Here is a 144,179-nt window from a genome sequence, read left to right on the forward strand (position 1 = left end):
GAGAGCTCAGATGTCCACAGTAGAGAAGGAATGTTTCTCTGTAGAGTGGGCCCTAAGGAAGCTGAGGCCCTACCTCTATAGGACCCACTTCACTCTGCAAACTGACCATAAGCACTTAAAGTGGCTAATGAACATGATGGGAGAGAATCCAAAAGCTGCTCAGGTGGTCCATAAGTCTGCAAGGCTTTGACTTCACTATTGAGCATAGGCCAGGTGTCCAACATAGCAATGCTGATGGATTGTCCAGAATGTTTAACCGACCTGAACATGAGACTCATCCAGGGGTGGATTATGTCCCCATGTCCTTAGTCTGGGAGAGTCGAGTGTTAGGAAAGATTTCATTTTACATGTAATTTTGCCTCCAGTTGCACACCCCCAAACTTTTTGCTGCTGTTTAAACAACTTAGTCTGACTTTGCCAGAGAAGCACAGCCTTCAGCTGCGCTCCTCTGGGCTTTCGCTCACTGTTTATGGGGAACCTGACATGCCCTTAAGACAGTCAGTACTGACAGACTTTGTTTCCCTTAGTCCTTTTCCAATGTTGCAACTTTTCTGCAACATGTAACAAGTGCACAATGTACCTTCCAGTACAGTGCACTTGGGTCTGTAGTCAATTCCAAAGACCCTAGATACTCTTGTAGGACTTTTTTTGAGATGTGCAGATGTGTAATGAACAGGGCTGGTGGCAGCTTATCTTTTCATAGAATGTTAACCCTTTCCTGCCATTTAAACTGCGTTAACCACGTTTGGCACAAATAGGTGGCCTGGCTCCAAAATGGCCATGCCACGAGGTTCTTTGTCCTGTCCTTTGTGCTGTGAATGACTGGGACCATCGTGGTCTATGATTGGTCCATGTATGGAGTGTGTGTGAGCAGATCTCTCACTGGGTCTTCTCTGTTTTGACGCGAAGGGAACTTTGAATAAGAGGAGCTTGAAAACACCCATACCATGTCGATCTCTGGATTTCTCACTGAACAAAGGATAGTATCCAAGTATCCTGAAACTAAGAAGCTGAGTCAAAGGAACCGCTGGTGAACTGCTGGAAGGTTTGGCACCCTGAGCCCGCTGTTGTCCCGTGGGACCCCTCTGCATTTGGTCATCCTAGAAGGTCTGCGAAGACGCTTCGACCCATTGGAATAAACTATTGGACCAACTATTCTCAGCACCTTCAACAAAACCTGCAAGTCAGCCTTCTCGGAAGTGTCCCTGGGCCAACCAGTGGGCTGACCAGCTTATGCAGGACCTTTGCTCTGTCTCCACCGCCCTCGAAACCTGGTATACTGCTAGCTCTGTGTCCACGGCACCCTCACACCGAATTTCGAACACTTGGCATTTCCACGTCTGAAGTGAGACGAGTGCGCCAGGACCACTCATTGCTTCAATGAGCTATTCAAAGAAATAACAGCATTACTGGGCAACAAGGATCGTGTACTAGTTACCACTGTGAAAAACCAGAGGGTGTCTCACCTGCTAGTGCCAGGGGTTCTCTCCCACAAGTGGCCAGGGCATGGCCATCGCCTTCGGACCCAGACCCTGGGGATGGACCAGTGCGGGAGGATCACCTGACTGATGGGTCTTTGGGGACTGGGGTGAGACAGCCAATGGTGAGACGTGGTATCCCCCCCTTTTTTGTTCATCTTCCCCATCTTATTTTGTAGGATTTTCCAAATTCCCAACCCCCCCCTTTTTACTCAAACACTGGGCTGAGGAAGAGGGTGACTTGGAGTAACCAGACTAACTCTCGCACATCGTACTGGACATGTCCTGTTAATCCGTTCAGGCAAAGTCAGGCACTTAACACTAAGTGCATACACTTGATACCAGTTAGCTCTCCTCACACAAATAGAAGGCAACACCACACACTCTGAGCACACTCCCTTTTAATTAGGGTCTCTTGACTGAACCTGCCTTGCTAATTAGTGCCGTTTCTCAGAGAATGCCTTTTAATTAGAGTCTCTTCTTTGCCTGAACATGCCCTGCTAATTAGTGCCACTTCTTTGCCTGAACATGCCTGGCTAATTAGTGCGTCTTCTTTGCCTGAACATGCCTTGCTAATTAGTGCCTCTTCTTTGCCTGAACATACCCTGCTAATTAGTGCCTCTTCTTTGACAAACTTGCCTGGCTAATTAGTGCCTCTTTGCCTGAACATGCCTGGCTAATTAGTGCCTTTTCTTTGCCTGCACATGCCTGGCTAATTAGTGCCTCTTCTTTGCCTGAACATGCCTTGCTAATTAGTGCCTGTTCTTTGCCTGGCTAATTAGTGCCTCTTCTTTGCCCGAACTTGCCTGGCTAATTAGTGCCTGTTCTTTGCCTGGACATGCCTGGCTAATTCGTGCCTGTTCTTTGCCTGCACATGCCTGGCTAATTAGTGCCTCTTCTTTGCCTGGACATGCCTGGCTAATTAGTGCCTCTTCTTTGCCTGCACATGCCTGGCTAATTAGTGCCTCTTCTTTGCCTGAACATGCCTTGCTAATTAGTGCCTGTTCTTTGCCTGGCTAATTAGTGCCTCTTCTTTGCCCGAACTTGCCTGGCTAATTAGTGCCTGTTCTTTGCCTGGACATGCCTGGCTAATTCGTGCCTGTTCTTTGCCTGCACATGCCTGGCTAATTAGTGCCTCTTCTTTGCCTGGACATGCCTGGCTAATTAGTGCCTCTTCTTTGCCTGCACATGCCCTGCTAATTAGTGCCTGTTCTTTGCCTGGCCGTGCCTTGCTAATTAGTACCTGTCCTTTGCCTGCACATGCCTTGCAGATAAAGGTCTCTGCTCTGTGCATGCCTTTCCCTTACTGCTGCCTGATTTGGTGCTGTTGATTTCCCCTTTTCTGCGCATGCTCGCGTGATTTGTGTCTTCGCAACGCGCATGCTCGCAAGATTAGTGTATTTGCGCTGCGCATGCTCGAGTGAAAAGTATCTCCGCACTGCGCATGCCCGCTCTTCGGCTCTGCTCTCGGCTCTCACCTAGTGATCGATAGCTCTGGCATCTGCAGCCACCTGTGGATTTGCACTTATGTGTCGGGATCTTCTTCCCTCCTCCTCCTCCTCACAATCTATGAAGGAATAATGACAGCATAAGCTGCTGCAGGTGAGGGGCAGGGCCTCACCTCTGCCCCCCCCCCTTTATGCACCTTCAGCCCATCCTTTCTCCTGTGCATGTGGGGGAGGGGCTGGGGGTAGTGGGGGCATACACTGCTGCAGGTGAGGGGCAGGGCCTCACCTCTGCCCCCCCCTTTATGCACCTTCAGCCCATCCTTTCTCCTGTGCATGTGGGGGAGGGGCTGGGGGTAGTGGGGGCATACACTGCTGCAGGTGAGGGGCAGGGCCTCACCTCTGCCTCCCTTTTTGCACCTTCTGACCATCATTTCTCCTGTGCATGTGGGGGTGCTGGAGGTAGGGGGGCATAAGCTGCTGCAGGTGAGGGGCAGGGCCTCACCTCTGCCTCCCTTTATGCACCTTCTGCCCATCCTTTCTCCTGTGCATGTGGGGGGGAGGCTGGGGGTAGGGGGGCATAAGCTGCTGCAGGTGAGGGGCAGGGCCTCACCTCTGTCTCCCTTTATGCAACTTCTGCCCATTCTTTCTCCTGTGCATGTGGAGGGGAGGCAGTGGGGGCATAAGATGCTGCAGGTGAGGGGCAGGGCCTCACCTTTGCCTCCCTTTATGCACCTTCTGACCGTCCTTTCTCCTGTGCATGCGGGGGAGGGAAGGGCTGGGGGCAGGGGGGGCATAAACCGCTGCAGGTGAGGGGCAGGGCCTCACCTCTGCCTCCCTTTTTGCACCTTCTGCCAATCCTTTCTCCTGTGCATGTGGGGGGAGGGCTGGGGGGCATAAGCTGCTGCAGGTGAGGGGCAGGGCCTCACCTCCGCCCCCCTTTTTGCACCTTCTGCCCATCCTTTCTCCTGTGCATGTGGGGGGCATAATATGCTGCAGGTGAGGGGCAGGGCATCACCTCTGCCTCCCTCTATGTACATTTTGCCCATCCTTCCTCCTGTGCATGTGGGGGGGGCTTGGGGTAGGGGGGCATAAGCTGCAGCAGGTGAGGGGCAGGGCCTCACCTCTGCCTCCCTCTATGCACCTTCTGCCATCCTTTCTTCTGTGCATGTGGGGGGAGGGGGCATGAGGTAGGGGGGAATACGCTGCTGCAGGTGAGGGGCAGGGCCTCACCTCCGCCCCCCTTTTTGCACCTTCTGCCCATCCTTTCTCCTGTGCATGTGGGGTGGGTAGTGGGGGGACACCTCCTCTCTGAGTGTCTTTTAAGTGCTTGGAGAATCTAAATCACTTCATCCTTGTTAAAGATGAATTAATAATATAATGTCTGCTTTCTCCAGCCCTGAATACTTTATTGGTGTGTCTCGTGATCAGCAAATGTGAGAAGCACAGGCTGCAAAGGTGAGTTCCTTCTGTGGCTTCGGCCTCTGCACAGGGTGTTCTTTGCTTCTGTGTTCCCCCTCTCCGCTCCTCCTGACCCTTTCCCCTTTCCCCTCCTCCTGCCCATTGCCCCTTTTCCCCTCCCCCTTTCCTCTCTTCCTGGCCCTTTCACCACTTCCCCCTTTCCTCTGCTCCTGCCCTTCCCCCTTTCCTCTCCTCCTGCCCTTTCCCCCTTTCCTTTCCTCCTGTCCCTATAACTCTTTATCTCTTTGGGGGTAGATCTTTATCCTATGCAGGTGCCTCCCTATGGAACAGCCTACCTGCCTTTTTCCGTCTTGAGCCAGAGAACCCTTAGGTTCCTTAGGGACTTGCCTCCGGGCCTCCACACTTAACCCTGGCCCCTGCTGGACCAGGTGCACTTGCTCCCCTCCTCCCTCACTCGCACTTCTGTCTGCGCACTTGCACGACCTTGAATGTACTAGGCTTAGCAAGTTTGTCTGTTCTGTCTTGCTCTATCTCCCCTCCTCAGCTTTTGATGTACCTGCATGCGTGGCACCTTGATGACCAACCTTTTGTCTTGTATGTCCCCCCCGCCCCCACATAACCCCCCAGTCTTTGTCTTAGTTGAAATGCCCGGGCCTAGTATGCTAGTTGTTGCTGTTAGATCATTCGGAATCTTCAAGGCCTAAGAATGACAACTGAAAACAATTGTATTCCCTTATTCCCTTCCCGCCTTGAAGCGCTTTGAAATACTTCACTTGTGTATAAGCGCTTTACAAATTTACAATTACAATGCCCCCCTTTACTCTCCTCCTGGCCCTTATTCCCCTTTTCCTCTTTTCTTGCCCCTTTCTTCTCCTGCCCTTCCCCCTTTCCTCTCCTCCTGCCGTTTTCACACTTTCATCTCCTCCTGCCCTTGCCCCTTTCACACTTTCATCTCCTCCTGCCCTTCCCCCTTTTCTCTCCTCCTGTTCTTTCACCTTTTCCCTCTTTCCTCTCCTCTTGCCCTTCCCCCTTTCCTCTCCTCCTGCTCCTTTCCCCCTTTCCTCTCCTCCTCCTGCCACTTTCCCCCTTTCCTCTCCTCTTGCCCTTCCCCCTTTCCTCTCCTCCTGTCCCTTTCACCCTTTCCCTCTTTCCTCCCCGCCTTCCCCTTTCCTCTCCTCCTGCCCCTTTCCCACATTTCCTCTCCTCCTGCTCCTTTCCCCCTTTCCTCTCCTCCTCCTGCCACTTTCACCCTTTCCTCTCCTCCTGCCCCTTTCCCACATTTCCTCTCCTCCTGTCCCTTTCCTCTCCTCTTGCCCTTCCCCCTTTCCTCTCCTCCTGTCCCTTTCACCCTTTCCCTCTTTCCTCCCCGCCTTCCCCTTTCCTCTCCTCCTGCCCCTTTCCCACATTTCCTCTCCTCCTGCTCCTTTCCCCCTTTCCTCTCCTCCTCCTGCCACTTTCACCCTTTCCTCTCCTCTTGCCCTTTCCCCCTTTCCTCTCCTGTCTATTTTACCCTTTCCCTTGTTCCTCTCCTCCTGTCCCTTTCCTCTCCTCTTGCCCTTCCCCCTTTCCTCTCCTCCTGCCCCTCTCTTCTCCTCCTGCCCTTTCCTCTCCTCCTGACCTCTCCTGGATTTGGTGTCCATGGCCTGTGGATCCCTGATTCCGGGTCCTGGTGTGGGATCTCTTTGACCTCATGGTCAGTGGTTCAAATCCCTGCAAGTCCACTCAGCCCTCCATCCATCCATCCATCCATCCATCCTTCTGAGAGCGACAGAATTAAGCACCACTGAGATGTGTAACCATGGTAACCTCTTATCTGTCTATAGCGCCAGGATACCCAGTGGAATTGAAAGTGAACTCTACAAATACGCCTATTAGGTTACGTTAACACCTTCATCTGTGCCTTCCTATTGGACTCAACAATGTGCTCTGATGGACACAAAAAAATGACCCTACTTGCAAGGCTTAGTAATTATTTTTGTTTTGTTCCTTTTTTTCAGGAATCCACACTCCACTTTCCATCTATTCTGCTCCTCATTTCATCGTGAAGAATCCCCTGCAGGGTTGCAACATCACTCTGATACTGAAGGTCTGTTGCTGTGTCCACACCTGGTGAGTTGTGGCTGTTTGGTAGCAGAAAGGGGTGTTCATTTTGGACAGTGTGAGAAGACGTTGGGGTTTATGGGAGACAGCAGGGTAGACCTCTGGGTGAATTGAGCAGGGATTCTGGGTTTTGCCCCGACCAATTCCCAGAGGAACACCTGATGAATGCCTTGCACTGCCCTCGACTGGCAGTAGTCCCAGCAGGCCACAGTGCAGAGCACCTGAGCATGTTAGGTTACGGTCTGGGGCATCTCTCTGCTAATCAACATACTCAGGAAGGGAAAATGGTTGAGTGCTGTCCTCACATTTTAAGCTGCTCTCCCAATGCACCTTAAAGAGAGAGAGAGAGAGAGAGAGAGAGAGAGAGAGAGAGAGAGAGAAGAAAAAAAAAAAAAGTGGGAGGTTGCAGGTTGTTTTTCAGTGTAAAGCCGACTCCCCTCTAAGATCACCTACCACCTTACACTACAATGTGGAGGGGGAGCGGGGAGCGGGCTTGTACAGGGAAATTAAATAGGCACTTTGGTAGATATGCGTACACTCGATTGTTGTCCTTCCAAATCACCTTGGTAACCAGAGCTTGATGTTAAAGCCGTGATGAGGAACACATGATGATTGTAAAAAGTTTATTCCTACCATAGTCACCTTGACAGAATTCTATACCATCACCTGTCTGGCAGCCACTACTTTCCCTCAACACTCGCTTGCTCGCTATTTAGCGGTGGAGAGAATGGGAAGTAGCGCCAGGATTTTGCTGCGGATCCATATCATTATATTTTGGTTCCAGACATTAGATTGCCTCTATTGTTTGTATGATTGTCAGAGGGATTGCTTCTCTTAGGTCAGCCCTAAATCGCTGTGAGCTGGTTCTCTATGACGTTTTGGGATTGTTTTGTGCGTTAGGTATTGTGGGGGGTCCGAAGAAGGACGAAGACTCTGATTAGCCATTTCACTGTTGTTTTTATTTAAAGAAAATCATTATGCCTATCTTTCCCTAGGCTATGAGGCGTCCCTATCTAACAAAACTAGCTAAGGTGCTTGTGCCTATCCTTCCCTATGCTGTGAGGCGTCCCTATCTAACAAAACTAGCTAAGGTGCTTGTGCCTATCCTTCCCTATGCTGTGAGGCGTCCCTATCTAACAAAACTAGCTAAGGTGCTTGTGCCTATCCTTCCCTATGCTGTGAGGCATCGCTATATAACAAAACTAGCTAAGGTGCTTGTGCCTATCCTTCCCTATGCTGTGAGGCATACCTATCTTGAAGAGGATTCAATCCCGCACTACAGCTAAGTCAATGCCTAGTCCAGAATACTGAATGAAAACCCTTATTGATATATCTTTATGTCTAGTTCTTGCGTTCTGGATGACTACCCCTATATAACACCCCTCTCTTGGAATCCTCCTGACCCCACTGAGCCAAGAAGTAGTTCTGTTTTGCAAGTTAAAAGATTTATTTGATAATTTAAACAATATATATATATCACACTTTATAGTAAATTAATAATTGAATATCACACTTAATCTGATATGATAAATATTAACAACGGAGAATCTGGCACTAGCACACTTCTTTATAATCACTAAGGAGTTGACATGAAATGGATAAGGTAGCACACTGGTAAATAGGTACAGAAGTATAATGTGGTAGAGAATGCTTTATAGGGTTCAAGGAAATGTAAGGTTGAATGAATGAAATGCAGTATAGAAAAGACTCAATATGATTTCAACAAAACAATGTAATCACTTTTCTCTGGCAATCCCCCCCCCCCTTGATGCAAGGCAAGGAAATGGAAGGAAAACACACAGTTCTCAGAAATGCAATCAAATGTGATTCAGTTCACCCCAGCAAGCTTAGACTACAGAAGTTTGAAAACACAGGCCCAAATTGCTTTGATATGTGCTGGCAATGAATAAAAAAAATATGCTAAAATGCTTTTAATTCCCTTTCAGAGGTTCAGGGTGAGTGGTATCTAGTTAATATTAGCTCAGGCTCACTCTTGCAATGATTCAGGGATAATTAGCAGGTTAAACGAATTTCTGGCAAATGGAAGGCAAGCAGCAGCAGATTTTTTACACGTGAAGAAATTTGCAGATCGCGGCAAAATTCGCGGATGCGTGTTCGGCGATTGCGGTAAAACTATAGGGGGTAGGAATGCGGTTCTAGGTTCGTAGGAAAGCCACGATTCTAAGCTTTCAGATGAAAGTTACTGCAAGTCTCTAAGACAAACGGTCGCGGAGATATGAGCGATTTTGTGAAGGTCGTTTTTCAGATTTGAAATTTTAAAAGCTCAAAATGACAAGTGACAGATTTTGCAGCTAGAATGACAGGTGACAGATTTGGAGCTATCAGGCAGTCCTACTTAGGTTAAAATAGATTGAATTATATTATTTTAACTAAGAGATTGGTTCTGCACAGTTTTGCTAGGTACTCACACTATATTCTTGAATTAAATGGGCCTCATCACGGATCTGGTCAGGTTTTAAACTGGACTCTGGTCTGGTCTGGTCTGGACTCTGCACTTCACAGTGATCTGGGTCAGCTCTCTCTGCTGGTCTGGTCTGGGTCTCTGAAGGTGGATAGATTGAAGTCTCTATGTTGGCTTTCTGGAGGTTGATGGATGTAGAGTATGGATTTTTCCGGCAGAGCTTCCAGCGGCAGATGGAATTGAAGGTCTCTACCTAAGTTTCAGTGGTCCATTTATATGTTCTGCAAGTGGGTGTGTGTGTTGGTCATAACTAAACTTGCCCCTCTCACTTGTCATTGGTCCAGCTTTCATTCCTCCCCTGATTGGGGAACTAAGTTGTGTCAGAGTGATGTCAGCCATTTATGATCTCTTGAAAAACCTCCCCTGTCATCTGTGCACCCAAATCTATATATGATCAAAATACATATTTCAGAGTTACACAGTTGTTTGAAATTACATATACATGGTGTGGCTGAATTTAGCCATGTCTCTGTCCAAATCTGTTGTTTCTAAGAGCTTGCATTCAGAAATGGCACATAATTGACTTTTTAACTGATTTTTCAATTTCTGACATTGACCCAGCTTTACATACATGTGCGCAGGGAGTATGGACATTAACTGATGAAGTTTCAGATTTTTAACATGCATACATTTAGAGTAATATCCACTTTTCCGCTAACACCCCCCTGAACATACCACCGGTTCTAAAAACCTCTTAAACTGTAGGCAGAAAAATCACAAGAATTATGGTATCATTTATAAAATGTTCACATGTCCGCACCATGAGTTATTCATCTTTTTCTAAACAATATTCTGGCTACAAAGGGGTGTGGTTTCCCAGGTCACATGGTGGAAATACTGGTTTATCCAGTTCTGCCAAGCCAGCTTGCTCTCACAGGCAGTGCCACTCCCAGCTTCTGCCAAGAGGAAGCTACATTTTACGACCGCTGTAATAAAACCTTTGCCTGAGTCAAGACAGGCTTTGTTCAGAGCTCCTGTATTCTGTGGGGCTCCCCTTAATTCAATTATCAGAGAGATGGCATATCCTTAGTGTGGCCAGCAAAAGGCAGATAGGCCTGGGAACACAGTTGTGACTCAAGTTTCACTCCTGATGGGGGTAGTTGCCAGGCAAAATTCAGTTGCTTAAGCCAGACTTTCAGCTAACTGTCATGTTTTTTGTTGCTTTTTAAATTAACTTGCAATTTTACACATGCAGCTAGAATGCTGATTCTAAGTGCAAAACTATGACATTTCAACAGTTACAAAGGCATGTGACACCAAACATAGGTCACTCATTTAATCTAAACATTTTCGATTTTAGTGTCTTTAAATCCAGTGCAACTTAAACTGCTGACTCCATAGCAGTTTTGTTATAAGCATTGTTTCGGGCTCTTCATTTCCCAGATTTTGTAAGCACACAAAACTTCATTCCGCCAAATGTCTGCTGGTGTTCAGTGAATATTTTGCACATATTGCAATGTTTGAAAATAGGCATTTTGAGCCTGCCTTCAGAGAAACACAGGGTGGTTTTAAAACGCCGGCTTTTGGATAGTGGTGAGTACTGGTACTGCACCCATTTTTGGGATTTAAGAAATGAATTCCCCACAATTCTAGGTTGCATTTGGCAATCAGCATTGCCATTCCCAATGGTTTCAGACTACTGTGCGGGTAGTCCAATGGTGGTTTTAAAGCGCTTTGAAGCTAACCGGCGCTACTGTTTTTCCTTTGGCAACCCATTTCCCTCATGGCAACCCGGCCTTTCATTCTCGCACTGGTGGGTGGCAAGTGAGGCAACCATTTTGGTGTACGCACAAACTGCGCAGCTTTCCTGGATTTCGGCGCACATGTGGGTTTTCCGCCATCTTGAATTTTCTAAGCCCACAGCACCAAATGTTGTAGCATGATAGCTTAAACGTGGGTCAGGACACCCAACATATCTAACAAAACTAGCTGAGGTGCTTGTGCCTATCCTTCCCTATGCTGTGAGGCATACCTTTCTAACAAAACTAGCTGAGGTGCTTGTGCCTATCCTTCCCTATGCTGTGAGGCATACCTATCTAACAAAACTAGCTAAGGTGCTTGTGCCTATCCTTCCCTATGCTGTGAGGCATACCTATCTAACAAAACTAGCTAAGGTGCTTGTGCCTATCCTTCCCTATGCTGTGAGGCGTCCCTATCTAACAAAACTAGCTGAGGTGCTTGTACCTATCCGTCCCTATGTTATGTTATATGTTATATATATTTGTATAGTGCACGGTCGCCCAGAGGCATCATGGCGCTGGTAGGGAAGCTGCGAGCTCAGGGAACACGATAAGGGCAGAAACGTTAGAACAGGGTGGTCTTCAAAGCTTTCCTGAAAGCCAGATGATTTGCCGAGGATTTAAGTGGTAGTGGCAGAGTGTTCCAGAGCTTGGCTGCGGTAATAGAAAAGGCTCTGCCACCATGTCTTTCCCGGTTGAACCTGGGAACCTTAAGAAGGTTGGTTGTAGAGGAGCGAAGGTCACGGTCCGGGATATATCGGGAAAATTTAGCTTGAAGGAATTCCGCTCCTAAGCCATGAATTGCCCAGTGGACAATGCATAATGACTTAAACTTAACACTCTGTGCCACCGGGAGCCAGTGGAGACGGCGAAGTACCGGTGAGATGTGGGCGCCATAGGGGGACCCAGTGGCCAGTCTGGCTGCCAGATTTTGCATACGTTGGAGGCGTTGTAGCAGACCCGTCGGTTGGGATAAGTACAAGGAATTACAATAGTCCAGCCGTGAGAGAACCAGTGCTGCCACCACCGGGGGACGCATGGTTTCTGGGATCATAGGTAGCACCTTCTTTAGAACCCTGATCTGGTGGTGTGCGGACTGACAGACAGGCGAGACCTGGTTTGACATAAAAAGGGAGGCAGAGAGGATAACACCCGGATTCTTTACCTTGTTCACAGGACAGGGTAGTGGACCCAACGATGTGGGCCAGAAAGCGGTGGTCCATAATGACGGGTTAGGAGGGGAGCCAACAAGCATTACTTCCGTTTTATCACCATTAAGTTTGAGCCAATTTTGGTCCATCCAAATACCGACTGACTTGAGGCAATCATGAAGACGGGCTGAGACCACAGATTGATCCTGATCAAGCCGAATCAGGATCTGGGTGTCATCCGCATAGGAATAACAATTAAGTCCGTAGGAGCGGATAAGGCAGACCAGTGCCCAGATATAAATGTTGAACAGGATCGGAGAGAGAGAGGATCCCTGGGGAACACCACAGGTGAGGGCACAAGGGGCAGAAAGAATGGGAGGCATGGTGAGAGTCTGGGTGCGCTCAGAAAGAAAGGAAGTGAACCAGGCGAGAACAGAACTGGAGATCCCAATCTGTGCGAGACGTGATAGAAGGATGGAATGGTCCACCGTGTCTAATGCGGCCGATAAATCCAGCAGGATTAGGGCCCCTACTCCGCCCGCCTCAACCAGTCTGGACATATCATCTTGTACGGAGACAAGTACACTTTCCGTCCCTCTACCAGGTCTGAAGCCTGCCTGTGCATGGTCAAAAATATTAGAAGATTCCAAGAAGGACGACAGAAGGGGTGAAACCAGAGATTCCAAGAGTTTAGCCAGGAATGGAAGAAGATAGATCGGAAGGAAATTAGCAGGGACGGTGGGATCAAGAGAAGGCTTCTTGAAGAGGGGATTGACCCTGGCAGATTTCAATTCAGGGGGGACCAGTCCCGTTTGGCAGGAGTTGTTAATGGCCGCAGTAATTTCAGCCAGAATGTCTGGGGCGATCGTTTTCATAATGATAGCAGGGATGGCGTCCTCAGGGGAAGAGGATTTAATCTTAGATATGGCTGCCATGACTTCTTCCTCACTAAACAGAGGGAAGGTCAACCAACTAGGAGACAAATCAGTAGGGGGGGAGGCACAAAGTCGATGGTGTCAGGGGGCAGTGTCGTCAGAGATTTAGCAATGTTAGATCTAATCACATTAATTTTGGTGGTGAAAAAGGATGCAAGGTCATTGCATAGCAAAATTGCGGTGCCGTAATTAGCGCCTTCCCCATTCCCATAGAGCCCTATGGGGCAGAAATGGGAATGGGGGAGGGCAATGGCGGAAGGGGGATTTACCGCCCCACCAACCTTGGAATGGGGCGGTAAATCCCCTTTCCGCCAAGGCGGTGCCGGTAATTTACCGGCATGGTCCAGGGTGCCAATAGCACCCTGGACCACCGCCTTCCGTGTAATGAGGCCCCTAGTATCACCAGATTGGAGTACTGCAAATTAAGGTCGGCAGCGAGATCGGCAAAGTCTAGCCCAAAGCGACCAATGGGACCGGGGGAGCGGTAAATAAGCAGGAGGTGAATAATACTAGAAGGAGAAAGTATGCATCGACACAGGAGGGCTTCCATACTAGATGCGGAAGGACAAGGTAGCTGGGTAACCGTGAATGTGTCTTTAAAAATAACAGCAATGCCTCCACCACGCTTAGGGGGAGGACGGTCCTGGTGTAGGATATGGTAATTTGAGGGGAGAGTTTGGACTATGGCAGGTGCCGAGCTCGGAGTGAGCCAGGTTTCTGTCAGGCATAAAAAGTCTGATTGCCTGTATGAGAGCAGGTCCCAGATCTCACCTGCGTGAGCTGGGAGGGATCTAGTGTTTAAGAGGCATAGAGTATGGGCGGCTCTCACAGGTTCCGTGACAGTGGGGGGCAGACTAGTATTGGATATATGGGTCTTCCAACCAGTGGGCCATTTAGTATCAGGGGGAGCCAGAGAGATCAGAAAGTCTCTATCTAACGGCTCCTTGCGGCCCTTCCCGGCACGGACTGACACAGACGGGCTTGCCTTACGCGCGCCTTTGGCGCAGGGGACCGATACAGCACATAAGTGCGGGGATCGGGATGGGAGCGAGGCAGAGGGTAGGGCCAATGAGCAATGAACAAAGAAAGAGGACTCCAGTAGTCGTCTAAGTAACAGGAGGGATAAAAGAACACGGCGCTGCCTAACGCGAGCGACCCATGACAGTCATTCTGATCATAGTGACCCTATGCTATGAGGCATCCCTATCTAACAAAACTAGCTGAGGTGCTTGTGCCTATCCTTCCCTATGCTGTGAGGCATCCCTATCTAACAAAACTAGCTAAGGTGCTTGTGCCTATCCTTCCCTATGCTGTGAGGCGTCCCTATCTAACAAAACTAGATACAATGCTTGTGCCTGTCCTTCCCTATGCTGTGAGGCGTCCCTGTCTAACAAAACTAGCTGAGGTGCTTGTGCCTATCCTTCCCTATGCTGTGAGGCATCCCTATCAAACAAAACTAGCTAAGGTGCTTGTGCCTATTCTTCCCTATGCTGTGAGGCGTCCCTATCTAACATAACTAGATACAATGCTTGTGCCTGTCCTTCCCTATGCTGTGAGGCGTCCCTATCTAACAAAACTAGATACAATGCTTGTGCCTGTCTTTCCCTATGCTGTGAGGCGTCCCTATCTAACATAACTAGCTAAGGTGCTCGTCAGTCGTCAGTGAATGTCTTGAAAATAAACAGTCCACTGTCCAAACTAACTCTGTCCTGACCCTACCACTAGTTTAACAACTAAAAGCCAGGAGAATTTCTTCTTATGGAATGTGTATTCCTTCTGGAGAACTCGTATTCAATATCTGTTCATTACATTTTTGCTATTGACTGTTTTTATCAATTCGTATAGTTCCTTCAATCTGTTATTGGGCCTTTCTTTCACCTCTTGATGTTCTCTATAAAGAGTTGTTCTTTTCTCTTCCCATGGAAAAACTATCCAATAGGTATGTCTTTCTTCCTTAGTATTCCTTTTCTTTTTACACAGTTCACAATCTTTGGTTTCTCTCTGATATTTGTCCTTGGACACACATCCTGTACCCACCTTATTCTCGTGTTTCTCTTTTATGACTTTGCCTTCTTCCTTGATTGGGCTTTCTTTGCCCGACTCGTATGAGTTTGTTCACTTCCATAATAGTTTGCATTCCCTTCTTTTTGCAAGAAGATTATAATGTCCTTCTCTTGACTGAGACGAGTACGAGTACTCCAATAAAGTTCACACTGCTAAATTATTACTGTACGGATGTCCTCATAAGATGACACCAAAGTTCTTAGCCTCACAGTAAGGAACAGGAAGAGGGCCCAGACTGGGCTGCCAGAGACAGAGAAGAAAGGAGGGAGTAGGTGTCCCAATGAGGAGGATCTCAGTCTTACTGGCATTAAGGCAGAGGTCATTGGTGGCACACCATTCCTGAATAGTGGCCAGACAGTCTGGTATGAGAGAAGAAGCAGAGGTGGCTGAGGAGATCCGGAAAGAGAGCTTTCTTATGAATTCTAACCCACACTCTTAGACTTATGTTTAGATTAGGCGTTTATCTCACCCACCTTTGCAGTTTAATAAACAGTCTTGAACTGTGATAACCTCTGTCCATCTTTACTGTTGCCACCATGAGTACCTTACAATGGTAAACACGAATTATGAGACGTTTGTGATGAGGACAGCCATGCCAAAGAGTGTAGAAAGCCTGGATGCATACCACAGTAGTCTGTGACAACTTGCAGCCACCTGTGTATGGACTAATGAGGAAGAAGAAGTCGTACTGCAAATAATAATAGGTCTTCAGATTCTCAGCGAACCAGGAATCACATTGCCGTGAATTCTAGACTAGGATGCTCTCATGAATTAGCCGACATTAGATCCTTGAACTCTGTCAAGCTAGAGAAAGTATGTGCAGTGGAAAGACGCCTAGCAAGAAATGCCGGTGGCAGAGGCATTTTCTGACAATGCAAGCAGCGCACTAACTCCACTCCAAAACCATGCCTGCAATGCAGCTATGACCTTCCTCATGAAAAGGACTTCCCCGCACATGTGCCAGATGTGGCAACCAAAACCACTTTGCACGAGTTTGCAGAGCGCCGGCACTGTTAAGCGGAAACCTGTGCCGTTCCCTCTGGGACCACTGCAAAAGATTTAGGACTACAGGTGTTTGGCAGTAAACCCACTTGGTAGCAGTCTGTACCACACAGATTCACTTGGTAGCTGTGGCTGAGCAGTCAGACTTCTCTCAAGAAGAGTTAGGCAGTATGTGGAGTATACAAAATAGAGCAATTTACACAGTAGAACAAGCAAACACGGAACAAGGCTTCGGTGTAAAGATATAAAGGTATTTATTTATAACAACACATCTATGAAAAACACTCTGGCACTAATACGGCAAACAACTTCAATCACAATTACTATAAGCGAAAGATCAATCCCCCTAACAATAGTTCGACAAGTCTAGGTTCAACGGCACCACTTATTTGCAGACAGAGGTGAATGCTTTAACCTAGATGGCACTCTAGTATTCGTTAGGATGGGAGAGAAAAAGGCAGGTTATGAAATCACTCGGCACCAACACTTTTATGAACAAATGCAAGGCAAGTAAGGCAGGGTCTACTGCAGATCACAAAGTTGAGAGGCCAGGCCCACTCGGAGAGAGGCAAGGCGATATGTCCCAAAAAGTGTCTCAGTGGAAATGCGCTTCGAGTCTTTATCGCAAATTGTTATGGAAAGATTGGACCAGTTCAGAACAGAAAGTTTAAGAAAGCTTGGAGGCGACCCAATGGAGAGGCGAGGATTAAGACACCTCACTCTATCCGGCAGAAAGGGAAGCCAGGTGGACACGGTACCTTGTTTGTGGAGAGACAGCTCCGGCGGGGCAGTTGTTCCTGGTGGTGGATGCACGTCGGGTCTTTGCCAAGAGAAGAGATGATCTCGTCGTCGAAGGAAAGTTGAAGATCGTTGCACCACCAGGGAAGAGACCAGCCGCGGAGTGCTCCGTCACAAGGCACCACCTTTTGGTCGCGGTACAGGGGTAGTGGCTATCCGGTTGCCGGGGTGCTCTGCACGGGCAATTCGACCACTGCGTCCTGGAGCGAAGAAAAAGCAAAGGGGACTGGTTGTTCCCACCAGTCAGGGGAAGAGACTCTCTGGGGGGGAGATCTCCTCTGTCGTCGGGAAGTGGTGAGTCAGTTCAGCAGGGATCCACCAGAGGTGTCGTCGTTGCAGGTCGGCTCAGCTTTACCCTCGTCGGATTCTTAGGTCCTGTGGCGACTTCTGAAGATCCAGTCCCAAAAGCCCTGCTTTTATGCAGAAAACCCCCATTCATTCAGCCTAGCTGTCAATCAAAACACGCTAAGTGGTGGGCGGGGTGGCTCACCACTTGGGCCAATCACACCAGAGTGCGACTGGAGTTGGCAAGGCAACTCAGTCCAGGGTGCCTAAACCCCCTCCCACACCCCTGTGGTAACCCACACAGAATGGCACCACTTTGGAGGGTCTCTGTACAGAAGCCCGCCAAAAGTGGAACAAAGGGCTCAACCTTTGGTTTAGGAGTCACAGAGACGAACACAGACGCCATTTTAAAAACCGAGTTCTGGCAGGAAATACCACCCGATAGACTTATTTAAGATAAGTAGACCGGTGGTATGTCATAGATTAACAAGAAAAAGTATTAATCTCCAACAATGGGAAGAATCCCATAGGGTTATATTCGGGTTCGACTATAACAAGTAGTTTCCACTGCCACCAGCCAAAACTCGATGAGGGGGGACGGGACAGTGCCCCCTTGAATAACAGACCCAGGGGTAATCGAATTACCCCTACTAGTACGTCCACAATAGGATGGTTTGTACTAGTTCTGTTAGTAAATTTAGGTCTAGTAAAGCCAATGGTGACTTTACGTGCCCGGGGAGACAGTAGTCAGTCCCCGGGTATGGAGTCTATGATGGAGGTCCGCGAGGACGCCCCAGTGTTACGGCACGGAGGGTGCGGTGTAACACACATAGAAAAACATATGAGACCCTATGGAGTAAAAGACCCCATAGCCCATAGAACACATTAACATTCAAAGAAATTCCACAAATCATGTCCAAGAGTGGGAGAAAAGAGTCTCACTCTTGGCAGGATGGAAAAAACAAACTCCAGAAATCCAGCAAAGCTGCTGGGGGACTCACTAGGTTAGGAAATTCAGCCTAAACAGGGAACTCTCCCTAACACGCACCAACTGCAGTATCCAGTGGGAAGGAACGACCAAGGGGTCCAGCTCACGACAAACCACCACAAAATGCCAGCGCTACATCCGCAGATGGAGCAAAACAACATCACCGAGGTGATGAGGAAGACAAAGACGTCTTTTTCATTTCTGCAGTAATGAGCATCAGTGGAAAGAAGAAATAGCAACTGAAATGCTCAGTGACCATCTTGAACTTCACCATCCCAGTACTCCTGGACACTGGGGCCTCAGTTAATGTACTGGTAAAAGCCCACTACCGACTGCTGCGCAAGCCACCACCACTCCAAGAAAGAAGTGTACAGATATTCACGTTTGGGAGCCAGACTCCGTAACCCATAGAAGAGGCATTCCTAACCCCGGTAATGCATGAAGAAAACACTATCAAAGCACGGCTTATTGTATCCGGAGTGGGCGACCGAATCTTGCTTGGGTGCGCCACCGCGGAAGCCCTCAAATTGGTATAACACAGTGGGCCTCATTAGGACCCTGGCGGTAAGGGGTTTGCGCCAGCGTTAGCTGCGCCGACCCCTTACCGCCAACTACGAGTTCCCAGAGCGCCATGGTCACTTTTCCGCCCGCTTTTTGCGGGCGTAAAAATCCATGGCGCTATGGGACCTCGGTGTTAATTACGCCACCGTAGTGTACGGTGGCGTAATTAACACCTTCCCCACTCCCATTGAGCCCTATGGGGCCGAAATGGGAATGGGGAAGGGTAAATGGGTCAATGGGGACTTACCGCCCCGCCGACCTCGGAATGGGGCGGTAAGTCCGCCATCCGCCATGGCGTAAAGGGACTTTGCGCCATGGCGGAAAAGTCCGCCGATGGCGGAAAAAATCCGCCAGGGTCGTAATGAGGCCCAGTGTATTTGTGGAAGATGTGGAATCACTGGTAAAATGCTACAAGGAGGTATTCACAGGCATTGAGTGCATGTCAGGGTAACCTGTATGTCCAACACCTCACCAATCTGGACATAATCGAACGGGTAGAATGGGTAGAAGAACCAACGCCTTGGGTATCCCCAATAGTCATTGTCCAGAAGCCAAAACATCCTGACAGCATGGGGATCTGTGTGAACACCCCCCTGTTGCCCCCTACCCTGCCTCCCTTAGCCCCTTCCCCCTCTTGCGCTCTTCTTTCTTTCCCATTGCGCCACATGAGATCTCTAGAGTCATCCTCTCTAAACAGGTACTCCCCTGCTCCACCTCAACCATCAAGGACAACATTGCCTCTCTCGCTCCAGCCCTGGCTGACCTCTGCAACAACTCATTTGCTACTGGCTCCTTCCCCCAAGCCCTCAAGCACTCTCTTGTGCACCCTCTCCTAAAAAAGCTGTCTGCTGACCCTTCTTGCCAGGCTAACTATTGCCCTACCTCCGTCACCCCTTTATTGGGCAAACTCATGGAGAAACTGGTCATTCCCCAACTGACCCTCCACAGCGAATTGTCTGGCTGCCTCCACAATCCCCAGTCCGGTTTTAGGACGGCCAGGGGCACGGAAACTGCTCTCCTGAACACCTGTGAAGACCTACTCTCCAGCCTGGATTCCAACTCCCCCTCTGTTCTTATCCTCCTTTTTTAAATTTTTTTTTTTTAAAGTTTTTATTATTTTAAAAACAAATAAACAATACAAACCAAACTAGCAGCATTATTTGCGACAGACACATGAACATCAATTAATGCACACTACTGCTCTCCCAATCCCTCCCCCCTCAAGAGCTTGTATGCATTTCTCATTCTGTATCTGCTGCGTGTGGCCGGGTATCGCTTCCTTCCGAAGCTGCAGAATCCATTATTGTGCCAAACAGTCCTGTTATTAACACTCTCCATGCCATCAGGTTACCCACTTCTTCTTCCCCGCACTTGCTACATGCCTCCTGCCATACTACCGTTTCAGCCTCCGCCCATTTTTGCAAATCCCGCCACCATACCTCAACCCGTGGTTTGTGGCACTGCTTCCAGCCCATGGCAATCCTTCTTTTTGCAAGCACATATGCCAGGTCCCTCAGTTTCCCAACATGTTTAGTATTGCGTGGTCTGGGAAACCCTCCCAACAGGCAGGCCCAGGCCATATCTATGTTGAGCGTGACCCCTTTATCTGCTAGTTTTTGTTCCACTTCCCCCCAAAAACCTTCAATCACTGGGCAAGACCAAAACATGTGTGTCATATCAGCGTCTTCTTTATCGCATTTTGGGCATGCTTGTCTTCCTGCATTTACAAACTTAGATATTCTCTTCGGGGTCATATAGGCTCTATGCGTTATGTATAACTGTATTTGTTGCAATCTGGCGTTTCTGGACACCTTCTTGTGGTATCCCATAGCACGCTCCCACATCCCATCGGTCATCTGTGCCCCCACCTCTGCTTCCCAGTCCAGCCTCAAATGCATCAAATCCTTCCCCACCCGGGTCATCACCATCTCATACAATCTAGAGATCTCGTGCCCTCCTTCTGATATGTCATATATTGTCCCCATAATGGTGTCTGGCTCCTCCGCCAGTACAGTCTCTGGCCAGGTTTTACAAATAATCTGCACTAGCCTAAGATACGTGACATATTGGCCTTTGTGCAAGCCTGCCTCTTCCCCCAGTTCTTCGAAATCCTTAATGATCCCCTCTTGCCATACATCTCCCAATGTGACCAGCCCGACCGATTCCCAATAGGTCCTGATTATCATTCTTAGTTGGTTGTCTTCCCCTGCTAAGGCCACTAGCGGCACTTGTGGGGAACACGGGTACGGGTTCTCCATCAGTCGGCATACTCTACGCCGCATCTTCCACCCAAGCAAGATCATACCCGGGCGTTCTTTCATTTCAAGTCTAGGCAACCAGATAATCTCCTTTAGGTAGAACGGAGTGCAGTCCTGTCCAAACAGCCCAAGTTCAGGAGTTTCCTCATCAGAAAGCCATTTGGTTACATATTGCAACTGACCAGCTACATAATAGGCCTCAAAATTTGGCAGCTTAATTCCCCCTCTATCATAGAAGTTCTGCAGCTTCCATAGCACCACTCTATTTCGAGTGCCATGCCATAGGAAGTCTCTGCACATGCTATTCAGTTTGACAAAAAACTTTTTGGGTATCAAGTACGGTATATTACTGAAGAAATGTAACAGCCTGGGCAGGACCACCATTTTGAGCATCGCCCCCCCGTCCCATCATCGCCAGCGGCAACTTCTCCCAAAACTTCATACTTGTTCGGATTTTTCCCACAGCCACCTCAGTATTATGCAAGTGTTCCTCCTTCACCGTATGGTACACATCTATTCCGAGGTAGCGGAAGGAATCAACCGCCCATGGTACAGACAAAACTGGCAACCGCTCCGGAGGGGCTCCTCTGTAGCTCCCCAATGGGAACATGCTTGATTTTTTGAGGTTCACTGCTATGCCGGACAGTTCTGCATACCTTTCCATAACCTCTAGGATATATTAAAGATTTTCCTCCGGATATTTCAGGTATAGTAGCAAATCGTCAGCATACAAGGATATTAGATGTTTCTCTCCCCCTACCTCAATACCTGTCATGTCATATTGTTGTCTGAGGTACACTGCTAGGGGCTCCAGGGCTAGAATGTATAACATCGGGGACCAGGGGCACCCTTGTCTGGTGCCCCTACTAAGTTACCATCTCTCGGATATAACCGATCCTGTGCGCACCCTGGCCAGTGGCTCACTGTATAGTAACTTTGCCCACCTAACATAGCCCGGCCCCATCCCGTATTCCCTCAGGGCCTCCAGCAACCACGGCCACCTCACTGAGTCAAAAGCTTTGACTGCATCTAGGGACACAACCCCTCGCTCCTGTTCCCCTCTTCAATCACCCGGTGGAGTCGCCTATAGTTATGGGTTATATTTCTGCTGGGGACATAACCTGTCTGGTCCGGGTGTATCAGTTTGCTAATAACCCTTTGCAGCCTATTGGCCAGGACCGCCGTCAATATCTTGCTATCCTGGTTCAACATTGACAAAGGCCTATAGGAGCCGCAGCTATGCCCAGGCTTGTTGGGCTTAGGAAGCGGCACAATTAACGCTTCTCTAAGCGATTCCAGCAGCCGGCCCATCTCAAAAGACTCATTGAGCATCTCTAGCATAGGGGGGAGTACTTCCTCTCTATATGTTTTATAAAACTCGCCAGGGAATCCGTCCGCGCCCGGGGTCTTACAGGTGGGCAGCTGCTTCACCACCTCCTCCAATTCCTCTAAGGTAATCGGTGCGTCCAGCTCCTCCCTTTCTTCAGCACTAATCTTAGGTAGTTCCATGTCTTTTAGAGTTTCTCTTATCTCCTCTCGATTGTCCCCTCTTCTGTCCTCATATAATGTCCTATAATAGTCTAAGAATGCCTCGTTGACTCCCTCTTGGGTGTCAACTACCTCCCCGTCTTCTCTAGTTATCGTCCTAATTGGGGGCCTAGGGGTTTCGCTCTTATATAACCACGCCAACAAGCGGCCAGTTTTATCCCCACCTGTATGTTGCCTCTCAACATACTTCTTATAGTTAAGGTTGCAGAGCCTTTCCCAAAGCTCTGCACACCGCTGCTGTAGTTCGAGTACAAGTTCTGCATCCCCTCCTGCCCTGTTGCTTTCCCGTTCCAATTTCACTTCCGCTTTCTCTAACTCCGTTAGGACCCCACCCTGTAGGCCTTTTGATTTAGCAATAGCAGCACCCCGCAATGCCACCTTAAAGGCTTCCCAGAGCGTGCACGCTGAGTCCACACTGCCTGTGTTTTCCTCAAAGTACTGTGTGATCGCATCCCTGATATCTTCCCTGAAGACCGGGTCCCGGAGTGCCTCAGCCCGGAGGCGCCACGTCGGTATCTGCGCTCTGGGGTGGCAGTACTGCCAGCTCAGAACCAGAGGCGAGTGGTCCGACAGGACCCTCGCTCTGTAGTCTATTTGGGTGGTCTCTATCATCCACATCTGGCGTGGCAAAAAAATAATCAAGTCTCGTATGCAGTTGTTGCGGGGCTGAGTAATGCGAGTACTGTGTTTCATTAGGGTGTTTCAGCCTCCAAACATCTGCCAACACGAAGTCGTCTAGTAATGTCTGCAATACCCTGGCTGCTGGGGTGGGCCTAACAATCTTATCATCAGATCTGTCTGCCTTTGGATTGAGCACGCAGTTGAAATCCCCTCCCCAGATAACCGCTCCTCCCATACACGCGCCCAGATGAGTACACAGGGTTCTAAAATATGCCGCAGTATTTTGGTTGGGGGCATACGTATTTATAATGCCCACCTCTCTATTCTCCACCAAAGCCTCTAATATGATAAACCTCCCCTCCGTGTCCACCACCTCTCGTGTAAGTTGGAGCGGAACGTGTGGTGCCACCCAGACCAGCACTCCCCTAGCGTAGGCAGAATACGGAGAGCCTACTACAGTACCTCTCCACTTCTTCCCCACCAGTTCCAGTTTTTGCCAGGTCAGATGTGTTTCCTGCAACAACGCAACATCAATCTTCTGTCTTTTCAAGTACATCATGACTTTGTTTCTCTTTAAGTAACTGTTGAGTCCCCTGACATTCCATGTTACGATCTTAAGGTCCCCCATAGCTCATGAGTGTCCTCTTCCCTTCCGTGTAGCGAATCCCCTTTGCCCATATGATACAGATACAGCTCTCCACCTTTACTTTTAGCTTGTTGTACAAGCTCAAACTACCCATAACTATGTACACAACAACTTCCCCACTTTCCTCCCCACCCTCCACCCATCCCTTCCCCCACACCACACACCCCAACCGCTGCCCAGATCCGTTCTCGGAACTCAGGCACCCCCACATCTAGCCCTGCAAGCACCAAACAATGCCCAGAGCTCAGTAGGGTGAAGTCGCCCTAATGGCCACTTAACTAAGATTACTGTGGGGTAAAGAGATCCGCTCTGCAAGGCTCCCATTAATTCAATAATAATTACAGTGCTCATAACATCTAGCGTAACAGTCTGACCTTCTCTACTGAAGGCTGCGCAATTGACTATATTCAAGTCCCATGGGTCCGTGCCGCGCCATCTTGTGGCACCCTCCTCGTGCATTACTTATCTCTTCCATGCTCTCTCTCCGTCCGAACTTCCGACTCCTGGGGACATCCCTGCGCATCGAGCCATCCCATGGCATCCTCCGGGGTCTCAAAAAACACAGTTTTGTGTTTATGTATAACTTTCAATTTTGCCGGATACAGCAAAATGTATTTGTGGCCCGCCTCTCTCAGTCTCCGCTTTACAGTCCCAAAGTTCATGCGGCTACGCTGCACAGACAGGGTATAGTCCGGGTAGGCTATGATGTTTGCCGCTCCTCATATAATCGTTCCTACCTTGCGGAAGTGTCCCAATATCCTCTCCCGGTCCCGGTAATTAAGAATTTTGGCTATCACCGGCCTAGGCGGGTTTCCTGGCGGCGGCATCCTTGTTAGAGCTCTATGTGCCCCTTCCACCGCAAATCCTTGAGATAGGGCTCCTCAGGTATCTCTTGTAGTAGCATGGACTCGATGAACTCCGTGGGATCGTGGCCCTCCAATCCCTCCGGCAGGCCCACGATGCGGATGTTGTTTCGTCGGCGCGTCCTTCCGCCTCCTCCGCTCTGCTCTCCAAGTTGCCCACTCTCTGTATCAGGGCATGCAATACGGCCTTATGGGAGGCACAATCCGCGGTATTCGGGCTCACTTCCTTCTCAAGGGTCTCCGTGCGCTCCGCCAAGGCCTTGACGTCCTGCCGGAGTAGATTAACTTCCTCCTGCACCTCTCCGACCTTAAGGTCCAGTGCCGTTTTCAGCTCAGTGACGGCTAGTTCGAGTTTGGCTTCCCAGGCCGCCTTTAAGTCTGAAATTGCAGCTAGGACTTCTTGGTTAGTGCCCGTTGCTGTCATGCTGCTTGCAGGCGACTTATCCTTGCTCTTGGTATTTTCTTGACCAGGGGACGTCTTAGCGAAGTCGTCCAGGGTGGGCTGCTTCGCCTTCGGCCTCACCGTTCTATTAGACATGACCCAGAGGACCTGTATTCTGCACAAGTGACAAATGCGCACCCAGTACGCCTCTTTCGCTCGATCACCGTGCGGCCTGTTCCTTCTTTTGTTCCGGACATTGGTCGGCCATTTTGTGTCGTCTTTTGTCTCCGGCGCTCCTTGTCTTTTCCACACAGAACTCTGCCGCCGTTCTTCCTACACCTTCCAAAAGTTCGCCAAGCGTGGTCCAATCATACACACACCGACATGTGTATTTTCAGCAGTTGTCGGCCCGTCGTTGCGCACTTTTACGCCCGGATCATTTCAGGATCTCGGGAGCTCCTCCAGATCACGTCCTCCTACATGGCCCTCGTAGCCACGCCCCCGTTCTTATCCTCCTTGATCTCTCTTCTGCCTTTGACACAGTCAACCACTGCATCCTCATAAACCGCCTCTGTGATACCCTAGGCATCACGGACAGGGCACTGGCATGGCCTACTTCCTTCCTCTCTAGCAGACCCTCCCAAGTACAAATGGGACCTTTTCTCTCCTCCACCACACTCTCTACTTGTGGCGTCCCCCAGGCCTCCATTCTATCACCATGGCTCTTCAACATCTACCTGGTCCCTCTGGCCTACCTGATATCCACTTTCTCACCTCATTTCCAGTGTTATGTAGATAACACACAGCTCTCCTTCAAGCTGCCTTCTTCTGTCTCCACCTCCTCCTCCATCATACCCGACTCACTGACTGCTATTCAGGCATGGTGCTCTGCCAATGATCTCTGCCTTAATTCCAGTAAGACAGAGATCCTACTAATTGCTATGCCTGCTCCCTCTCCCCCCACCCTCTCTCTGGCCAGACGCATTGGGTCCCAACCCCTCACCCACCTGTGAGGCAAAAAACCTTGGGATCATCTTTGACTTCTCTCTCTCTTTCTCTCCACCCAACACAGACCTTGCCAAGAAGTCCAACCTTCAGCTCTACTTTCTCAGGGGCATTCTACCTTGCCTCACCTTCCCCCAGAAGCTCAATGTCTCCAGAGCCCTGGTTCTCTCTAGGCTGGACTACAGGGAGGCCTGCTAATATTTGGAATATTCCGAAGTGTCGTTCTTTGCGAGATGTTGAAAATGTACTTCTTTAAGTTTATTGTAGCCAGTTGACTAAAAACTTGTATTTGATTTATGACCAGGTGCGAGAGGCTTTACCTGTACGATACGAGGGTCCCGGTCACAGCATACGACCTGGGGAGTGGACCCTCGTGAAATCCTTTGAGCGATCTTCTTGCCTCACACCTCATTGGCGGGGCCCCTTCCAAGTCCTGCTGGTCACACAGACTGCGGTGCGGGTGGCAGGCCGGAAGAATTGGATTCATGCATCGCACACCAAGAGGATCCCACACCCAGTGACACAGGATACAGAAGAAGCAGAACCCCTCACCGAAGCTGTAACCAACGATCACAAAGCAACAACCAGCATCGAGAGTGCATCGGAGACTCTCCCTGATCCCGTGAGGTCTGCGGAAACAGCCATTTCATTTCCACACTCTCCAACCATTTTGTTTCCGGAAGTAGTCCCTAATTGTGCCTCTGACCTTGCTTACGCTCATTCACCACTTCCAGTAGGAAGTGACGACACGTTGTTCACGGATCAATCAGTACCAGGGATCACAAGGTACGATCTGCGTCCAAGAAAATAGACTTACGACACGGTTTGGCTGTGCGATCGAGGAAAATCATCGAAGGGCTTGTCTTTTTGGCCAGATCAATTGTTCGTAAGGGGCTTCTGTTGGCTAGGGTTTGTGAAAGGACTAAGAATACGCTCGGCCTGGAGGTCGCCAGCAAAATAACACTGGTGCTTTCGTTTGAAGACTACAATGCCTGCAACTGCTCCCGCTCGTACATGACTGATAAGAGAATATGTGACCAGCTGTGAAAATGGACAATCCATTACGTGGGCCCCAAAAACGTACTGCTGTCTTGTGATAATGTTAATTGGTTTTATAATAATCATTGTGTTAGGTTTCTGGTATCTAGAAGAAGTACATCCGCTTGAGAATTTGTTGCCTACTGAAAATGTACCTACTGTTTCTACTCCTTTCGTGCATCTGCACACTCTACCTCCTAGAGACTCTCAGCAGAGACAGAGATATCATAATACACTATTACTCATTATGAATGCTACACATGCCATTTTTAACAAATCTAATTGTTGGGTCTGTTCACATTTACCGCAACACGGGGATAAGGGACTAGGTTGGTATATTCATCTTTACCTTTGACAACTGCATGCTATGCTTCTCTTAGAGCACTATTTGTTGGTCGCTGGAACGATAGCATCTCAGGGAACTTTGATGGGACTAATTTGAATCAGTTTGAAAAACGTGTTCTAACTCCCTTTGGATGCTCGCTCTTTGCAAATAGGAGTAAGCCTAACATTGCTTCTATTAGGCCTTCTGATAGACTGTCCCGTCCTTTTCAATCTTTGATCTCTTTCAAGATGGCTCCTATAGGCAATAAGGATGCCACGCCTCCTTCCTACACTGTCAATCATAGCCCCGATTCAGTTTCTTTCTGCATACAGAGGAATGGTACTCAGTCAATGGGTGATTTTAAAGGTTGCGCCAACGGTGCTAATTTGACTAGTGAGGACAGACCTTTGTATGTAGGCGAACCTGTCTACTTTGTTTGCGGTAATGTAGCATTTCAATGGTTACCCAGGGATTGGCAGGGAACTTATTTAGGGATTCTGTTACCTGGGGTATTCATACCGAGTACTGTAGACAATTCGAAGGCTCCTCCACGGCGGGACGAGAATGGTGACACTTCAGCATAAGTTCTGGGTGATGTGGCGAAATCCTTTGTGCCATTTTGGGGGCAAATAATGAACTCTGAAGATATCAGGAGACTAGCGAGAGTACTGGAGAGAACCATCAACCGGACCACTGACATACTCTATAATATGACTCTAGAACAGAAAGCAATAAGGTTAGTAGCACTTCAGAACCGGATGGCATTAGATGTCCTCCTGGCTGAATGTGGAGGGGTATGTAAATTAGTGGGGTCCGCTTGCTGTGTTTACGTGCCAGATTCCTCCCCAACTATCTTCAAGGCAATACAGAATCTGCATGTCCTACGTTCAGAAGTGCATGTTCCCGAGGGAAACTGGGATCTTAGCACTTGGTTCTGGGACTTCTTGCAATCTTGGGGATGGAAGCTACTTTCGGTCTTGCTGATCATTTTAGGAATTATATTGTGGGTCTCATTACGACCCCAGCACTAAACCATGGTGCTATTAGCACCATGGTCCATGCCGGGGTCCGTCATGGTGAATGGCGGAATTACCACCCCATTCCAAGGTTGGCGGGGCGGTAATTCCCCATTCACCATGGGTCCTTCCCCATTCCCATTTTTGCCCTATAGGGCTCAATGGGAATGGGGAAGGCGCTAAGTACGGTGCCGCAAATTGCGGCACTGTACTTAGCACCAAGGTCCCTTCTTGGCACCCTACTTTAACGCCTGCTAAAAGCAGGCGTTTTGGTCGGGTCCCGCAAAGAGAACTCGTAATGAGGCGTTAAGGGTTTAACGGCGCCGACACCTTTTACGGCACCGTTAAACCCTTAACGCCAGGGTCGTAATGAGGCCCTGTGACTTTGTTGTATACAATGTCTTCCTGGTATGTGTTCGATGCTAGGGGGATATTGCGCACAGGCGATGGGTACATTAGGACGCAAGGCATGCGCCCCAGAGAAGAACTCCAATGAATACGTGCTGAAAGAAATCTTAGTAACTGATCTCATGGCAATTGACATCTCCGATAGTGATTCAGGGTGTATGGACATTGAGACGTGGAGTTACTCGTAAAGTGACTAGAAGTAGTTTAGCGCTTGGCTTAGGCCAAAATGAGGGTTTGTTAGACGGGAAATCATATTGCGCCTTCCTTTATTGTATATATCGGCCTAAGCCCAGTCGCTCTGCGAAGAAATCCGCGTTTCAAGGTTCTGACCTTAGATCGATTTAGCCGCCATTTTAGGTTCATCCGCGATTTCGATTCTCACTCCAAAGTCACCTGTGTTCTATGATGGTGGACAGTGTTCTTCTGCTTTGTAACATGGCCGTCTTGACCTCTGTACACGAGTTAATGCTTAAACTGCCCGTAGGCCAAATGTTAGGGTCATGTAATGAGACCTTGTCCTTCGTTGACCTGTAGATTGAGGATTATCTGTGCCAACGATACTAATCCATGAACATATATTAAGCACAATACTGTTCGAATGCTAAATGTGTACACTTGTTTGACTATATTGTATAGAATATGTACGAAGGCTTAATGTTGAATCCAAAGACACACTGTTGCTATTGTAAACTATTGGAGTATGTATTAAGGATAATCCATAAATGTATAGATGCATAAATTAGGAATGAACTCGGCATGAACCCCTAGCCCGAGGAATGGTTAACCTGCAGATGGGCTCGACATCAAGTTGAGAACTGTATAAAAGCACGAACATTCTGATGTACAGTCCCACTCACTTCACACACCGAACAGGGCTGGTATTCACTGTGTTGTACTGAGGGCCAAATAGCTATCTGTTACTTTGTCCTTTGAAAACTGTTCAGTTGTAGAATAAAGATCTGCACATCTTTGTAAACCTATGTTGGTGTATTTCCTTTTGAGCTAATCAGCCTTGATATTCTCTTTTGTTTTCACAAACACGCTACCAAAACTGTGTAGTACAAGCTTATACTAAAGGTTGGTTTGCCTATACCTGTAGTCATAGTTGTTTGTAGTGTTCCCAGAGGGTACTGCATACAAAATTTGCCTAACAGGTGCCCTTTTCTTCTCCAAGCTTGATCTAAGAGCTGGACATCACCAGCTTGTGCTCCATCAGGATTGCAGATACAAAACCACGTTCACCTCTCATGTCAGCCTATTCCGATACAAAAGGTTTCACTTCGGGATCTCGTCTGCAACATGAGTGTTTCAGAACACCATCCGGGACGCATTGGCAGGTCTACAAGGGACATTGAATGTGAGCAACGAAATACTGGTCTGCATGAGGTCAGAACGCGAACACTTGGAATTATTAGAGGCAGTGATTGAAAGAATCGAGTCACTGGCTTTGACACTCCATCAAGATAAATGTGAGCGCCTAAAGAAGAGAATAGAATTCTTTGGGTTCATATTCCAAGGAGGAGGAATATCCGCTGACCCAGCCAAAGTCAAGGTCATACGCAAAGCCAATGCACCAGTGACCACCTTTGAAGTAAGAAGTTTCCTAGGAATAAAATAGCTGGCCACACTATCCGTACCCCTGAGGATCCTCACCAAGCAGTCCACACTGTGGCAGTGGACACCATTGGAGCAAAAGTCATTTGAAGACATCAAAGCTGCCTTATCAGATGACTGCACATTGGCGTTCTTCGACCCTGGAAAAAGCACCGAAATTGTCGTTGACACCAGCCCATTCGGACTAGGAGCCGTGCTTACCTAGGCTGGCCTAGATGGAATTCCAAGAACAGTTGTCTACGCAAATCATGCCTTATCTCCCACTGAGCAGAGATACTCCCAGATTGAACGAGAAGCCCTTGCACATATACAGGAAGCTAGTCCAGGGGCCTCATTACGACCCTGGCGGTAAGTTACCGCCAGGGCCGTGACTTTACCGCCATGGCGTAAACTACGTTTACGCCATGGCGGTAAGGGGATTTACCGCCCCATTCCGACCTTGGCGGGGCGGTAAATCCCCATTTCCCATTAACCCTTCCCCATTCCCATTTTTGCCCCATAGGGCATAATGGGAGTGGGGAAGGCGTTAATTACGCCACCGTAAATTACGGTGGCGTAATTAACACCAAGTTCCCTTACCGCCATGGTTTTTTACACCTGCTAAAAGCAGGTGTAAAAACCGCCATGGCGGAAAGGGAACTCGTAATCAGGCGGTAAGGGTCGGCGCTGTTTACGGCGCCGTAAACCCCTTACCGCCTGAGTCGTAATGAGGCCCCAGGTATTTATTTATTTTAATTCTTTTAACGGCCACACACCGTTACCAGGCCTGGGGTGCATAAATAACGGTTATAATGGATCACAAACCGCTACTCCCCATCATGACATGTGGCTCAGCAAACCCCACGCCACGCATTGAGAAATGGCTACTGGTACTATAGGAATATAGTGTCAATTTGGTATACCGCCCAGGTGCGAATAACATAGCCAATTACCGGTCCAGACATCCGAGTCGAGACCATGATAACCCGCGACAGAACATCTCGGAAACAGAAGTATTCGTAAGAATGGTTACTGCCAGAACTGTACTAAAGTCCATGGAAGTCGATGAGCTGAGAGAAGCAACAATGAGCGACAGCTGCTTCTAACTCATAAGAGAGGCTATACTATCAGGGTAGTGGAAGACAGAACTAGAAAGCCTCAGAAGCAAAACACAAGAAGCAAAGTCAACGCTAGAACAACTCTGAAAGATAAAGCATGAACTCACATTAACAGATGATGGTCTTCTCCTAAGTGGCTCCCACATGGTCATCCCCACAGCACTAGTAGAGAGGCTAATCGCGCTGGCCCACCACAGGCACCAGGGAGCAGCCAAGACAAAGAGCCACCTCCGATTGAAGGTGTGGTTCCCCACCCTTGAACAGAAAGTGGAAGAATTCATCAAGGCTTGTATGTGGTGCCAGGCCACCGGCCCCAAAACATAGAGAACCCTCAATACAATGCATGCCAAGGTGTGAAGCACCCTGGGACTGTGTATATGGACTTCGGCGCCACACATCGTGACTCTTATTTTCTTGTGATGGTGGACAAATGGTCCCGTTAATGTAAGGAGGACATGGTATCAGAAGCACGACCGACACAAGGAATGTAGTTCAAGGGTTTTTATTGAACTTTTCATGGGTTGGAAAACAACTATTCTAAACCTAATTGCTAATGATGGGAGCAAGCTACGACCATAAAATAAAGAAAACGCTGTCCTAGACATGTGTCAAAACAAAGATGGCCTATACTAAAAAAACCTAGTGCCAAACCTTACTCTATATAACAAAAGGGTGAGGGATGATGACGTGTATAACAAAAACAGTGTATAGCAAAATGAAAAGGTCCATGTGGTTCGGTAGTTCAGGACTGCTGAACTGTAGCTCCCACTTCCCCACATTTCAGCACAGGACAAGGCAGAACAGGAGTCGAGTTTGGAATACACCTGAAGCTTGTGGCACATTGAAGCATAAGGCTGGGTCTTCCTAAGCAAAGTCTCTCTTTCAGTATCGATCAAGAGCCTCTCCACTGGGAAATATCCTGCTGTACAGTTCACATGCTTTAACTTTACAAACAACGAATACTTCAGGTCCCTCTCTGTCGGGCTCAGACTTTTCTCTTTTCCTTTTGATGTGGCCTTCCCTCAGCCAGGCTGAAGTCCAAGTACTTTTTCACAAATGTGGTAAAGGCTCCCCTCAAAGCCTCTCTACCTTAATGATCAACCACAAGTACGAAGCCTTTTGATTATGCCAACGGGGTTTGCTGTGACATTTGCATGACCACCTTGAATTCAGTTCATTCAGTTCTGCACTTTCACTTTCACTCAAAGATGCCCGGTCAGAGACTTTCGACTGGGCACCCCAGGTGCCGGACCCCTCCGCAGTAGCTTATCCTTGAGTCTTTTTCTGTAGCTCGGGCACTCCCTCTTCCCGCTTAGAATTCACTCGCGTCTCTCTATGTGGGCCTTTCAAAAAAGCCGCTCAAGTTGCAACAATCTTGCTGCTCGCAGCCTTCGCTTCAAAACACACCGGTATCTCACAGTTCCTTCCAACTCACTGGTTACACAAAGCAGCTTTATCGGCAGCTTTGTTCCTCAAACCAAGGATGATACTGCAGGAGGGCCCCGGATATCATGCACAGATTTTGAAGCTTTGCTTAGTGTTCATGCTAGGTTTTGCTTGTGCTGTTCGCTGACCATTTGAAGATAGTAGATCATCATACAACGGGGTAAAGGGTCTCTCCCCTCTCACTGCCCCATTCAGGTCTGCCACCACTCCTCTGCGATACTGCTGCCACCATGGAAGTTTTGCTCCTCCGTGCCTTTTGCCTCGCTCTTGGTATACTACCATTCTCCACCTTTTATCCCAGTGGGGAAGGGTAATGGGATTCACGTGTGAGTCGTCGTAAGCAAGTGCCTGACTCTGATGTCAGGACATGTTAGACAAACTGGCTCGGGGGGAGAGGGGGAGAGGGGGAGAGGGGGGAGAGGGAGGAGAGGGGGAGAGGGGGGAGAGGGGGGAGAGGGGGGAGAGGAGAGAGAGAGAGAGAGAGAGAGATTACATACAGTTCCTAGGTAATCCGGCTTCCCGTCCCCACGTTTTCAGCACGGGGTAAGGAGGTACATTCGAGCTTCACACACATTTGGCTTCTCTGCAATAAGGATACAGTTCAAACCATAGATATCGGGGCCTTTCTGGCAAAGTCTTTTTTCCTTCAACAGTTTCTTACTGCAGATGGACTGTTGTAAGAATCCGGTATCAAAGTTTCATTCTTATCAGGATCTTCACATACACACATTTTTGCCTCCATTTTTCATCATGGTCTCCCTCCTTCAGGCTTGGACCCCTTTTTGCCACAATGTTTACACTTGGTCTCCCTCTTTCGATCTCGGACCATGGATCTCCCTAATTTGGGCTCAAATCCTGTTGATATAAAAATCGAAGACTTTTGAATGGGCGATGGGTTTTGCTTCAACCGTTGCAGGACCACTTTGATTCACTTCACACCATGTTTGTATCAATCGTTATCTTTCCTTTCTCTTGGTGGGATACCTTACAGAGACCTCCGATTGAGCACACTCACGGTGCCCGACCACTCTGTTAATAGTATCATATCTTTCCTTCTCAAGTTCAAACATTCATCAGTAGGTGAGCTTTACTCGTGTCTTTTATCACACACGTTTAACAATGTTCAATCCAGCGCTTGTTATACCATGTTGCCACTTGCAACCTTGACTTCAACATAGACCGGTCTTGCATCGGTCTCCCCAACTCACCGGCTGTGTTGATCTCTCTGGGTCTTCTTTGTTCTTGGAGCCAAGGATGTGACCCCGGTGGCTGCTGCTCCTCCCCACCTTGGTCGATTACGCAGCAGGTTCTTTGGTATCTCAACACGCAATGCAGGATTCTTTATTCTGGTTTCCTGGCCTTATGCTTTCTGCCTCGAAGGTTTTTTGAAAGTAACGGTTTCTTGCTGAAAAGCTCAAGGATATTTCCTTCCTTGCAAACCCTTCTTGGTTTCCTGTCTTTCTCTGCTCGTTCAGCTGCCGACTCGAAACTGCTGTTCCTTCATGTGCTTTGCTTCCCTAATAGTGTGCTCTCGTGCTACGCCTTTTATCCGTGAGGGGAAGTTTAATGGAAGTCAGGTGTGAGTGATTGCCGGTAATTGCCTGACTTTGCCTGACCATAGTAGCGGGACATATCAGGTACATTGCTCGTGTGAGTCTGTTTTCTCCCAGAGTGGGCTGTCTGTGTGAAAATGGTTGAGAAGGGAAAGGGGGTAAAGTTCCCATGTATCCAACCTGGTAGGATGGGGTAAAGGTGTTACAGGGGGAGGGATACCACGTCTCACCATCCATTGTTCCATTCCCTGAAGGCCCCGCACCCAGGTGATCCTCCCGCACTGGTCCATCCCCAGGGTCTGGATCCATAGGCGATGGTTATGGCCTGGCCACCTGAGATCCGCAGGACTAGCAGGTGAGACACTTTCTGGTTTCTCACAAAAGCAACAAGGAACGCCAACTTCATCCATAAACTGTCTTATTCACCAAACCAAGTAAGAGAGTGGCATGGGAGATGAGTGAGCAGTCACGCACTCCATTTTGAGATGAGTGATGGTGACAACGACAACTATGGGTGGACATCTCTGGAAAGAGCATATGACCTGGCGACGGGAGATCCCCGTGAGAAGATAGATGTACCAGATCCAGTAACAGAATGGCAAAATCCCAAACACGAGTCCAGGTTCCAGCCAGTCAACCAGCCAGTCAACCTGCAAGACTAAGAGACGAGCACATGAGCCCGCAGCTATGAGACTAGATAGATATGCCCAGTGAAGGTGCTCACTCCCCAAATAATGCAATAATACATCTTAGTAAATGACACCCCCAGTAGGGAATGAGACCAAGAGAAAGGTTGTGAATGATAAAAGGTTTATCAAGAAATAAGCATGCAGAGAACTCTGCTGCTCTGAGAGCGCTCTGCCAAACTTTACACGAATTGTACAATGTATGCTTTGGAAACATCACTTTTGACATTTCCCTATAGGGGCACAGGATTACATCAGGATTGGTGGAGAATATAAATACATGATATCAATATATGGGCTGGCTCCACAGGATAGGCTGGTCCAGAGCTGATGCTTCGTGTGGCACGTGGGTCGTCCGGCTCATCTGGGTGGTGTGAAGGTCTGGTCGGCTCCACGAGAGGGGGTCACTCTGTCTAACAAAACTACATAACATCCTTTGGCACATGATAAGTAATGCAGGACATAAAACAACCCCTAGAATGTAGGGATTCCTATCAATTGTAAATGCATATAAACATGTTTCAGCTTCAGGCCTTTGTAGAAGTAATGGGTGTGAGGGCCTTGCCCCCCAGGTGCATTATCTGAGGGCTAGATCTGGGATTTATTTGTTATGGTACCATCGAGCACAAACGAGGGGATTGACATCTTGGTTGTTGGTTTTAGCAGAATATATGAGAACATGGGATACATTTTATATTGGGGGACACTCCAAGGTGGTCAGCGGGGAATGGTCACACTTCTGTTACATCAAAGGTACACTGGAGGGGCACAGGGTCATGCAGGCAATAACTTTTCCAAAGGAGGGGGCGAGGAGCAGGTTTGTGGAGACGGATGGGCTACAAGTCAAAATTCGGCCTGGTCACACACAGGGCAATGAGCTCTGAGGAAGGATAAAAGAATACACTGTTTGCTTGCAACAAGTCACGCCAGAACATCCATGGGAAAGTGAGCTTGGGCCGCACAGACATTGGAGGAGGAAGTGGGGGCTCTCAGTGTTCGCTGTGTGCAGCGCTGCTGAGGGGAGAGGATGCTTCACTGTAGCTTGAATGCGGCCTAGTCCAAAAATGGAGTCTGGGCTTCACAAGATGGAGTCCAAATGTATCGTGCAGTAGCCCCTCTTCTGTTGGCACCAGGGATCTTTTCCACCGGAACAAGTGAAGGGCAAGGAATGCGTCCCCCCCACTACTGCAAGAGCCGATGTTCCCCTTCATGTTGAATGTATGGGGGGGCAAAATGATCCCTCCTTCCTTACATTGTAATTTCATTACAATTAAAGTAACAAATTATTCTTTATTACTATGAGCATTCCTGTAACGCTCTGCCTCCAATACCGCCTCATCCCAAGCGGGGTTTCCCTTTATGGGCCTCCTTTCCCTGCAGACACCCCGTAAACTCTGACCCCTTCTAGCATACTCACCAGGAGTTGTTAGGCAGAAACCTGTGCAGTTCCCTTGGGGAACACTGCAAAAGATTTAAGACTACAGGTATAGCAGTAAACCCACTTGGTAGCAGTCTGTACCACCCAGATTTACCTGGTAGCTGTGGCTGAGCAGTCAGACTTCCCTCAAGAAGAGTTAGGCAGTATGCAAAGTATACACAATAGGTACTCAGACACAATAGCACAAACAAACACTGACCAGAGCTTGGTTTCAAAAGTATATTGTTATTTATTTTAAAGACACATAAGTTGAAAACACTCTAGCAAAATATAGTAAAAACACTTCAAACACAGTTATAATGAAAGCAGTTTCAACCCTTACTCCTATCTAGACAACTCTAAGTTAACACCACATAATTAAAACAGAGGTGAGCGCTTAACGTTAGATGACGCTCTAGTAGATTCAAGAAAGGGATAAAAAGAAACAGAAATAGGTTAAACACACCACTCTAAGGTCCAGAACACTTGCAATAGGCTCAAAGAAGTACAAAGTCACAGGTGAGCAAAAGTCACTAGGCAGGGCCCACTCTTAGAGCAGCCGGAGCGAAAATGTGCCCAAGATCACACCGTTATTAGGGATTCAAAGTCTTGCAAAGAGTTAGAAAGAGTTTAGAGTGGCTTAGAAAGTTTAGCCAGAGTGTCCCAGGCACTCCCAGGTTCGAAAGCCGGGGACTAAATCTACCCCGTACAGTCGGTGGCAAGGGAAGCCAGGCGGAACACGGTACCTTAAGCGGAAAGGATCCTCCAGCGGTGGCAGTTGTTCCAGGCAGTGGCAGCAAGGCTCGACGTCGGTCAGGGGAGAAGAAGTTCTCGCTGAAGAGCAGAAGAAGAAGGTCGTTGCACTGCCCGGGAAGAAACCAGCCGCGGAGTCCTCCAGTTAAAGGGTTGTACCGACTTTCGCGGTTTGGGGTAAAAGTGTGGTATTCCGGTTGCCGGGGTGCTTGGCACGGGCAAGGCGGCCACGAGATACCTCGAAGAAGCGAAAAGAAGGTGAAAACTGGTTGTCCCCACCAGTCAAGGGAAGGAGCCACTCCGTTAAGAGTTCTCCTCGGTCGTTGGGAAAAGTGGTGAGACGGTTCAGCAGGGCTCCACCGGGTGGTGTCGTCGAAGCAGGTCGGCTCAGCTCTTCCCTCGTCGGATTCTTGGTCCTGTGGCGACTTTTGAAGTTCCAGTCCCCAAAGCCCTGCTTTTATGCAGCAAACCCCCATTCACCCAGCCTAGCTGTCACTCAAACATGCTAAGTGGTGAGCCGGCCGGCTCACCACTTGGGCCAATCAGGACGGAGTGCGACTTGAGTTACCAAGGTAACTCAGTCCAGGGTGCCTAAATCCCCCTCCACCCCTCCTAAGTACCCCAGACAGAGTGGCACCACTTTGGAGGGCTTCTGTGGAGAAGCCCGCCAAAAGTGGAACAAAGGGCTCCACTTTGGGTCAGAGTTACAGAGGCGAACGCCAACGCCATTTTAGAATCAAGTTTTGGCAAAAAATCCCAACCGGAGTTATAATAATAAATATATAAACCGGCGGTATGTTTGAGGCTACCGTAAATAAATAATTAAATGTGTTAGCCTAAAACAATGGGAAATCCCATAGGAAAATATTTGCGGTCGAATATAAAAAGTAGTTTCCACTGCCACCAGCCAAAACTCGATCAGGGGGGACGGAGACGTGCCCCCTCGACTAACAGACCCTGGGGCAATCGAATTGCCCCAGCCAGTACGTCCACAATATGATGGTTTGTACTGGTTCTGTTCAGGATTTAAGACTAGTAAAGTCTTGGGTGACTTTACATGCCCTGGGAGACAGTAGTCAGTCCCAGGGTATGGAGTCTATGTTGGTTACTGCACAGAGGGTGCTGTGTAACCCACATCACAAAAATACATGAGGCCCTATGGAGTAAAAGACCCCATAGCCCATTCAACACAAGGTTTAACCACGAAAACACATTTCAACATGCCCAAGAGTGAGGGTAAAAGAGTCTCACTCTTGGCAGGAGAAAAAAAGAAACCCCAGAAATCCAGCAAAGCTGCTGGGGGACTCACTAGGTAGGGAAATTCAGCCTAAACAGAGAATTCTCCCTAACACTCACCCCCCCCAGACTAAGGGACAGGAGGATTTAATCCACTCCTGGATGAACCTCATACGTCTAGTCGATGATATACATCCTAGAGAGTCCATCAGCATTTTGATGGTGACACCTTGACCTATGTTCAATGGAGAACTCAAAGGTTTTCTTTTGCAAGCTAAAGGACCAAGCTAAAGGACCTACAGACCCTTTGAGGAACATCAGTCTTTTTGTTATAGGGGATCTGGTTGACCAGTCCCTCAGAAGTTGGTACAACTTCTGAACCTATGTTAGGCTTTTTCAAGGGGTCCTTATAAAGGATTCCCTTAGATCTAGAGGGGCCTCCAAGGCTCGACGTCGGTCAGGGGAGAAGAAGTTCTCGCTGAAGAGCAGAAGAAGAAGGTCGTTGGTACAACTTCTGAACCTATGTTAGGCTTTTTCAAGGGGTCCTTATAAAGGATTCCCTTAGATCTAGAGGGGCCTCCAAGGTTCCTCACCACCTCTCTTGTGGGAGCAGGTTGGGTCTTAGGCCTCTTGGTTGGAGGGGTTGGGGTTAGGCAATGTACCTGCTTCCCCTTCCTCTTAGATCTACCCTTACCTATTTTAGGAGTTTCCCCCCTAATATTAGGAGTTGAGTTGGGGTCTTCAGTAGAAGGTCCAACAGTCTGAAGGTTTTTGGCCTTAGACTTTTCTTTTCTGGTTTTCCACCAGCACTGAGAATTACCAGTTCTCTCAGGTCCAGATAGGGGCCTAGTTGGTCTATCCACCTCTTCCTCAGAAGCAGGGGGAGTCAGAGACTCTGAGACTAGGGGAACAATGATGGAGCTTGGTTGGGGCTCCCATGTTCCTAGCATACTATCCTGAAATGTGCCTGGGTTAGGGGTCAACTTACTAACACCAGGGCTTGTAGTGGGGTTCTCAGTAGAGGGTCCCACAGGCTTAGAAGGGTCCTTCAAGGTAGCCTTTCTAGCCAATTTGGTTAAGTTCTGCTTCTCCATACTGGGAGGCCTGGGGGTATGTGACACTACTCCTAGAGTTCTTAGGTCATTCCCCAACAGGACCTTCCCAGGTACCTCAGTCTGAACACTGACAGGGATCCTCACTGTCATGTTGTTACACTGAATGAGGGCTGGTAGAATAGGAACCATTTGGACAGGGCCTCCAGACATCTTAGTGGGACCTTTGGGTGCTTTGGCCACATCCTCAGGTTGAAAGAAGCTTTCATCCACTACTGTTCTGCTGGCCCCAGTGTCTCTCCTGGCAGGAGTATCCTGGCCATTGACAAGAACACTGTCCACATAATACACCTTAGAGTTAACAGGTAGGGAGTTATACACAACCCTATTCTGGGGACTGACCAGACCCATAGGCTCTAAGTTTACAGTTGCTTGAAGACCCAAGGGTTCTTCAGCAAAGAGTTCAACGTGGGCACTAGCCATCTGTACTTCATCCTCAGGAGTGAAGGCTAAGGAGACTGTGCTGATCCCTGCAGGTTTACCCTTGCACTTGGGATCTCCTTTGATATGGTCAGTACCCTGACAGACATAGCATTGTCCAAATGCTCTCTGGAAGGGTGGCTTGTTCTGACCTCCTTCTGGCTTGTGGCCAGAAGGTACAGTAGCCTGACTAGGTTTCCCATGTAGCTTACCCTGGTTATTTTGTGGTTTGGGGCCCTCTTTGGGATAGGAATTATTAGAATGCTCTTTGGAGTCTGTTTTAGGCTGTTTCTCCCCATCCTTCTTCTGAGTTACCCCAGAATCTTTGTGAGTGGCCCTGTTGGCAACCCACAAGTCAGCAGCCTTAGCCAGTTTCCGGGAATCTAATTCCCTGGAATCAGCCAAGTGTTGTCTGAGCTCAGGAGAGCAGGCATCATAAATAGTCTCCAACATAAACAAATTCTTCATACCTTCATAAGTGTTCACCTTGTAACCCTCAATCCATCCCTCTAAGTTTTTCAACCCTTCACTCACCCAGGTAGCCCAAGGGGTACCATCATGCTTTTTGAGGCTCCTAAACCTCTTAAGATACTGGGAAGGGGTCTTCAAAGCTAGTTTCACACATTCATACTCTTTCCTATCCTCCTCCCCCAACTCCATTACCACATTAGTTGCAACCGGGGGAAGCCTAGAGAACAACCAGGTGAGTAAGTCATTTCCTGTGATGTTCTGGAGCCCATGATTATATTCAAACAGAGACAACCAATCCAACACATCCAACTTAGGCTCATAAATACCAACCAATTCTTTAGGCATCCGGGGTCTTTTAGGACTGGAACTTCTAGAGGAGCCAGAGAGAGAAGCATTCTCAACAGATAATTTCTTCATTTCTAGCTCATACTTGAGCTCCATTTCCCTTAGCCTTAGTTCTTTGTCAGTTTGAGCATTAAGTTTCTTATACTCCAATTCTAGTTTCATTTTCTCCCAGTTCAAAGTACTGAGGACTAAATGTGGGACCTGGTAAAGGCCCAGTAGGTACAGCAGGTAGAGCAGGCAGAGGCCTGGGGGGGACAGTCACAACAGCATCACCCTCCTCTTCTGACTCTTCCTCAGAATCATCAACATTTTGCTCCATGTTAATTTCAATACTGTCATCTACAGTTGCTGGAGTGGTAGGTTCCTCTGAACCCTCACCCAGACTTTGGTTAGCTAACAATCTTTCAATCAGCTCCATTTTCTTGCCCTTAGTCAGGAGGTCCTTATGTTTACAGAGCACTCTTAAACAATCAGCAGTTTTGGCTGCAAGGGACTCTTGACTATAGCTTTCTATAACTGACATGTTAGAGGTTTATTTTTTATAGTGCTAAGCTTTGTGGTTAGTTCCACTAAGGTATCTAAAGCACACCAAAATGTATACTCAATACAAATCCCACCGATGTACACCAGTGTTAGGCAGAAACCTGTGCAGTTCCCTTGGGGAACACTGCAAAAGATTTAAGACTACAGGTATAGCAGTAAACCCACTTGGTAGCAGTCTGTACCACCCAGATTTACCTGGTAGCTGTGGCTGAGCAGTCAGACTTCCCTCAAGAAGAGTTAGGCAGTATGCAAAGTATACACAATAGGTACTAAAACACAATAGTACAAGCAAACACTGACCAGAGCTTGGTTTCAAAAGTATATAGTTATTTATTTTAAGAACACATAAGTTGAGAAACCCTCTAGCAAAATATAGTAAAAACACTTCAAACACAGTTATAAGGAAAGCAGTCCCAACCCTTATTCCTATCTAGACAACTCTAGGTTAACACCACATAATTCAAACAGAGGTGAGTGCTTAACGTTAGATGACGCTCTAGTAGATTCAAGGAAGGGATAGAAAAAGCAGAAAATAGGTTAAACACACCACTCTAAGGTCCAGAACACTTTCAATAGGCTCAAAGAAGTACAAAGTCACAGGTGAGCAAAGGTCACTAGGCAGGGCCCACTCTTAGAGCAGACAGAGCGAAAATGTGCCCAAGATCACACCGTTATTAGGGATTCAGAGTCTTGAAAAGAGTTCAGAAAGAGTTTAGAGGGCTTAGAAAGTTTAGCCAGAGTGTCCCAGGCACTCCCAGGTTCGAAAGCCGGGGGCTAAAACTACCCCATATAGTCGGTGGCAAGGGAAGCCAGGCGGAACACAGTACCTTAAGCGGAAAGGATCCTCCAGCGGTGGCAGTTGTTCCAGGCAGTGGCAGCAAGGCTCGACGTCGGTCAGGGGAGAAGAAGTTCTCGCTGAAGAGCAGAAGAAGAAGGTCGTTGCACTGCCCGGGAAGAAACCAGCCGCGGAGTCCTCCAGTTAAAGGGTTGTACCGACTTTCGCGGTTGTGGTAAAAGTGTGGTATTCCGGTTGCCGGGGTGCTTGGCACGGGCAAGGCGGACACGAGATACCTCGAAGAAGCGGAAAGAAGGTGAAAACTGGTTGTCCCCACCAGTCAAGGGAAGGAGCCACTCCGTTAAGAGTTCTCCTCGGTCGTTGGGAACAGTGGTGAGACGGTTCAGCAGGGCTCCACCGGGTGGTGTCGTCGTAGCAGGTCGGCTCAGCTCTTCCCTCGTCGGATTCTTGGTCCTGTGGCGACTTCTGAAGTTCCAGTCCCCAAAGCCCTGCTTTTATGCAGCAAACCCCCATTCACCCAGCCTAGCTGTCACTCAAACATGCTAAGTGGTGAGCCGGCCGGCTCACCACTTGGGCCAATCAGGACGGAGTGCGACTTGAGTTACCAAGGTAACTCAGTCCAGGGTGCCTAAATCCCCCTCCACCCCTCCTAAGTACCCCAGACAGAGTGGCACCACTTTGGAGGGCTTCTGTGGAGAAGCCCGCCAAAAGTGGAACAAAGGGCTCCACTTTGGGTCAGAGTTACAGAGGCGAACGCCAACGCCATTTTAGAATCAAGTTTTGGCAAAAAATCCCAACCGGAGTTATAATAATAAATATATAAACCGGCGGTATGTTTGAGGCTACCGTAAATAAATAATTAAATGTGTTAGCCTAAAACAATGGGAAATCCCATAGGAAAATATTCGCGGTCGAATATAAAAAGTAGTTTCCACTGCCACCAGCCAAAACTCGATCAGGGGGGACGGAGACGTGCCCCCTCGACTAACAGACCCTGGGGCAATCGAATTGCCCCAGCCAGTACGTCCACAATATGATGGTTTGTACTGGTTCTTTTTCAGGATTCAAGACTAGTAAAGTCTTTGGTGACTTTACATGCCCTGGGAGACAGTAGTCAGTCCCAGGGTATGGAGTCTATGTTGGGGAGTCCCTAGGACACCCCTGGGTTACTGCACAGAGGGTGCTGAGTAACCCACATCACAAAAATACATGAGGCCCTATGGAGTAAAAGACCCCATAGCCCATTCAACACAAGGTTTAACCAAGAAAACACATTTCAACATGCCCAAGAGTGAGGGTAAAAGAGTATCACTCTTGGCAGGAGAAAAAAAGAAACCCCAGAAATCCAGTAAAGCTGCTGGGGGACTCACTAGGTAGGGAAATTCAGCCTAAACAGAGAATTCTCCCTAACACATGTGAATACCTGTGCATGCACATGCTTGTATGTGTGTGCCTCCTCTTGTGCGCATGTGTGTGTGCATGTGTGTGTGCATGTATATATGTGTGTGCATGTACCCCCCCTCTTCTTGTAATCCTATCATGACATAGATTCTATCCTTAATCATCTCTATTTTTTCCTCAATAACTTTACCAAGCTTCCCTCGTTCTTCTTTGCCAGTGCCTCAGCATGTTTGCACTCTCTTCATAAATACATTTTACTTGAACAAACCACACAAACCCCCCTCCCCCTAATAGTGGATTTCCTATTCTTAGAAGTCAGACCATCAGGGTGTGTGCTTCTATAAAAAAGACTCCTTTAACCTAATGTGTTCTCAGTACAACTGCTTAAATACACGCTGCCCCTTTGTCCATATTGTGTGTGACCTTAGCCCTAGAGTGCCCTGCGAGCGCTTGCTCTCATTGCCCACTGCTTTCCTCATTTTAAATGCACATTTTGCATCTATACATGCACATCCCATTTTTTGCTGCCAAAAAAGGTGTTTTTAGCTTATTTATTCTTGCTTTTCACCAAAGATATTCACTATGCTTACTTTAATGTCATCCACTAATAGATTAATCTACCTTTTACTGTAATTTGCACTCATATTTAAATGTATACTCCCTGCAGTACCTTTTCAATTTGTGTGATCCTGGACATACTTTTCCTCTCCAAATGCCCCTATATTGCATTGTTATACTGTTTCATGAGGGACACACTGCTCCCCCTCTTGGTGCCCCTCCAATCTGCTCTGGTCATGGTGTACATGCTTAAACCTTCATGGATGACACCCTTATGATTCTTCATTTATAGTGCATAACCATGCCTTTTCTCTGTCCCCAACTATCAATATTTTCACCATTCTGGTTACCTAAAGCACCCTCCCGTGTTTTCATTTTGCAATCTGTCTTTTTTCCTCATAGCCCACTGAAAACCTCTTAGTGTAAACACTGTTCCTCTCTTGTTTTTATCTGTGCGATTGGCCCATACATGTTCCAGGACCTCTGCTCTTTCTAAATGCCCCATCCTTCATCAACAAGGAGCGGCTACTTGCCCAACATATAATCAACAAATCAGGGGTGCTCTGTGTGTGTGTTCAGCAAAGACAGCATCCAACACCACCCCACTTAAATTACCAACCAACCACCCTTTACAATGGGAAGTGACCTGTCTGATCCTAAACAACGACTCAATGGGGTCTCGCCAGCTCACACATATATAATAACTAGTAACATCCTTCTTGTTAAAAAAACAATACATTCACAAATACAGTACAATCATATATAGCTCTTCTGACAGAATCAATAACACTTCAAAATATACAACCTTGCTTAGCTAAACAACCAGGGTTACATTACCTCCTAACATATTAATCTACTCCAGCCCTTCTCAATGCATCTGTTTTCAGTATTTACGCACTAATGCCATAAAAAAAACATGCTTTTTTCAAAACTTATCCAATTGTCATTTTACTCAGCGGGCAATAGTCCTTTTAACTCCTAACTAAGTGTACCCACTAACGAATATAAACAATATACATGTATACCTTAAAACCCCTGAAATAACGAGCGTGACCCGGCCTAAATTAAGCCTGACACCAAAAAACACATTTTTCTCAAAACCATACAAATAAATCTCTACACTTTTTCCTTGCATGCTTGTTGCACATAGTAAATTAATGCCTACTCAGTTTGTTCATATTTGCATACATTTTTTCATGACTTTTTTAATGTAATTTGTTCCTGCTTTTAATGTGAATACATATCCAAATATTTTCCTAACCTGCCCACAGTTTTGCTTTAGTGTTTTATACAAATATTGTCGACATCATATTGCTACTTCTGCACAAGCTGTTTTAACTACATTAACTCCCAGGACTATCCCTGTGTTTAACATTGTATCAGCCCTGTTTTGTTTTCCTGCAACCATAAGTTATTCTCCTAACACTACCAGCTTCTTATCTCTCGGCCTTGAATAGACATTCTGGTTGCTCCCAGCAAACCTCTTCAGTGATTATTAACCACTTTGAGAGTTTGCAGCCATCTGCTTTTTGCTCACTGTACCTTTCACAGATGGGAAATATGCATTTGCATATCAGTCTTTGTCCCGCCCACATGGGCAGTCCAGCACCAAAATGCTATGGCAATTCCCCTCTGAACAAGAGTACCAACAGCAACCCCATACACGTGTTTCAGCCTTGTTGGGCCTCCTCAGTGAGGTGGAGCTGTGCCTCTCTGAGCACAGTGAGCAGGGAGTCTACGTCTGGTTGCCCCCAGGTAGCTTAGGGTGACCAACTCCAAGTTCCTTCCAAAAATATGAAAAAGGTAGCAGACGCCCCTCTCTCAAACGAACACGGCATGATAACCTGTTCAGTGATTATTAACCACTTTGAGAGTTTGCAGCCATCTGCTTTTTGCTAACTGTACCTTTCACAGATGGGAAATATGCATTTGCATATCAGTCTTTGTCCCGCCCACATGGGCAGTCCAGCACCAAAATGCTATGGCAATTCCCCTCTGAACAAGAGTACCAACAGCAACCCCAGTGTTTCAGCCTTGTTGGGCCTCATCAGTGAGGTGGAGCTGTGCCTCTCTGAGCACAGTGAGCAGGGAGTCCACGTCTGGTTGCCGCCAGGTAGCTTGAGTTGATAGAGTTAGTATTCATTTTTAGAAATATGGCTTCACATGCATCAAGAGAGGGGTGAGCAGAAGTATGTAGATTTAACACTTCTTTATTAATCATAGCAACTCCTCCTCCTCTAGTGCCTGTTCGATTGTTATGAACACAAAGATAGCTTGTTGGAGTAGCCAGCTGTATGGAATGAGAAGTTGTTTCATGTAGCCAAATTTCAGTAATTAGACGAATATCAACATTCATTTCTAGGAGATAGTCTGCAATTTCCACAGTGTGTTTTACTAGGGAACGCGTGTCAATCAGACAGCACTTCAGCGCCTCATTCAATACGCCCATGACAGCTGGAGATGCAATAGGATGCAATAGGATCGGGTGAACTTTTGACGTTATTTATACCACATGGATAGGCCGGTATGTTATTGGCTTGGGGAGTGGGCGTATTACTATGAGTAGGAGTTTCCCATGTGCTATCGTCTAGGCTAGCCGTAAGCCAAGCCTGGCAATTCCTTTGGATCGCTGCGACAAGACTGCATTGAGGTGACATGATTCAGAAAAGAAGAAAAAAGTAAATAACAAGGTGGATATCTAAACAGGGCAGCAGAGCAACTCACCTCGCACACCTTTCTCTAATTGACACAAACCGGCCTCGACGCACCGGCGCCTGCGTGCTTGTCTGCGTCTTCTAAAGGGTGGAAGAACTGCAAGTTCAATGGGACCTATAGTTCTAAGCCCCGATGACGGCAAAATGAGCTGTTAGGAGCAGGCAGCGGCTTATAGCACAGAGGCATAGCGGTAACTGCTTCTTAAAGGCTTCTAAGGAGCACAGTACTCGAGAGTAGGAAATCCCTTTAACAATGTGCACTGGACTAAAAGGAGGTTAATAATTCTAAGAGCAATTCTAATAGCAATTAATGTCAAATAACACAGCAAAAGTCTAGGACAAGGTTTCACAATTTAACAATTTTAAATAAACACGCTAACAGAAAAGAAGAAAACAAAGGCTTCTTATTCCGGCACAAATCAGCTTGAACGCACCAGCGCTGATGTGCCAGGCTGGGGAATCTGGGCGGGGGGACATGGGCACCATATATCTTGAATGCTGGTCACCCTAAGCTACCTGGGGGCAACCAGACGTAGACTCCCTGCTCACTGTGCTCATAGAGGCATAGCTCCACCTCACTGAGGAGGCCCAACAAGGCTGAAACACGTGTAAGTGTTTGCGGTCAGCAAGGGCCAAGCTGCAGCTTTTGCACACAGGTTATTTCGCTTGGGCACGGGTCAGCATACCTAAAATGGAGTCTTAGCGTCGACAAAATGGTGTCCATGTTGTGTTGTACTATGGATTGTGTGGCCTCACGCGTCGATCAGCAGCCATCCTGCCTCCCGGGCCCAGGTGCATGGGGGCTGTCGACGAGTCATGAGCCTGACAAGAGGTGGCCAATGTGGGGGAGGGGTCCTACAGACCTATCCTCCCATACACCTGGCAGAGGGAAGTCTTCTCTGTGAATTATAAATCTTGAGGAGAGGGATTCAAACCCGGCAGAGGGAGACCCTAAGGGCAAGGCAAAACACACAAGGAAACAGCAGGTCCAAGATGGCAGTTTAATACAAGATGGAGGTGCTGGTGGTGGGTTCTCCCCTCCCCGATCTGTCACTCTTCCCTTGGTCCTCTTCTAGTCCCAGCAGTTAGGGTGAAGAATTTGTGTGTGGTTGTCTCTGCTTCCTTATCTATGGAGGCGCAAGATGCTGCAGTTTATCAGTCTGGCCATTTCTACCTAAAAATACTTAAGAAGGTTCTCCCACTGATTTCCCCCACCTTCGCCTCCTGTGGTTGCAGCTCTGGTACTCAGCCGCCTAGATTACTGCAACTCACTATACCTCATACATGCGAACCCTCCCAATTTATGCGGGAGACTCCTGATTTTTTATTGAAAAATTGGGCTATTTCTTAGTATTCCCGCCTAAAATAATGATAACCCCAATGCAATCCTATGGGAAAAAATTTCCCGATTGCTGAGGTAGAAATCTCCCTCTCAGGGGCTCCCGCATGTTGGCATGTCTGATACCTAGTCTGGCCTTGTACTCTACTTCAGCGCCTACAGAACATGGCTGCTAGGGTGGCTACTGGTTCCCCTTATGGTGTCCACATTTCACCAGTGCTGCGGTCCTTACTCTGGCTGCCGGTCACCCAGCGCGTTGTTTTTAAGTCTCTGTGTCTGGTACATCGTGCCCTACATGATCAAGGGGCTGAATAACTTTGAAGCAGGTTTACTCGCTATTTCCTTGTAAGGCAGTTAAGATCTGCCACTGCAGGTTTACTTGTACTCCCTTTCCACCGATCACGCATAGGAGGTAAAGCTTTTTCAGTTGCCTCCTCTCAGCTTTGGAACAGTCTTCCACTGTTCCTGAAGAGTTCGTCAAACCATCTGGCATTTAGGAAATTGCTGAAAACCTATTTGTTTCAGTGATCTCCCTATATCTGGCTCTCCTTCCTCCTCTCTCTCCTCCAGCACCATGATGCCTTTGGGTGACCAAGCGCTTAATAAGTGTTAATAACATAACAAACAAGGAGAGAGATGGCGTGACCAGAGAGCGTCGCAAGGAGGGAAGTACCCTTGACCTCTAAAGACCATTATATTCGTGAGCCTTGGAAAGTAAGAAACTGAAGGCTGATCAAACCTACAGTGTGTCGGAGGTACCCGGGGCTCTCCTGCGTCGATAACAAAGGCAGGTAGGAGCAATAGCTGCCGTGGTACTGTCCTTGGCTCCTACAACAAAGCGGTGACAGAAAAGACAGCACAGCCAGTGAGTCAGAGAGACTGATACAAAACCAGCTTGTGTTTTGAACCAAGGTTGCAAATGGCAACATTGTATAAAGAGAACAGTGTGTGAGGCGTTTGTGATGAGTGACTCGAATATAATTGGAGACCAAAGGAGTGGTTGAAATTTATAATTGAACTTTGGGAGGCCAAGAAAAGATACAATACACAGAGTGGTCCGTCGCCACGTGGGTGCTCATTCAAAAGTCTCTGCTAGGTGTCCAACTGATGCTGAGTGTGAGAAAAGGGAATATTGAGATCGAAGTGGTAATGCAATGCGTCAAGCTAAACCCTGTGCACATTCGTAAGTCTTCGATAGTTTATTGTACATTACAGTTGGACCAAGCTCGGCTGAGGGAGATTAATTGAACGAAAGAAAGCGATCTGAGCCGGGCTGAGGGGGATCCAGGGTGAACCATGAGTCACCCTAGAAAGAATTGTCTGTAAATAGTTGGAAAAGGATCTGAGCCCGGCAGAGGGAGATCCAGGGTGAATACCTAAATTGAAAACTGGTAAACGAAAAGAACGTTTTCGTGTTGTTTTTGTATACCAGGCCCTCTAAGTCAAGAGACTTACAAGACATAAAGAGGGTTGGACACTGAAGGTCTTGAACTGTGGAAATGGAACTGTATCCTCGTACCGCAGAAGCCAGAGTGTGGGATTTGTTCAAGTGAACTGCCTTGTCCCGTGCTGAAAACTTGGGGAAGGGAGGCCAATGGCCCAAATATCATTTTGTGAACAATGTTCTTTTTCATGAACATCACCCCACATTATATGTAAATTAGTGGTAAGGATTGGCAATAGATTTTTTTGTGTAAGCCCTTTTTATTTTGACAAGACTGCACTAGGACTGCAGAGTGCAAGGTAGTAGGGAGGGGGTGAGAGCAGATGGTGGGGGTGGAAATTGTGGAAAGGAGGGGATGAGATGTGGGGGGTGCAATTACCTGATTGCTGATGGGGGGAAGATGACAGCCTCTTGCTCCGAGGAATTTCAGATCAGAGGCTTTACCATGTGGTAAATCTCCCAGTATGAGTCTCCTGATTGGCTGCCATCCTCCTCCCCTCACCGGGCACTAATTAAAAGTAATGTTCCTCATGAATTAATCCCATGTAGAGATTTTGTGTTATAATATCTAGATGAAAGTATACTATTACAAGTTTTGATATTGCACCAATGCTTCTGCGTGCCAGGGAGGAACCTTGACATTCTATCACCCAATGTATTCTGTAGTCAGCAATAATCTCTTTATTTCTCTCCATCTTTTTATTTTTCTCACACACCCCTCTCTTTTCAACTACGTATGGTACACTCGAATATCATGATATAACCAATTACCTGAGGAAGTAAGGTGATCTAGATTTTGAATCACTGAAAATGGTTCGGAAATATAGCTGAAAGATGAAGTAATGTAGAGGTTCTGGCTTCTGTCCTGGCATTGACCAGTGGATCCAGCTAGAATGTGGGGCTCTCAGGCACGGGGCAGCCGGCTAATGAGGGTGCAGTGATACACAGTATTGGGGCAAAGGAGAATGATAAGATGGGGAAATGCTGATTGACGCATGTTAACATGACCCATGTCATTCAGACGGTACTGGTCATTCATTCTGAACATGATCATTGTTTATTCAGAGGATGCTTGTTGAAAACTACAAATCCCAGAATTCTAAGCTAAAACAGAACTGGATGGCTATCCGATCCATGACCATGAGAAACCTAAGTTCCTTGAATCTAAACCTTGGGGAGAGTGATTCGATATGCAGGACTTCACTGGCCGTCCTTTTATTTACAATTTGCACAGCCAGAGCAAGAGCTGTTCTAATATGTGTTTGCTCAGTGCAGTAGGACCTTAACTTGCTGAACTAATGGCACATGATGCCAGGCCAGTCTGAACGGATGCATATCGGCTCCTGCTGGCTGAGTGGTTGCTATGCAAAGTGCTCCAGGCTCCACTGTTTTGCAAGTCACTGAACGTTTTATTACATTTGTGTAAATACGAACAAAAGGAAAAATAAAATGCTCACTTTCAGTTCAGGCCCTCAGCTCACCCTTGTGATGTCCCTGCGGTCTTGCTAATTGCCTCCGGCATAATTGCCTTCAGGCATTATTTATTTGAAAGGCAGCATACAGATTTTAAACGTTTTCACACAGTTATTCTGCTCTGCGCTACAGGTCAGATCTTCTATGGTAATTGTCCCGATTTTCAATGAGGATGTCGCAGGATGCTCGTTCATTGAATCTGCAAATGCTAATTGTTCCATTCAAAAGAGGCTCATCATTGATTCAGAGAAGGCTCATCGGTCATTCAGAGGAGGCTCGTTGATGATTCAGAGGATGCTCGTTGATGATTCAGAGGATGCTCGTTGATGATTCAGAGGATGCTCGTTGATGATTCAGAGGATGCTTGTTGATGATTCAGAGGATGCATGTTGATGATTCAGAGGATGCTTGTTGATGATTCAGGGAATGCTCGTTGGTGATTCAGAGAAGGCTCATCGGTCATTCAGAGGATGCTCGTTGATGATTCAGAGGATGCTTGTTGATGATTCAGGGAATGCTCGTTGGTGATTCAGAGAAGGCTCATCGGTCATTCAGATAATGCTCGTTGATGATTCAGAGGATGCTCATTGATGATTCAGAGGATGCTCATTGATGATTCAGAGGATGCTCGTTGATGATTCAGAGGATACTTGTTGATGATTCAGAGGATGCTCGTTGATGAGGCAGGGAATGCTCATTGGTGATTCAGAGGAGGCTCGTTGGTGATTCAGCGGATGCTTGTTGATGATTCAGAGGATGCTCGTTGATGAGGCAGGGAATGCTCGTTGGTGATTCAGAGGAGGCTCATTGGTGGCTCGCTGGTGATTCAGAGGAGGCTTGATGGTGATTCAGAGGAGGCTCATTGTTGATGCAGAGGAGGCTCATCGTTCATCCAGAATAGGCACATTGTTCTTCCAGAATAGGCTCATTGTTCTTCCAGAATAGGCTCATTGTTCATCCAGAATAGGCTCATCGTTCATTCAGAGAATGATCAACGTTCATCCAGAGTAGGCTCATCATTCATCTAGAGGAGGCTCATCCTTCCTTTAGAGGAGACTCATCGTTCGTTTAGAAGAGACTCATCGTTCGTTTAGAAGAGACTCATCGTTCGTTTAGAGGAGGCTCATCGTTCGTTTAGAGGAGGCTCATCGTTCGTTTAGAGGAGGCTCATCGTTCATTTAGAGGAAGCTCATTGTTCATTTAGATGAGGTACATTGTTAATTTACAGGAGGTACATTGTTCATTCAGAGGAGGCTCATTGTTCATTTAGAGGTAGCTCAGAGGAGGCTCATTGTTCGTTTAGAGGAGGCTCATTGTTCATTTGGAGGAGGCTTATCATTCGTTTAGAGGAGGCTTATCATTCGTTTAGAGGAGGCTTATCGTTCATTTAGAGGAGGCTCATCGTTCGTTTAGAGGAGGCTCATTGTTTAGAGGAGGCACAGTGTTCATTCAGAGAAGGCACATTGTTCATTCAGAGGAGGGTCATTGTTCATTTAGAGGTGGATAAGAGGATGCTCATCGTTCGTTTAGAGGAGGGTCATTGTTCATTTAGAGGTGGCTCAGAGAATGCTCATTGTTAGTTTAGAGGAGGTTCATCGTTCATTTAGAGGAGGCGCATCATTCATTCGAAGGCGTTTAATCGTTCATTCAGAGGAGGCAGGCACATCATTCATCCAGAGGTGGGTTATCATTCACTCAGAGGAGGCTTATTAGTCAATTTGCTTATTGTTTATTCAGAGGATGCTTGTTGATGATTCAGAGGATGCTTGTTTGTGATCCAGAGGATCCTTGTTGGTGATTCAGAGGAGGCTCATTTTTGATGCAGAGTACGCTCATTGTTCTTCCAGAATAGGCTCAATGTTCTTCCAGAATAGGCTCATCATTCATTCACAGAATGATCAACATTTATTCACAGGAGTTCTATTGTTCATTCAGAGGAAGTTCATTCATTCAGAGAATGATCATCGTGCATTCAGAGGAGGCCCATTGTTCATTCAGAGAAGGCTCATTGTTCGTTTAGAGGTGGCTCATTGTACATTCAGAGGAGGTGCATCGTTCATTCGGAGGAGGCTCAATGTTCTTCCATAATAGGCTCATCATTCATTCAGAGAATGATCAACATTTATTCACAGGAGTTCTATCGTTCATTCAGAGGAAGTTCATTCATTCAGAGAATGATCATCGTGCATTCAGAGGAGGCCCATCGTTCATTCAGAGGAGGCTCATTTTTCGTTTAGAGGAGGCTCATTGTACATTCAGAGGAGGTGCATCGTTCATTCGGAGGAGGTGCATTGTTCATTCGGGGGAGGCTCATTGTTCATTTAGAGGAGGCTCATCATTCATTTAGAGGAGGCTCATTGTTCATTTAGAGGAGAGGAGGTTTATTGGTCATTATGTGGAGGCTCATTGTTCATTCAGAGGAGGCCTATCATTCATTTAGAGGAGGCCTATCGTTCATTTGGAGGAGGCTCATCATTCATTCGGAAGAGGCCTGTCGTTCATTTAGAGGAGACTTATTGGTCCTTATGAGGATGCTCATTGTTCATTCAGAAGATGTACATTCATTCAGAGAATGATCATCCTGCATTCAGAGGAAGCTCACCATTTATTCAGAGGATGCTCACCATTTATTCACAGGATGCTCATCATTTATTCAGAGGATGCTCATCATTTATTCACAAGATGCTCATTATTATTTCTGAGGATGCTTGTTATTGATTAAGCTTATAGCAATATCAGGCATAGGTCCTCATTACGATCCTGGCGGTAGCCGTGCCCTTATTAAGGGCATGGCTGCCGCCGGTAATTATTTTTTACCGGGTCCAAGAAAAGGGAAATAACCGGGTCATGCTGACCTTGGCGGACATGGTAATTGCCCTTTTCTTGGACCCGGTAAAAATCAATCCCCATTCCCATTGAGCCATGGGGAGGATGCTAACCAGACGTGAAAAGCGGGACCCGCTAGCAGGCCTCGTAATAGGGCAGCCCTTAATGAACAGTGCTGGGACCGTACCGGCACCGTTCATTACGGGACCGACAGGGTCCTAATGATGCCCGTAATCTTCTTCTTACCTACCAGGCCGCTGGCCATAAAAGTCCATTAATGAATAATGGTTGATTTTAACTTTTACCTCTCAAGTAGTCTGCAAGAACAGGGGCTACGGACACACGTTTCATCTGGACTCATTTTCAACTGCATTTTTCATTCAGTTCCTCAAGTATCAATAGAGGATGCTATCACAGGCTCATGGTCTGAGCATTGTAGACTCCCATGTTATTCATTTTCTGAACCTTGATCAATATTTTCAAGGAAACAAGATCTCCCAACTGCTCTTTGAAAAAGGTTTCCAGAAAGTCAGCCCATAATTCTAAACAAACCTGCACGCTCTGAAAAGACCTCCTCATAGTCCAGAGTTGTCGTACACCGGTTGCCCACTCTGAAAAGACCACATCTTAGCCCACTGTTCTCGTACACCATCTGAATGAGAGTATTTTTGATCTTGCGGATGAGTTGACTCCTCAGAAGCCTTCTAATAATCGTAGTGTTGCCGATAGAACACAAAAGTCCATGCAGCCGCATTCCTGGCAGTCATGATGGGAAGTGGTGAACGTTGCTATTATCATCTCAATGTAAAACTGGCTTTCATGAGACAAGTCCCCCCCCCCTTACAACAATCCCATTTGTAAAGCAAAATACAAGTTGCACATTGATTTGTTTTTTTCTGTAGCTGGTTCTGTCACCACAGCTCTTTCTTTTTCCTTTCATGGACACCTGCGAGCAAGAGCAAGTCTCCTCCTGCTGCAGGATGTGCCCGAGGGTCCGGCTACTGCTCTGTCTGAACCCTAGGCAGCGTGTTCCAAGGTTTTACCACAATGGTGGAGAAGGCGGTGCCTACGTGCCTTTCTTTGAAGTATCGTCTCTTTCGACTCATAGGTCTTTACTTGATCTCCCTGACCTTGCAGAGTAGCGAGTACAGAGCTGGGGTTATATGTTCACACTTGTCAATTCTGAGTAGTAGTCTGGCTGCTGTGTCATGATATGATATGATAAGGCATTTGTAACGCGCCTATACACAAGTGTTTCAAGGCACGACGAGGCGGGGGGGTTACAAGGGGAGACAGACAACGATCTTACTAGGCCAGGTGTCATTCAGATCGTGCAAGTGTAAGGGTAGAGGGGAAGGGAAAAGTGCATGGGGGAAAGGGAGAGGGGAAAGTGCAGTACAGGGTTATTAGCATACAGCATACAGGATAAATAACAAGGGCCAGCTGGTGGCAAGTGCGAGGTAAGTGCAGACAAGTGCTGGGAAGGGGGGCTGTATGGATACAGACACAGTCCCGTAGTGCAGGGGTTGCCGTGGAGGCAGTGTAGGGGAGAGTGGCTGGGCCGAGAACGGTGAATGGCCCAGTTGCAGATTCAGTGCAGTTTCAGTAGTATTAGCAGGGGAGAGGGGGAGAGAAAGCGGAGGCAAAGAGGAAGGTTTTGAGGTGCTTCCGGAACCGGAGGTGGTTCTCCTCAAGTTTCAGGGAGGTAGGAAGGCTGTTCCAGAGGAAGGCCCCTGCAGTGGAAAGAGATCTGCCTCCAACTCGTTGTTTGGAGAAGCGGCTGACCCTGAGGGAGTTGGAGGCGGATGAGCGAAGAGCTCGAGAAGGAAGATATTTAGGAAGAGAGAGTTGAAGGTATTTTGGCCCAAGGCCCCAGACGGCCTTGTGGACAATGCAGAGGGTTTTGAACTTGATCCTCGCTGTCACTGGGAGCCAGTGTAGTGATTTCAGTCCTGGAGAGATACGGTCCCTGGGCTTGAGGCCAAGGACAAGTCTTGCAGTCCTGTTCTGGATGAGTTGCAAAGGGCGGAGAGTAGAGTCGGGCAGATTAAGATAGAGGCTGTTACAGTAGTCCAGCTTAGAGAGAACCAGGGCTCTAGAGACAGTGAGCTTCTGGGGGAAGGAGAGGAAAGGAAGGATACCTCTGAGGAGGTGTAGCTGGTAGTGTGACTTCTTAGATACGTCGGATATGTGAGGAGAGAAGGAGAGTGTGGAGTCGAAGATGACCCCAAGGTTTTTTGCCTTGCAGGTAGGAGCAGGAAGAGGGCCCAGAGAGGCCGGCCAGAGAGCAGCAGGGAAGGAGGGAGTGGGAGTGCCGATGAGTAGAATCTCAGTCTTACTGGCATTAAGGCAGAGGTCGTTGGCGGCACACCATTCCTGGATAGCAGAAAGACAGTCAGAGATGAGGGAAGGAGAAGAGGAGGCCGAGGGTAGCCTGAAAATGAGTTGGGTATCATCCGCATAGCACTGAAAGTAGGGGCAGAGAGCGGCGATGTGGTGGGCGAGAAGTGCCAGATACTGGTTGAACAGCCAAGGAGAGAGGTTAGATCCCTGGGGGACACCACAGGTAGAGAAGAAGATGTCAGAGAGGAAAGACCCCAGTTGGACCTGGGAGGGTCGATTTGAGAGGAAAGAGGTCAGCCATGTCAGAGCCTGACCAGTGATACCGAGGTTATCACGGAGACGGTTGAGCAGGATGGTATGGTTGACAGTATCAAAGGCAGAAGAGAGATCGAGCAGAATGAGAACACACGGAGTGTTGGAGTCAAGGTTCGAGAGCAGGTCCTCACGGATGTTCAGGAGAGCAGTTTCCGTGCTTCTGGCAGCTCTGAAGTCAGACTGATGGTCATGAAGACTACCAACACATTCAGCATGGAGATTAAGCTGGGAGATGGCCAGTTTCTCCAGGAGCTTGCCCAGGAAGGGAGTGATAGAGATTGGGCGATAGTTAGCTGGGCAGGAAGGGTCGGAAGAGGGTTTCTTAAGAAGGGTGTGCACAAGGGAGTGTTTGAGAGGGGATGGGAAGACTCCAGAGGCGAAGGAGTGATTGCAGAAGTCAGCAAGGGCAGGAGCCAAGGAGTCAATGTGGTCCTTGATAGTTTTGGAGGAACAGGGGTGGACCTGTTTTGATGAGACTTTCATAGATCGGACTTGTCTTGAAACCTCGTCAGCAGAAAAAAGGGGAAAGGAAGAGAAGGAGAGAGGAGGGGTGGCTGCAGAAGAGCCAGAGGAAGGGCAGGGAATAGAGGGGGGGAGGTTATAGGAGGAGAGTGAGGACAGGATGTCCTGAGTTTTTGAAATGAAGTGAGAGGCCAGTGCCGTGCAGAGGGCCTGTGAGGGGACAGGAGAGGTAGAGACTGCAGCAGGGTTGGCCAGCTCCTTGCAGATTTTAAAGAGTTCGGCTGAATTGTTAGATGCCGCAGAGATGCGGGCTTGGATAAGGGCTCTCTTCTTGGTGAGAACGGAGAGCCGGTATTGCCTTTGGAGCAAGCGACAGGCCAGTTTGTCAGAGGATGAACATGAAGCACGCCATTTCCTCTCTGCCACCCTGCACTTGCGTTTAAGGGTGACAAGATCCGAGTCATACCAGGAGTTACATTTGGCTTTGGGCTTCAGGTGGATTCTCATGACAGGGGCAAGGATATCAAGAGTATCAGATATAGCAGAGTGGAGAGTGGAGAGGGCTGTGTCAGGGTGGGAGTCAGCCGAAGGTGGAGGAGGGGGCAAGAAGGTGGCAGCGAAAGCCTCAACTGACATGCGCTTCATGGGTCGGATGACCGAGAAGGAAGGTGTCAGTGATGGGGGTGGCTTTGCCTGTGGGGTAGGGAGGGTGAGGTGGGAGGAGAGGAGAAAGTGATCACTCCAGGAGAGAGGAGTGGAGAGACAGACAGAGAGGGGAAGGCCAGAGGAGATCAGGGCATCAAGAGTGTGCCCTGCAGAATGAGTCGGCCCAGACGGGAGAATAGAGAGTGAGAGAGAGTCGCAGAGGTTGAGAAAGAGTCCAGAGGGGGGACAGGAGGCATCCAGGTGGATGTTGAAGTCTCCAAGAAAGTGGAGTTGAGTGGTTGAGGACAGGAGTGAGGAGGAGAGGTCCGCCCACTCGGAGAGGAAGGAGGAAATTTGACCAGGTGGCCGATAGATAGTAGCCACGGTAAGGGAATGGCTAGGAGAGAGAGAGAGTCGGCAGACAAGACATTCAAAAGAGGAGTAGGTCTGCATGGGAGTAACAGTGGCAGGAATCCACTCAGGGAAGATAAGGGCCACACCTCCCCCCGCACGGTTGGGCCTGGGCACAGAGAGGATCTTGTAACCGTCGGGTAGGAGTGTGTCAAAGCTGGTGACAGAGCTGGCCGTGAACCATGTCTCAGTGAGACCGAGTACGTCAAGGTCAAGTTCCTCATGAAGGCGGCAGATATCAGAGGAATGTTTGACGGCAGAGCGAGAGTTAAGAGTGGCAATGTGGAGAAGTTTGCCATCTTTGAAGGACTTCCGGGGAGGGGTACAGATCAGAGGTACGCCCTGCGGAGGTGAAGAAGGAGCACGAGAGGGGGTGGGGAGGGAGGGAAGAGGCAAGTTAGTCGAGGACAGAGGAGGGGGCACAGCATGAGAGGAAAGGAAGTTGATGAGGCGTGGGAAGCGTCTATCGAAGAGGTGAAGGTTGGCCTGAGGGCCTTGGACCAAGATGGTCCCATTAGCATAGACATTAATGATGGCCTTAGAGGAGTGGAAGGAAGCCAAGAGGACATCCCAACCGGTGCCACCATTAATGGATAATGGATTAATGGATATCCATCATATGGATATATCATAGCTACTTTGTGAGCTGTACATGCATAAGAAAACTCTGTAAACTTAATCTGTTCTTGATAGATCCATGGATTATGTCTAGAGTTCTTCCACCAAAACACCATAGCTAAGGCCAACAATGAAAGCAGAGTGCTCTTCAAAGCCATCAAACCCTGCATCAACCCTCTGTCTGACCCACACTCCATCGAAAAATCCACCGCCATCAACTCTTTCTTCATCAGCAAGATCAACTCATAGATACCAGCTCGACAACTGACAGCGCACCACACATCCCATCTAAAAAAAAACACAACTACCTGTACAACTTTCAAGACACTAACTATGGAAGAGCTCACTCCCACCTTAGCAGCCCTCAAGGTCACCTTGTATGCGGATGACATCCTCACCATACGCAGGGGTTAGTACAGAGTGCACAGCAAATCTAACTTTTTTGCGCAAAAGGCAAACTAACGTTTTGTCCATTTCATATTATCCAATATCCTCTAAATGTCCTTTAAGTGCGTTCTTTATTGTCCTTTATATACCGTGAGGAGTCAGGATTGATACTCAGACACAAGTGAGACATGGTTTTAGCTAAAGAGTTTTAGTATAACATAAAAGGGATTGGGAAAAGGCCTTGCCGTCCCTGCACTAGCAGAGTTTCCCTGCCTACACTCACAACTAAGGAACTGTCAGTGTCAGAATGTCCAAAACAAAACAGTCCTGTGTCCAGATTAATATTCTGACCCTAAGCGGGGAAGGATAATGGCTTTGGCCTTGAGTGTTTTGTAACTGTTCAAAAGAAAGGAAATATATGTGTAACTTCCACAAAAAAAGTCTATCAAGGATGGCTATAGTAAGGAAGGCATGGTATCAAACAGGGAAGACAGACACAAGTGATCACAGTTCAAGGGTCTTTATTGAACTTCAATGGGCTGGTTGAACGCCTATCTAACCCTAAATCTAAGGATGGGAGCAAACTATGACCATCAACAAGTAATACTGCAGTCCTAGTGGCGTCTTTGTCAAAATAAAAGAGCCTTTACTAATAAACCTATTGTCAATCCTTACTTCTAAATACAAATGGTGTGAGTCAACAATGTATGCAAAAAGAAAGGTGTTCAAGAAATGATATGTCAGGATAGTTGAGCATGTTTTCAACATGGGACAAGGCAGCACGCTCAAGCTTCGCACACACTGTGGCTTCTCTGACACAATGATATAGTGCAAAGCATAGGTATCAGGACCATCTGTGCCAAAGTCTCTTTCCAAATAAAGGTCTCTTATTGTAGAAGCCTGACGTAACAACACAAGCACCAAAGTTCCTTTCTATCAGGATTTTCACATTCACAAGTTCTCAGGTCCGCTGTTCACCTTGGATCTCCCACCTTCCGGTTCGGACCCCCGTTTAGCATAATGTTCACAATTGGTTTACCTCGTTCGGGCTCAGGCCTCTCAAACACAATGGGCCTCATTACAACTCTGGCGGTAGCCATGCCCTTATGAAGGGCACGGCTGCCGCCGGAGTTGCATTTTTTCCGGCACCTGCGAATGGGCAAGAACCGGGTCATGCTGAGCTTGGAGGACCCGGTAATTGGCCCTTTGCGGGTGCCGAAATCAAGGGCCTTCTGATCCCCATTCTGCCCCATAGGGCTGAGTGGGGATGGGGAGGTCTGATGCACCGGCACATACAGAGTTGTGCCGGTGCATCCGTCGTGCTCTGCTCACGGGTGCCGTTACACCCGCCAGGAAAAACCTGGCGGGTGAAACGGCACCCGCGAGTAGAGCGCATAGTATGCTTGCTTACCGGTACCGTAGTTCAGGACCGCCATGCTTGTAATTAGGCCCAATGTTCACAATTGATCTCCCTCATTCTGGCTTGGACCTCTTTGTGTCCAAAAAATGTAAGACTTTCGTTTGTGTGATGGATTTTGCTTAAACCGTTGCAGGACCACTTAATTCCTCATTCTCATTCTTTTACTTTCGCTTCTGCTACTTCTTGGCTGGATACCTTACAGAGACCTCCGATTGAGCACACTCGTGGAGCCGGACCACTCTGTTACTGGTATTGTATCTTTCTTCCTTCGCGTTCAAACATCCATCAGCAATTCCACTAGCCTGCAGCTGTTACAGGGCAGGAGCTTGCAGCTGTTACAGGGCAGGAGGGTGCAGCAGCCTACAGCCGTGCGAGGGCAGGAGCCCGCACACACCGTCCACCGTACCTCCTCTGAAGCAGACTTCTGCATCCCACATCATCCACCCGCCACAGGTCCCTCTCTCAGGACCTACCTGCTGCGCCACTTTGCCTCCACCCTGAACAGGGTCTGGAATCTGCCGTATTGCAGCGGCCGCCACCGCGTGGATCGGATAAAACATCAGAAAATGGCCGCCGCCTTGTTGCCGTTGGGTGTTGCTAGGCAACAACCCAGCTGAGCACGAAGCTCCCATTGGCCGCCAGGCCCTACTTCCCCCACTGTCCTCGACCGGAAAGAGCGAGCCGGATATGAGGCCCCACCAGAAGGCACCCACTAAAAGGCACTCAACTTGCCTATGTGTGCCTGTCCATGTCTGACTCTTCCTTGCACTGCCTACTGCAAATTCATGAGTACTTGCTACCATCCCCAGATGTACTGCTGCTCTGACACCAAACTCTACATCAGCCCGCTACTCATCTGATCTGATACCATGCCCGATTCCCACCCCCGAGCCATAGTGCCACTCGGCGTGACCCCCACAATTGTATTGTACCATCTATTTTGCTCTAATCCCCCATCTGAGCGGTATTATCTGCTCTCTGCACCGTACTGCCACTATGCTTGATCCCCACACCTCAACAGTATGGGTGCCCAGTTTGTCCTCTCACATTTAAACTACACTGGTATTCTGCTAATTTCCCACATATTGAATCGTATTGTTATTTTGCCTCTGACTAATATCCACATCTAAAATTGTATATGTATTTTTGCCCGTTTCCTACTTCTCAACCGTATTGGTATCTTGCCTCTGCCTGACTGCCTGTTTTCCATGCTTTATTTGTATCGGTATCCTGCCACGTGCATGACTCCCACATCTAAATTGTACTGGCATTTGAACTGACTCCCACTCCTGAACTGTACTTGTACTCTGCTCTCCCAAATTCAAACTGTATTGCTGCCCCCAGCCCATTAGACGATGGCGGCTACACAGCATCCAGTTCCCACCCACATTCCTCCTACCCACTTCTTACCATCTTTCTTCACCAAACGATCATCACAGCAACCCATGGCAAACGTACCGGAGCTACCACTCGCACTCGCCCTAGATCCATCAGCACAAGGAACGAACAAACTACTAGGTATCCGCTCCAGACACCTGCTCACCACACTACAGGTCAGCTCAGACACAACCACAGGCACACACATGCTCGCGAAAAAACAAGCCCCACCCATAACACCCCTAGTATCCCCGATCTGGCTCTCACCCAAACCAGTTCTCAATAACACTAAACCACCCCCTACTGCTACTGACCTGCAATTCGCATTAATCAATGCCAATTCCTCAATTTCCCCCAAAACCTTGTAGTGGTTTACCAAATCCACAGTAGCCACTGGATTCTTTGGTACATTCTGTCCCCCCCACCCAAGCAATCATATGCCGCACACAAATTTGGGAGTTTAATAGTGTTCTGAGGTGCAAACAGAGAGGGGTTTGCGAGATAAAAAGCTCCCAAAGGAAAAAAGGCACTATTTTGAAAGTGCCTTCGACAAGACCGCCACTCGGGATTAATAGAGGTAACCACATAATTAGGCATAGCTGGAGCAATCGTCGAGACCATCACACAATCCCCCTATATCCATGAGAATGCCTCTGGGATTCACCTTCGTCTCCGGGAGGCGTGTGTTAATCCGCTGTGCCGTTTTGTTTAAAAGGGACGAAGTGGATTCCACCAAGCCAGGGTCTGGGGGTTGGGGGGAGTCCTGTGATTACTCCAACCAGGGGGACAGCCTCTGCAGGTAGGTTGAGCACCATTTGCTCGCTAGAGGGACATTTGTCCTTTAAAATCTTGTGCAAGCCCACAGCCGAGACCACCAAACGGCCCTTGTTACCCTTCCATATAGTGTCCTCCAAAAAGGAGGTACTATGCCGTACAGAAATGGGGATTGGGGGGGGGCAGAGACTATGGGATTCTGAGCTACCATTCCACCCATATGTGGTTTATTGGTGGGGATAGGCAATAAAGAAATTGGGTTTTCCACCACAGTCCCAATTACTGCTGATCCTATTCGTTCTGGAACAAGATCTTTAATATCCAAAATATCTTTTTTTAGGCCTCTTATTAGATCATCCATAATACATAATGTACTCGATGAGTTTTTGAGGGCCCCTATTTTATCTAGGATGGGTGCTAGTTTTCTATCCAGCAGCACGTTCAAGATTTTAAAATCACATGATACTGACTCCATCGAGTCATTCAAAGATACAACTGAGGGGGGCCTCAATCCTCTTCCCTCCAGGCTACCAATAGGGATGGCCCCGTCAGGGCCCCCACACTACCACCTTCCATTGGGTCCTTTTCTAAAACATTATTGTTCAGAGTGTTTCCAAGACATTGCGAGAGGCTTGGGAGTGAGGTATTTGTGGAGATAAAGAGGGCATTCTTTTGTCACCAACTACACTAGATTGTAGACTGGCAACTTCACTAGCTCTTTCTGTGTATTGGATGTGCTCTTCTAATTTACCTGCCATTTGTTTAAGATATTCATTTAGAGTTGATTGTCCTGGTGAAACCTGAGCGCTTTTACTTTTTGGAAACTTCGTTTTGGGAACATTACCACCTAGGTCTGGCCCGCCCAGACCACCTACGGAACTGGTCTTACTTTTTTTGGTTTTATTAGGAACCAAATGGGGGGCTTTAGACTTGCGTTTAGACATGCTATAATTACATTATCAACACAATCTACCTAATGAGGGGTGTACAAAGGAGCATGTAAGGTGCTACAGGCTAAAGAGCCCCTATTAGTAGTGGGTGTAAGGTGTATACTTAAAGTGCAAGTGCCGAGCAATATGAACAAATAGTATTCCTACAAAATACAATTTCTGATGCTTGTTAATCTGCTTAGAATCACATGCTGTGCATATGGTCCGACATCCAGTGGTAACCGCGCAGTATTGCATCTTGTCTTTTGGGGACCGAAAGGGGATGTCAGCATAGGCGTGTCTGTAACACTATCCCTATCGTGACGTGTAGTGTACCCAAAATCCCTCACGCGCCGAGGTCCCTCAGATTGTTTTTTTCCGCCCAGATAACTGGTCGCCCTATAATGGAGCTCTTACATAAGAGATGTTGTTTATCTTAAACCGACTTGTCGGCTATTCTCCCTTTAAGTCACTTCGACGGTAGGACCAACTTCGACGAAGACTGCAGGGGATTTGTCAACAGCGGTGGATTTCGGCGCATACAATCCAGCGGCCGGAGCTTCCACGTGGTCGGGGCCTCTGGCCGACCTTTACAGTAGGGAGAGGGGGGGGCCATATTTTCGGTATGTCTTTCCTCTTTCCCCCTCTTTACCCTTTAGGTCTGGTCATCTTCCCCTTTTGCTATGGAAAGGACTGCTTTTAGGTTCTGCCTTAAGTGTAGGGTCAGATACCCGTGGAAGGACGAGCACGGGACGTGCAACTCCTGTCTCCCCTTAGATCACAACGAGAAGCGGTGTGCGGCTTGTAAACTGCTTCGGCCTAAGACCCTTAAGGAGTGCTGTGTAAAGCGGTGGGCCGCGTACGGTATGTCACGGGTGGAACCCTCTTCCCCCACCGCCACACCTGCCGAAAGTGACGGGGGCACCTCCGATGCCCAAACATCCATTGCAAATGTGATAGACCTCAAGGCAGACACTTCTAGGTCTGTCACGCTAGTCCCCGACCCTTCAAGGCCTGACACTAGTCTCGCTTCAGGGACAGCACCCGGCGACAGGGGCGTACAAAGAACGCATTACACTAAACACACAACTCCTCCACCTATTTTATTTTTATTTTATTTATTTATTTGTAATGCGCCGCTAACTCCCAGAGTCTCGGGGCGCAGAAACAAGGACACAAAAGACAAAACATATATATGACGGCACAATTCAACTAGTAATATCTCTAGATCAGTGAGTCAGAGGTGGCGTTATCAGTCGAAGAGGTATGTTTTCACTAGCTTACGAAAACGCAAGTAGTTGGGTTCTTTCCTTATGTTAACTGGCAAATTATTCCAGATACTTGCTGTGATAACAGGAAAGGATTTACCAAGGCTCAGCTTGCGTTTGCGTGGCGCTACTGCAATCCTATTTTGATACATTGATCTTAGGGTGCGGCTTGGAGCATGAAGCGTATTTTGGATTTTAGGTAGCCTGGGGCTTTCCCATGGATGCATCTATGCGCTATTGTAAGAGCCTTGAAGTGGGTTCTGCTTTCCACTTTAAGCCAGTGTAGCTCCTTCCTAGAATTGCTGAAGTGGTCAGATTTTAATTTGCATTTGATTATCCTAACCACATTGTTTTGGATGATCTGATACACCTGTAGGCTTTTTTTTTTTTTTTTTTGGCTCCTACCATTAATGCGTTCCCATAGTCTAATCGGGATAGGATGGTGGCTCTGGCCACTGTGGCACAGTTGTTCTCTGAGAGATAGGGTCTAATGGCTTTAAGCAGTCACAGATTGTAATTGCATGTTTTTTTAATGTACTAAGTCTGAGCTTCAGCTCCTAGGGATGCTTCCATCATCATACCTAGGGTTTTCACCTTCTCAAGTACTTTGATGTTTGTGTCTTCAATCTTAAAATTTGCATAGACTGAGGTTAGAGAGTTTCTGGCTTGGGTGGATTCAAAGACCATCAGCTCGGTTTTATTGCCGTTCAGGCACATCCAATTGGAGTCCATCCATTGCTCAATGATTTTATATATTCTGAGAAGATTATCGTTTTCAGTTTTATGGTCCCCACTAAGTTCCAACACCAGCTGCGTATCGTCCGCATAGTTGGTAAAAAACACATCTACATGATCTAATACATTGCATAGAAATCTGATGTAGAGGTTGAAAAGTAGTGGTGACATGCTGGCTCCCTGTGCGACCCCGCAAAGAATCTCCCTTTCCATGGAGAATGCATCTCCCTAATGGACTTGAGAGGTCCTGTTCTTTAGGAAAGACATTATCCATGTCTTTGCTGCTGGTGAGCAATTTGCCGTTTTACCTAGTGCTACTTCAAGCAGATTGTTGTCTAGTCGGTCGAATGCGGTGCTGAGGTCCAACAGGATAAGAAGTCCTGTTTTTCCCCTGTCCATGATGCTGAGCATCTCTGTCTGTAAATCCAGCATAGCTGATTCTGTACTGTGTGCCGGTCTAAACCCTGACTGTTGTGGGTGGAGTCTGAGGCCTCAGTGTTTGCCTGTAATTGAGCGGTAGCTACCTTGTCCATGATTTTGAGCAAGAAGTTACAGTTCGTGATTGGTCTTAGGTTGGCTGGATCTCTCGGATCCAGGCCTGATTTTTTTATCAAGGGGGTTACAGTGACCTTTTTTATGGACTGAGGGACTGACTGGTCCCTAAAGGAGGTGTTGACAATTTTAGCCAGTTTGGGGGCAAAAATATCTGGGTGTTCGAGAATTATTTTGGCTGCTAAGATGTTTTCCGCGCAGGATGGAGGTTTCATAGAGGTGAGTGTTTTTTTCATCTCTTCTGCAGTGAAATACGAAAAGTTGAAAGTTTGTATGTTCTCAAGAGGCTTTTCTGCCGGCATTTTTATGGTTTTAGGTTTGTTTAGTTGGGCTTTTGAGATTTTGTCTCTAGCCTTTTCTAGTTTCTCAAAAAATGATTTCTGGGTGTTATCGCATTCCTGTTGCGAGGGTGAGAAAGGTGGCGAGATGGCAAGGGGTTTGTCTAAGGATTTCAAGATATTGAATAATTTACTTGACACATTGTCTGCTGCCAAGATTTGTTTATTGAACAAACTGCTTTTTGGCATCTATTATTTCTTTCTTGAAGTAAGTTTCTGTGGTTTTCCATTTTTCACTATTTTCTGGTGTGGGTTTTTTTTCCATGCGTTTTCCAGTTTTCTTTTGGCTCCTTTTAACTGGGACAGTTCTTTAGAGAACCATTCTTGCAATTTGCTTTTGGTTCTAAAGGTTTTGGTCTGTAAGGGAGCATTTTGATCTACTAGCTTTTTTAGATGGTCAAGGAGGGTACTCATCATGGTGTCGCAAGAGTCCTCTTCTTCAATACTGGTGGTAAAGTCTTTTATACAGGATTCAAGTTGTTCTTTCTAAATGTTTTTGAAGTTCCTTTGCATGATTTTTATAGGAGGGTTAGGGGTTTTCCTCCTTAGGCAAGGGGAGAGAGACCTGAAAGGTGACACTGTAGTGGTATAACCAGACACCGGGTTTGGTTTGGTAGTCGTGTGTCTCGAGGTTGTTGGTAATTATCCAATCCAGTTGATGTTCATTTTTCATTGTCGGTTCTCTGTTAGTGATGTTGTAATCTATGTTTTGTAGTGAGCTTTCTAAGTTGATGGCGTCTTTGTCTGCCTGATTGCCGTACCATCTATTAAGATCTCCGACCACTAATGTGGCGCAATTGGGTCCTTTCAGGAGATTTAGGAGGTGGGTGAAGTTTTCGTTGAAATCAGGGGTGGGAGATGGTGGTATGTAAACCACTATCAGATTAAGGCAATTGTTTTCAGTTGGTAGGTGCTTAAGGTGAATCATTTTACAGCCACTGCACAATGATTTACCTGGGAAGAGTGCAATGGAGCTTCTAGCAATTACTGCAACTCCCCCTCCTTTTCTGGTTTTCCTGTTAGTGCAGTGAATTACGTACCGATCAGGGACGGCAATGTCACAAGTTGGACCTAGAGGCTCCGAGAGCCAGGTTTCTATGATACAGAAGATATCTATATCTTCCTCAATGATCCTATCATGGATACATTGGGCGTGTTTGATTAGTGAGCGTGTGTTGTGTAAACACATTTTTAGTTCGGTAGTATGTTTTGTTGTGGTCGGTGTAACTGGCAACTGCATCGCTGAGGGTCTTATTTTTTTGTGTTGTCTTTTAATTGCAAGTTCCTCGTTGTTTCTGTTTTGGCTGTCATTGTTGTCCTGGCGAGACGCATTGCAATCATGGCTTCGTTTAAGCAATGAAGTTTCTATTGGTCTAGGAGCAGGATGTCCCGAGAGGGAAAGCCCATATTTGTGTGGAATTTGTGTGATTTGGTGCCTCAGTGATTCCTGGCAGCGTTTTCTGCGCCAGACGACGTGGACGGTGAGGACCTGCGCAAGACCGTCTCGGCCCAGTGGCGCCGGCGCTGTAGCGTCGGCGCTGAAACGTCTGACGTTCCTATTAGAGGAGCGCTGGTGCTTCTGGGAAATGAAGTCCCAATAAGCTTCCTAGCCAATGGGAATGGCTGGAGCTATTTCGGTGGGTACTTCGAAAAAGGTGAAAGCGCCAGCAGGGGCATCAAAAATATTGGCGGATTCCTCTGATCGTTCAGATCAACAGCCTTCCCCGCATCCGCAGCAGCGTTTTGCGACTGGGCATTCCAAAACAAACAAGGGTGCTACCCCTAAATCAGGTTTACACGTCGAAGCACAGAATTTCGACGCTCCAGCGGTCCTTAAAGGCCTGGTAGCCCCAAAATCTATGACTATGCCTCAAGTCAAAAAACCTACCGCTAGGCCCTCTAATGCCGCGATAGGCAGTAAATCTACCGATAGACCTTCGGACCCACTAACTTGTGCCGATTCGGCAGTGATTGAACACAGTATTGCAAGAATTACTTTGGCGGTTGGGCTGATACCTATTCCATCGAAAAACATGGGGCAGGCCGCGGACAAATCTATAAATATGCATGGTGGCCCGATTCTCGCAAGACCTACGAGAACAGTCAGGAGCCTCTTTCCAACACCCGAGTGACACATTTCGGCGTAAAGGGGCGTAAGACAACGTTTTTCCACTCGTAGGCCCTTCTGGTTCCTTTTAGTGAACAAGGGAGAAATTTGAAGGGTGCATGGAATGTCTTGAAAAAATTATTAATTTTTCTGAACATCCTTCCCCGAAAAGATCTTGTGGAGAACCTAATCTTAAATCTGCTTCACATTTCCATGAAGATCAGCCTTCCGTCCCCGTCCATCATGAAGACATCGTTCAGATGGATACTTATCAAGACATTTACAGTGAAGATGAAGAACCTTCCTACCTGCAGGGCTACAATGAGGACCAGGCAGATGCCACAGACAATTGCAAAGAAACTCAACAAATGGTGACGGACCCATGGACGCATCCCCAACAAGATCAGGACACTGATGTATTGTGCCTGGATTCTCCTCCGTCCTCCCCGGCTCGCCAGGCCTCGCCTGTAGACGACCAAATGGCCTTCAATGCCATGTTAAAGAAGGCAGCAGATCACTTCCAAATCACTACTCAAGAAGCGGTACCCGAGCTGGACTTTGTGGAAGACATTCTCAAGGAGAAACCCCCCTCAAGCCAGGCCATTCCCCTCCTTAATTCGGTTAAAAGAAGATTGGCCCCCTCCCTGGTGTTGCCAGCTCAGACCCGGACAGTGAACCCAAGAGTAGAAAAGTTATTTCAGCCAGCTCCTTCGGACCCTCAATACAGTAAAGGGCACGCCACCCCCGACTCCCTTGTAGTGACTACCACCCAGAAACGGGCAGGAGTACCCCTTGCTACGGGGGAGGCGCCTCCGGATAAAGAATCCAAGAGGTTGTATGCCTTAGGTAAGTGGGTTACCTCGGCTGCTGCATATACCACACGCATAGCGAATAACACTACGCTGCTGGCGAGTTAAGCAGACGCTCAATGGATACTAGTACAGTAAGGTCTCCAGGAGGTCCCAGAACCCGTCAGGTCCAGGCTTCTCACCATTGTGGATGAAGGCAGGCAAGTAAACCAGAATGTAATAAAGAACACTCTGGACACTGCTGAGACAGCAGGCAGATCTCTGGCCCAGGGCACTTTACCTAAGCGGCATGCTTGGCTTCATAACTCAGGTTTCAAGCCTGAGTCACAGGCTGCTCTCATCAACAAACCCATTGAAGAAACTAACCTCTTCGGGAAAGGCAGTCAATGAGGCCCTGGAAACGGCCAAAAAAGAGCATGAGACTCTTAAGTCCCTGCAACGGATTACTCAAAAACCTTCCCCCCAAAGAGGAGGTAATTCTCGTTGGTCTTTTTGAAGGCAGTCCCGTGCAAGTCAGTACAACTATAGCACAGGAAACTTTAATGCTGGACAAACATCAGGAAGCCCTGCATACTACCCACCAAGGGGTCAGCGATGCGCCAAAGCCAGAGGTAGAGGCCCCAATCCTAGAGGAACCGCAGCCTCTGGTCAGAAATGACCATCAGATCCAGGTTCCCTACCATGTCACCCCGGTCGGGGGGCGCTTAACATCTTTCCTCACGGTATGGGAGGGGATAACTTGAGACCAGTGGGTTATAAAGACGGTCGCCCACGGGTACTGCGTGGAATTCGCCCGACCTCCCCAATTCAGACCACCGCGCTCACAGCGCCTCTCACTGGACCATCTGGAGATCCTGAATCAAGAGGAGGAAGCACTGCTGGGAAAGGACTGCATAAAAGCCATCCCTATTCTTCAGGTAAACAAGGGTATTTATTCAGTGTACTTCCTTGTACCCAAAAAGGACCTTACCATGCGCCCTGTTCTAGACTTGCGTCCAGCGAACATGTTTATAAAACCTCAAAGGTTTTGCATGGTAGCGCTACAGGAGGTGATCCCACTGTTGAAACAAGGGGACTACATGGCAACATTGGACATGAAAAATGCATACTTTCATATTTCAATGTTGCCAGCGCACAGGAAATATCTAAGGTTCATGATAGAGCACATGCACTATCAATTCAAGGTGCTCCCCTTCGGCATTCCCTCGGTGCCAAGTGTGTTTACGAAGGTCCTGGCAGTGGCAGCAGCGCACCTGCGCAGACTATCAGTCCCAGTTTACCCTTACCTCGACGACTGGCTCATAACAGGGGACTCGTACAACACATGTCTTTTGAACACCCAAAAGACAGTAGACCTTCTGTTCAATCTGGGTTTCTCTATCAACGAGAAAAAATAGTCTAGTCCCCAGTCAAATAAAACAATTTCTGGGAGCTCTAATACGGACGAAAGACGGCCTCATCTTCCGCTCCAATGAGAGGGTTCAGAACATGCTTTTTCAGATCCCTCAATATGTAGCCAGTCGGGAGGTGACGGTGTGCAAAGCCATGCGCTTGGAGTGTGGTCCCCTCAAGTAGCGTCCAACCATATAAATCTACTGGAGCTATTAGCGGTGTTTAAGGCATTTGTTAGGCAGAATCCCGTGCAGTGCCCTTAGGGACCACTACACACAATTAAGACTACAGGTGGCAATACAAGTTTTACCTTTGGTACACGCCTGTACTACTATGTTATAGTGGTAGCAGTAGCAGAGCAGCCAGGCTTATCTCAAGAGTATATGAGCAGCAGCAGAGATTACACAAAGGGACCACAATTACTGTGACTCAAGCAAACACTGACTCAAGGTTTCAGGTAGAAAAATATAAGTACATTTATTTTTAAACCATTCATTATCAACACAACACTTCTATTAAACTTAATAAAAAAAAACACACGTTAAATATACTACAACTAACCAATGTACAATAAGTCTCAAAGTAAGTACCCTGTGTTGAATATAACGGTGTGAAGAACAAAACACGTTACCGCGAATACAATTGCGATCACTTTTTGACAGGTCGGTCTACTAACTAAACGCGTATCCGTGACATGAAATGGTACCGGGGTACAAACACACTTAGCACTTGAGATACCTAGAGGGAGTTGGAGGCAAAAATCACAGGCAATATTTTGGTTAGGCAGACAGAATCACGAAACACTCAGAGACAGGAGTTCAAAAGTTAAAGGGCCGGAGCCAGGGTTGAGAGACACCGGGGCCTGTTGCCGAGGATCACACAGTCAGATAGTTTGAGATTCAACTTAGCCAAAAGTACTTCAATATTGTCAATGTTCGGAAGCAAAAGTTATAAGAAGGAGGGAAGACAAGGGCAAGCCGTGGAAATGAAGAAAAGGGATTCACCCAGTTTCCTCAAGCAGAACACAGTACCTTGTTCCAACGGTGCAGCTGGTGCCCTGGCAGTTGTTCCTAGTGGTTTCTCGCAGACCCACGATTCCTGGAGCTTCGTTGTGAAGGAGGACGTCTGAAGGGGGTCTGCACCACACAGGGATGACGCCGGCAGCAACACGGAATAAAAGGTGTGCTCCTTAAAAACAGGAGAGGATCTTCAGGTGGCTATCCGGACCACTACAGCTGTGTGCAGCGATTTCGACCAAGGAAGAGGATCCTCTGGTTGTAGAAGATGAGCTGGTTATCCCCACCAAGCTCAAGGGAAGAAGACTCCAGACTGGAACTCCTCTTAGTCGTCGAAGGGAAGATAGCTCAGGACTGCAGCAGGGCTTCGCCGGGACGGGGTAGTTGCAGCAGTCGTCGTTCTCTCCGCTTCTCGTCAGTTCCTTGTAGTTCCAGTGGCGACTCTCTGACTTCTAGCCCAAGAGACCTGCCTTTTATGCGCAAAACCCCCATTCACACAGCCTGGCTGTCAATCAGGCAGCAGGGGGGTTGTCCAGCCCGGACAACCACCTTGACCAATCGTAACAAAGTGAGACTTGGGTTTCCTAGGATACCCTGTGCAGGGGGTGACTACATCCCTCCCTCACATTCAGCCCACCTAGACACCCAGGCTCCTTGAGGAGGGCCTCTAGGTAGAAGCCCGCCAAAAGACAGTAAACAAAGAAGGCAAACCTAGTTTGCCGCGCAAAGCAAAACACAAGAAGGAGTTTAACAAAAAGAAATGGCGAATAAAACGCGCCGGAGCCAAAAGAAAAAGGATTTGGTCAAGCGGGTTTAAGTTCTAGGCTAATCCAATTGCCTACAACGTTACCACGGTTATATAAGATAACCATGGTAGAAAGTTAGGGTAGATACCACTGCCACCAACCATGTCTAAATGTTAAAAGAGCGAAACAATGCTCTAGGAGGTACAAAAGGGATACAAATTAACCCTTCCTAGTACTCCATGGAAGATGGGGTGTACTGGATCTGTGGTAGATGGTAACTTTACTCTTTTCTGGGGGATGGTAGTCGCCTCAGAAATGGAGTCGGTTTGTGTCTGAGCGACAACCCAGTGCCACTGCACTGAAGGTGCTGGCTGACACACAAGAAGGGGGCCACTGAAGTGGTGTACTTCAGAGTCCACAATCACAAAAACAGGTGGAAACACATAGCAAAACACAGGTAAGAGTGGGGGAAAAGCTCACACTCTTACCTAGTGGAAAAAATTCAACTCCGGAAGTCCAGCAAAGCTGCTGAGGGACTCACTAGGTAAGGGAAATTAGCCATAGATGAGAATTCTCCCTAACAGCATTAAAGGCCTTTCAGATGCAACTAAAGGGAAGACAGTGCTGATTCTAACAGACAGCACTGCAGCCATGTGTTACCTGAACAAACAGGGAGGCACTCACTCTCCAGGGCTATCCAAGCTGTCCCAGAACATCTGGATGTGGCTCTCAGACATGAGATGTTTCTGTTGTCCGAACACGTTCCAGGGGAACTCCATCTTCTGGCAGACGTTCTCAGCAGATATTTCCCTTTGCCCATAGAATACGAATGGCGTCTGTACGAAGACTATGGCCCTCATTAGGACCCTGGCATTAAGGGGTTAACGGCGCTGTAAAAGGTGTCAACGCCGTTAAACCCTTAACGCCTTACTACGAGGTCCCTTTGCAGGACCCGACCTTAACGGCTGGTCTTGAGGTTTATGCACTATGGGACAAAAATGGGAATGGGGAAGGGCCATGGTGGCATGGGGAATTACCGCCCCGCCAACCTTGCAATGGGGTGGTAATTCTCCATTCCGCCATGGCGGACTCCGGCATCGACCATGGTGCTAATAGCACCATGGTTCTCCGCCGGAGTCCTAATGAGGGCCATAGTGTCCAACGACTTCGCAGAATGGGGCTTCCCAGAGATCAAACTGTTCGCGACTCAGGAGAACGCCCCAATGCCAAGACTACACCTTCAGGTACCCCCAGAACCGCTCTAAGGGGAACGGTCTCTGGATAACATGGTCAGGAAAATTTGTCTATGCTTTTCCCCCCCCGACTCCCCTTCTCAACAAGATAGTGCACAAGATGCACCAGGAACCAGTTACCATGATACTGGTGGCCCCCATGTGGGCCCACCGACCTTGGTTCGCTCATCTAATGGAAATGTCACTCTCCCCACCAGTAAAACTACCTTGCCCGTACAACATGTTGTCTCAGGACAGGGAGGAGACCCTACACCCATTGTCATGATGCCTACCTCCAAGGAGCCAGGTCCGACCCAGCAACCCCAGAGGCAGGCATCATTTCCCCCAGGAGAGTGCCAGCGGGCCCAAGCTGGGGCCCTTTGGACGCAGTCCTGGCGCCTTAGGCGCCAGGCTCATGTAGGACCCCTGTCCTGGCGCCTTAGGCGCCAGGCTCATAAAGCTAGGCATGTGTTCAAGTGTTTTAATGTGCACTTACCTGATGCAGACCATGCTGCTACATCCAGGCCCTCTTGAGGCCTGAATGGAACTACTTTACCTGTGGGACTACTTTCCACCCGGGTGTGGTCGGGGAAGGATACATACCTGATCGGTGGAAGGATACACACTGGGAACTTCTTCCAAAGCTATTTAAACCACACCCGATCAGCAACTCACGCTTCGCGTTGTTCTACTCCTCGCAGCTGGACGCTCACCGTGTCAGCTCCTGCATCTGGACTTCCGCCACGCCTGTCCGCATCCTGGGTCACCTGCAAAGGGAGACAAGAGGCCTTACCAGCTAAATCTGCACCACAGAGACATCACAGACGATCCTGAAAGGAAAGACATTATTTTTTAAAAGCATTTTGTTACGATCGCTGCAGCGCTGCATTTCACTCACCTTTCCTGGGTTCCTCCATCTTCAGCAGCGATCATCCGGATACACAGCCACTTCCCAGAGCCTAGAGAAAAAGACAAGAATAAGAGGTGAGAGAAGGAAGGGAATAAGACTTACCTGTTGGGTCATTCCCTTTTCATTTCGGGTCTTGCCGCTTCCAGGCATTTTCCGGACCCCGGCCCCTATGGGGAAAAAAGACAAAGACATTGAATGAGCGTATGCAAAGACAGTTCCCGAGCGCTCATCCAGATCTAACCTGCCATTTACTGGAACTGGAACTGAACGTTTCACTTCGGGTCGGTGCCATATCTCCGGCATTCCGAACCCCGGCCCCTAAGGGGAAAAAAGACATAAGCATTAGCGCTTGCTGCAAAAGACAATGAACATTATTATTAAGCTTGGATTTTTGAACTTGCAACAGAACTTTTACAGAGTCTTACCTGAATAGTCAAGCTTACCTGAACTCCCACCAATCCTCAATCCAGTGAAGTAACTGGTTTTCAACGCGCCCCTGCATCAAAAGCAGGATGGAGAGCTCATCCTTCCTGGCCCTAAGGTGAGACTTCACGGGGAATCGTGGAAGGGTATCGTGGAGGGTTGGAAGAGAGTGGGAGGCTTGAGCATAACTCAGTCAATAGGTAATACTCCCTTTTCACGCACAGGGGAATATTCCTGCGAGCTGGAGAAGCCAGAGTAGAGGGCCCTTCCTGTCCATCTTCAGAGTCCTGCGCTTCACCATTGAAGAAGCATCAGCACTCGAAGCCAGACCTGCGCCTCCGTGGGAATCAGGTGAGCGTTACACCCATGCCCACAAACTCTGAACTTAGCAGCTTGGCTCCTGAGGTCATAGAGTTTGGACACCTACAGCTCCCTCAGAGGTCCATGGACATACTCAGGGAAGCTAGAAAATCTAACACCTGTTATTGCTATGCCAGAAAATGGAAACGTTTTGTAATCTGGTGTAATACCAAGGGCGTCAATCCCATCGAATGCCCACCGACACACATTGTTTGTTTGTTTGTTTGTTTTATTCGTATTTATATAGCACACAACAGCCCAAAGACATTGTGGCACTTGTTACAGTACAAAGCTTAGTTACATGGTCATTATCAATATATAAACAGGTTGCAATATAGTTACATAGTCATTAGCAGTATATATACAGGTTACAATATAGTTATATTACATTTGTGGTATTACATGGACGTGGTAGCGTCCATGTAGTTATGGTTAAGTTGGTGTTTCCATAGGAAGAGCATTTTTTGGGTGGCTTATAACTTCGCTCCCTCTGGACGAATCCTCACCAAACTTTTGCAAAGTTTGGAGAGGTTTGGTCCGGGGGGGCAAAGTTATAGGGGGGTCCCAAAACTTTTGTTTTTTCTCATAGACATAATGGGAAAAAACTTTGCGCACGCCTACAGCCCAAACCGCTGGACGGATGTACACCAAATTTGCGGCAGGAGCGGGGGCTTGGTCCCGAAAGCGTGCTTTTTCAAATTTGGTGTAAATCCATCCAGTAGTTTTTTTTAAAATGACCAAAATGTAAGGCAAAAAATTAGTGATATCTCAGTTCGCTTCGCGGACAGACTTCACTGTTCGCTCCGCGGACAGTGCCCTGATTGGCAGAGTGGCTTGCGCGATGTCCGCGGACACCCAACGTGTTTGCTGATTGGATGGCGTGGTGCATGAAGCGCGTCAGATTTTCTGTGGCGCCCGCCATCTTGCATTCGCGGACGACCGCGGACAGCGCAGTGAAACTTGGATTAAAAATTGTGGGAGGGTGGGGGAGTATGTGATGGTTCGATGTTCTGTTTTTTTAATATGCTAGAAACTTTTGTTGTGTTCGATTTGTCTGCGGACAACACGGCTGTTCTGAAATGTTCAATATAAACTAAATGGTGGGGTGTTCTGAGGACGGAGTATGTGTCTGTTTTGTTCGCAAGCAAGCTAAAATTGAGCTAAGAACACTCGCGTTGTCCTTAAATGTATGTACATAAACAAAATGGGGGTGTCCTGAGGACGCTGTCCGTATTGTACTCTGGCAAGTTGAATGTGTTCTAAGAACACTCGCGGTGTCCTGAAATGCTCTGATTACTTACCGGTAATCTTCATTACTCCTAGTCCTACTGTTCCTCGTCACCGTACTGACAACCCTCCTCACCCTCCCTGCAGGGAATGTCCCATGCTCCGGCTTGGAAATATGAAACTGAGTGATGTGGATGTGGGGGAGGAGTTATAGGAATTTAAAGAAATAGAAGAAGGTCCTGTGTCGGAGGCAGGGGCCTCATGAAGTAAGTACTGGGACGAGGAAGAGTGGACGTGGAGGTAATGTTTGCAATTAAACAAAATGGGGGTGTTCTGAGAACGCTGTTCGTATTGTTCATTGTCAGGTTGAAAGTGTTCTAAGAACCCTCCTTATGTCCGTTGACATTACAATTTCCTATGTCCCTTAACCGACTTTTTGTTCACTAAACAAACGATAAATCAGGCTGCTGTGCGTCGACATTATGTGATAATCCTATCACTTGCCCCATCGACCTGGCTGACCTGGTTTTGCGACACTAAATCATATCTCCCACCCCTAAGCCTGCCATTATCAAAGCATTCATATTCCCCGTCTCTCTCCGTGATGGTACAGGGTGCGTAGCCAAACGCGCCCAGTCGTCTCCAGTCCTACGCGGCTTTACACAGAACCCGGAAAACAACCCAGATCATCTCACACAGCGTGCAACAATTCAGAATATGAAACTGTGATTTAAAAGCAAACAGCAAGATTGTACATTTCGTAAAGTGCTTTTATTTGACATCAAGGGGCCGATTCATGGAACAAACGTGCGCCGAAATTCCATGCGCAAGCAGGCGCAAGGGAGCGCAAGCGTGAGAAATGCAGCGCACGTGCACGCGTGTGATTCAAGGAAGACTCTGCGCGTTTTTCCCGCTGTCCGTGCACCCAATCCAGCCATGGCGCACGCAGGCATACACGGCGTGCGCTACGCGCACAGCAAAAGCGCACATAGCGCGGCGCACACAACCAAAGTGGGTGGAACAGTGGGCGTAACACGCGGAATGGGGAATAACGTGTGAAAAAGAAGGCGTAACTGGGGAAGTACTGCAGGGAACTACACGGAACGCTCACACGCACGCGAACAACCCATATTGATCCGAATACGGGAAACCCGCGCATGGCAAAAGACGCACACAGGCGTCAACGCGTCCGCCACACGAAGCTACGATGAATGCCCCATTTGTCGCAGCACTGATCGTGGGACGCCGCAGGAGGAGGAGAATAGCCAGGGCATGCATTTTCGCACCACGGACAAGCCTTTTGGGATGCCTGACGACCAGGTCTATGGCAGGTATAGGTTTCCACCCCACATCATCCTAGACCTGGTCAGAGAGTGGGAAGATGACCTTACATCCCCACCCTTTGCTCCCAAGCATTGAGCCCCTTGGAGAAGGTGCTCAATGTCCCGCATTTTTTGGCCACTGGGTCATTTCAGCGGACTACTGCCATAGTGGGGGGGGTCTCACAGGCCACGCAGTCACACTGCCTACACCAGGTACTGGCAATCATGACAGCGCGCCCCTCAGTCCGCAGGCACATATACATGCCCAGAACACCTGCAGAAAGGCAGGCCGTTGCCCTGGATTTGTTCAGGGTGGCACACTTCCCCAAAGTGCTCGGTGCCATAGATTGCACCCATGTGGCCCTACGTCCACCTAGGGCCACTGAGCACATCTACCGAAACCGCAAGCACTGGCATTCCATCAATGTACAGGTGGTATGCGATGCAAAGGGAATCATCACCTCTGTCTATGCAAACTACCCTGGCTCCACCCATGACAGTTTCATATACAGAAAGTCTGCCCTGAGCCGGGCCCTGGAAGCTGGGCAGCATGGCGACACATGGCTCCTAGGTGAGTACAAATGCCCTTGCACATGCATGCAAGTCACACACAGACAAATACCCAAACCCTAATAATCTCAACTATTATCACCTCCCCAGGGGACAGTGCCTACCCTCTGAGCAACCACATGATGACGCCAATCCGGAACCCCACCACACCACCCCAGGTAAGATACAACGCCGCCCATATTGCAACCAGGGCCATAGTGGAGCGCACATTCGGAGTGCTCAAGTCACGTTTCCGCTCCCTTGACCGCTCTGGCGGGCAACTACTCTATGCACCACCAGTAGTGTGCAGGAGCATTGTGGCAGCATGTGTCCTGCACAATGTTGCAACACGGCAGGGCGTCCCGGTGGACATGGTGGTGCCCTCACATACCCAACCACAGGCACAAGCGCTGCCCATGGGAGGGGACAGGGCACGTGGCGAGGAAGCCCGGACCTAGCTTGTGGCCACATTTTTCACTTAAACTCCCGCCCCTGCGGAGTGCACACAGGCCTGGCACATACCAGGTGACAATCAATGATGACAAAGAGACAGTCAACTGTCACAACCCTACCACCCTGAGATAGTTGCCATGGAAGTGCCACATCGTCTGCATCCCTAGCTACTTAAACACAAGCTATCCTGTGTGACCAAAAGGCACACATATGACATATGACATGATATGGCCTATACGCAAGTATTTCAAGGTGCGATGAGGCAGGGAGGGGGGAACAAGGGAAGACAGACAACGGTACTACTAGGCCAGGTGTCATTTAGATTGTGCAAGTGCAGGGGTAGGGGGAAGGGAAAAGTGCAAGGGGAAGGGGAGTGGGGGGAGTGCAGTACAGGGGAAGTAGACCAAAAAACAAATACATAGGTCAGCTGGTGGCAACTGCAAAGGTAAGTGCAGGCAAGTGCTGGGAAGGGGGGGCTGTAGGGATAGAGAGACAGTACCGCAGTGCAGGCGTTGCCAAGGAGGCAGTGCAAGTGGAGAGTGGCTGGGCCCGGGACCGAGGTCGGTTAGAGTGGCCCAGTTGCATATCCAGGGCAGTTCCAGTGAAGAATTCCGCAAGGGAGAGGCAGAGAGAAAGCAGAAGCAAAGAGGAAGGTCTTGAGGTGCTTCCCAAACCGGATATGGTTCCCCTCAAGTTCAAGTGAGGCAGGAAGGCTGTTCCAGTGGGAGGGCCCTGCCGCGGCGAGAGATCTACCCCCAGCTAGTTGCTCTGAGAAGCGGATGACCCTGACATGCAAGGTGTGCATCACACACACCTGCAAAACAGGCCATGGCCATCACTGTTATGTCACTCAAACCCTCCCAAACCACAACATGACATGGCAAGCAATACCCATACACCAACACAGTAACAATAAGGTACACATTGCCATATCCAAAATGTACAGTGGCATCAGACAATGATGCCTGACCTGGAATCAGATGAAATGACAGACCAACAACCTCCCACCCAAAATAAGTCATTTCCAAATGCATTACAAGAGTTGTAGACGTAACATAACAATGAATGCCTGTCTACATGCACATTGTGCATTGCAAAATCAACACTGCAGCTTCTGTGTGCTGTGTCCTACTCCTGCAACACACTGCTCAGTGCACAGCACATTGAACAGCCATTGTGTGTGATGCACACCCTGAGCATCACATCTAAGCGACAGACCACATCAAAAAGAAAATTAGGCATGTACAGGATCCATAATTGGTCACAGAACATGTGCTGCAGGGACACAGTGGCCACCAGAAGGCAAACAGTGTACACGTGGATATGCAAGGGTGGGAGTACATGTAGTGCATCAGAGTGCAAGTGTGTGGGTCTGCAAGGACATGCACTCAACATATGCATATGCACTCAAGTGACCATCAGTGTTCTCTACACATCACATGTGAACATTCACCATGTGTACACCCCAGCATGTCAAACCACAACTATCCCCTCGCACCTGAAAGGTAAACACAACACATGAACAGGCATTGATCAGCAGAACACAACATGTACATAGGATACCACCATTAAAATGTCAGAGTTTCCATCCCACTGCAGGGCAAGGCAACTGTCAACAACAACCCCCCCCCCCCCTCCCTCACAAATGACCATGACCCACTGAACAACTGCACCTGGGTCATGGAGCCTCCAAACCTCAATTCCACCTGGCCACAGGATCACCTTTCCCCTTCGTCACCATCTCCCGCCTTGTGTGTAAAAAGGTGCCTGCACCCTCAGAATCCACACTCATTTCCAAAATCACAAAATCCAAGCCATAAAAACGAACCCGAACACCCTCCAGTAGATGACTTGACGTAGCAGTACCTCACAAACGCCAAGTACTACCACAATGATGCAACAACCAAGGTAGCACAGCAAAACAATGTCACGACAGGATGTGAGACATGTGTGGTACATAACATAGGATGATGTACCATGAACGGATGTGTACTGTCACAGGTCCCGTGTACAGGCGCGGGAGTGTCACGAAACAACCTCCCCCACTGTGTCCCGGGTGCCTGCAAGGTCAAACTCACACAGGCCCCTGAGACCCTGGTGGGGAAGGAGGTTCAGGGATATGCAGTCGGGACAGGTGTTGGCACACTGGATGACTGGAATGAGTGGCAGGAGAGGGGAGGAGGAATGACACATGAAACTAGGGAATGCACGAAAATGTACTACCTGCATGAACACATACACAATCCAAACAAACTTGGACATCATTGTCATGGCCTTCTGTAGTCCAGGCTGCGGAGTGGTACGAACCAACCACTCCCTCTAGGGTTTTGGGGCCTGCAAGTTCGGGGTTTACACAGGCATCCGCAACCCCAGTGGGGAAAGAGGGTTAGGGAACGTTGCTTGGATAGGTACGGGAAGCAGGAACACCGGGTAGAGGGTACAGGGTTCAAAATTGCATAGGATTCTGGGTGATTAGGGGGAGAAAACATACCAAATTGAACCACACATACATCCATGCATTAGTACACCCCCCAGCAAGCCTATGCAGAGCAGTTTGAAAGAAAAACAACAAGACACTTAGCTCTGGTTTTGAGTGCTGGCCTCCTGCCTGCGCACTCTCAGGTCTGCAATGCTGCAATGCTGCAAAGAGAGCCACAGTCAACAACCTGTACGTGCCAATTACACAAAAACACACCACCAAACATGCCCCATAGCAACAAACTACTCTACAAACAGACAATCTGTGGTTGATGCTTCGTACCCATATATAACATCACCCCTGTGACGGGACATACACAGTCAATGCAGTAAGTCAGCCGCTGGTGGGTGCGAGGCAAATGGAACACCAATGTGTCACAATTCACACAACATGCAATGTTCCCTGGGTAAGCAGACAGACCCATATGGCAAGCCATGACTACAGAGCAAGTTGCGTACCACCATGACCGAAACAAAGTTGGCAGTGCATTTAGCATGAAGTACGTGGAAAAGACATGCACTGCACCCGAGTATGTCCCTTGCTGTATGTCCCTGTGAGCTGCCCCTTTCCATGTCTCGGAAGGCTACATGGTTGATACAAATGCCTCAATGGCCCATGGTGTACCGGAGGGTATGTGCCACTGCCCCTGCATGTGTCCCAGACAACCCTACTATCAACAGCCATCAGTCCACAAACACATCGGAGCTGCATTGTGTGCTTCAACACCAATATTCGTCCAAGCTCACCCTCACTGATGTTACTAAGCCTGCATGTGCAACTCGCCTGGTACAAGCTTTGCTGTGTTGTGGCCCCATCTGTGCTGCTCACCTTGCCTGGAGTTCCTTGGAACACGTCAGCAGTTCTAGGATGTAGGTCTGCAATCCCTGTGCCTCTGCTTGTGCACACATGTGCATGTGGGCACCAACAAACGTGTCCAGAATTCCGTCGTCCAATGGGCCATGTCTGCTGGCAAAGGTGCTCTGGAGGCTCATCCCCCTGCAGAAAGGGCATGAAACACATGATTAATGCTTCAAAGTCATCTGTGTGTGTCTCTTCAGGCATCTAATTACTTGACCATGTCAGAGAGTCACAGCATAAATCACACCATCAGTCCGTCTTTCACATCCAAAGTGTGGAACACTATCTACAGCATGAATTGCAACAAGCACGTGTACAGGAAAGATATGAAACATACTGCACAATGCATAGCAATCAATGTACACATTAATCATGACACACCCCATCTAGCAAAAGCTGAACAGTGGACAATGACACCTAAATCATCCCCACTAGGGGTGTCAACACAAGTCACACAGCACCAGACATGCCACAGATATGACAGTCCAAAGCCCTTGTGTAAAAGTTTGTGACACCGAACCATCCTTGCGAGCCCATGGAAAAGGGAGGCAGGAGTGGCATATGTGAGTCAAGGACCCCAAGCACCAACACATACACAAGACAAGCCTGAAGGGCCCAGCTGGAACAGACAGTGGATGCCTTCAAAAGCCACAAAGCACCGCACTGTCACATGAAAGCACAATAGACAAGCAATTTTAAACTATATTAACTAATTACACTAACTATGGAAAACCTACATTACCTAATTAAACTAACTATCAAACAGAAACTTAACTAACTAAGCTAAAATACGTCCCATACGACCCGGGGGGGAGGGGAGGCACCCAGGAGGGGGGAGGTACAGGTCCACATGCGATGATGCTGAGCCAAAAAAAAAACCTCCATGGGCTCAACGCCTGCACAGCCCGACCTATGTGGGAGATAGATGGTCGTCCGAGTCTGGCTCATCCTGGAAAGGAGGACGTGGCACAGTAGCCTGGCCATGCCTAGCCGCAGCTTGCCCCTTGTCAGCAGCAAGTCTGCCGGACGGGTGAGCCTGGTTCTGTGTGGCGATGTGACGTAGGTCTGCATGCAGAACCTCACGTGATACACGTGCTTCCTCTTGCAAGGTAGCACGTGTAACACGGAGTTCCTCCTGCAAGGCCTGGATGGACAACCGCTGCACCTCCCGGCAAGCCTGTAGCTCAGCCGAGATGGTACGCTCAAGCTGTGCAAACCTCTCCTCTGCCTGCTGCCTCTGGGACATCATAAGGACACCCAGAGTGGATCTGAGGGAAGCATACTCCTCCCTCAGGGCATCCATGTGCGCCTCTGCGTGAGCAGCAATTGCTTGACGCAGAGCCGACATTTCAGCCTGGCGTGCCCTGTCTGAGGCTGCCATGCCCAGCCTGAGCGAGCAGGCCGTGGACCGTGCCGCCTGCTGCTGGAGAAGCACCTGCCTAGCAGGGGGGAGCACAGATCGGGCCACACGCTCCATGCTCTCAGCGATGTTCTCCATTGCTGCCCCCTGCCGTTCTGAATTGGCAGTCATGTCTTGCTCCCACTCAGTATACTGCGGTTGCGCGCGGCGACCGCGTTGTCGGGCTTGACCCCTGCGGGACCCAAGGACCGGGGGTCCTCGCTGTGTTGGCACCACCCGCGGCTGCACGACTACATGCCCCTGTCGACGTGATGTCCCAGGCACATCAGTGACTGGTGTGGAGGGTGACCCTGCGTCCCGATCCAACACGGGCGGAGGTTCCAAGACTGTCTGACCCCTCAGTGCAGGTGTCGCGGACAGAGGAGTGTCCACATCAGAATCACTCACCCCTGAAACATGGACTTGATGCTCATCCAACTCGACATGGACGTCAGAGTCGTCATCAGGGCTGGACTCATAGGCAGCCAGAGACAAGATGGACTGTAGCACTTGGGGGTTTTCGTGGCCTACCACCCCACGACCCCCACTAGTGCCGGGTTGATGTAGTGGTAACAACCCTGTGTCTGGCATGACAACACCATCCTCCGCCTCCATTGCGTCATCACCTGAAAAATAGAGAGAAAAAAGGTCACTACACATGTCAGAAGCACACAACACACAAACACACCCACAGCAAACACATCAGGCAGACATGTGACACACAACATATAACCTGGCATGCATGCTGGGTCAACTTTGAATTGCTTCTGTGATCAGGCCTGTTGAAAGGTGGCAGTTTCCATGGAAGTGGGTCTATGCAGTGCAGAAAATGTGTACGCCACTCACTAGCTACATGTACAAGGACTCCATGGTGTGTGCCAGGAAATGTGAAGGCAGTGCAATGTCAAATTCAGACATCACGTGCATTGTGAATTCAATGTGTACCATATCTAGAAGCCAAGCACCCCTCCACCCCAGTACCAAAGCAGGGATGCCTAGCATGGTATCAAAAGGCTGACCATACACCTGTGTATTGACAGGCAGTGTTGACTGGCATCAACAGCTTAATGTGATTCAAGTGACAACACTGCAAATGATGATGGGACAGTAAGCAGGACACATGATGAAAACTCTGGATTCCGCCCTTGTGTGAAGAAGACACAACAACAGTTGGACTGAGTCATTGGCCATTGAACAGGCTGAGGCCTGTGAGCCACACAGATTGTCAGACCCTAAACATGTGTGCAAGGCAGGACTGAGCCACAGTTGACATGGGAAGGCTGATGAGATGGCAGGCAATGTATGTAACCAAGGACTTGTATTACAGTGATCATCCAGTCAAGGACACATAGGGGCATGCGTGCAATGCACATGGAGCATGAATGGGCACTCATGTCCCTGCGGGACATCTGACCTATGCACAGTACAAGTGAGATACCCTGCATCAAGTACTAAGGCTGTACCACACGGCATATGTTTGGCAGATTCTACGCTGGAAGTTAGCATCTACACAGGACACATGAACAAGAAACTACACATTGGCAAGATTGAAGAACACCAGTGCAAAGGTGGAACTGGGGTGCAGAGTGGCGGAGGAGGGGCAAGGGAGCATGCCTACATGGAGTCCCCGCATGCAGGCAGAGGAGACATGCATGACGGAAGCATTGCATTACTTACACATCAGAACCATGTACACGTCACATGTAGCGGCAATCATGCACAACACATCCCACAAGTGAAACACACACATCCTCAACAAACACGCATCAACACTCACTGTACTGGGCATCAAAGTCCAGCATCTCTCCCACTCCTTCGACCAATTCAGGTGGTATGAACTCCGCAACGAGTGCCTCATGCGGAGTGAGCTCTTCCTCCTCTGGTGCAGGCCCACCGCCAGTCACCAGAGTCAAGTTGTAATTAGAGGCACGCTTAGCCTTAGTGCTGCGTTTGATGTCATTCCAACGCTTTTTGCACTCTTGTGCCGTGCACACCTCATGGCCAAATGAACTGACATGTTCCGCAACATGCTTCCAGTGGGTGTCACGTTGGGCAGCCGTAGTCTGACTATTGGCACCCACTAGCATGTCACGGCTGTGGCCCCGCACGTAGTCCACGAGGAAGTCCAGTTCCTGCTTACAGAAAGGCTTCTTCCTCGACGTGCAGGAGGTCGTGGCTGTGTGTGGGGTCCCAGCCTGTGCTGTAGGTGCAACCTTCCTCCTCTTGGACTGTGGCACAGACCCTGGCTGGCTAATGCTGCCCTGACCAGTATGGCCAGTGGGTTCGGTGGATTGAGCCAAAGGAGTGGCAGGTGGAGGGATGACCAAAGGCCTGACTTGTGTCAGTGGCAGCTGGGTGCCCACTAATGGACCCTGCGCAGCAACATCAGCTGTGGCAGGGTCATTGACCGCAACGGTCCTGGTTGGCAGACTCACAACCGGGGTGCTGTTGGGTGCATCTGCTCCTGCACTTGCCAACACCCGGCTGTTCGGGGCAGCAGATGACATGACTGCCCCAGGGACACGTGTCTTGGTCTGAGCGGCCCGGCCTGCCTCTATGGTTTCCCCCCTGGCCTGTTGGAGATCTACCAAGGGCTCTTCAAGTGCCAACGCAGCCTGCGCTGGCAGACCCCGAGCCTGGGTGGCGGTGTCCACAGCTGCACCTGCAGCTACCACTACCCTTGGGCCCGTGGCAGTCGATGGAACGGACTGCCGGGTCACACGGGCGCCAGTGCCAGATGCAGAAGCTGCATCCCCCGGAACCACAGGGGGTGGTGGCATGACTGCACCGACAAATGGCACAACATTGTGCTCAAGTGGCGCACCCCTGCCTCTTCCCCCTCTGTGGCCGCCCTGGACACTCTGGAGTCCCCCTACTCCCTGGTAAACACGGCCACGTCCCCGACCACGCCCGCCACAAGGAGTACGCCCAGCTGGTTGGGAGGCCCCTCACCTTTGGTGGCCTCCCAACCATGGCACAGATGTAGTAGTGCCAGCACAGATGGAGTGGTGCCAATGGGAGGTGTACACCACAATTGACCTGGGCAATTGGGGTGAAGGGGGTGGGAAGCAAGATGTTAACAGCCCCCCTGCACCCGCAAGTCTGTATGTGACCCCGGTGATGTAGTGACGGGTCACGCAACGCTCAGGCACCCCAAAACTGCAGTAAAACTGTGCACGCAACCCTGCAGCCTACGTGCGTGGATTCAACCTCCCGCAGTACGCGGTGGCCCCCAGTAACACAAATAACACGTACGCGTGGGACACGCAGGCTACTATGACATCGAAAATGGGTGCGATACACAGGGGCACCCGCAGTGGGAAAAAGAGCGTGTGAGACTCACCGTCTGACTAGCGTGATGCAGAAAAACACGCATAGCCAATACCCCGCCAAAAGAAGAAATACGTCCTTGATAGCTGTGAAGTTGTGATGGCGCGCAAAACAACAGGAAGCAGCAACACACGTCGGTCTCCACGAAAAGCACGTACAGCGAACTGCTGGGCCTGCTCACCTTTAACCCGTGTTGAGGGAAACGCACACGCGCATCACGTCACTCATGTGCATGGGCCCTTTCCTCGTATTTCACGCGGATGTGCAGTTTTTCACGCGCGCTGAAATGCCCATGCACGCCTGTGCGCGTCACGTCACAGGGGCGCTTGCGCTTAAGGGGCCTTCTGTCCAATGAAATTGCGTATGCGTGCAGACGCGCTTACGCGCTAAGGGCCTTTCCTCAAATTACACACTGACGTGCCGAATTTTCATGTGCCAAATCACTCCATATCAAGCTGGCTACGCGTAAGCACACGGAAGACCACGCTCCTGCCCAGAAGGCCGAATCACTGCCCCCAAGAGCCCCGAGCATGCTCCCACCTACCATCTGCTGCTGCCTGACTGCCTGCTGCCCACGTGCCCTGCCATTTGCTGCCTGCACATCAGCCAGGGGTGCTGTTGCTGTGACCACCCCTGCTGGAACCGAAGACTCCCGACTGGGATTCCATCGCTCCACAGCCCAGCCCCAGGACCCAGTTGCCCACACACTCCTGCCTCTGGGGTTGTCATGTCGGGCACTGCAACATCTGGCACCACTGACAACCCCAGGCCGGAGAGGCAGAGGGGCACCAGCTTCAGTGCCAGGGAAGTTGGTGTCCTCGTGGAGCAAGTCCTGGGGCAATATGATGCCCTCTTCAGAAGTTCCCGCGCTGACAAGGAAGGACGGACTCGGATCTGGACTGACATCGTGACTGCCATCAATGCGGAGGGGGTGGCAGTCCGCGACTTCCAACATGTCAATAAGCGCTGGGAGGACTTCAGGTCCAGGACCCAGAACAAGGCCTGGTGCCTCTTGAAGACAGCGGATGGCAAGGGGCGCTGGGGCCACTTGTCGGAAGATCAGATGAGGGTCCTGGAACGCATATCCCCAGCGCTCCACTTCCAGGTCCTTGAGAGGCAGACCCGTCTGGAGTCGAGCGGTAAGTGTACATGCATCCTAATTGTGAGCTGTGCGTGTGGTGATGTTTCAGTAGTGTGCAGGTTGCACATCTGTTTGTATGGGGTCGAGTATGGGTGGGAGTGTACAGGGCCGTGAGGCTAACACATGTGAGGGCTGTAATGTGTGAGACATGGATGGTGCTTGTGTGTGTAGGCTTGCATGCCAAATGCAGTTGTGTGGGCACACATGTTTGGATGAATGTTTATGTAAGTAGACATGTTTGTGATGTCACGTATGTATGTTGTTTTCAGCTGCATGTATCAGCACTGTGTACATGCGCATGTGTGTGTATTTGACAAGGGTGCAACAGTGATGCAACATGGATGCATGTGACAGCGGGATGTGGAAGCCTGATTGGCAGATGTGACATGGATGCCCATCTGAACACTGCGACACTTGGCAGAGGTGTACACATGCATGCAAGTGTGGTGGTGTGTGTACATGTCTGGTGCACTTCCTGTGTTGCATGTGATGTCTGGCTCAGCTTTGCCTGCTCATGCTGTTGTATGTGTATGGATGGTGCTGGCAGTTGCGATATGGCTGTGGTGTGGCTCATGTGTGCGAGTTGAAATGACATGTGTGTTGGGGATTGTGATGGCATGTCTGAGGTTTGCCAATGCCACTCATGTACAACTGTCATGTGTGTATGTGTCCATTGTACAGTGCCCTGATGCCTGTGTTTTATTTCGCCCTGTCTGCAGCGTCAACTGATGAAGAGGGCGGAGAAGGTGCTGTGGAGCACAGCGGCGGGGATCCCACCGCCAGCCAGAGACGCAAGGCCCGGCTCCCCTCCCATGTTATCATCTCGTCGGGGAGTGAGGAGTCCGGTGCCGTGTCCCAGGCCGCAGCTGCCGGGGGGGAGGTCCAAGAGGCGGAGGTTGGAGTTGGACTCCTCGGCAGCAGAAGGGGCAGCTGGGACCCCACAGGGCCCAACGGGGGAAGATGGCACGGAGTCATCCAGGTTGGTGGGGGATTTGCTGGAGGAGGAGGCCGTGCAAGCAACAGACACGGGGTCTGGAGGTGGGGATCCCACTGGTGCTAGTGGTGCAGTGCAGGACCAGGGACAGGAGGCAGCACAGGCCGCCGCGGAGGTGCCTGTGTGCAATCCTGTCCCTGATCCTGTCCCTGCATCATCTTGCACCAGCAGGGATGCCTACGTCCAGACCCGTTTTCAGGCAGGGGATGAGCGAACGACAACTGGCCTTCCTCTGCCTGCGGACATGGCTATCCGGGTCCGGGTTGAGCCTGTCCTGACTGGTGTGGCGTTGCGTCAACGGGCCATGCGAGGTGACCTGCAGTCTTTTCTTGAAGAGACTGCACGTCATCTCGAATGGCTCGTTGACCACGTCAGCCTACTGGGACAGGTCACCCAGGCCGGATTCCTCTGTTTGATGGGGCTTGCTACGACCCCCTCCTCAACTGAACCCCCTACGCGCCAGTCGTCCTCTGTGCCATCTTCCCACCCATCAGTCACCTGGGTGCCCTGTGGAGCTGCCTCTGACGGTGCGGCCAGGCTGGTGGACGAGGCATCCCTGCCACAGTCGGGAGTCGGACGTCCAGCACGGGTGGCCACATAAACGACTGCACCCCAGCCGGCGGAGGATGTGCAGGCAGCAGGAGGCAGTGCACGGGCAGAGGCACAGCAGCAGCAGCAACGTGGTGGGAGCCATGAAGGCTCGGGGCCTTCAACATCGGAGGGGCAGACATCGGCCTGAGGGCAGGAGGACCCAGGACAGAGAGTGTCTTCCGTGTGGCAGCGGTTGGGCCACGCCATAGATGCGGAGCGGCAGCGGGCGGAAGAGGCACGGCTCACAATGGTCAGGGCGGAGAACTCCATGCGGAGGGCCCTGAGGCGGGCCGAGTGCCTCGAGGCAATCCGCAGGGCGTTGGAGGTGGACACGTCGACGGCCCTGCAGACCCTCGGGGCCATGGAGGAGGACCGCCTCTGGGACATTGAGCAGGAGTTCGATGATGCCCTGGCCCGGGACATCCAAAAGTGAGCCGTCAGACTAGCCCGCTGCCCTTGTACATAGGTATGTAGTTAGTGTTAGGTTTCCTTTGTTTTTGGATTTATTTTGGACCTTTTGGACATTGGCCACATTTTTGTATATATTTATTTTATTAGTTAGTGTTGTTAGATAGGTTTCATTTCTTTTGTTGGGATGATGGACCCTGGCTTGTTCGTCTGTACATAGTTCACTGTTGGATTTTCTTTTTCTTTCACAATTTACCCATGGAGCAATGGCTTTCAATTATTATTTCCTATTGGATTTTCTTTTGTGGACTGTGACTTTGGACACCATTCCTTTGGATTATGATTTTTGCTTTTGCTTTTTTTTCACAGACATGCTTCTATTCATTTTTGTACATTCCCATTTCTGTTTCTTTATTTTTGAATCTATTTATGTTTCCTTTAATACATATTTTTTGATCGAACTTCAATGTGTAGTATCATCTCATTGGTTTCATGCATATCATGATATGGGTTTTGAGATTCACTGACGCCCATTGGGTGTATGTGAGGGACATGTGTTTGTTTCGAAACTTGCAATTGGTGTTCTGTCATGTAATTGCCATTTCTGAGTGGGTGGATGCAATACTCGGGTGGGTGTTTTGCATTTGGAGGCTGACCATAGGGACCAGGGATCTAGATTGTGATGACATGTTGGCTGGGGAACATGAGTTGGGGCCTGCTGGCAGGTGCCCCACAGTGCTGCGGGTGGGGGTGGTGGGAGACATGAGTTGGACATGGGTGGGGGCCTGCCGGCAGGTGCCCCTGCACTGCTGGGGGGTGAGGGTGGTTGGGAACATGAGTTGGACATGGGTGGGGGCCTGGTGGAGGCTGCCCCTGCACTGCTGGGGGTGGGGGTGGTGGGAGACATGGGTGGGCGCCTGGTGGAGGCTGCCCCTGCACTGCTGGGGGGTGGGGGTTATGGGAGACATGGGTGGGGGCCTGCTGGCAGGTGCCCCTGCACTGCTGGGGGGTGGGGGTGGTGGGGAACATGAGTTGGACATGGGTGGGGGCCTGGTGGAGGCTGCCCCTGCACTGCTGTGGGATGGGGGTGGTGGGGACATGAGTTGGACATGGGTGGGGGCCTGCTGGCAGGTGCCCCACAGTGCTGGGGGGTGGGGGTGGTGGGGAACATGAGTTGGACATGGGTGGGGGCCTGGTGGAGGCTGCCCCTGCACTGCTGGGGGGTGTGGGTGGTGGGAGACATGGATGGGGGCCTGGTGGAGGCTGCCCCGGCACTGCTGGGGGGTGGGGGTGGTGGGAGACATGGGTGGGGGCCTGGTGGAGAGTGCCCCAGCACTGCTGGGGGGTGGGGGTGGTGGGGAACATGAGTTGGACATGGGTGGGGGACTGCTGGCAGGTGCCCCACAGTGCTGGGGGGTGGGGGTGGTGGGGAACATGAGTTGGACATGGGTGGGGGCCTGGTGGAGGCTGCCCCTGCACTGCTGGGGGGTGTGGGTGGTGGGAGACATGGATGGGGGCCTGGTGGAGGCTGCCCCTGCACTGCTGGGGGGTGGGGGTGGTGGGAGACATGGGTGGGGGCCTGGTGGAGAGTGCCCCTGCACTGCTGGGGGGTGGGGGTGGTGGGGAACATGAGTTGGACATGGGTGGGGGCCTGCTGGCAGGTGCCCCACAGTGCTGGGGGAGTGGGGGTGGTGGGGAACATGAGTTGGACATGGGTGGGGGCCTGGTGGAGGCTGCCCCTGCACTGCTGTGGGATGGGGGTGGTGGGGACATGAGTTGGACATGGGTGGGGGCCTGCTGGCAGGTGCCCCACAGTGCTGGGGGGTGGGGGTTGTGGGGAACATGAGTTGGACATGGGTGGGGGCCTGGTGGAGGCTGCCCCTGCACTGCTGTGGGATGGGGGTGGTGGGGACATGAGTTGGACATGGGTGGGGGCCTGCTGGCAGGTGCCCCACAGTGCTGGGTGGTGGGGGTGGTGGGGAACATGAGTTGGACATGGGTGGGGGCCTGGTGGAGGCTGCCCCTGCACTGCTGGGGGGTGTGGGTGGTGGGAGACATGGATGGGGGCCTGGTGGAGGCTGCCCCTGCACTGCTGGGGGGTGGGGGTGGTGGGAGACATGGGTGGGGGCCTGGTGGAGAGTGCCCCAGCACTGCTGGGGGGTGGGGGTGGTGGGGAACATGAGTTGGACATGGGTGGGGGCCTGCTGGCAGGTGCCCCACAGTGCTGGGGGGTGGGGGTGGTGGGGAACATGAGTTGGACATGGGTGGGGGCCTGGTGGAGGCTGCCCCTGCACTGCTGGGGGGTGTGGGTGGTGGGAGACATGGATGGGGGCCTGGTGGAGGCTGCCCCTCCACTGCTGGGGGGTGGGGGTGGTGGGAGACATGGGTGGGGGCCTGGTGGAGAGTGCCCCTGCACTGCTGGGGGGTGGGGGTGGTGGGGAACATGAGTTGGACATGGGTGGGGGCCTGCTGGCAGGTGCCCCACAGTGCTGGGGGAGTGGGGGTGGTGGGGAACATGAGTTGGACATTGGTGGGGGCCTGGTGGAGCCTGCCCCTGCACTGCTGGAGGGCGGGGGTAGTGGGAGACATGGGTGGGGGCCTGGTGGAGGGTGCCCCTGGATGCTGGGGGGTGGGGGTTATGGGAGACATGGGTGGGGGCCTGGTGGAGGCTGCGCCTGCACTGCTGGGGGGTGGGGGTGGTGGAGAACATGAGTATTGGACATGGGGTGGGGGCCTGGTGGAGGGTGCCCCTGGATGCTGGGGGGTGGGGGTGGTGGGAGACATGGGTGGGGGCCTGGTGGAGGGTGCCCCTGTACTGCTGGGGGGTGGGAGTTACGGGAGACATTGGTGGGGGCCTGCTGGCAGGTGCCCCTGCACTTCTGGGGGGTGGGGGTGGTGGGGAACATGAGTTGGACATGGGTGGGGGCCTGCTGGCAGGTGCCCCACAGTGCTGGGGGGTGGGGGTGGTGGGGAACATGAGTTGGACATGGGTGGGGGCCTGCTGGCAGGTGCCCCACAGTGCTGGGGGGTGGGGGTGGTGGGGAACATGAGTTGGACATGGGTGGGGGCCTGGTGGAGGCTGCCCCTGCACTGCTGGGGGGTGGGGGTGATGGGAGACATGGGTGGGGGCCTGGTGGAGACTGCTCCTGCACTGCTGGGGGGTGGGGGTGGTGGGAGACATGGGTGGGGGCCTGGTGGAGGCTGCCCCTGGTGGCTGGGGGTACAGGGGGACATGCGTTGGTGGGCAGTAGTGCAAGTTGACATGTGGGTTGGCTGGGGGGCATGGCCATGGTGGATGGGGTGCCTGCAGGACATGTGCAGGGTAGGCCCCTGTAGTGTGAGCCACCTGCAGGGGCCGTGGAGGGTGTAGAGGGAACACCTGGGAAGGACCCACACGTGCAATTCACATGTGGTGCTCCCCGCGCACCCCTGTAATACACGTACCCTGATGGAATCGCATGTGATACTTTCCGCGCACCCCTGATATACACGTACCCTGCTGATATCGCGTGTGAAACTTCCCGCGTACCTCAAAATACACATAGCCAGGACATTCGCGTGTGGAACTTCCCGCGCACCCCTGATATACATGTACCCTGCTGACTTCGCGTGTGAAACTTCCCACGCACCCCAAGATACACGTAGCCAGGAGATTTGTGTGTGTAACTTCCCACATGTTAGGGAGAATTCTCTGTTTAGGCTGAATTTCCTAACCTAGTGAGTCCCCCAGCAGCTTTGCTGGATTTCTGGAGTTTGTTTTTTTCATCCTGCCAAGAGTGTGACCCTTTTCTCTCACTCTTGGACATGTATGTGTGTAATTCCTTTGATATGTCAATGTGTTCGATGGGCTATGGGGTCTTTTACTCCATAGGGTCTCATATGTTTTTCTATGTGTGTCACACTACACCCTACGTGTCGTGACACGGGGGCGCCCTAGCAGGTCCCCCCACCATAGACTCCATACCCGGGGACTGACTACTGTCTCCCCGGGCATGTAAAGTCACCATTGGCTTTACTAGACCTAAATTTGCTAACAGAACTAGTACCAACCATCTTATTGTGGACGTGCTAGTGGGGGTAATTCGATTACTACTGGATCTGTTACTCGAGGGGGCACTGTCCCGTCCCCCCTCGTCGAGTTTTGGCTGGTGGCAGTGGAAACTACTTGTTATGTTCGACCCCGAGCATAACCCTATGGGATTCGTCCCATTGTTGGAGATTGATACTTTTTCTCGTTAATCTCCAACGTACCACCGATCTACTTATCTTAAATAGGTTTATCGAGTGGTATTTTCTGCCAGAACTCGGTTTGTAAAATGGCGTCTGTGTTCGTCTCTGTGACTCCTAAACCAAAGGTTGAGCCCTTTGTTCCACTTTTGGCGGCCCTCTGGACAGAGACCCTCCAAAGTGGTGCCATTCTGTCTGGGTTACCTCAGGGGTGTGGGAGGGGGTTTAGACACCCTGGACCGAGTTGCCTTGCCAACTCAGGTCGCACTCTGGAGTGATTGGCCCAGGTGGTGAGCCTTCCCGCTCACCACTTAGCATGTGTTGATTGACAGCTAGGCTGAATGAATGGGGGGCGTCTGCATAAAAGCAGGGCTTTTGGGACTGGATCTTCAGAAGTCGCCACAGGACCTAAAGAATCCGACGAGGGTAACGCTGAGCCGACCTGCACGACGACACCTCCGGTGGAGCCCTGCGGAATCGTCTCACAATCTCCCGACGACAGAGGAGATCTCCCTGCCGGAGAGTCTCTTCCCCTGGCTGGTGGGAACAACCAGTCTTCTTCTTTGTGCTTTTTATTCGCCCAGGACGCAGTGGTCGAATTGCCCGTGCAGAGCACCCGGCAACCGGATAGCCACTACCCCTGTACCGCGACCGAAAGGTGGTGCCTTGTGACGGAGCACTCCGTGGCTGGTTTCTTCTCTGGTGGTGCACCGGACTATCTTCTCTTCGACGACGAGAGCATCTCTTCTCTTAGCCAAGACCCATCGTGCATCCACCACCAGGAACAACTGCCCCCGCCGGAGCTGCCCTCCACAGCAAGGTACCGTAACCGCCTGGCTTCCCTTTTCGATCGGTTCGTGTGAGGTATCTGATTCCTCTCCGTTCCGTTGGGTTGCCTCCAAGCTTTATTCACTCTTTGTTCTGAACTGGTTCAACCTGTCGCTAAACAATTTGCTAACAAAGACTTGAGTGCATCGTCAGTAGAGACTTTCTGGGACATCGTGTCTTGCCTCTCACCGAGTGGGCCTGGCCGCTGAACTTAATGACCTATTGTGATTATTGCCTTCCTGCCTTGCATTTTACCCGCTTCAGTGCGAACCGTGTTGACTTCATTACCTGCCTATCTCTTCTCTCCCTTCCTCACTAAATATTCGAGTGTCATCTAGGTTGAGGTATACACCTCTGTCTGAAAATAAGTGGTACCGTTAGAACCTAGAGTTGTCAATATTGTGTTCCGGGGGATTGAGCGTTTTCCATTCCGCAGAGTAATTGTGTTTTGATTTGTTTGCCGTGATTTGCTTTAGTATTTTTCATAGACGTTCTGTTATAAATAAATAACTTACTATTTTTATTCTAAGCCTTGTTGCGTGCTTACTTGTTTTGCTGCGAAGAATTGCCCTATCTTGTATACTCCCTATACTGACCAACTTTTCTTGAGAGAAGTCTGACTGCTCAGTACCACTGCTGTGGTACAGACTGCTACCAAGTGGGTTCATCGCAACACCTGTAGTCCTAAATCTTTTGCAGTGGTCCCAGAGGGAACTGCACAGGTTTCCGTCTAACACCGCGCACCCCTGATATACATGTACCCTGCTGACTTCGCGTGCGAAACTTCCCACGCACCCCAAGATACACGTAGCCAGGAGATTCGCGTGTGTAACTTCCCGCGCACCCCGAAATACACATAGCCAGGAGATTCGCGTGTGGAACTTCCCGCGCACCCCGAAATACACGTAGCCAGGACATTCGCGTGTGGAACTTCCCACGCACCCCTGGAATACATGTACCCTGATGACTTCGCGTGTGAAACTTCCCAAGCACCCCAAGATACACGTAGCCAGGAGATTCACGTGTGTAACTTCCCGCGCACCCCGAAATACACGTAGCCAGGAGATTTGCATGTGGAACTTCCCGCGCACCCCGAAATACACGTAGCCAGGACATTTGCGTGTGGAACTTCCCGCGCACCCCTGGAATACACGTACCCTGCTGATATTGTGTGTGAAACTTCCCGCGCACCCCGAAATACACGTAGCCTGGACATTCGCGTGTGGAACTTCCCGTGCACCCCTGATATACACGTACCCTGCTGAATTCACGTGTGAAAATTCCCGCGCACCCCTGATGTACACGTACCCTGATGGAATCGCGTGTGGAACTTGAAGCGCACCCCTGAAATACACGAACCCAGCTCAAATGACGTGAGGTGCTTCCCGCGCACCCAAGTGGTACACGTAGCCCGCTTGCCGTGCTGGTACAGGGTTGGCGCAGCCCTTTGCGCTGGATTGGGGATTTTGATGACTTTTCCCTGCGCTAGGGCATTCTTGTGGGCGTAAGTGGCGCTGCTGCAGGGTCGCTGCGCCACTGTGCGCCACAGCTGGTTTTGGTAGCTGGGATCCATGAATATGCTGTGCGCGGAAATGGGGTTTGGCGCACGCGGCTGGCGCAGGGATTCGCACGCGCACACTGTGCGCCAGCCGCGTGCGCCACTTGTGCGCTGAATTCTATGAATTACCCCCCATATGTTTAGAGAATTTTCAGCGATTTGCATTTGTCTTTGCTGTCGATCCGCAAAAGTTCATCTTGAGTCACGCGCTGTTCCTTTGCGGTACACAGGGTGTTGGTTTATGATAAAAGAAGCACCATTATGGCACTGATAATTGGAAGGCTGTTCCAACAACGAGGCATTAGACCACCATAATGGTTGGTATGTTGCTTCTAGCTGCTAGTACCGCGTAAGGGTCCTTGGCGATTGTCCCATAAAATGGTGAGGGTCATGAAGTTGTTTAGAAGTAGCTGCACCTGGCAGTTAAAAAATCCGTCGGCCGGGGTTTGAAAATCGTGGCATTCACAGTACGGGAGGACATACCTGTTTTAAAAAACATAAATTAGTCTCACCAGCCGATCTTCATTAAAAATATTCATTTTATTTATTAGGGCGTGAAACTATTTGCTAGCGAGGATAGTGCAACGGAGTATGTTAACTTATTCCCATTAACCCACCCTCTGTCCTCTTCCTTTTTCAGAGCCCTCTAAGCGACAGGGGACCAATTCGGCGGTGATAGTGCGCGGTAGAAAACACTATTGGGGTCATTACGACCCAGGCGGTAAGTACACCAACTTTGCCACCATGGTGTAAACTATGTTTACACCATGGTGGATGGCGGATTTACCGCCCCATTCCAAGGTGAGTGGGGTGGTAAATCCCCATTTCCCATTTACCCTTCCCCATTCCCATTTTTGCCCCATAGGGCATAATGGGAGTGGGGAAGGCGCTAATTACGGCACCGTAAATTACGGTGTCGTAATTAGCACCAAGGCGGTTTAGCGCCATGGATTTTAACGCCTGGTAAAAGCAGCCGTTAAAATTGGAATCAGGCGTTAAGGGTTAACGACAGCGTTAACCCTTAACGCCTGAGTTGTAATGAGGCCCTATGCCACATTGAAGGAACAAGTACAACTTAACTGGGCTTTAACGCCACTCTATTGTTATTATATTCCGGTATAAAATAATCTAAAGGGTTACTTACATTATAATTGCATTTTCCATTGTCTAAGCGTAGTGCACTCCCAAAATATGACTCCGTCTGTGCCAACGATCTTTCTCATAGTGATATAATATATAAAAGTGGTTTCGTTTCAGAAATTTCATCCTTATCGTGTCTTACGTTTTTGAAACACTCCTTCAAAAGAAGTCTTTTAGCATGATCCCTGTCTGTCAAGGTCAAAAAACAATAGAACCTTATAGTGCGAGTCGTGGGCCTCTCCGGCACGCGAGCAAAAAATGGAAGCAGCTGACCTTCACTGTAAATGACCATAAATTCTTAGTTTGCAACATTCTGTGTAGAGCCATCTCTGAGAAATTGCTTTTTACACTCCATCTTTGAATATTTTTTGCGTGCTAATAAAAAAACTTTGTTAAAGGGACGTTATGGTTCCAAGTAAAATCGAAAAACCCCTGAAATTCGCCAGTTATGGTAAGCTAAGCAACCATAACTCGCGCACCACTGTGCACTGCTAAGACTAACACCCAGGACATCAAAGATGACATCACAAATGTCATTGATGACGTCACTGATGACATCACATGTGTATGTACTTTTCATGAAATATGTGTACAAGGGATTCTTATTATAATGTTACGAAAAAAGTGTCAAGGATCATTGCAATAAATATCATACCCTAATTAGTGCTTTGAACGATGCATTGATATAAATAGCATTCTATTATGGGGTTCTATCTAGTATACTAAGCTACTAATGCAGAAACACAGCATTGTGTGCAGCGTACAAGATGAAGGTATAATATTCGTAATGTTAATATGTTGAATAATGAAATGATAATTGTTTTCTTAATAGATTTTTGTGTATTGTGAAATATGTAATAAGTAGCTGATAAAACCCATGTATTACATAATTGCATTACTATAGAGAAAACAGAAAGAGACAAGAACACATACCAATATACATATACATAGGGTAAATAGCAGCTTTGAAACAGAGAAATCATCATTTATTTGCTTGAAAATAATGCTGTCTTTAAAGCTTGTGTCTTCCCCTATGTATATGTTTCATATGATGTGACTGGACTCTAAGGGAATTACTATAAGAACCTACTTGTAGGATACGTCTACAAATAAAATACAATTTTTAGTTTCTGACTGTTACTGAAGAAAACCATGTGGCCTAGATATGTCAGCAAAAGAAAAAAGAGTGAGCCAGAACAACACTTGCAGTGTCCTAAAATGTTTGTACATAAAGAAAATGGGGGTGTTCTGAGGACGTTGTTCGTATTGTTCGCTGGCAAGTTGCATGTGTTATAAGAACACTTGCGGTGTCCTGAAATGTTCGAAAATAAACAAAATTGGGGTGTTCTGAGGAAGTTCTCCGTATTGTGTGACTGCTTAGCTGTATGCAATGAGGGAATGGCACAGAGAGTGAAGTGGAAATGGTAGAAGGGCTGTCCAAGAGTTACACGGTCCGCGGACACCGCGGCTGTCCGTGGACAGGGCGTGCTACATCCGGGGTTTTCCAGCAAATCCAGCATGGAAAGAAGACTGTAGGGATCAGCAAATCAGATGTTGAGGTTGTGGATTTGTGTTGAAAGAGACTGTGTGTAGTGAAGATGGCAGAAGTGGAGAAAGTCAGGGTGTTGGTGCTCGGAGATATGTTTTGCATAGTTTACAACAGTATGCTCAATGCAGGCATGTTGCAAAGAATTTTGATGTTAAAGGAGTGGAGGTTGTGTGGAGCACTGTGGCTGATTGCAATGTACAGGGTATTGGTCAAGTTTGTGACGATATGTGCAGGATCAACAGTCCCCATGTGGTAGTTTTGCACTATGGTGCTTTCCGTTTGGGCTATGTCAGTGCCCCTACTTTGTTGGCAGATTTGGAACACTTGGTTCAAGCAGTAATGAACATCCTTCCAATACCAAAGTATTTTTTTCTGGATTACTACCTAGGGCAATATGGGACAATAGTTCAGTTTTTTGTCCTCAGCAAAACAATGCTAGGTGTGTAATCAACCGAGGCATGTGTGCCTTCATGCTTAGAGCTGGTATGTTCTTCTGTAATAATGAGAATATTGATTCCAGTAATGCTGTTTATTTTAAAGAAGATGGCATTTCCTTATCTTTTATGGGAAATGCCATGCTGTTTTGGAATGTAAGGGTTGCTTTGGAGAAGGTTATGTGAAGATTTTAGGAGTAAAGTAAGTAAAAAAGAAGAAAAAAATACAAAATAACAGGTGTCTGTCAAGCATCTGCAAAAAAAACAAAAAAAAGGCTCTTTTCAGAGCCAACCTCAAAGGGGAAATGGGGCACACTATTTAAATTTACATTCACCACGCTCAGATTTTCGATATGTCCGCGGACATGGCGGTAGTCCGCGGACACGAAATCACTAGCTAGGGTTCAGTATGTTCTATGTTACATCTATTTAAAGTCAGGGATGTTATGGTTAAGTTGCACTACTAAAAACCTATGAAATTCAGTGAAAAAACTTTGTTAAACGGACGTTATGGTTAAGTTTTGCTACTAAAAACCTATGAAATTCAGTAAAATAATGTTGTTAAAGGGACATTAAGGTTAAGTTGCGCTACTAAAAACCTATGAAATTCAGTGAAAAAACTTTGTTAAAGGGACGTTATGGTTCAAAGTAAAACCGAAAAACCCCTGAAATTCGGCAGTTATGGTAAGATAAGCAACCATAACTTGCGCCACCGCCGTGCACTGCTAACACTAACAACCAGGACATCAAAGATGACATCACAAATGTCATTGATGACATCACTGATGACATCACATGTGCATTTACTTTTCATAAAAACTCTGTACAAGGGATTCTTTTAATGCTGACCAAAAACTGTCAAGGATCATTGGGATAAATATCATGAGCTAATTAGTGCATTAAGCAAAGCATTGATATAAATAGCATTCTGTTATGAAGTTCTATCCAGTATACTAAGCTACTCATGCAGAAACATAGGCAGTGTGTGCAGCATACATGATGAAGGTGCAATATTCATAATCTTGCCATGTTGAATAGTGAATGATAACTGCTTTCTTATTAGAGTTTTGCATACTGTGAAACATGTAATAAGTAGATAATAAAACCCACTTAATACATAATTATTACAGACAAAACACAAAGAGACAACAGCACATACAAATATGACTATATACAGGGACAGTGAAGTAAACAAAAAAGCAGAAGTAGTAGCAGAAAGAGTTCTTAACCGAACTGATTGTCTTTATGCAGAGAAACTATTGCTCTGTTTCAAAGCTGCTACTTACCATATGTATGTGTATCACATGATGTGACTGCACGCAAAGGAAAGGAGAGTGAGTACAATGTATACAAATATGAGCATATACAGGGAAAGTAGAGTAATAAAAATAAAACTATGAGAAAGTGCTGATAACCCTAATGATTATCTTCATGCACAGAAAGGATTGCGCTCTTTCAAGCCTGTGTCTTCCGCTATGTATATGTTTCATATGATGTGACTTGACCCTAAGTCTACAAATATAGTGGGCCTCATTACAACTCAGGCGTTAAGGGTTAACGCCGTCATTAACCCTTAACGCCTGATTCCGATTTTAACGGCTGCTTTTAGCAGCCGTTAAAATCCATGGCGCTAACCCGCCATGATGCTAATTACGCCACCGTAATTTACGGTGGCGTAATTAGCGCCTTCCCCACTCCCATTATGCCTTATGGGGCAAAAATGGGAATGGGGAAGGGAAAATGAGAAATGGGGATTTACCGCCCCACTCACCTTGGAATGGGGCGGTAAATCCGCCATCCACCATGGTGTAAACGCAGTTTACACCATGGTGGTAAAGTTGGCGAAATTACCGCCTGGGTCGTAATGACCCCCAGTACCTTTTCAATTTTTACTCCCTGACTGTTACTGAAGAAAACTATGTGGCCTAGATATGTCAGTAAAGGGAAAAAAGGGAGAGCCAGACATGTGATGTCATCAGTGATGTCATCAATGACATTTGTGATATCATCTTTGATGTCCTGGGTGTTAGTGTTAGCAGTGCACGGTGGCGCGAGTTATGGTTGCTTATCTTACCATAACTGCCAAATTTCAGGGGGTTTTCGGTTTCACTTTGAACCATAACGTCCCTTTAACAAAGTTTTTTCACTGCATTTCATAGGTTTTTAGTAGCGCAACTTAACCATAATGTCCCTTTAACAAAGTTTTTTTACTGAATATTACAATATACATGGCAGAAGTGATGGAGGCAGTCCTCCACTTGCTAGTTGAGGAGAGTGGCCTTGAGGTTGTTGCGGAAGACAGAGATGGAAGTTTCAGCTCTAAGGATGGCAGGGAGTGAGTTCCAGAGATTCGGTGCAATATAGGAGAAGCCTAGACCTCCCGCTGTGGCTCTCTTTATGCGTGGTATGTGTAGCTGGTTGGTGTACTGAGCTCTGGTGGGGCGAGTGGATGTGGTCCTTGATATTGCTTCAGATAGGTATGCTGGAGCGGTTTTGTTGATGCACCTGTGAGTGATGGTGAGGATTTTCAGAGAATTACGGTCTTTAACTTAGAGCCACCGTGCTTCACGTCCTGCGTGGGATATATGGTCTCTTCTAGGGATGCTCATGGCGGCTCTGAGGGCATTGTTTTGTGTGGTTTGCAGTCTGTGAATGTTTTTGGCGCAGGTGCCAGCTAGGAGGGCGTTGCAATAATCAAGTTTGGCTCCTATAGTTGCTCTAGCTATGGCCAAGCGGTTGGGGGTGGATAAGTAGGGTTTAATGGCATTGATGAGTTTGGTGCTGAACGCTGATGCAGAGGCTATGGCTCTGACTTGTTTGTTCATTGATAGATTTGCATCAATGTGAACACCTAGGGTCTTGACAGAGGTTGATACGGAGATGGTTGAGTTGTCTATGTTGAATTTGTTGTATTGGGGGCTTACTTTCGGTAATGTGTTTGTCTGGCCCAGGATGAGAATTTCAGTCTTCTCCCCATTAAGACAGAGGCCATTGATTGCCATCCAAGCTTGGATAGTGGCATAGATATTGTGAAGGGCCGTGGCATCTTGGTGATAGAGTCCAGATAGGGGTAAAAGTACTTGAGTGTCATCTGCGTAGTTTGTATATGCAACACCCATGGAGTCAAGTAGGTCGAAGAGGGGTTTTGTGAAGAGGTTATAGAGGGTGGGGGTTATACAAGATCCTTTGGGGACACCGCAGTTTATAGTGGTAGGATCTGCATTGGCTGTGTCAGAGTTGACCTTCATGGCTCTTCCTTCAAGGAAGGAAGTGATCCAGGATGCTGCTTGATTAGAGAAATGGGCTGCATGGGTGAGGTGGGTGGTGAGTGTTTGGTGATCTACCAGGTCAAAAGCAGCTGATAGATCGAGAAGGAGGAGCAAGGCAGGTTTGCCTTTTTCTATGATCTGTGAGATTTGATTTTTTTGGTTTAATAAGGCGGATTCTGTTCCATGCCCGACACGGAAGCCAGATTGTCTTTTGCCTAGTATGGAGTTAGCTTCTATGTATGATTGGATCTGGATGTGAGCTGCTTTGTCCAGGACTTTTAGGAGGAACGGGACTGTCGTTATTGGTCTGTAGTTGTTGGGTTGCCCTGGGTCAAGTGTGGCCTTTTTTAGAAGTGGCCGCACCCAGGCTTCCTTGAGATTGTTTGGGACAGTTCCTGTTTGGAAAGATGCCTTAATGAAGGCAGTAATCAGGGGTGCCAAGTCATTGGCGCATTCCTTGATGATTTTGGGAGGGCAAATGTCTGCTTTGCAGAGGGATGGTTTGAGGTTTTTGATGAGATTAAGGACCTCAGGTTCAGTGACGTCTCTGAAGGAGAATTGAGCGTGATTAAGATTACTACGCTTGTCTTGTGTAGGGCTTTTTGGTTTGGGAGGGCTTTTCAGTGGTTTTGGATTTTGTTCTGCAGGAGTTTTATTTTGTTGAGCATGGCGGACTGAATGCTGGCACACCAGGCTTTGTCTTTAGTTATCTCGTCAGCGGTAGCCGGAGGAGTGACTAATTCATTAAAGATTGCAAATAGTTCTTTAGCTTGGGAGTTGGCCTTTGAGATCCTATCATTGAAGGAGTTGGATTTTGCTGCTAAAATGGCTTTTTTATATTGGAGGGCTATTTGTTTGAAGAGGCTCTTATTTAGATCACTCAGATCTGTTTGCCACTTTTTAAGCGACTGACGCTTTTGGGCTCGGAGGGTTTGGAATTCTTCCGAGAACCAAGAGTTACAGTGAAATTATTTTTTTTCCTTCTTGCTTTCAAGTGGGGCTATAGAGTTTATGGCATTGGTGAGAGTATCATTGAAGATAGCTGATAGTATATTTGGGTCCTGAGAGAAAGGTGGTGCTAGGCAGGGGTTTTTAAGGTGGGGATGCAAATTGTCTGCATTGAGTTTTTTAGAACTTCTTATTGTGGCAGGTGGTGCGTGGGTGAGAGTCTTAGGTTTAGGGTTGGTAGGGATGAGGAATTTGATGCATGTGTGGTCCGTCCATTGAAGGGCGGTGTTTGAGGTTATGTTGGATGCACAGTTGTGATCCATGACCCAGTCAATGGTGCGGCCTTTGGAGTGAGTGGGGGTGAGGACTTCTTGGGAGAAACCTAAGTCTGCGAGTTCTTTAGCTAGGTTTGCGGCGGATTTATCCTTAGGATCATTGTATCCTAAATGTAAGTCTCCTAATAGAAGGATTTTGGAGGACATTTTAATGTTGTTGCTAAGTCGATGGGAGAGGTGCTCTTGGAAGTCAGCTAGGAGTCTGGGAGGTCTGTATAGGATGTGGATGTTGATTAGATTATTGGGGGAGAGCGTGAGCTTGGCTGATAGGATATCAGCATTACCACCCCATGTACTATGGTCTGCTAATCTGATGGATAGTGAGTCTTTGTGGATAAGGGCGACGCCTCCTCCAATTTTATCACATCTATCTTGCCTAAGGATGGTGTAGCCTGTGGGTAGGGCTAGTGCGATGGCTGGGCAGGAGGTATCATTGAGCCAGGATTTGGTGATGCAAAGTAAGTCCAGATTAAGTGTGGATAGTAGATCATTTATCTCGAGGGCATGTGCAGGTAGTGAGCATACGTTCAGTAGTGCACATTTAAGAGGTGGGTGTTGTTTGCCTTTGAGGTTTTTGTTGGTACTAGTATGGGGTGAAGTGTGCTTGTTGTGGTGTGTGGTAGTGAGGGGCTTAGTGCGACATAGTGTAAAGGCAGGTTGGGGTGGTGGGGGAGAGGGGCAGTGCCTATGCTCATCTTAGTGTGGGGTAGTGGTGCAGTGCGGGCGCCTAATCTGGTGTTCCTAGTCATGATGGGTGTGGGTGAGCAGAGTAAATACCTAGGAAGTGATTGATTTCTGAGATTGCGGAGTCTGGTGACTAGGCTAGGTGGCTGAGACTGTGTGATGTTGTAGTCTGGTGCTGCGGCATGTGAATTTAGTGCTGGGCGCTGAGTTAAGTTTGCTGGGAAAATGTGGGGAGGCATAGAGGCCATTATAGTGAGGGCTATAAGGATGCCTGTTAGGCTGGCTGAGCGGAGTGTGGCAGGGAGAGTGCGGGAGAGTGAAACTATGCTATGATTGGGAGGTGCACTCTTGGGCATCATGATCGTGGAGAGTGGCTGTGTGTGTGTGTGTGTGTGTGTGTGTGCGTGTGTGCAGCTGGTGTGTGTGCAGCTGGTATGTGACAGAAATGACAGGGGGATCGTGCGACTAATGCTAGGTAGTTCAGAGACAGGTCACAAGTGGGTCACAATTCAACAAAATACAATGCCTACATTTGATTTTCTAAGTGGGGTATGCAGAGGCTAAATGGTGGCAGGGCATAATAGGTAGCAGTTCAACAAAATACAATGGATACATTCCATCGTGCTGTACCTAACCCATTTGTTGGACACTGGGTTGGTCTTCAATTCCCTAAAGGTTCATCTGGCTGCTCTTTCAGCCTACACCACATCACAACAAAGGTGTTGTGGTGGAAGATACCAGTGATTAAGGCCTTTATGGAAGGGGTTAAGAGGATTAAACTCCCATTTCTCACCCAGCTCCTGGATGGGATCTAAATGTGGTTTTGAAAAGGCTCATGGGATCTCCCTTTGAGCCAATGCATAAAGCAAGTCTAAAAGACCTGACTTATAAGACGGCCTTCCTACTGGCTATCACTTCTATCAGAAAGGTTCGTGAACTACAGGCCCTTTCTGTGCTAGACCCCTTTGTTACAGTCCACAGGGATAAGGTAGTTCTGCGCACTCATCCCAGATTCGCGCCTAAATTCATCTCGAAGTTCCATGTCAACCAATCTATTGTACAACCTACCTTTTTGCAGAATCTCACTAATACTGCAGAAAGAAGCCTACACACACTAGATGTGCACAGGGCAGTCATGTTCTACCTGGAAAGAACGAAACCACTGAGGAAAACAAACCCATTTTTCATTTCAGTGGCAGCTGGTGGAGAGGGGGATCCTGTCTCTAAATCAGCTATCTCAAGGTGGATTGTCAAATGCATCACACTATGTTACACTCTTGCAAAGAGAGAACTGCCCTTCAAACCTAGAGCACATTCTACTCGGGGCACTGGGGCGTCCATAGCATTCATTGCAAATGTTCCCCTAGAGTCCATTTGCAAAGCGGCAACCTGGAGTTCTGTACACACCTTTACAAAACACTATTGCCTAGACACTCATTCTAGGTCTGATTCTCAGGTGGGACAAGCAGTACTAAGACATCTTTTCTCTACTGTTCTTTCTCACAACCAACCTCCAACTCCGGGTACTGCTCACTAGTCTATGCACAGCATGTGATTCTAAGCAGATTAACAAACCTCAGAAGACATGCGGTACTTACCGTAATAGCATTTCTGATGGTTGTATCTGCTTAGATTCACATGCGCCCTCCCTACCTCCCCGCTCAGGGTGGAAGGAACATAGACGGCTTACTACTTTCTCTCTTCATGTACTCACTCACAAGAGCCTTGGGCTCCATCATGGCAGAAAAAATACAATCGGAGGGACCACGGCGCGTGAGGGATTTTGGGTACACTACACGTCATGATAGGGATAGTGTTACAGACACGCCTATGCCGATGTCCCCTTTCAGTCCCTGAAAGACATGATGCAATATTCTGCGGTTACCACTGGATGTCGGACCATATGCACAGCATGTGAATCCAAGCAGATACAATCATCAGAAATGCTATTATAGTAAGTAATGCGTGTCATATTTGAGGACACATGCACAGATTAAATAAACCAAATATTAAAAATGAATGGAGCCTGACAGTGGATATGCAACGAAAATGCAAACCCAACTATTTTGTTCCAAATAGATACAACAGGGAAGGGGAGAGATATACTTGCGGCCCCTCACCTGAAGAACATAATGCCACTATATAAAGGAACCTGGAATTAAGACTAAAAAAAAAAAGTAACAACAAACAAATTGTAGCTTCAATCCCAAAATGGGTAAAACACAGCACAGCTTTCCTCCAACAAAGACACTAATAGAAAGTAGGCACTGCCTCCAGGGACAGGGAACGCCCGACAGCTCGAGGAGCCCCCTTAGTCCGACTCTCCCCCTCTGTCCCCTGGGAATGTTTTGGGGCAATACAGGGGCCAAGGGAGCATGCAGTGAGGACATTATATAATGGTGTAATGAATAAGAGAGGTTAGCAACAGGAAAAAGTGACTGTTTTCTTAAGTGGAAGAGTGCATAGGATATAGGCGGCTTTGTTTAATCGGACCAAAGTTCAGAGAGAGATTCTGCACTGCTGCTGTCCCTGGCTGTAACCCTGATGCCGGAAAGACTGCAACTGTGGCCGTAAGACTATAAATAGTCCCAGCAACAGTGGCGTAGATCAGGAGGGACAGTATTACCAATGTTTTCCTACAGGCCTAACATTGCCATAAATTACCTTAGTTTTCCCCAAGTAGTCCTCAAGTAATCCTCAGAGATTGCAGGCAGAGGATACAGGCAGCGCAAACTCCAGATATATTAGGCGCAGATCCTTCCCTCTGCTTGGAAGAAGGCTGCAGCAAAAATCGTGTATGTGGGGCTCTCCTTCCGTTTTCCGCTAGCCCACCGTGGACTACAGGACTCTACCAGGACTCCGCCATGCTCCGATGTGAGCTGGGGAGTTGGTAGGGTAGCTCCACCTCCTATAATGACAACGGTGAAAAGACCACCCAGGACGACTTTACATATGCTCCCAACAAATACAGCTGAGGGTGCCCCCTACTGAACACTAACCAATGTTACTTTCAACAGGGCAATAACGGTGTTACTTTTCTGGTCAATTAACTGCAGTAGATAGCAATTGGGCATTTGTAAAAACAAGAAGGATGGCAAATGGGGTGATATTTGGGATTTGAGGGAAGACCCCCACACATTTTGCCTCATTGCCAAACATCTCATTCTATTGGGGTCCGGCACACGTTTCTTCTTTTTGTCAATTCTGGGGAAGGATAATGTGTTTTGGAGTTAATTTGGTTTAAATTCTAGGTTTGATTGTAGTGCCAGCATGGGCTATGCCATTTTCACTGAGGCATGAGATTGGTAGTGCCAGCATGGGCTGTGCCATTTTCACTGAGGGAAGAGATTGGTAGTGCTAGCATGGGCTGTGCCATTCTCCCTGTGTGAAGAGATTGGTAGTGCCAGCGTGGGCTGTGCCATTTTCATTGGGGAAAGAGATTGGTAGTGCCAGCATGGGCTGTGCCATTCTCCCTGTGGGAAGAGATTGGTATTGCCAGCATGGGCTGTGCCATTCTCCCTGTGGGAAGAGATTAGTAGTGCCAGCATGGGCTGTGCCATTTTCACTGAGGGAAGAGATTGGTGCTTTGTCTTTAAATCTCAGTTCAGCCCTCACTTCTTCAATAGTGCTGTTGCTTACATATTTGTGTTTGGGGCAGTATACATGTGTCCAAAGGTAATGATGTCATCACTGATGTCATAATAGACTGCTCAAACGATGTGTACGATTGGTGACAAAGCTGCTCACCTAGCGTCAAACACCTGCCTTTATCGTTTGTACGTATGTGCAATGTGTAATACATGGAAATGGGGAGCTTTCATGTACGAGTTGGATTCTAACTGAAGAAATGCACATGCTTGGTCCTGATGTTTAAAATATCCACAGAAAATGTTTTGCTCACTCGCACAGTCTCATTTGTTTTTCCTTATGCTCTTGGATACTCATTGGTTCTAAATAAGAATTAATCACACTATTTCTGCTGAATGTCACCTCTATCACATTATATTTTATCATCCGAAGACCACTACTCTGCCACCTGCATGTGTGCCTTTCCCCAATAGGTGACACGTCAAAGCCGTAGTTACTATGTGAGTAATTAACTAATGCACATCACTATTACTGAGAACCTTTCTGCCTGTAACATGTGATGCCGGCGACTGTGAACGTGTTAAAACTAATATTGTGCTTCTTTAATTTCATTAGGTGATTGTGAAGCCCCCAGAAATGCAACAAGACTGATTGTTAAATTCACTGGACTAATAAGGTGCAAAGCTTCATCGATACACAGTGGAGGTTCCTAACATCTTAGACGGATACAGGCGTGTGGTCCAGTTGTCTTCTCAGAGTATACAGGAGCTGGGATTGAGAAGCCTATAGAATACATGCTGGGTTTCATCCATTCAACACATGCATTGTAGCATCCAGCAGCACAGCGCTACAATACATATCTAGCATTACAGACTAATGGTAGCAACTTTGAGAATGATAGCAACAGTCTTTGATGTGCAGTAAGAAAAGCTTTCTTGCCTATTAGTTCTGAGAGAACATATGTATGTGCTATTTTACATACATGTCGAATGTAACACCTGTATATGTGAATTGACAAATATTATCCATGCCCTGAATATTTTAAAAGCTTCAGTCAGAAGAAAAATCTTTGTCACCAGAAGTGACCTACACGTGAAAAAGCTCATCTGCTTTCAGAATTTGGGAAATGGTTCAATAGAAAGAGTTCTCTTTTAAAGCACCTCACAAATGTAACTGGCCAGAAGCCCTACCTATGAACAGAATGTGGGAAAAGGTGTTATCGAAAAAGGAACATACGTTTTACCCATGTGAAGACATAGGTGAAAGACCTCATCCGTTAAATGAATTTGAGAATAGCGCCCATTTGCATAATACACTTATCTGCCACCAGACGACACATTCACGTGAGATACCTCATGAGTGCACTGAATGCGGGAAAGGTTTTGCACATAAGGGAGAGTTTACTATCCACCAGAGAACACATACATCTGGGAAACCTTATGAATGCACTGAATGTGGGAAAGGGTTTGCACAGAAGGGAAATCTTGCTATCCACCAGAGAACACATACAGGTGAGAAACCTCATGAGTGCACTGAATGTGGGAAAGGGTTTGCTCATAAGGGAGAGCTTACTCTCCACCTGAGAACACATACAGGTGAAAAACCTCATGAGTGCACTGAATGTGGGAAAGGGTTTGCACAGAAGGGAGACCTTACTATCCACCAGATAACACATACAGGTGAGAAACCTCATGAGTGCACTGAATGTGGGAAAGGGTTTGCACATAAGGGAGAGCTTACTCTCCACCTGAGAACACATACAGGTGAGAAACCTCATGAGTGCACTGAATGTAGGAAAGGGTTTGTTAAAAAGGGACAGCTTATTCACCACCAGAGAACACATACTGGTGAAAAACCTCATGAGTGCACTGAATGTGGGAGAGGATTTGCTGAGAAGGGAAAGCTTACTCTCCACCTGAGAACACATACAGGTGAGAAACCATATCAGTGCACTCAATGTGGGAAGGGATTTGCTCAGAAGGGACATCTTACTCTCCACCTGAGAACACATACAGGTGAGAAACCTCATGTGTGCACTGAATGTGGAAAAGGGTTTGCTCGGAAGGTATCTCTTACGATCCATCAGAGAACTCATACAGGTGAGAAACCACATGTGTGCACAGAATGTGGGAAGGGGTTTGTTCAGAAGGGGCAGCTTATTCACCACCAGAGAACGCATACAGGTGAGAAGCCTTATCAGTGCAATGAATGTGGTAAAGAATTTGCTGAGAAGGGAAAGCGGACTCGCCATCTGAGAACACATACAGTTGAGAAGCCTCATGAGTGCACTGAATGTGGTAAACAGTTTTCTGAGAAGGGACACTTTACTTACCACCAGAGAACACATGCAGATGTGAAACCTCATGAGTGCTCGGAATGTGGGAAAGGGTTTGTTAAAAGGGGACAGCTTATTCACCACCAGAGAACACATACAGGTGAAAAACCTCATCAGTGCACTGAATGTGGTAAAGGATTTGCTGAGAAGGGAAAACTTACTCTCCACCTGAGAACACATACAGGTGAGAAACCTCATGAGTGCACTGAATGTGGGAAAGGGTTTGTTCAGAAGGGACAGCTTACTCTCCACCTGAGAACACATACAGGTGAGAAACCTCATGAGTGCACTGAATGTGGGAAAATGTTCAGTCGCAAGGCAGGTCTTATTTACCATCAGTTCTCACATACAGGCGAGAAACCTCATGCGTGCACTGAATGTGGGAAGAGCTTCTTTTTGAAGGGGAATCTTACTCTCCACCAGAGAATACATACAGGTGAGAAACTTTATGAGTGCACTGAATGTGGGAAAGAGTTTGTTATGAAGGGGCAGTTTATTCACCACCAGAGAACACATACCGGTGAGAAACCTTATCAGTGTATAGAGTGTGGGAAAGAATTTGCTACAAAGGGACAGCTTACTCCCCACCAGAGAATGCATACAGGTCAGAATCCTCATGAGTGCAATGAATGTGGTAAGAGTTTTCTTTTGAAGGGAAATCTTACTCGCCACCAGAGAATGCATCGAGGTGAGAGACCTCACAAGTGCACTGAATGTGAGAAGGGCTTCATGTTTAAGGCAGGTCTTATTAGCCACCAAAGAACACATACACGTGAGAAACCTTATGAGTGCATTGAATGTGGGAAAAGGTTTGGACAGCAGGGGGGCCTTATTTGCCACCGGAGGACTCATGCAGGTGAGAAACCTCATAAGTGCACTGAATGTGGGAACAGTTTCATTATGAAGAGAGATCTTATTCGCCACCAGAGAACACACACAGGTGGGAAACCTTATCAGTGCATTGAATGCGGGAAAAGGTTCTGTCGGCAGGGAAGTCTTCTTTACCATCAGTTCTCACATACACGCGAGAAACTGAATGTGGGAAGAGCTTTTTGAAGGGACATCTTATCTCCCACCAAACAACACACACAGGTGAGAAAGCGTAACAGTGCACACACTGAATGTGGACAGCGACCTAGTTAGGCACCAGACAGAAGATGACCATGAAGGTCCATTTCAGTGCAGTGAGTGTGGGAAACACTTCAGTACGCAGGATTTTCTTATCAGTCATGAGTGAGGATATGCCTGTGGTGGAATATCCACTGGAATTGAAGCTTCGGGGAGGAGAAAGCATGTGTTCAGTGGTAATGAGTTTAGCATGGCTATTGATTAAAACTGTGGAAGGCCTGTCACCAAAATAATTCCCAGTTTCCTTTGCACAAAAATAGTGTCTCGTTCCGATTGGTTGAATCACTGCTGTTTCAAATGCATCCCTTCTAGAATATTCTAAAAGAAGATTGCACCTTCTGTACTAAGGTACCAATCCTATGGAACACTTTGCCTAAGGACCTAAGGCAAATGGTTGGGCACTAACATTTTTAAAAAGCCTTAAAACACAGTGGTTGAATGAATATCTATAGACCCTCCAATATACTCGGGTACTGCCATACAAATTCATTACCAAAAGGCTGCCTAGCACTAAATGAGTAATCATTTGGGTAGTTGATGCTACAGAACCTATACAGGCGAGAAACTGCATCAGTGAATATGGGAAGCCTTTAGTATTCTCTTGGACCTCTTGGTTGCTTTTGACACCAGTGAACATTAGATCTTACCTAATCTAAGGGATGCCTGCATCAGAGACCCTACCTATTCAAACCTTCCAGCCGAATGGAACCTAAGTAGCTATGGCGCCTCAGTCCCTGAGTGACAGCATTTAGTGTGCCCCAGGGGTCCACCTTAACCCCATATCCTAATATTTTATTTTCTGCCGTTGGCCAGGCTACTCTACTCCTACTGCTACCGACTCTACTGTCACAACTCTCTGATCCTCTTATGCTTATTTGGGAGATCAGCAAAAGCTTCAGTAAACTTTCAGAGCTGCCTGTTAACCATGAACGAGTGAATGGGATCTCACTGGCTATGTGGAACTCTGACATATATGACACATATTCAAGATTGGTGTGCTGCCAATGATCTTTGTCTGAATGCCAGCAAGACGGAGATCCTCCTCATCAGCACAACTTCATCATCCTTTCCCCTCACTCTCTGGCCGGCCTCCTTTGGCCCTCCTCCTACCCCCACCTGCCAGGCTAAGAACCTCAGGGTCATCTTTGACTCCACACTTTCCTTCTCTGCCAATATCTCTTGAGGTCTCTAAAAAGTCAAACTTCCTACTGCACCTCCTCAGAGGGACTCTTCCTTTCCTCTCCTTCCCTTAGAAGCTCACTGTCTCCCAACCTCTGGTTCTCTCTAGATTGGACTATTGTGACAGCCTCTTACTAAATCTACCTGCCTCTACTCTCCGCCCTCTGCAACTTATCCCGGACAGGACTGCGAGACTTGCCCTTGGCCTCAAGTCCTGGGATCGTATCTCTCCAGCTCTGAAATTTCTCCATTGGCTCCCAGTGGAAGCAAGGATTAAATTCAAAACCCTCTGCATTGTCCACAAGGCTTTCTGGGGCCTGGGTCCAAAATACCTTCAGCTATCCCTCAGCAAATACCTCCCCTCTTGAGCTCTTCGCTCCTCTACCTCTAACTCCCTCCGGATCTACCCCCAGCTCGTTTTTCAAAGAAACGAGCGGGGGTAGATCTCTATCTTCGGCTGGGGCCTCCCTCTGGAACAGCCTCCCTGCCACTCTAAAACGTGAGGAGAACTATCTCCGGTTCCAGAAGCACCTCAAGACCTTCCTCTTTGCTTCTGCCTTCGCTCCCCCTCTCCCCTGCTGATCTGCTCTCTCTTGGCACCATGCACCTGGCCACCCTTGTCCCCTGGGCCCAGGTACCTGCTCACCCTGCCACCCTCCTGCACTGTCTCCTGGCTGCCCCTTGCACTGGGGACTGTATCTGTACCCATACAGCCACCCCCTCCCATGTTCTTCTTTTTCTGCACTTATCAGACTTGCCCAGTCTGCTGCCTTAAACACAGAACTTGCCACTTGCTGGCTGCAGGACCACTGTTTATTGCCTTCATTTTCTATTTATTTTATTTATTATTATTTATCTGCTCTCCTCTACTCCGCACTTTCCCTCTCCCCCTTCCATGCACTTTTTCCCTTTACCATGCACTTGCGTGTTCTCAATGTCACTGGGCCTAGTAAGATCGTTGTTGTGTTATATTGTTTCTCGCCTGTTCCCCTCCCTTGCCTAGTCGCGCTCTGAAACATCTGTGTATGAGCGCGATACAAATAAAATATATCATATCATATATCATAAACGAGTGAATGGGATCTCACTCACTGGCTGCATTGAACTCATGCACATCTGGTACATCATGGATGAGTGAATGGGATCTCACTGGCTGCATTGAACTCTGACACATCTGGAATATCATGATCGAGTGAATGGGATCTCACTGGCTGCATTGAACTCATGATAATCTGGTAAATCATGATCGAGTGAATGGGATCTCACTGGCTGCATTGAACTCTGACACATCTGGTATATCATGGATGAGTGAATGGGGTCTCACTGGCTGCTTTGGACTCTGACACATCTGGTATATCATGAACGAGTGAATGGGATCTCACTGGCTGCATTGAACTCATGATAATCTGGTAAATCATGATCGAGTGAATGGGATCTCACTGGCTGCATTGAACTCATGATAATCTGGTATTTCATGAACGAGTAATAGGGATCCCACTGGCTGCATTGAACTCTGACACATCTGGAATATCATGATCGAGTGAATGGGATCTCACTGGCTGCATTGAACTCTGACACATCTGGCATATCATGAACGAGTGAATGGGATCTCACTGGCTGCATTGAACTCTGACACATCTGGTATATCATGAACAAGTGAATGGGATCTCACTGGCTGCATTGAACTCTGACACATCTGGAATATCATGATCGAGTGAATGGGATCTCACTGGCTACTTTGAACTCAGACACATCTGGTATATCATCAACGAGTGAATGGGATCTCACTGGCTACTTTGAACTCAGACACATCTGGAATATCATGATCGAGTGAATGGGATCTCACTGGCTGCATTGAACTCGGACACATCTGGTATATCATAAACGAGTGAATGGGATCTCACTGGCTGCATTGAACTCTGACACATCTGGTATATCATAAACGAGTGAATGGGATCTCACTGGCTACTTTGAACTCAGACACATCTGGAATATCATGATCGAGTGAATGGGATCTCACTGGCTGCATTGAACTCGGACACATCTGGTATATCATAAACGAGTGAATGGGATCTCACTGGCTGCATTGAACTCTGACACATCTGGAATATCATGATCGAGTGAATGGGATCTCACTGGCTGCATTGAACTCTTGTATATCATGAACGAGTGAATGGGATCTCACTGGCTTTATTGAACACTGACACATCTGGTATATCATAAACGAGTGAATGGGATCTCACTGGCTACGTTGAACTCTGACACATCATAAACGAGTGAATAGGATCTCACTGGCTATGTTGAACTCTGACACATCTGGAATATCATGATCGAGTGAATGGGATCTCAATGGCGGCATTGAACTCTGACACATCTGGTATATCATAAACGAGTGAATGGGATCTCACTGGCTGCATTGAACTCATGCACATCTGGTATATCATGAACGAGTGAATGGGATCTCAGTGGCTGCATTGAACTCTGACACATCTGGTATATCATGAACGAATGAATGGGATCTCACTGGCTGCATTGAACTCTGACCCATCAGGTATGTCATAAACGAGTGAATGGGATCTCACTGGCTACGTTGAACTCTGACACATCATAAACGAGTGAATAGGATCTCACTGGCTATGTTGAACTCTGACACATCTGGAATATCATGATCGAGTGAATGGGATCTCAATGGCGGCATTGAACTCTGACACATCTGGTATATCATGAACGAGTGAATGGGATCTCACTGGCTGCATTGAACTCTGACTCATCTGGTATATCATGAACGAATGAATGGGATCTCACTGGCTGCATTGAACTCTGACACATCTGGTATATCATGAACGAGTGAATGGGATCTCACTGGCTGCATTGAACTCTGACTCATCTGGTATATCATGAACGAATGAATGGGATCTCACTGGCTGCATTGAACTCTGACCCATCAGGTATGTCATGAACGAGTGAATGGGATCTCACTGGCTACATTGAACTCTGACCCATCAGGTATGTCATGAACGAGTGAATGGGATCTCACTGGCTACATTGAACTCTGACCCATCAGGTATGTCATGAACAAGTGAATGGGATCTCACTGGCTACATTGAACTCTGACCCATCAGGTATGTCATGAACGAGTGAATGGGATCTCACTGGCTGCATTGAACTCTGACACATTTGGAATATCATGATCGAGTGAATGGGATCTCAGTGGCTGCATTGAACTCTGACACATCTGGTATATCATGAACGAGTGAATGGGATCTCAGTGGCTGCATTGAACTCTGACACATCTGGAATATCATGAACAAGTGCATGGGCTCTCACTGGCTGCATTGAACTCTGACACATCTGGAATATCATGAACGGGTGAATGGGCTCTCACTGGCTGCATTGAACTCTGACACATCTGGAATATCATGAACGGGTGAATGGGCTCCCACTGGCTGCATTGAACTCTGACACATCTGGTATATCATGAACAAGTGAATGGGATCTCGATGGCTTTATTGAACACTGACACATCTGGTATATCATGAATGAGTGAATGGGATCCCACTGGCTACATTGAACTCTGACACATCTGGCATATCATGAATGAGTGAATGGGGTCTCACTGGCTGCATTGAACTCTGACCCATCTGGTATATCATGAACAAGTGAATGGGATCTCACTGGCTGCATTGAACTCATGCACATCTGGTATATCATGAAAGAGTGAATGGGATCTCACTGTCTGCATTGGACTCTGACACATCTGGTATATCATGAACGAGTGAATGGGATCTCACTGGCTACATTGAACTCTGACGCATCTGGTATATCAGGAACGAGTGAATGGGATCTCACTGGCTGCATTGAACTCTGGCACATCTGGAATATCATGAACGAGTGAATGGGATCTCACTGGCTACATTGAACTCTGGCACATCTGGTATTTCATGAACGAGTGAATGGGATCTCACTGGCTACATTGAACTCTGGCACATCTGGAATATCATGAACGAGTGAATGGGATCTCACTGGCTACATTGAACTCTGGCACATCTGGAATATCATGAACGAGTGAATGGGATCTCACTGGCTACATTGAACTCTGGCACATCTGGTATTTCATGAACGAGTGAATGGGATCTCACTGGCGGCATTGAACTCTGACTCATCTGGTATATCATGAACGAGTGAATGGGATCTCACTGGCTGCATTGAAATCTGACACATCTGGTATATCATGAACGAGTGAATGGGATCTCACTGGCTGCATTGAACTCTGGCACATCTGGAATATCATGAACGAGTGAATGGGATCTCACTGGCTACATTGAACTCTGGCATATCTGGTATATTTATTGTTGCGGTTGCACTCGGCATGCTTTGCTCTCACTTGTCCCTCAAGCATGGTGGTTGACAGTTTATTTCCACATTTTACATGTTGCAGAATAGCCCTCCCGTTTTTATCCTTCATACTCAATTGTTTGAACACTAGGGGCCTCATTACACGTTGTGCGGTAATGGAATACCGGTACCGGTAAAGATTTACCGGTACCGTTAATTCCCTAAGCCAATCACGACCCGAACCCACCGCTATCTGCGCACCCGTTAATTACGGTGCCACAAATAGCGGCAAGGGCGCGGGCGCGCGACCCCCATGCCGGAATCAGCGCCATGGCGCTAATACCAGGCCATCACAAGCCATGCGGATATGGAATTAGCGGCATGTAAAACACCCAAAAACCCCTTACCGGCATGACGCTAATAACGGCATCGAAAAACACCCGTTAAGAGACCTGAGCAGTGAACCCATCAACTACAGGTGGACACAAATCAGCACAGGTGCATGCAATGGAGACAGGCAGCACAAAAGAGCACACCACACCTCTACCCACACCCCTTCCCACACCAAGATGGTGCCAATAGCAGCAGCATGACATGACAGCCTTGACTACATGATAGCAGTGCAGCACCAACAACAACAGCCCACACCAGAGGTGACCCCTAACAGGTACCCATTCCTCACACCATACAGGCAATGCCAGCGATCCACTGAGGAGGTGGCTCCCAACACCTGTACGGAACCCACAGAACCAGCAGGAAGAGGACAACAATATAGTACATCCCTCCAATGACAGTGCTCCGCTGCCTAAGCGGCCTGGGTGTGGCACTCCTGTACGGCCGTGTCAAAGTGGCAAATACAAGCATGGCATGTGTAGAGCATCACAAAATGTGCATATGATGGAACGTGCCTATGCCACCTGTAATTGACATGCAACCACCAGAAGAGTATGATGTGGCTGAGGATGAGTGCGGGTGGAATGCCCCGGCAGGACATGAAACAGGCAGTGCCAAGGAGGCACACGATGTGCATCAGCATCTGATTCTGTAATCTCATCATGCACCAAGGTGAAATAGCATGGACGTAGATGGGAATTGTTGCCCTGGTGCATGTTTCGAGGCCCACAAAGGACCCTGTCCACAATGAATGACACATACACAATAATGGAGACCACGCTTGGGTTTCAAACTCTGAACAGTGTATATTGAACATATTGTGGTACGAAAGTGCATAACCCAAACTCCCAAAATACACCCTTACCCCCCGCCCCCCTCAACACTCCCAAACAGACCCTTACCCCCCTCCCCCCTCAACACACCCAAACAGACCCTTACCACCCTCCCCCCTCAACACACCCAAACAGACCCTTACCCCCCTCCCCCCTCAACACTCCCATGTGAGTCTCATGACGTGATTGTGTCCATTGCGACATGTGGCACACGAATCCTGGTGGCCCTATTTGCCAGTGCCTGCATCGTCATCTGGTGGTTGTGAAGCCGTGCGCCGCAGGTTCCGCATAGACCGGCGCAGGGGACTAGTCTGGCGTGAACTCCCAGACGAGGAGGGGCCTGGTTCTTCCTGGGCCGTGAGTGGGCACCGACGCTCAATAGCGTCTGCTATGCGGTTCATGGCCTGCCGCAGTTGGGCCATTTCACCGCAGATTCGGCTGGTGCATGCCTCCATGCCCTCCCTTGTCTGCTGTGCCAATGTAGCTATGTCCTCCCTCAGACGGACTGTCTCTGCCACATGTTGACCTACTAGGCCACTCATCTCGTTCTGCCTCTGGTAGATGGATGAGAGGTCATGTCGCATGGTGGGTGCTGGTGGGATGGCTGATGCACCTGGTCCCATTGCACTTGCATCAGGAGAGGATATCTGGGGGCTCCATATCCCTTCAGGGGTGGGTGAATCTCCATGACTACCCGGACCTGAGGAGTACCTCGGGCTTGCCAGTAAGGGGCTTGTGTGTCCTCCTCATCTGAAGGTGGGGCCGTGGCTGCTGCTTCACCCGTTGAGCTGGTGGCAGCAGAGTGCATTCCCTCGATGCTGCCCTCACCTGCTGGGGGACACACTTCCGTGGGTACCACGACGGGAGCAGCCATGGCCTGTGGATGCGTGCAACTGGTGTTCCGGCTGCTTTTGTCCCTGTGGTCATGGACACTTGTCCTGGCTGCCCTTGTGGATGTGGCGGTGTCCCCTGTGGCATCCCTCCTTGCTTTTTTGCTGGATGTGGGAGCAGGTGTGGAAGTGCGTGCCTCCTCAGTGTCAGTGTGTGATCCTGCAAGGGTGAGAAATGTTGACAACCATCAGTAATGGGTCGACCTGCCTTGAGCAAAATGAATACGTCATGCCGTTCCATGCTTTCCGGGCTCTACAGTGCGGATGCAGGTAATGGGGATGTTGGGTGGGTCATGCATGAATGGGTCTGTGTTGTTTGGGCATGTGGTGATGCATGCATGTCTGTTTGTGGCTGGAGCCACGGCATTGATATGGACACATGATTGGGGGGAACATCACACTTCACTGTACATAGTTTGATGCATACACTCACCTCCATCGGACGAAACGGCCACGCCATGCTCCATTTGTCCAACTCCCTCAATGCATTCCACCCCGATGGTTGATGCGCATTTCTCCTCCCACTCAGTGAGCTTGATTGGCGATTCACTGCCTCCTCCTGTGCCCGTAGCCAGGTTGCGGTTCACGGATAGAATGTTCCGCACACGGAGCCGGAGGTCATCCCACCTCTTTCGGCAGTCTTTTACTGTGCGGGTTGTGGTGCCTACCGCGCTGACCTTGTGGGCTACCTCTTCCCAGATGGCCTTCTTCTTCACAATGGTCTCCCGACGCATGTCGTTGTTGAAGACGACATGAGCATTGTCTGCTAGTGTCTGCGTTAGCATCAGGAGCTCCTCCTTGCAAAACTTCTCCTTGCGTTGCCGCTCAGACGATTTTTTGATGGCCTTGGGCATCTTCACGGTGTCCTTGGTGTATTTCCCAACGTGGTTCCTGGTAAGGTGTCCTGGATAAGGGGGATGGCAATGGATTGTGTTTTTAAAGATGGCCGCCGTGCTCTTCCCGTTCCGGTGCGATGACGCTATTTCCGTTTCCGCAATATAGCGGTGACCGCTATCAGCGGTGACCGCTAATGGCGGTTAACGCTATTTGCGGAAACCGCTATTTGCATGTGGCGGCAGGGCGGAAGTGCTAACAGCGCTTTCGAGGATGCCGTTAAGGGACTTTTTGGGGACTTTTGCGGCATGGCGGTAGGCTCATTACCGGCATGGTGGTAGGCTCGTGCCCGCGATCTCGTAATGGCATGCAATTTGCGGCCTCTTGCGAGGGCGGACACGCTATTTACGCCATGCCGATAATTGCCGGTTTTTACCGCCTACCGTGTAATGAGGCCCTATGTCTTTCCAGACGTGACTATGGTGATGTCATTGTTTTTCCCGGGTGTCTGGCGTATATGACTAACCTTCAGGTGCAGAAAGTGCCAGCATGTCTTATGCCAGCCATTAAGAAATGTTTTATATCGCTCTGTTTCATTACAGTCTGCGCTGGACTCCTGTGATCTCTCAGATTGGGTTTAAGGTGCCATGTCTAGCTCCTTGGACCTTTTATGGCATCCAGCCCTCCAGATGAGGATGTCTTGTTTCTGAAGGTAGCCAGAGGGTGTAGCCTTTTTGATTTTTGCTCATGTAACAGGGATGTCCTTGGTCTAAGATGGCACTAAGTTTGCCAGCCTTCCTGCTTCAACCCCTCCTCTCCGTGGACTTGCTTGGCCCAGTGATACCAGCCATGCAGTAACACTGGAAGGTGTTCTATAGGTACCCAGGGATAGGTGTTCTATAGGTGCCCAGTGATACCAGCCATGCAGTAACCCTGGAAGGTGTTCTATGGGTACCCAGGAATACCAGCCGTGCAGTAACACTGGAAGGTGTTCTATGGGTAGCCAGGGATACCAGCCATGCAGTAGGTGTTCTATAGGTGCCCAGCTATGCAGTAACACTGGAAGGTGTTCTATGGGTAGCCAGGGATACCAGCCGTGCAGTAACACTGGAAGGTGTTCTATAGGTGCCCAGTGATACCAGCCATGCAGTATCACTGGAAGGTGTTCTATGGGTACCCAGGGATACCAGCCATGCAGTAACACTGGAAGGTGTTCTATGGGTAGCCAGGGATACCAGCTGTGCAGTAACACTGGAAGGTGTTCTATGGGTACCCAGGGATACCAGCCATGCAGTTACACTGGAAGGTGTTCTATGGGTAGCCAGGGATACCAGCCATGCAGTAACACTGGAAGGTGTTCTATAGGTTCCCAGTGATACCAGCCATGCAGTAACACTGGAAGGTGTTCTATGGGTAGCCAGGGATACCAGCCGTGCAGTAACACTGGAAGGTGTTCTATGGGTAGCCAGGGATACCAGCTGTGCAGTAACACTGGAAGGTGTTCTATAGGTTCCCAGTGATACCAGACATGCAGTAACACTGGAAGGTGTTCTATGGGTAGCCAGGGATACCAGCCGTGCAGTAACACTGGAAGGTGTTCTATAGGTGCCCAGTGATAACAGCCGTGCAGTAACACTGGAAAGTGTTCTATAGGTTCCCAGTGATACCAGCCATGCAGTAACACTGGAAGGTGTTCTATGGGTAGCCAGGGATACCAGCCGTGCAGTAACACTGGAAGGTGTTCTATAGGTTCCCAGTGATACCAGCCATGCAGTAACACTGGAAGGTGTTCTATGGGTAGCCAGGGATACCAGCCGTGCAGTAACACTGGAAGGTGTTCTATGGGTAGCCAGGGATACCAGCCGTGCAGTAACACTGGAAGGTGTTCTATAGGTTCCCAGTGATACCAGCCATGCAGTAACACTGGAAGGTGTTCTATGGGTAGCCAGGGATACCAGCCGTGCAGTAACACTGGAAGGTGTTCTATAGGCGCCCAGTGATAACAGCCGTGCAGTAACACTGGAAGGTGGTCTATAGGTTCCCAGTGATACCAGCCATGCCGTAACACTGGAAGGTGTTCTATGGGTAGCCAGGGATACCAGCCGTGCAGTAACAGTGGAAGGTGTTCTATAGGCGCCCAGTGATACCAGCCGTGCAGTAACACTGGAAGGTGTTCTATAGGTGTTACTATATAATGTACAGAGGAAACTGAAAAGTACAAAGAGAAATGTTTTACTTACAGTATTTTTATGTATGTACAACAAATGCCACTACTGGGAGTGACCTACATTTTTATACGCGCAAAAGGTCAATTTAATTTCAACTTCAAAACATAGGGAGTCAAATATTCAAAATTCAAATCATCTGGGGCTCTCTTCAATACAATTGGAGAGAGATGTATTCTCACATGGCTAATTAGACTCGCCTTGGCACAGCACATGTAAACAGGCAAAGTCCATCACAGGGAAACTGGAGAAGGGAGTGCGGGAACCTGCAATCGCCAACATTACTCCAGAAGTCAGAATTCCCAAGAAAGCAATGTTAAAAAAATGACCTTCGTGACTAGAGTAGAAAGGGCAAATGGAATATAAATATTCACAGAGCTGCGAGGCAGTAGCAGTCATGTGTAGATTTGAAAATGAAATGTGCATTTTTGCCTTAAGTGAGTTTTAAGCAGAATGACATCATGGCCGTTCTATCTAGATTCCAGGAAGGAACACTGGACAGAGCTGTTTACCAGGTTAAATTGATCCTGGATAAGATGACCTGTAGAATGTAAACCATGCCCACCTGAGTTCATAAACTTAATGAAATGCTGATTATAAGAATGTTGTGCTTTAGCCGTTCTGCCATTATGTGTTAAAATTAAAAACAAATATTGTCAGTAGTGCCGCCATGTGTATGTTTTTGTGGCTTCACTTTGGTGTAAACTGCTTCCTGGAACAGAGGCCATTCACTTGTTTAAGTAGTCGGGTGACCGCCTCGATTCCAGTTTTATGGTAGAATGGTTGTGAATTTCAACTTTATCAACATTCTTCTAATCATGATTGCGTTTCTCTGATTGTTACCTGAGGTCCCACCATTCTGACCACAGCAGGAGTAATGATCTACGCACAGGGTCCTATTGTGTTCAATGAATTAACCAGTGCATGGGTCATAGAACATGCAAGCAATCCACATTTAGGCAATCATGCTGGGTGCCGTGAGCTGCGATGGGCGGTACCGCACGGGGCACACAGCACTACCTCCACCCTTAGCGGCCAGAAGCTGGGTATGTGAGGGAAGGAGAAAAGAGCCGCTCTTCAGCCCTGTCGGAGTCAGAGTATGATTTGGGATGATTCAGGCACGTATGAACAGTGGGCGCCCAGGAAATGCAGAGGACCAGTGAGGTGGACGTGGACTTAGCGGCAGAAAATGAGACAAGATAAAAGACACGACAGCAGGGTTCAGCGGCTACTACTGGCAGATTTAGCTATTATTCCATTTATCCCCTGCAGTCTGATTTGCAGACAGGATGCAGCAAGCTTCTAATGTTTCTTTGTTTGTTTATTTATTTGTATAGCGCTCCAGACCCAGGGGTAGAAGGGCGCTTAAAGAGGACGGTTACATTTTGAAGTATACAATTGCAAAATAAAACAATTTAAGAAATTCTGGATACAGCAGTTACATAGTGTGATATATATACAAAAGCGAAGTACAAACCAAAGTTAACCAGCACTACTTCTATCAGCACTGCCCACTATCTCATCCAGACTGAAAGGGGGGCCAAAAGCTGGTAGCCAAGAATATACATTGGATAACATTTGGTTGCTCTGTGAAATTGGTTGCTTTGATACCGGCGTGATTCGTGAGTGCCATATATCCTGACTCTGCTTTTTTGGCCTGGAGGACATACACAGTGCAGCTATCATTACTGCGTGCCTGGCCCTGGGAATCTACTTACAGGAACTGCCTACAAAGCCTACTTTGAGGGCCTCAGCGTGCGCGTCGGGTGTGAGGCTTAGGGCCTCATTACGACCCTGGCGGTAAGTTACCGCCAGGGCCGTGACTTTACCGCCATGGCGCAAACTACGTTTACGCCATGGCGGTAAGGGGATTTACCGCCCCATTCCGACCTTGGCGGGGCGGTAAATCCCCAATCCCCATTTACCCTTCCCCATTCCCATTTTTGCCCCAAAGGGCATAATGGGAGTGGGGAAGGCGTTAATTACGCCACCGTAAATTACGGTGGCGTAATTAACACCAAGTTCCCTTACCGCCATGGTTTTTTACACCTGCTAAAAGCAGGTGTAAAAACCGCCATGGCGGAAAGGGAGCTCGTAATTGGCGGAAAGGGGTTGGTGCAGCTAACGCTGCCGCAAACCCCTTTCCGCCAGGGTCGTAATGAGGCCAGTGTCGTGTTTCTTGTGGTCTCCCCCCCTATTTAAGGTAAGAGCACTGATCAGCTGTTTCTTCTTTTAATAAGTAATGACTTATAAAGCCAAATTGTAAAGAAAAGTGTGAGTAAACAGGGTAGGGACTCTGGTGTTTTACACACGTGGCAATTACTGCTTTCTTTGAAACTGTCATATCGCAGCGTTGGAAGGTGTGGAGACGATGGCGGTTCAGCTGATATGCTGCCACGTCATTCTGCAGAAGCATCAGCCGCCATCTAGTCATTCTGCAATATGGTCGCGCCCTATTTCGGTCCTCACTCCCGGCGGAGCTTCGCGTTGCAAACCTCACTGTTTTCCTGGGTAAGACGCTTAGTTGTTTTTGCTTCTTTCCTTCCCCTCACTACTCTCCCCTCTGCGCTTAGTGCACCCCTCTTTCCGAGGCTACGGCCATCCTTACTTTCCCTGGCTCTCGCCCGCGAGCGTTCTGAGACTTTTTCCTTTTCATTTATTGAGGCATCATGCTTGCTTTTCTTCTCTCCGAGCCCTGGCTCGATACTCTCTCTCGCTACCATCAAGGTACCATCAAGGTGACACACTCGCCCTTCCAAAGAACTACGATACTTACCACTTACAATCCAGTGTGTAGCCAAACCCGTTTTTTTTTCTGCATCAAGCTTTTTCCCCGTGGCTTGGGTTGTCCCCCTGGGTTTCCTCGCACCCAGTACACCACACGAATTGGGCGCTGTGGCCTCCAACGGGCACAGACCCTACCTCCACTCGGGCGCACTACCCTAAAAGGAAAAGAAAAGAAAAGAAGACCTCCACAGCTGATTCTTCAGACCAACAGAAAGAGGCAAGGATCTAAGAGATTGCAACGACAAAAGATGGCCAGCCTGGAGCAGTACCAGAAGTTGGTAGCTGTTGTACAGGGATTAAACCACGAAATGCAGGCCTTGAGGACTGAAAATGCAGCTTTGAGGCAGATTGTTAATGCCAGAGAAGATACATGCAGTTTTCATTTGAGAAGTTCATTGACGCTTGTTCGATATACTTCACCTTCTGACCCAGGGCCTATGAAATGGATAAGGCTACGGTCGGCTTTCTTGTTTACAACCTGGTGGGCAATGCACTGGCATGGGCAACCCACTGGTGACTTCAGTCAATCCCGTGTTGCTGGACTATCCAGCTTTTGTAAATCTATTCAAGGAGAGGTTCAAACGTGCAGAGGTCTTATTCTCAACATACAAAACAGTCCTGGATATCCGTCAAGGCCCTACTCACGTCCTGACTTATGTCACAAACGTCCAATGAGTGGCTGTGGAAGTGGGTTGCCCGGAGTCAGCCCTACAAACCCTTTGACCCACAGAGAGTGGCATGATCTGAGAGAAACTACGCTTCTTCCCGAGCCGCGTCACTCTTCATCATCAATAAATGAAGACTCCGACCAGCCTTTATCACAGGCCATTGATAACATCAACTCACGGTTCAAGTTGGTCGTTAATCTGAAAAGGGCTTCTCTGGGTGTTGAGCAGATTTCATCAGCGGGAAAAAACGCGCACGACATGATTGATTTTAATGTATGTAACTCCCCTGATATGGCGGCTTTCGCCTCTCACTCAGATTCAGCGACTGCAGATGAGTGGAGCAGCGAAGGCGATGGATCCAAGTTAAATGTAACGTTCTTGGGAGGCAAGATAGATTTAAAGAATAATTTCAGTACGCTTGCAGCTATGATTGAAGCACAATCCTCTGTACTTGCCTTATTCATGGAGGAGCAACGAGCAGGAAAAGCACTCATGTTGCAAATGCCTGATCTTTTTTCTGTTTTAGCAAAGAAAGTGTCAGACACATTGGAGCGGTGCCGAATAAAATATATAGAGACACAGTAAGCTGGATCTGCTCTCGTGAAAGCAAGGACAAAAGGAAAGAACGTACTGCAACTTCCAGGAAGGAATAAGTAAACAATCTCACTGGGGAGGGATTTTGAGGAAATACACATTCCTCCTCCTATGGAGTTGAAAAACGCCTTAAATAACAAACGACAACTTTCCAACAACAAAGATAAAACAAAATGGTGTTCTCTCTACCAAGGATGACTCTAGCTGTACACGCGTCCTAGTTGAAAAGCGTGCTCCTGACGGTCATGTTTGGCAGACCTACCTACAAGGCCCTCTCATGATTGGGGGAAAAAATTGCACGAGAATCCTTCTTGCGCTGCCCCTTAAAAATAAAGAACTGGCAAGCAAAGACGTTGTCATATCGCCAAATGATTTGACTACCACCGTTACCAAAGCAGATACAAACGAGATGAATTTGAAACTGACACTTCAACCAGAGCGATAGACAGTTGAACCACAGATCAACATTCGGATCATCCATTGAAATGCCTTAAAAGACATGAGCACATGGATCATTCTTGAGGAAAATATTCCTTCTGTGTACAGCCCATTTTTTAATAGGTCCGTACTTTTGTCTATTTTTCAGCAAAGCCCATACTTGGAGGTGATTCAGTCTACGGACATACAGAAAATTGAGTTACCGTCTTGGAATAGTTCAACGTATTGGGCGTTGGTGGAATTCGCCTCGCCCTTAATGGTGGCATTGCTGAAAACTCATGCGGATCTACTTTACCAACTAGGCTATACGTTGATTGCTTGCTGGAAGATTAAAAGAAATATACAATCACTCTCGAAGGGTTTATAGACATAATTTCGAATACAAAAATCTCGAAAGTCAAAAAGTAAAAAAAAAAGTACAAAAAAAGTGTCACATTTTTTTTATGACGTTTTTTTTTTTAAATGGGGGTTTCCCCCCAACCACCTTTTTTTTTATTTATTTTTTGCTTTTACCTATTTTTTTTATATAAACTAGATCCAAAAAAAAAAATATCGAAAAAAATAAATAATTCGACATTTTTTTTTTCGACATTTTTGATTCGACTTTTTTGACATTCGAAATTTTTCATTCGATATTATGACTGGACACCCTCTCGAAGCACGACCCTCAGCCGACTAGACAAGTTGCATCGTTAAATTCTGAGGCGCTTCGAGCACTTCAAATTCAAAGTACTAGAGCATGAGAAAGTGTGCCTGAAACTGACTATTGGATGCCGGTGTGCTCTCAAAGTGGGGCAAATTGACCAATGAAAGCTAAAACCAGTCTACGATGGATATCATGGAACAGCAGGGGTTTTCGCTCCTTCTTGGTGCATACAGAGGGACAAATGTTAATAAAGGCTCCAATGTTTTCATTTTACAATTAACTTGGTGCACCAAATCTATGTCTATTGATGGCTTTCAAATTCTGACTCAAAATGCAACCCCCTCAAAGAAAGAGCAGGCCAGTGGAGGTCTAGTCACAGGCGCCAAAGCATATTTAAATCCCATTTCCTCATCAGAAAGAATTCTCCTATGTTCTGATGGGAATTTTGCAGGCTTCCTCTGATAAATCTCAAGAAATATTGATCATTAATATTTATGATCCCAGGGGTGGCCTACAAACGAGATCTATTGAGAACATTGGGGGCTCATTACGAGTCTGGCGGTAGCCGTACCGGAAAGACTGGCAGGCTGCCGCTGGACCCGGAATGAATTACTGTAACGCTCATCTGACTTCCAAGGAGGCGCTGGCCTGGTTCGCGCTGCTGTGACCTCTTCTAAGGTGATGCGCAGGGTTCGGAAGACGGACTGGACCGGGCCCCAGATCTGGCTTGTCTGACTCGCAGAAGTATCCTTCTGTAGGCGAAAATAGGGGATTAACTATCTGCGGGGTAATGCATTCAGCCTCCCACTTTCCCCTCTCACCCTCCTCGAAACCCTTCTGTGATTCCCCGTAGCGTCTCACCTTAGGGTCTGGAAGGGCGAGCTCTCCATCCTGCTTCTGATGCAGGGGGCGCGTTGGTATCCAGTTACTTCACTGGATTTTCGGATTGGTGAGAACCAAACTTGCTTGGCTTCCAGGTAAGTTTTTTTGATAAGAGGTTCCCCTTGTGTCCATGCATTAATGTACTAATGCTAGTGTCTTTTTCCCCATAGGGGCCGGGGTACGGAATGCCGGGGAACAGGCACGACCCGAGATGAGAGGTGAAATCCTTGTAGAAATCAGGTAAGTCTTTAATGAGTGTTTTTTGGTAATGTCTTTTCATTCGCTCATTAACGCTGATGTCTTTTTTTCCCCTTAGGGGCCGGGGTCCGGAAATGCCAGGATGCGGCGCGGACCCTAAATGAAGAGGGAATGAATCAACAGGTAAGTCTTAACATGGAGGTTTAGCTTTCCTTATTCCCTTCTCTCTCTCACCTTTTGTTCTGGTATTTTTCTCCCTAGGCACTGGGGCGTGACTGCGAATCCGGATGATCGCTGCTGAACATGGAGGCGCCATGTAAAGGTGAGTAGAATGCGGCGCTGCAGCAATCGACGCGATGAGCTTTTAAATAAAAGTCTTCCTTTTCAGGATTGTCGGCGAGATGTCTCTGGGATGCGGATTTAGCAGGTAAGGACTTTTCCTTCTTCTGTTCTCTTCTTCTCTTCCTTTGCAGGTGATCCAGGATGCTGCCAGGCGTGGCAGAAGTCAAGATGCAGGAGCAGACACGGTGAGCGTCCAGCTGCTAGATGCAGAACAACGCGAAGCACGTGTGTCTGTTCGGGTGGGGTTTAAATAGCCTTGGAAGAAGTTCCAGGTATTTATCCTTCCTCCAATCAGGTATGTATCCTTCCCCGACCACACCCGGATGGTAAATTAGTCCCACAGGTAAAGTAGTTCCTTTCAGGCCGCAAGGAGGCCGGGATCCTGCAGCATGGTCTGCATCAAGTAAGTGCACCCAAGCACTCCCATAATTAGCCTGGCGCCTATGGCGCCAGGACTGATGTCTTTTATGAGCCTGGACACTGTCCAAAGGGCCCCTATATGGGGTTGCTGGGTCTTTCCTTGGGGACTGGATGTCCGCTTTCGGGGATGCAGGGCTTGAACCGGCTCCCCGGGAGCGGGCATCATGACAATTACCGCCTCCAGACAGCCCCAGTGGTCCAGTAATTCCGGAGGTGGAATAACATTACTCCCCATTCCCATGGAGTTCCATAGGACTCCATGGGGATGGGGACATTGGAAACACCGGCACCGTAATTAACGGTGCTGGTGTTTCCATTTCTGTCTGCAGGCGAGTGGCATTACTCCTGCCAGGTAAGACCTGGCGGGAGTAACGCCATCCACCTGCAGAACTCGTAGTTTGCTGGTCCGGACACAACGGTGGCGGCGGGTGTACCGCCACCGTTGTTTCCAGACCGGCAAACTCATAATGAGGCCCATTGTGATTAATTCCCTTTCTCAATGGTTTGAGAATGCACCAGCGGGTCACGTGATAGGGGGTGATCTCAATAAAAGGGATTTGAATCTAGAGGCTGCATCTGCTCCTCGCGCCCTGAATTACTGGCTCAAAATAGTTGATATTTTTTATTTAAAATTAGACCTTCTTAATGTTAAAGATCACAAGTTTCATTATACTTGGTTGAACGGTTATTTTAAATCCTTTCTTGACTATGTGATAAGTAATCCTGTATTGAGTACATGTTGTATTAGTATTACTATAACGCATATAATAAGTTGAGTGACCATTGGGCTCTCGGTTGGCATATTCATTTGAAAAGCGCTCTTTTGGTATTTAGAAGAGTCATTATGCCGACTTCAAGCTATTTGGTAACCGCTTTAGATGGTCAGCCGACAACATCGAATTCACTAATGAGATATTGCACCAGGACCTCTCTGGATTGGATGCCGCTTTAGCGACAGCAGATTGGGATCTGGGGAAAATGGTTACTGCCAAGATACAACCACTGCTAAATAAGAAATGGAGAACCAGAAATAATAACATAATTTTTAGTTTTTCTCCCTTTGATTATAGGAGCGTGTGGCTGTTTGAGCTGATCTGGAATTAAACTTACAGGAATGATGAAAAGCATTAACAAGTTTGTCAACGAAATACAGATTTGGCTAAAACAGCATAAGCTCTCCATTAGAGGTTCAAACTGCAAAAGTAGTTTTATTGGTTAACACACATAACATAAGTACATTTTGGCAGTACTACAATGACTTTTATAAGCCCTTTTCCCCACAAGAACTGAATCCTATATCCCAGGAGGCATGGTTACTATATATTCAGGATCTATATTCCACACCAACTAATTACTTTCCTGAATTTAGTTCAGATTGTTATAGTGATAGTCCGACCACTACTGTTAGGTATCAGAGGCTCTCTAATTTTGACATCGAAGAGGGAAACCTAGTGAGATTAATCAGGAAATCTAAATCCTCACTGGCCCCTGGCCCCGATGGAATCCCAAATATATTTTTCAAAGAAAATCTGCTCTTGTTGTTAAATGTACTCTTTTCTCATATTATCCAGACTGGTACTATTCCAGTAAGCTGGCAGAGATCTATACTGGTTCCCATTTTTAAAAAGGGCAACAAACTAGAGCCGTCAAATTATCTCCTGTTGGCAATGATGGACTCTAGCCAAAAGCTCTTTGCCACTATTCTCGAGATCAACTTACTCTCTGGCTAGAGAAAAAAATAGTTAAGCATTTTCCAGATAGGTTTTAGGAAAACGTACAACGCCATAAGCAATATTGCCACTTTTCAATTTCTTCTCTCCACTTGTACTAAAGGGAGAGTCTGTGGTTTGTTTTGCTCTTACCTGGACTTCACAAAGCCTTTTGATCTGGTATCAAGACCAAGTTATGGGAAAAACTGAAAAAATGGGGTATCGATCCACAATTGTTTTATTTTATACAATCCCTGTATTCTAACACTTCAATTTCAGTACGTCTAAGTTCTGAAGGCTACTCTTCCAAATAGACTTCAATAAATAGTGGCCTGAAGCAGGGAGTTGTATTGGGCCCCATTCTGTATAAACGCTTATACCGCTGACTTGTATCCCTTCTTACACACCATACGTAATTTCCCACAAAGGATAAATGGCACCAAGATTGTCAGCATTTCTTATGTTGATGACATTATTATCTTTAATCAGACACGTATTGGCTTACAGCGATCATCAACTGTGCTCCCCGATTACGTAAGGAAAATTGACATGGTAATTAATAAATCGAAGACCAGAATGATGGGCCTTGGGGGTAACCACACAGCAATAGAAAAATTGAAATGGCAAGTAGAAAATACTGTATTGCAAAATACACAAGAATTTATATATTTGGGTTTCCTGTAAAAACTCAATCATTTTCCTCCTATTACTAGGCGTAGGTCTATGGAAAATCTGGAAAATATGGCTAGTAATTAGGAACTTCATTGAACACAGTGGTGGGTGTACTATTGACGTTTTTGTGGAGATTTATAAAGGAAGTATAATTCCCTCAATATTATATGCTTTAGAAGTTCTACCATCAGAGCAGGTCAATGGGTTGGGGAAACTTGAAGCATAATTATTACAATCTATTATTAACCTCCCAAAAGCCGTTCCCATAGAAGCATTGAGGCTTGAATACAGTCTTCCATCCTTACAATCATTGTGGTTAGTTAGACGAGTATTTCTATATGCCAAATTGTGTAAATCAGATCGTAGTTCAAACGCTTTGCTTCAGCTGCTGGGTGAAGGGATGTTTTTCGATCATTCGAATCCTTTTATTCTTGAACTTCTATGATTCACACAAAGTCACTTGTCAATATTGGGCCTTGAACAGGACATTTTTTAAATGTGCCCAACTCAACTCAAAACCCAGCAATGGGACTTGGCTTCTAACATTGAGAAACTCCATAAGTATGATAGATACAAGGAATACTCGTATCAGAGTTTCAAGAGAGGTATGCCTCATAGCTACCCAACCAGGTGCTGCAGTTCGGAGTTAAAGTGTTTTATTTTGCATCTGTGCTTTAATATTCTTCCCACGAAAGAAAAGACTAGTCGCTGGAAAGACTCTGCGTCGCAAGACGATCTTTGTAGAATATACTAGTCGCTGGAAAGACTCTGCGTCGCAAGACGATCTTTGTAGAATATACTAGTCGCTGGAAAGACTCTGCGTCGCAAGACGATCTTTGTAGAATATACTAGTCGCTGGAAAGACTCTGCGTCGCAAAACGATCTTTGTAGAATATACTAGTCGCTGGAAAGACTCTGCGTCGCAAGACGATCTTTGTAGAATATACTAGTCGCTGGAAAGACTCTGCGTCGCAAGACGATCTTTGTAGAATATACTAGTCGCTGGAAAGACTCTGCGTTGCAAGACGATCTTTGTAGAATATACTAGTCGCTGGAAAGACTCTGCGTCGCAAGACGATCTTTGTAGAATATACTAGTCGCTGGAAAGACTCTGCATCGCAAGATGATCTTTGTAGAATATACTAGTCGCTGGAAAGACTCTGCATCGCAAGACGATCTTTGTAGATCTTGTAATCTTGAGGTCGAGACTGGTCGGCGTGTATTAACCTTGTGTGTGGCTCTGAAGGTGAATTATAAGAGGAGGTACGGGAAGTTTGTCGGCTCTGTAAATAATATAAGAGAGGACCAATTCTGGTCTACATTAGTGGGGGCTCAGTCTGTTGTGATCAGTTCTGATGCTTTCACAATTTGGAATCTTGTTACAAATGCAATAGTGACTTATTAGTGTATATATGATTAATTACCATATTTGAATGATGATGAAATTTATAATTGACTGTAAGTTTTATATGTTTTAATTTTGTGATTGCTTCTCATGGTGATATTTAAATAAGTTCCATCATGATTTTAACGTTGTTTATATAAAAATGTGCTTAAAGTTTATTTGTGATTAAACTAATGCACAATAAATCAAACCAATTAAAATATATGTGTAACATTTGAAATATTATAAGTGAACTTAATATTAAAACAATGCCATATTCCTAAAGCTCCTACAACCTAATCAATATGATGTCAACTATATTTACACTGGAGTGTATTGCACAGCATCATGACATTGGGGAACGACTTCCCGCTAGTCTCCATCCTTCAATACACCTGCTTTTCCTTGCACAGGGAACTCTCCCACTAGTCCCTCATATATGTTTCAATCCAACTCTTCATGTGGGTCTGTAAGCCACCTGCCTCTACTTATACAGTGGTTAAACCTGTGCATTTTTCATAATACAATCACACATCTTTATTACGCTCGAGCAAATGCCCCAATTCTTGCTGTAACATTTGATTTTCCTGCTGAATTTCAAAAAGGGCAAATGATGCATATTGCGCATGCCCTCTCCCCCATTTTACCATTCCCATGCTCTCTCTAAACTCTCCACACGCCCATACTCTTTCCGCACTCCACACGCCCGCGTGTTCTCTCCACTTCACATGTGCGTGCACACTTTCTCCACTCCACAAGCACACTTGTGCTCTCTCCACTCCCCATATGTGCCTGAACTCTCTCTCTGCTCTGCATGCGCACTCTCTGCTCCCCGTGTGCACTCTCTGTGCCTACTCCCCGTGCTCTTTCTCTGATCCCTAGATGCACACGCTCTTCCTGCTCCCAATGGGAGTGCACTCTGTGAGGGGTCAGAATTTAGAGGCAAACACAAAGTTGTAATATTCTCATTGTCGGACAGTTTTATTAAACAGAAATGGGTTGGATAAACACCTCTCTGACCCTGTTCTAAAGACGTCTAATCTGACCCTCAAACTAGAAACAAACCACTAAAGGGTGCAAGGAAATGTCTCTGACTTATGTTTAGTAAAATGTGTTCATAACCAAAATATAAAGATAAAGCCAACAGAGAAACCCTTGGATCCAGAGAGTGTTCCCTTCCGCTGGATATTTACGTAGGATGGCAAATGTGTCTTGTGAATAATCCTACGGATCACTCCTGGAAACCCTGTCTAAAGTCTCCTCCCAGGTGGCCAGGGGGAGGCAGATGCTTCCTGATCCCAACCCTGGGGTGGTGTTCTGCAGGCGGATCACCTGGGCAGAAGCTTCCTGATCCCAACCCTGGGGTGGTGTGCTGCGGGAGGATCACCTGGGTGTAGACAGGGCCCAGGGTAGTGGCCAGGAGAGGGCAGAAGCTTCCTGATCCCAACCCTGGGGTGGTGTACTGCGGGAGGATCACCTGGGAGGAGACAGGGCCCAGGGTAGCGGCCAGGAGAGGGCAGACGCTTCCTGATCCCAACCCTGGGGTGGTGTACTGCGGGAGGATCACCTGGGCAGAGACAGGGCCCAGGGTAGCGGCCAGGAGAGGGCAGAAGCTTCCTGATCCCAACCCTGGGGTGGTGTACTGCTGGAGGATCACCTGGGCAGAGACGGGGCCCAAGGTAGCGGCCAGGAGAGGGCAGACGCTTCCTGATCCCAACCCTGGGGTGGTGTACTGCGGGAGGATCACCTGGGAGGAGACAGGTCCCAGGGTAGCGGCCAGGAGAGGGCGGCCGCTTCCTGATCCCAACCCTGGGGTGGTGTACTGCGGGAGGATCACCTGGGAGGAGACAGGGCCCAGGGTAGCGGCCAGGAGAGGGCAGACGCTTCCTGATCCCAACCCTGGGGTGGTGTACTGCGGGAGGATCACCTGGGAGGAGACAGGGCCCAGGGTAGTGGCCAGGAGAGGGCAGAAGCTTCCTGATCCCAACCCTGGGGTGGTGTACTGCGGGAGGATCACCTGGGTGTAGACAGGGCCCAGGGTAGCGGCCAGGAGAGGGCAGAAGCTTCCTGATCCCAACCCTGGGGTGGTGTACTGCGGGAGGATCACCTGGGTGTAGACAGGGCCCAGGGTAGCGGCCAGGAGAGGGCAGAAGCTTCCTGATCCCAACCCTGGGGTGGTGTACTGCGGGAGGATCACCTGGGTGTAGACAGGGTCCAGGGTAGCGGCCAGGAGAGGGCAGAAGCTTCCTGATCCCAACCCTGGGGTGGTGTACTGCGGGAGGATCACCTGGGCAGAGACAGGGCCCAAGGTAGCGGCCAGGAGAGGGCAGACGCTTCCTGATCCCAACCCTGGGGTGGTGTACTGCGGGAGGATCACCTGGGCAGAGACAGGGCCCAGGGTAGCGGCCAGGAGAGGGCAGACGCTTCCTGATCCCAACCCTGGGGTGGTGTACTGCGGGAGGATCACCTGGGCAGAGACAGGGCCCAGGGTAGCGGCCAGGAGAGGGCAGAAGCTTCCTGATCCCAACCCTGGGGTGGTGTACTGCGGGAGGATCACCTGGGTGTAGACAGGGCCCAGGGTAGCGGCCAGGAGAGGGCAGAAGCTTCCTGATCCCAACCCTGGGGTGGTGTACTGCGGGAGGATCACCTGGGTGTAGACAGGGCCCAGGGTAGCGGCCAGGAGAGGGCAGAAGCTTCCTGATCCCAACCCTGGGGTGGTGTACTGCGGGAGGATCACCTGGGTGTAGACAGGGCCCAGGGTAGCGGCCAGGAGAGGGCAGAAGCTTCCTGATCCCAACCGTGGGGTGGTGTACTGCGGGAGGATCACCTGGGTGTAGACAGGGCCCAGGGTAGCGGCCAAGAGAGGGCAGATGCTTCCTAATCCCGACCCTGGGGTGGTGTACTGCGGGAGGATCACCTGGGTGTAGACAGGGCCCAGGGTAGCGGCCAGGAGAGGGCAGACGCTTCCTAATCCCAACCCCGGGGTGGTGTACTGCGGGAGGATCACCTGGGCAGAGACAGGGCCCAGGGTAGCGGCCAGGAGAGGGCAGACGCTTCCTAATCCCAACCCCGGGGTGGTGTACTGCGGGAGGATCACCTGGGCAGAGACAGGGCCCAGGGTAGTGGCCAGGAGAGGGCAGAAGCTTCCTGATCCCAACCCTGGGGTGGTGTACTGCGGGAGGATCACCTGGGCAGAGACAGGGCCCAGGATAGTGGCCAGGAGAGGACAGAAGCTTCCTGATCCCAACCCTGGGGTGGTGTACTGCGGGAGGATCACCTGGGCAGAGACAGGGCCCAGGGTAGTGGCCAGGAGAGGGCAGAAGCTTCCTAATCCCAACCCTGGGGTGGTGTACTGTGGGAGGATCACCTGGGAGGAGACAGGGCCCAGGGTAGCGGCCAGGAGAGGGCAGAAGCTTCCTAATCCCTACCCTTGGGTGGTGTACTGCGGGAGGATCACCTGGGCAGAGACAGGGCCCAGGGTAGTGGCCAGGAGAGGGCAGAAGCTTCCTGATCCCAACCCTGGGGTGGTGTACTGCGGGAGGATCACCTGGGCGGAGACAGGGCCCAGGGTAGTGGCCAGGAGAGGGCAGAAGCTTCCTAATCCCAACCCTGGGATGGTGTACTGCGGGAGGATCACCTGGGAGGAGACAGGGCCCTGGGTAGCGGCCAGGAGAGGGCAGATGCTTCCTAATCCCAACCCTGGGGTGGTGTACTGCGGGAGGATCACCTGGGAGGAGACAGGGCCCAGGGCAGTGGGAAGATTCCATGGGATGCGATGCAGAATGTTTCCTCTAACAGGAGCATTCTTCCACATCTGCCCAACGAGGTCATGGCTTATTGTCATTGTAATGGCTCTACCCTTATGTTAGACCTGGGGCTGTGACCCCTAAGGTTATAAAAGGAGAGCAAGTTATACCCAAAGAAGGAACCTTTTCGGTATCCCAAACTAAACCCCTTCCTCAGTCCCAAGGGTTCTGTCATGGGCCGTAGGAAGGTCAGGCACACCAGGCACAACGCCTTACAGAACACTCATACCCGCAGTGATTCTCTGACACATAATACAGCGAGAATCTCCAAGTCACAGTCAGCCCTTCACATGATCACGCTACCTGTGGTGCGAGGGAAGCGTCACCAACTTCCAGGCTCTGTCAGAGGGCGATACTATTTGTTCCCTCGTTTCCGCTGGCAACTACCATGGAGATTGCGAGAGGGCTGGAGCAAGAGTAATCGACAACAACTACTTCCTGGTTCCGGGCCGAATGCTCGGTCACGTGCCCTGAGCTCCGCTCACGTGATCAGGACGCGGCAGGTATAAAAGCGACGCACTTTGAATCACTCATTGCTTCACAGCTGTTTCGCGACACTCGATTCACGTTGGATTCATTTGGTTACAGATCTCAATCTTACGGATTACGGACTGAATATTCTTGTTCCTTGGATTTGGCGTTTTGGTTTCTGCTTGGATTTACGGACCTTTTTGACTTTAGCTCACGTTTCATGGATTGATTGGATTATCCTTATCTGCTTTGTCTGGTATTCTACGCTCTCCAGAGTTCCTTGAACAGCTACGTTACTACAGTTTTCACAATACTTCCAAGAATCAGCAGGTGGTGCCAGCGCTGAATTTCTAGCGCCTTGGCTTTGAAGGATTACCAACGCTTCCCTGCATCACAGCCTCAGAGTTACTGGCAGTTAGAATATAACCCTTTGGTAAGCCCTATTTTCAATAACAGTTACATTGTTGATAGTATTGTGTTTGTTTGTACTAATACCTAATCCATTCCACAGCTCTGGGGTCCTCGACGGCGTCTGTTCCTGCGAAAAAACAACAACCTGTGGCCTCAAGGCTCGCACGTGGAGTGATTTTTCTTCTCTCCGTGTGGAACTTGGGGACAGAGGCCCATATATTCTTCACAATGAGTCAAGTCATGACAGACAGTGAAGCCGCGGGTTGTGTTGAATATGGAGGCCGCAGCCGACGATCCCGTGGCTGCATTGGTACAAGCAATCACAGTATTGAGGGCGGATATGACAGAGGCCAATGCCACTATACATCAGCGGTTAGACCACATTCAAAGTACTCACAATCCCTTACCCGCTGATGCTGAGTTTGGCGATTTGGCGGCAGCCCCACCAGCAGTAACGCCACCTATTGTTCCCACTGCAGCACCTCAGGTTCCCGTATTGGTGCCCACGCCCTTTCCTTTGGCTGCTCCAGAAAGATTTCATGGGGATCCCGGAAAGTTTCGTACATTCATAAACCAATGCATATTACATTTTCTTTGTAGACCTCAGGCTTTTCCCGATTCCACCACAAAGGCAGCATTTACATTATCTCATCTAGCTGGTACAGCTGCCGCCTGGGCAAACCCGTTACTGGAAAATAATACTCCTGTTCTTTATGATTTTGACTTACTAGTCACAGAAATGTCTCAGGTATTTGACACACGCCACAAGGCCCAGTCCCGGGATCTCGAGTTATTGGAATTATCCCAAGAAAAGGGTTCACTCATAGAATATATTGCCCAATCCAATCAATTGGCCACCGAGACCTCTTGGCCTGAAGTAAAGAAAGCAGTGGTGTTTTACAGAGGACTCAGTAATTCCATGAAGGACGCTATGGCTGTCATAGCCTCTCTGCCTTCACAACATGTGGAACTAGTTGACCTTGCTCTACAGATAGACGCACAGCGTTCTGAACGTAAGAATGAAGCAGGGTTTCCTAGTACAGTTCAGACCTCCTCTTCCACAGATACAGGTGGCGAACCCATGGGTTACCAGTCAAATGGTCGAAAACATTTGGTCGACAGACAATTTGGTCGACACCATTTGTTCGAATGCCAAATGGTCGAATTTTTTTTTATTTTTTTTTGTACCCATTTTTTGGTTTTTTTTAGTGGGGTCCCCCTCCCCCAACCCCCTTTTTTTTCTTTTTTATTTTTTTCCCCACACGAAAACCCACAAAACACATATATATAAAAAAAAAAAACATTCGACCATTTGTCATTCGACCAAATGGTGTCGACCAAATTGCAGTCGACCAGTTTGTCGTCGACCAGTTGACTGGACACCGAACCCATGCAGATGGGCAGAATCCGCAGTCCGATTTCCCAAATCGAGCGAGAACGCCGTAGAACGGACAATGGGCCTCATTACACGGTAGGCGGTAAAAATCGGAATTTTACGGCATGGCGCCATTAGCGTGTCCGCCCTCGCAAGAGGCCGCTAATAGCGTCCCATCACGAGTACGCGGACACGAGCATAGCGCCATGCCGTAAATGACCATTCCGCCCTGCCGCTAAATACCCCAAAAAGCCCCTTACCGGCGCCCGCAAAACCGCCAATAGCGCCTCCGCCCTCCCGCTACCCGTAAATAGCGGACACCGCCATTACCGCACACCGTTAAAAAGCGGAACCGGAAATTACGTCGTCGCACAGGAACGGGAAAGAGCACAGCACTGAACTCATAGTGCATGTGTACTCACTTGTAATATTCACTTGTCAGCTCTGACAAAACTGATTCCAGCAAATTCCCTTTAACTTCAATGGGGGTGATTCCGAGGTTGGAGGTAAGGGATTACCAGCACCGGTAAGGGTGCCGATGCTGGTAATCCCTTACCTACATATTCCGAGGTCCCTTTGCGGATCCTTCCTTACCTCCTGCTTTTAGCAGGAGTAAAGTACGGGACCCGCAAAGGTACCTCGGAGGTAATTACGGTACCGTAATTTACGGTGCCGTAATTACCTCCTTCCCCATTCCCATTGAGCCCTATGGGGCAGAAATGGGAATGGGGAAGGGCAAAAGGTGAATGGGGAATTACCGGTCCCTCCCACCCTGGAATGGACCGGTAATTACTCCATTCACCATGCCGGATTTGTGACGGTTTCGGAGGCAACCATGGAGCTAATTACTCCATGGTTAGCTCCAAACCCGGAATGAGGCCCAATGTCTGCAATGAGATCCACAGATCTCTATTAGTATGCTTAGGAATAATTATCGAGATATCCATATTAGCTCCTACGGAATTAAAGATCTAAAATCATACCTGTGTTAAAGAAATGTAATCCACTCAAAAAATGGAGGAAATCCCTTCAACCTCAGTAATTCGGATGTATATGTTTCACTGCTGGTTTGGCGACGCAAACGTTATATATTTTGTTTGTCGCTGTGAAACTGCTCCTATTTGGAATAATACAAATCTTTGTTTACACCCGCTGAGATGTATTTGAGTCTACGGCTACATTTCTTTATACTAAGCCACTATGGTGTTAGACTGACCTTCTTTCATGTACAGGCTGAAAGATACCCCTGTGTCCCTACACTGAAGATGCTGTGTGACACACAGAACAAGATGATGCCTATGGAGTTGTCTTAAAACTCTATAACCAAAGAACACAAAAGTAAAACACACATCGAAATACATGGGAGAGTGGGAAAAAAAGGCACACACTCTTCCCAGGTAAAAAAAATCAAATCCTAGAAATCCAGCAAAGTTGCTGGAGGTCTCAAAAGGTAAGGGAAATTAACGCATTTTGAGAATTCTCCCTAACATTCTCCTCATGTGCCTCCTCCTCACTGCCTCTTCTATCAGTAGCTCTGCAGGAATGTCCTCCAGCTCCAGTACTGCTAGTGCATATGGTAGCATTCTGGTCTTGGAAGGGGTGTGGGGTGTGGGAGTGGTCCTTTTGTGTTGTTGCACTGACCATTGGCCAGACCTGTGCTCATTTTGTGCACCTGTGGCATGTTTGAACACACCATATTCCACTTAACGCCTGGACTGCGATGCCTGTGTTTCTGGCATTGTTTTCACATTAATACAGGCATCTCCATGCTGGTGGTTGGGTGTCCATGCACCTCTGAATGTGCCCTTACTTATGCTTTGCCGGTATCACTGGCACGGCTGCCACGTGTCAACGCAGATACTAGCAAAAGTGTTGCTGGCTGCAACAAGTCCCTTAGGTTGCCGCTAACACTGACATCAAAACTCAGACTATACCGGTTCGGAAAAGGGTGCCCGTACGGAAATACCGGCTACGCTATTTCTGGACCGGCATACTTGTAATGAGGCCGATTGTCTTCTCTACACTATCTTCTCCTGTAGAAGTTAAATCTCATAGCCCCTCTGCTACAAATATTAAGGGAGTAACATCTACCTTTTAAAAAGAAAGTACAAGTTGAAAAACCTAACTTTTGCAGAATAAACTACAAGTCCCAGAATCCTAGAGGGTCTGAGATGAAGAAGAGGGTTAAAGAGGTGTGCACGTGTAGTAGTCAGGAAATTAGAACTGGTAGCCATTGTAGGAGTCAAACAATTGCTCACACCTGAAGTCTATTACACAAGCTGGGAGGCATAAAATATCCCAGCAAGAATGCGGGAGTAGAAGAAGCTAGAAGGAGCTGAAATGCGGACTGGAAGGCTGGCCATAGTAGCAGTAGTAGAGGAGAAACATGAGGCAGGCAAATCACGAGAAAGTGGAAGAATGGAAGGGATACCGAAGCATGGAGACAACAGATTTCACCTGCACGCTCTGAGAGAGTCCTTTTCTGCCATACTCTCAAACGCAAAACGCAAAATGGCCGAAATATTGTCCTGTTGACATGTATTATATGTTGTTGTTCAACTCTTGATTGTGCCCCCCCTTCTATGGGCCCCCCACCTGTTTATGATTCCACTGAATCCTCTAAGCTTCCTTCCCAAGGAACCTATAGAGAATGAACAAACTGTACAAGTAGATTTCTCAAATATTGACTACTTGATCATTCGTACTTAGGTATTACACTTTGTATGTCCTCAAATGTGAATGTCCGATGTTTTTTTAAAAATACCAGTGTATTACTACACCACTGCACTTCACAATAAAACCCTTTTGTGCAGAAGAACAGTTTCATGAGAATTCTGTGACCACCCACACAAGGGGTCATCCACTCAGGGTGTAGCAGCGGTTACTCTTCAGCAGAGATGACCTGACCTTGCTCATTCGTTTTTTGATATTATTCCTCTTGGTCAGAGTTCAGAAATCCTTCTTAACACCCTGCTCCTCATGTTCAGCTAATTGGTCAAAAATGAAAACAGTATTTAACAGAAAGAAAACTGAATGTTTAAGAAAAAGAAAAGGGAATGCAGAATGAAAAGACGAGAATGGCACCAAGACAGGAAGAGAACAATAAATGGGAAGTCTTATAAGATTGGAGGTAAGTTTCTAAATTCGGTCAAAGGGGAAGAAGGTAAAAACGTACAGCTATAATTAGGTCAAAAAGACTTAACGACCAAAAATAAACGAGCACATTGTGTAATACCCCGACTGCACGTACTCTGCACTTCCACCACTCGCTTTTGGGATATTCGCAGTGCTGTCTTTCAATGAAGCAAATGGTGGATAGAAATGTATTTTTATTGAACATGAAATCTTCCTTCAGTACCTCGAGCATCACATTGAGGCAGTAGCCATGTCTTCATCTCGAGCGTCACATTGAGGCAGTAACCATGTTTTCATCTCGAGCGTTATATTGAGGCAGTAACAATGTCTTCATCTCGAGCGTTACATTGAGGCAGTAGCCATGTCTTCATCTTGAGCGTCACATTGAGGCTGTAGCCATGTCTTCATCTCGAGCGTCACATTGAGGCTGTAGCCATGTCTTCATCTCGAGCGTTACATTGAGGCTGTAGCCATGTCTTCATCTCGAGCGTTACATTGAAGCCGTAGCCAGAAGCACGGAAACTGCTCTCCTGAACATCCGTGAGGACCTGCTCTTGAACCTCGACTCCAGCACTCCGTGTGTTCTCATTCTGCTGGATCTCTCTTCTGCCTTTGACACTGTCAACCATGCCATCCTGCTCAACCGTCTCCGTGATAACCTGGGTATCACTGGTCAGGCTCTGGCGTGGCTGACCTCTTTCCTTTCCAATCGACCCTCCCAGGTCCAACTTGGGTCCTTCCTCTCTGACATCTTTTTCTCCACCTGTGGCGTTCCCCAGGGATCTAATCTCTCTCCCTGGCTGTTCAACCAGTATCTGGCACTCCTTTCCCACCGCATCGCCGCCCTCTGCCCCAACTTTCAGTGCTATGCGGACGATACCCAGCTCATTTTCAGGCTACCCTCGGCCTCCTCCTCTCCCTCCCTCATCTCTGACTGTCTGTCTGCTATCCAGGAATGGTGTGCTGCCAATGACCTCTGCCTTAATGCTAGTAAGACTGAGATCCTACTCATCGGCACACCCAATCCCTCCTTCCCTGCAGCTCTCTGGCCGGCCTCTCTTGGCCCTCTTCCTGCTCCTACCTGCAAGGAAAAAAAAACCTCAGGGTCATCTTCGACTCCACACTCTCCTTCTCTCCTCATATATCTGACGTCTCTACGAAGTCACATTACCAGCTGCACCTCCTCAGAGGTATTCTTCCCTTCCTCTCCTTCCCCCAGAAGCTCACTGTCTCCCGAGCCCTGGTTCTCTCGAAGCTGGACTACTGTAACAGCCTCTATCTTAATCTGCCTGCCTCCACTCTCCGCCCTCTGCAACTCATCCAGAACAGAACTGCGAGACTTGTCCTTGGCCTCAAGCCCAGGGACCGTATCTCTCCAGGACTGAAATCTCTACTCTGGCTCCCA

At 48.4% G+C, this 144,179-nt stretch overlaps 1 protein-coding gene across 2 annotated transcripts; it reads left to right on the forward strand.

Moving 5' to 3' along the window:
• Positions 1 to 2,950: 2,950 nt before the first annotated feature.
• Positions 2,951 to 114,395, forward strand: LOC138517065 (zinc finger protein 268-like). 2 transcript variants are annotated; one of them, XM_069632574.1, is made up of 4 exons: positions 2,951 to 3,080; positions 4,321 to 4,381; positions 6,343 to 6,454; positions 109,300 to 114,395. In XM_069632574.1, exon 4 carries the CDS (start codon positions 109,877 to 109,879, stop codon positions 112,073 to 112,075), a length of 2,199 nt encoding a protein of 732 aa, XP_069488675.1. In that variant the 5' UTR covers positions 2,951 to 3,080; positions 4,321 to 4,381; positions 6,343 to 6,454; positions 109,300 to 109,876; the 3' UTR covers positions 112,076 to 114,395. The 2 variants fall into 2 exon arrangements, with proteins under 2 accessions (XP_069488675.1, XP_069488676.1); XM_069632575.1 differs by lacking the exon at positions 2,951 to 3,080 and adding an exon at positions 3,818 to 3,833.
• Positions 114,396 to 144,179: the final 29,784 nt, after the last annotated feature.

Source organism: Ambystoma mexicanum, chromosome 6q (assembly GCF_040938575.1).
Source record: "Ambystoma mexicanum isolate Mex_15411 chromosome 6q, UKY_AmexF1_1, whole genome shotgun sequence".
In the NCBI taxonomy this organism is placed as follows: domain Eukaryota; kingdom Metazoa; phylum Chordata; class Amphibia; order Caudata; family Ambystomatidae; genus Ambystoma; species Ambystoma mexicanum.

What these genes read in the sequence shown, in the direction of transcription:
- LOC138517065 (XM_069632574.1), top strand. Translation starts at nt 109,877, where the DNA reads ATGAACAGAATGTGGGAAAAGGTGTTATCGAAAAAGGAACATACGTTT.